The 130188-nt window shown below is 34.6% G+C and overlaps 11 protein-coding genes across 13 annotated transcripts; all 11 read left to right on the top strand.

The window, feature by feature from the left end:
• The first annotated feature begins 758 nt into the window (after positions 1 to 758).
• LOC135687610 (protein ABHD8) lies at positions 759 to 7004 on the top strand. Its single transcript, XM_065204209.2, has 5 exons — positions 759 to 1959; positions 2448 to 2532; positions 3748 to 3861; positions 4481 to 4551; positions 5464 to 7004. Exons 1-5 carry the CDS (start codon positions 1322 to 1324, stop codon positions 5729 to 5731), a joined length of 1176 nt encoding a protein of 391 aa, XP_065060281.1. The 5' UTR covers positions 759 to 1321; the 3' UTR covers positions 5732 to 7004.
• Positions 7005 to 8802: 1798 nt separating this feature from the next.
• LOC135687615 (adenylate kinase isoenzyme 6) lies at positions 8803 to 11217 on the top strand. The gene is made up of 3 exons (XM_065204215.2): positions 8803 to 9018; positions 9839 to 9984; positions 10758 to 11217. The coding sequence occupies exons 1-3, from the start codon at positions 8821 to 8823 to the stop codon at positions 10942 to 10944; spliced, it is 531 nt and encodes a 176-aa protein (XP_065060287.1). The 5' UTR covers positions 8803 to 8820; the 3' UTR covers positions 10945 to 11217.
• A 1414-nt stretch (positions 11218 to 12631) lies between these two features.
• Positions 12632 to 15180, top strand: LOC135687617 (immediate early response 3-interacting protein 1). The gene is made up of 3 exons (XM_065204217.2): positions 12632 to 12764; positions 14092 to 14190; positions 14688 to 15180. Exons 1-3 carry the CDS (start codon positions 12674 to 12676, stop codon positions 14741 to 14743), a joined length of 246 nt encoding a protein of 81 aa, XP_065060289.1. The 5' UTR covers positions 12632 to 12673; the 3' UTR covers positions 14744 to 15180.
• A 5809-nt stretch (positions 15181 to 20989) lies between these two features.
• LOC135687608 (FERM domain-containing protein 5) lies at positions 20990 to 37738 on the top strand. Its single transcript, XM_065204205.2, has 15 exons — positions 20990 to 21279; positions 22332 to 22436; positions 24637 to 24679; positions 25204 to 25285; positions 27698 to 27742; positions 28901 to 28953; positions 29485 to 29558; positions 31072 to 31118; positions 32195 to 32282; positions 33463 to 33551; positions 34324 to 34387; positions 35077 to 35165; positions 35289 to 35372; positions 35577 to 35645; positions 36259 to 37738. Exons 1-15 carry the CDS (start codon positions 21190 to 21192, stop codon positions 36734 to 36736), a joined length of 1500 nt encoding a protein of 499 aa, XP_065060277.2. The 5' UTR covers positions 20990 to 21189; the 3' UTR covers positions 36737 to 37738.
• A 2504-nt stretch (positions 37739 to 40242) lies between these two features.
• On the top strand, positions 40243 to 58336 carry LOC135687600 (uncharacterized). The gene is made up of 16 exons (XM_065204196.2): positions 40243 to 41596; positions 41724 to 41809; positions 42119 to 42154; positions 43090 to 43321; positions 43492 to 43554; positions 44767 to 44813; positions 45125 to 45215; positions 45505 to 46092; positions 46515 to 46804; positions 47021 to 47058; positions 47869 to 48031; positions 49250 to 49327; positions 50035 to 50175; positions 50689 to 50776; positions 52115 to 52198; positions 58044 to 58336. The coding sequence occupies exons 1-15, from the start codon at positions 40801 to 40803 to the stop codon at positions 52180 to 52182; spliced, it is 2805 nt and encodes a 934-aa protein (XP_065060268.2). The 5' UTR covers positions 40243 to 40800; the 3' UTR covers positions 52183 to 52198; positions 58044 to 58336.
• Positions 58337 to 60256: 1920 nt separating this feature from the next.
• LOC135687602 (casein kinase I-like) lies at positions 60257 to 73748 on the top strand. The gene is made up of 11 exons (XM_065204198.2): positions 60257 to 60560; positions 60859 to 61296; positions 64510 to 64550; positions 66332 to 66401; positions 67059 to 67207; positions 67824 to 68058; positions 68841 to 69011; positions 70588 to 70736; positions 71126 to 71203; positions 71906 to 72105; positions 72426 to 73748. The coding sequence occupies exons 2-11, from the start codon at positions 61092 to 61094 to the stop codon at positions 72481 to 72483; spliced, it is 1356 nt and encodes a 451-aa protein (XP_065060270.2). The 5' UTR covers positions 60257 to 60560; positions 60859 to 61091; the 3' UTR covers positions 72484 to 73748.
• Positions 73749 to 76805: 3057 nt separating this feature from the next.
• Positions 76806 to 86506, top strand: LOC135687605 (tropomyosin-1). Of its 3 annotated transcripts, none has more exons than XM_065204203.2 (8): positions 76806 to 77014; positions 77749 to 77882; positions 78724 to 78769; positions 79844 to 79915; positions 80064 to 80134; positions 80550 to 80688; positions 80848 to 80917; positions 86261 to 86506. In XM_065204203.2, the coding sequence occupies exons 1-8, from the start codon at positions 76901 to 76903 to the stop codon at positions 86341 to 86343; spliced, it is 729 nt and encodes a 242-aa protein (XP_065060275.1). In that variant the 5' UTR covers positions 76806 to 76900; the 3' UTR covers positions 86344 to 86506. The 3 variants fall into 3 exon arrangements, with proteins under 3 accessions (XP_065060275.1, XP_065060274.1, XP_065060273.1); XM_065204202.2 differs by lacking the exon at positions 86261 to 86506 and adding an exon at positions 83568 to 83822; XM_065204201.2 differs by lacking the exon at positions 86261 to 86506 and adding an exon at positions 81345 to 81752 and having other exon boundaries at positions 76807 to 77014.
• Positions 86507 to 88451: 1945 nt separating this feature from the next.
• On the top strand, positions 88452 to 96005 carry LOC135687603 (eukaryotic translation initiation factor 3 subunit F). The gene is made up of 8 exons (XM_065204199.2): positions 88452 to 88658; positions 91241 to 91320; positions 92268 to 92405; positions 92782 to 92873; positions 93537 to 93612; positions 94414 to 94474; positions 95257 to 95370; positions 95887 to 96005. Exons 1-8 carry the CDS (start codon positions 88473 to 88475, stop codon positions 95965 to 95967), a joined length of 828 nt encoding a protein of 275 aa, XP_065060271.1. The 5' UTR covers positions 88452 to 88472; the 3' UTR covers positions 95968 to 96005.
• A 1159-nt stretch (positions 96006 to 97164) lies between these two features.
• On the top strand, positions 97165 to 107896 carry LOC135687601 (large subunit GTPase 1 homolog). Its single transcript, XM_065204197.2, has 15 exons — positions 97165 to 97328; positions 100492 to 100612; positions 101410 to 101530; positions 102933 to 103019; positions 103204 to 103293; positions 103463 to 103523; positions 103776 to 103858; positions 104461 to 104536; positions 105064 to 105558; positions 106030 to 106173; positions 106380 to 106503; positions 106759 to 106838; positions 107023 to 107136; positions 107287 to 107334; positions 107677 to 107896. The coding sequence occupies exons 1-15, from the start codon at positions 97248 to 97250 to the stop codon at positions 107815 to 107817; spliced, it is 1866 nt and encodes a 621-aa protein (XP_065060269.2). The 5' UTR covers positions 97165 to 97247; the 3' UTR covers positions 107818 to 107896.
• A 139-nt stretch (positions 107897 to 108035) lies between these two features.
• Positions 108036 to 112713, top strand: LOC135687599 (uncharacterized). The gene has a single exon (XM_065204195.2). It carries the CDS (start codon positions 108547 to 108549, stop codon positions 112054 to 112056), a length of 3510 nt encoding a protein of 1169 aa, XP_065060267.2. The 5' UTR covers positions 108036 to 108546; the 3' UTR covers positions 112057 to 112713.
• A 146-nt stretch (positions 112714 to 112859) lies between these two features.
• Positions 112860 to 121770, top strand: LOC135687604 (uncharacterized protein C3orf38 homolog). The gene is made up of 3 exons (XM_065204200.2): positions 112860 to 114500; positions 119784 to 119977; positions 120761 to 121770. The coding sequence occupies exons 1-3, from the start codon at positions 114380 to 114382 to the stop codon at positions 121259 to 121261; spliced, it is 816 nt and encodes a 271-aa protein (XP_065060272.2). The 5' UTR covers positions 112860 to 114379; the 3' UTR covers positions 121262 to 121770.
• The last annotated feature ends 8418 nt before the right edge of the window (positions 121771 to 130188 follow it).

The raw sequence follows: 130188 nt of genomic DNA, 5'->3' as shown, positions 1-130188 counted from the left end.
CTGCTAGCTTAACACTTTCGTAGATATCAGAGTTTAGAACTCTTCGCCAATTATTTTGAAAATTAGTTATACAAAAATATCCTTCAAAAGGAAAATAAAAAAAATACCTTGTAGCATATCAATCTGGTCCTTACAATTTTGTTACTACCACGTTAATTCTCTCTTCTGATCATTGCCCAAACTAAACTGAGTATGAGTTATGAGTCTGTCTCGTCTTTATTCCATAATATCGTATTTGCCCTTGATAATGAAAAGCTTTGCGTTCTAATCTACACGCTTCTTTTATAGGTAGATCTAGTTTTTTTCGAGCTTCAATGTTCTTAAATTTTTAAGATTTTGAGCCTTAGATTATTCTTAAATAGTTTTTAAGCGACACAAGGTGCAACTTAGTCGCGCTCCAAGGATGGCTACGTGTATTTCAAAAGAGATAGCGTGAAATTCGCAATTTAAATCATTGGCTACGACACAGGTTTGCATATGGGGGGCAAAGGACAATTTAACCCCAATAACAAACGATTTTAAGAAAGGTCTATTGTTTTGAAAAAAGTGGGGGGCCTGGGGGCCATGACCACCACCCCCCTTCGTCGGAGGCCCTGTAGTTACCTTTCCAAAAAACTCAAATAAGCAAAAATATTATTTTTTGATGAAACTTAAACCTTGCCATTTTCTTAAATTATTCTCAACTTCCAGCGATTTTGAGCCATAGACTTTATTCTTATAAGGCATGTTGCTAGGATGTGCTCTTTGAACACTTCCGACACTAGCAACGATGAAATCGAGGTAACATAGCTGCGTCTCGAACACAGATTCTCAAAGTAGGAAGATAAATTTTCACTGGCACAAGAAACAATTGATATTTGCAGCCAACAAACATAGCTCAACGAAATAGCAGGTTTTGTTAATTACTAAGTCAATAGATGAAAGTACTTTTCGTTCCATAGTTGAAAATTTGCTCGTTGGAAGAGAAAACGTTAACAAGAAAAAGACATTTTTTATTTGACTAGGCCCTCATTACTGAAGCAAAAGGCCTTGAAGAACGCACCCTGGTAGGGTCCATGCTTATTGTCAAAGAAGCACGGAGACTACGAGTGTTTAATATAAGAAACACGCAAATCCATGGGTAAACGAATGGTTGATCCAGGCTGAGCGTTATCGTTATTATGGAATTTGGTACTTTGACCGTAGTTTTTGCTATCGCAAATCAATGATATTCGATAATTATGAGCAATTTTGAGTTCACCATTTCCCGCTACATTTTACATGTACTGATGGACACTTTTTTGCTTTGAATGGCAAAAGAGACATTTTCCATATTTGTAGAATGAATTCTAAACAGGACAGGCCTGTCAGCACACTTTCAACTGCTTCAAGCAGGTCATGGAAGGGTTTTTTTAAAAGACGAAGGGTGACCCCGTCGTCATCTTCAGAGTATTGGTGTAAGTCATTATCCGTTCCTGTTGATGAAGGGAGAATCGTTAGGGTCTTGCAAACATCTCCAGATCAATCAGATCTGAAAAGTGCAAGTACCCCTTTGCTGTCTGCATTTGAGGACAAGACTGTTTTCTTTTTTCATGGTGTTGGTGGGTCTGCTGAAATTTGGCAAAAGCAAATGACTTTCTTCCATATAAGAGGATACAGGACAGTTGCACCAGATTTGTTAGGACATGGAGAAAGCTCAAAACCACATCGTTCTTCTGCCTATAGCTTTAACAATCTTGGAAGAGATATGCTCAAAATCTATGACATTTTTCAAGGAAAACGTAACATTCTAGTTGGACATTCTTATGGTGCATCATTTGCAACTCTGATTGCTACCGAAAGAACCAGCTCTGTTGCAAAGGTCATTCTTATTAGTGGTGGTCCACCAACATCATTAAAACCAGAAAGATTTTCAGTATTCTGCTTACCACTTCCAATCTTCAGCCCAATTAAACCAATGGTGGTGAAGCGATTCAGATCGTAAGTTACTTTTCAAATACAGGTCTATCAACCAGAAGCAGAGGCTGGCTAGGGGCTGCCATCCCCTATAATTTCCAAGCTTTGTTCTGTTTTCTTCATTACAAAACAATTAATTTCAGACAACCAACATTTTGTGCTGCCACCAGCCTCCCTAATATGAATCTTTGCATACTTCATTATTTTGTTACTTGCTTTCTTTTCTCATTCACACTAGAGGATATTTTTAGCAATTTTGATTGGTCTTCCACTGCATTGAATAGCATTTTTATGTATGTTCCGCTTTTTATATTATGCCTTTAATATTATCCAAGTCATTAGTTGCACTGAAACTGGTGTTAAATTCAGTTCATAGCAATATCAATTAACATGCTATGACTCAAAAAGTTTAAAAGTGATTTTCACACATTTGCTTTCACCTTAGGTCTCATAGATACAACTTTAGTATTAATGATCTAAGTGCTAGTCTGATGCCTTTTTGCTCATTTTAGAATGGCCTTTCATTCACCAATCAAGGAAAAAACCATGTCATTCACACTACCAGCATATATTCTGAAGTCTGTCATGCAAGGACAGGTACTATGCATTAGGTCTATTACAATATGAAAAGGCTTTATTCCCCCACTTTTAATTTTTATCAAGGTTGTATTTGAGGAAATAATGTGAAATACTTTATGTTGTGTTGTGTAAAACAGATAAAAAGACAAATTGTTAAGCCTATAGAAAAATAATCTCAGCAGGTGCAAGCTCAGGTAGAAATATATGTTTTAGTGTATCATTTCATATGTATAGCCTAATATATATGTTCTTTAGTTTTTTAAGAAATAAAAACGGTGGTTAAAATGTTGCCTTGTGGAAGGCTGTGGGCTATTTTGAAGCTAAAGGCTTAGCAATGGGACTTTGGATACATATGGTTAACCTCAACATCCACTGTCCTTATAAAACTTTCCACCTGTATATCTCTTAAGCCATTGAAACATCTTAAGCTCTTTAACATTTATCAGAACATTTAGCGAAACATTTGTTTTGTCATGTTGCAAAAAGTTGATGCGGGTGGCAAAACGGGACTTTATGTTGCACTGATCTTCACTAAACACTTCTCATCTGAGGCCATTTAGGGTGCTTTACAGGCAATGGGAAACTTGATCAAGAAGTTCCTTTTCGTTTTTTTGCTGTAAACATGAAATAATGATAGGGGCATAAAGTGTTGAATTATTGCTGCAGGTCTTTTATTAGAAGTATTTGGAAGTATAGCTTCCTAATAGAATAGAAGAAAAGTGAAGGTAAATGAAACAATAGGAAATAAAAGGCCAATTTAGACTATATGATAACAGATTGCAAGACAAGACGCATAGCATTAAAAAAATGATGCAAATGTCTCACTATACTGTCAAACTGAAAAAAGTTTGAGACTCTAATTTTGTTTAACTTATGGTGATTTCTGTTGTAATTGTAAGCCTTGGAGGTTTTTTTAGGTAAACATGCTATGTGTCTGAGATTGGTACAATTAACTCCAACTTTATGAGTAATAATTTATAAATTATCTACACAAAAAGAACAGACCATTAGAACTTTTGAAGTCAAGTTGAATTTTTTGATTTGAAAGTTTGCCAAACTTGCCTCTATCTTGGTTTGCCAGTAAATGTTAAACCCCTGTTTTGCTCAACATGCATTTGATTTTTAAGCCATTTTGTGTTATGATACATTTAATCAAGCCAAAAGCCAGTATCTTTATGTTAGATGAAGTTTTAGTCTCTCTAGTTTTTAAAAAACCTCATTTATAAAACCTAGCATTGGCCAGAAGGCAATGAAGAATATCATGGTGATCTGTTAGTTCCTGTTTTGTTGATTTATGGCAGAAGTGACAAATTTGTTACACTGGAAGAAGAACTATGGACTGAAGAGGTATTTTTCGTGATATATTTTCTTTTTTATGCCTCATATTGTGGGGTCTAGTCGAGTGATGCTAGGAATTGATCAAAATAGCTTAATTAAAGCATTTTCAGCATTAAAAGGATAACAAATTGTTTAAAATCTTATTTGTATGAAATGAAGAAATGTATGAAAATTTGCCTCAAGTCCCAAGAGTTTTTGTTATCACATGCACATGTGCTGTGTGAAAAGAAACATCCTTAACCAAGCAAGGAATCTGAAATTCAATCTTAACATTGACAGATTGTAAAAAATTTTCATTACAGTGGGTTATTTAAGATATCTGCTTTTTAAGTAATGCTGGTTTTTCATAGTTTAAGTAAATAAATTTTAATGTTGTATAATGATTTCATTTTTTTAATTGTCCATCAAAAACGCCATATTTTACACTTTGATAACCAGTTTTAATTGTCAGATGGCTATCCAAGTATAGAATAAAATTGCATATTATACTGGAATAATGTATGTTTTTTGTGCAAATTATATGGAACTCTTTCGGGCTGTTTGCACAAATCATAAATAGCTTTATGTTAAAAGTCAAACCTTAATCATTTTTATTTTGAAATGCTAACTGTACCCTTTCCATAACTAGGTGATTTACGGTTCTAATTTGGAGATAGTTGAAGATGCTGGCCATATGGTTATGATTGAGAAGCCAGATGTGTAAGAATTATTTTTCTTTTTACCATTTATCAAAGATTTGGTTTTTCCTTTAATTATTTTAAATTGTCAATAATCTATTGATCACCCAATTGTTACTAGGAGGCTAGAATGAAGTAATACAAACTGTGTCAGTATTTTTGGATTTTAACTAAATCCACCACTGCTTATCTTTCTCTTCTATTTAGCAGTTGTGTTCATGACTGAAATTTGATTGATTTTGAATTTTTGTGTCCTAAAAAAGGGAAGATAATTAGCATTTGTGATGTGCAGATAGGCCTAAGAACGATAGGGTAGCAGATATGATTAGCAACCAAAAGGAGTGCCTATTTGATTTTTTACCCTTGGTAACCTGACTTACTGGAACTGTCTAGCATTTTTCTACCAGTAAGAGATTGTGCTTTTAGAGAAGTGTAAAATTAAAAGCTGTAAGTCTCTGTAAAGTATTTTTCAATTTTCAGACTAGATTGTAATAATAAGATGCAAACAAGTCAATTCATCCTAAATAGCTGCATAAAAGCACTGAAATACATGAGATATCAAAATAGGGCTATAAAACTCTGTCCCACTAGTTTCAAAGCTTTTAATGCCACTTTGTAGCTTTCATAACCAGACAAAATATATTTTCATATGAAATAAATGGAGAACACTTTGGCTACTGTTAGATATTTTGGTCCTATAGACACTGAAAGCCTTGCACAAAGACAACACCGCTGTTCCCACAGCAAATCTCATGATATTAGATAGTGCTCTATTCAATATCCTTACAACATGTCAATCACCTGATGGATTTTGCCATTTTCGATCTAATTTTTGATATTTTGTCTTTGTTTTTGTTGTAGTTTGATCTCCCTCTCATTTCCCTATTACAAATGATTCACTAAACTGATGAAATACTATGTCATTGTTTTCCAGGGTTAACCAAATGATCCTGAAATTCTTGAACCGGGATGCAACAACAAGGTCAATGGTTGATCTTTCCCAAGCCTCAGCTACTGGCCTTGTCAAAGATTTCCCAGGAGTAGACAGTCCAGAGAAAGACACAGATTCCCATGTAATCAATCATTTCATTAACAAAGACCTGCTTCACAATGAAGTATCAGGGGCTTCTAGACCACCAAGTCGAGCTGCATCAAGGCTTTCCCGACACGGCTCTGAAAAAAAGACCAAAATTGGTCTATGATGAATTCCTTGGTTATGGGCTTTGCAAAGTAGGAAATACTATCATTTTGTAATTGTGATAAGTAAATGCTTCAGTGTAGAGAGCAAATGACTAGGAAGCTTGACCACATATAAAATTTGATTTCTTCAAGTTTTGCAGGAAGGGCCTAATGCCCTGTATTTATAAAAGAGCCTAATGGGTAATCACAATGTTGCTCCTCAAACTTCTTAATATGTTATTTATACATTTTGAGGGGTACAAGCCCTTAGATTATTGCCTGTGGCATACTTTAACTCTCTATTTCTTAAAAACAAGAGTATTTCAAATTACCTTTATCAAATAGCTCTAAGATACATTTAAAACCTTCTTGACTTTGTTGCCAAACATTTTGCATTAGAAAAAAGTGGACACAACCTAGGCTTCAAATTCAACAATTTAATATAATCTTGTGAGCTTTTAATTAAGACTGAGATGTAAGATTTTTCCCTTAATCTCTCGCTTGAGGAAAGAAAGCCCAAAGCTTCTGTGAGTCTTTATTAGATTTTTTATGTTTTGCAAAGAAACATTCAGTATGACCATGAATGATAGAACATCTATTGATGCTTTGAAAGAAGAAGTAATCCAAAGATTGATAGAAGTTTCTATTAAATTCTTTCTTTGTCAAGGTTGGTTGGAAATAGGTAATTGAGATGTAACTCAAATCATTGGATGTAAAATAATTGTTTCCTTTGTAGGTTTGTAATGTAATGTTAGTTTTTGTAATGTGATAAATATTTTGTATGAACTTTTAAGTAGAAAGCAATGAAAGAAACGGTTAGAAGCAACAAAAAAAACTTTTTGTTGCCAGTTAAAATCTTGGTGGAATCTCAAACTGCCAAAGAAGGGAAATATAGGATAAAAGGGATCTCTAGATGTCTTCCACACTTGCCCATATTAACATACTTCACCCTTCATTGAGAAGTTCCATTTTGATTTTCACAATCCAGATAATTTATCTTTACTTAAATCAGAGGACCAGAGGATTGCAATAGCGGTTTGGAATTTAAATGTTTTTAGTAAGCAGATTGATAAAGTTGAAACTTCTTTGTAGATAAATAGCAAGTGACGTGTTTACGACATCAGTCCACTTTTATGTTTGTTGCTTTAAAGGAAAACAAAAGATTTTCCAGTAGAAAATTATATATTTATTAAGAATAGAATTTATTTATGATAATTAGAGAATAGTTTTGGTGGGAAATTAATTTTTGTTTCTGGTTGATTTGTTATTCAGTTTATTCTGATCTAATGTAGATACAATTCTGTATTTTTTCTGTTTTGTGTCTCGTCTGAAAGTGGAACAATAACTTGCTCATTGACTTTTTTATGAAGTTGAGGTAAGCAAGAAAGTCGTCACAGAAGTATCCATCCCCGAAATCTGTGATTTAGATTCAAATGGGATTCCCGCGCTGTTTCCAATATATGAATCACTATTGTTAATTCAAGTACATGGATTTATAAATTAGAATCTGAGCTCGTGATTGGAATTCAGTTTCTTATTTTTGCTGTTGATTTCAGTGCTGAAAGTTTTTTGAAGTTTCTTAAACACCAAGTGGTAGAGAGATAATATTTTTTTGACCAGTAAGTTAAGTCAACGTGTAGTCTATTTGACGTTTAGTTATTGCAAATAATACGTGCAAATTTGCTCAGTTTTCTAGAAAAGACATTTTTCTGGTCTTTCTTTCTCATTAGATTTTCAGTTTCTTTCCCATCCATCACCAGTAGTTATCGTGTTGATTTTAGCAATTTGTGTTTCACTGCAACCATACAGAATATAGAGTTTTAGTTAAACACCTGCAAGGAAAATGAGGAAATGAAGAATCTTCTTGAAGTATGGAGCCCTCTTAACATTATCAACGATTTTTTTATTCTCTGTTATCAGCTGCCATCTCACCAATGCACTAAATTTGAAGACTAGAGAGCTTGTATATCGTGAATCTAAATGATGGTCTACCGACTCAAACTTGAGGTTTCCTTGTATTGTAGCGTGGCGAAGAATTGCTACGAGATGCAGCAAAGAATATTTATACTGAAACCTTTTGATCGATAACATATATTTGAAAATGCGCGTTTGAAACTTTTCGCATTAATGTAGTATCTTAATCGCAAAACGAATAACAACGATAACTAGTCAAAATTTACTGATATATACCATAAATCATCGAATTAGCCCCCTGGGGCTCATTTATTTTTGATACTTTTGGATGGGGGCTTATTCGAGGAGGGGGGCTTATACGAGGGAGCTTATAAAATTATTGTAGACATTAAGAAGACATGAATAAAAGACCTCGTATTCATAGATTTTAGTAGGATTTTTATGAGCCTTTCATTTGAGGTAATTCAATAAAACGTCAAAGACAACCTCAGATGGCAAAAATCATCAAATTGAGAGGGGCCAATTCGAGGATTTATGGTAGCAGTGGAGGCTTATTCGAGAGGGGGGACTTATTGAAAATTTATAGTTCTAGGGTGGGAGCTTATTCGAGAGGGGCTTTTTCGAAAAGGGGGGGGAGCAATTCGAAAGAGCTTAGCTTCAACTTTTGCCCACAAAACAAAACTTTCTTCGAAAAGCAAAACAGGCAATTCAACCATCCTCTTCCTCGGTTGGTCCCTAAACCTGCTCATCAAAAAGTCAAGCAAATAGCTAAATAGTTTTTTATTTAGAACATAAGAAGACATTAGCCAGTTTCAAATAGAATTTTATTTAGATTGGGTCAAAACAGGCATCCTCTTGCTAAATGATACGATAAGTAATAAGTGTAACTATATGTAGCAGGAAAATATCAAATTAAAAGATCCGGACCTACGGGGGATTTCGGGACACGGTTCCCCCTTTTATGCCAATCCGACCAGATGTTCAAAGCTGAATAAACATTACGTGTACGGAATCTTGTTTTTAGTTAGTGCGATACAAACTTCCTTGCTTATCAGCTCAAAAACAAAAACTAGGGTATTCAATTTGTTTTAAGGTTGTACCAATGTGGCCCCCCAGGCGTGCCTTGGTGAGAGGCTTTTTGTGAAAATATTCTCAAGACGATAAATCTCTTGGATCCCTGTAAACCGTTCTTTTCAACATGGCTGGCCCAGGCCAACGTGATTTTCCTAACATCTTAATAACCGGGACGCCTGGCACAGGAAAAACCCTTCTGGCAAAGGAATTAGCCGACAGAACTGGTATGAAATTTATTAATGTTGGTGAACTGGCAGAAAAGGAACAACTTTACGATGGCTGGGACGAAGAATTACAATGTCATATTCTTGATGAAGATAGGGTTTGTATTTGAGGCCATTTTTTCTACACGTTTGTTTATAAACTTATTTCTCGTGTGATACCTTGCAAAAACATTTTCTGCACTATTGAACTAAAAACTAAAGTAGCCTCTTACAGCTACTTGCTAATTATTAACTGGAAAAACAGTGAAATACCAGCTCAATACCTCAAACAAATATCCCTTATATATAAATTCTTGGTCAATAGATACGCAACAATGAACGAACATAATAAAAGACAATAATTGCAAAAATATTTTACAGGAAGGTAAGTCTAACAGTATGAAGAAGAATTTTGTAAGTCTAGTGTAGCTAGAAAAGTTTTTACTGAGGCTTCTATTTGAGGAGAAGCACACATCTGCGCGCTTTTGCATATTGGCTGCACAAAATCCCCTAGATCCCTAGACAATAGCATTTAACATCATTAACAATAAAAATTTCTAAGAGTGCATGATTTCAGGTGCGCAGTCTCAATTTTTCAAAATAAACTTGCCCGCGCAAGAAGCAAAGTTTCTAGTCTTGCCCTGTTGCAGGCTGCAGAGCATGCACAAGGTTGTCTATTCTTGCAAATCAAAATTTGAAATTGTTCACTGAATTAACAATTAGTTAGCCTGAAACCCAGTAACTTTGACATATATTTGGTTCTTTCCTTCTTTAACTTGCCTTCCCTTCATTTTGCTTGATTGCCTATGATGAGCATCCATTCCATTCACCTATCTTCCCTCCCTTTGTTCCTCTTTTCTTACCTTTTTTAATTTCTTATATACTTAATTTCTTATATACTCTGTTAAAAGACTGCAAACAACTTATTCTTGTTTCAAGGTGGTAGATGAAATTGATGGCTACATCTCTGAAGGCGGATACATAATTGACTATCATGGTTGTGACTATTTTCCAGAAAGATGGTTTGAGATAGTATTTGTGCTAAGAACTGACAACACAGTCCTATATGACAGGCTTCAAAAAAGGCATGTTACTTACCTGTATTCTCTTAAATTTTGTTATCCCTCATCCCCATTTGCAATGGCCCCAAAACTTATTTGCATGGGGTTATGACTGCATATTCAAAAATCTTCTACCCTTTTTTCTACCCTACCTCGTTTCAAACAAAACAACAAACTGAAGGACAGTAGCTGTTTATTAACAGCATGCAATTGCATGTTAAAATTGTGGGATGCCTTACAGTCAACATTGTTTAATAACATTGGTTTTCACCCATATAGAAATTCCTGTGAGTGTGCCCACTAATATTGAAGGAAAACACTGTGAAGTTACCCTGAAGTAGGAAGCAGAATTTTCCTTGACGTAAAGAACAAACACATAAATAGTAAAATCCAGAAACAAAGATTCCCTGTAGATATCTACAGAAACATAAGCAGTTTGGGTTTTGTTTGGTAATAGAGATATACAGCACTGCCTGTATGGGTTACACACCCTACACCAGATGTTTGCAGGGTTTTGTGCTTCTAACCTCTATGAGCTGATTGGCACAGGTTTGAACTCTCTGTTTGACCCCCCATAAAAAGAAAAATAAATTGAAATGAAGCTTTGAGGCCGGGAAGGCCTAGGTACCTTGAAAAGGAATAAAAAATAAGTTATGTAAACTCATCAAGTGTCTATTATTGTATTTTTCCAAATTAATTTTTAGCATTGCCTAGCTATTTCTTTCAGCCATATACTATTTGTTTTTTTCTACTTGATTCTGTAGTTAGAAATGATTTTCAAAACTTTCCATTTCTAGGGGTTACAGCCAGAAAAAATTAACTGAAAATATTGAATGTGAAATATTTCAGACAATACTCGAAGAGGCAAAGGACAGTTATAAACCAGAAATTGTACATGAACTCAAAAGTAACACTCCTGAGGATTTTGAAGAGAATCTTAATCAAATTGAACAATGGATTAGTCTGTATAGGACACAAAGATAATCCATTCTTCTTAATCAGTTAAATTTCTTGTCTGTTCATATTTAAGCTGATATTTTCATTTATAACCTTGTCAAACCCCTTGTCAAACCTAGGATGGAACAGGATTTTTTACTCAAAGTGGCTACAACCATATGATAAATTCGTAAACCTAATCATCCTAGCTTTTTACCTTTGGAATCCACGTAAAGACAATCTACTGGTTTAATTTCCGTTTTGACTAAAAATTTTGTTTTCAACCACACATTTATCTTCACATGGTTAGCTTATTGCAGAGCCTTGAATTTTGTTTTATTGACTGGCTCTCAATAATTTTTTGGGGAAATTTGATTTGATGAGTGGCACCTAAGTTGTACTTGTGAATAATTGTGCTAGGTATTACAAAGAGGCAAAAGACTTGTTTTAGTGAAAAATTTTAAATTGAAGATTATGCTTTTGTGACATGTTTGTAAATATGCTAAATTTAAGGCCGATTTGGACAAGAAATATCAACAAGAAATGTCAATTTCACAATTAGTATCAACTGTTTCAAAATTTTCAGTCCCCAAATTTTTTGTCACCCATCTTGTAATTTCAACAGGTTATATCCTTCTGCCACCCTCATTCAACATCAATATGTAATTGAAAAAACAATGCAAATAGATATTTTTTGTTTGTTTATACTTTCTTAACATAAAAGTAATAAAATGGTCTATAAGTACACAAAACATGTAACACTTTGGCAATATTTAGTTTTTCAAAAGAGTTTTCCTCATCATGACACCTAACAATTACAACTTTTCTTCTCTGAAGTAGGAGTTATTCATAAATACGTATCCCAAATTTAATACCAAAGTTTCGGTAAAATTTTATTGCTTTTTTCTACCTTCTGTATTTTGTTGCCATTTTCAACATAAATCTGTCTGGAAAGCAATAATAAAAAGTTGCAAAAATCCAACATTTCAATGTCCTCCCTGTAAATGGAACTGAAGAGTAAGCTAAGATGTCACAAACTTTTATTTAGAGAGGTCTTTTTGTATTTCATTCTTCATAATTCATGGAGAAAAATTAATTGGAAGTGCATATAGTTCATAATAATTTCTATTGCAAATTAAAGAAAAAAGAAAGAAATTCTGATCAACTGGGAGCTAAAAATTAGGCATCAAAATTGAAACCACTGATGCAATTGAAAGAAATTCTTGATAGAAATTATAAAAAGCCAGTTACCAGTAAAAGCAAAGCTCTGCCAATATACAACTTAAATTTCTTGTAGTGGAAACAAAAGATAAATGAGGAGAGTGGGAAGCTGAAAGTGGCTATTTGTACATAGTTGATGAATAGATTGGTTAAACAATATCTGTAAAAAAGTTCTTGATGCTTTGTGCTTTGCTTTGTGATGGCCGAATTTACAAGTAGAAATCCTGTACATTCTCTGGCATCTTTGAAATACCAAAGAGAACATGTTTATTATTTTGAAAGTCTCGGACGAAAATTTAGAGATTTTCTTTGCGTTTGATTTCGATGAAAAAAATTTGATTGAATTAAATTTGATTGATGGGACTAATTTTCGGCTGGCCTGCTTAATGAAAGCAAACATTTTCTTATTTTTGGGTTTCTGAATGCTATTTCTTGAAATAACTTATGCTTATATACCACGAAAGAAACAAGTTAAATTTTCGGCCAAATAGCGGATGTGACGTATATTGTGATGCGGGGACGACCTCGTTTCAACGACTCATTCGTGGAAACAAAGATGGCGTTCGGACTTTACAGTTTGCTCGAAGCTTGTCTCTTGGTTGTCAATGCTATGGCAGTTCTTAACGAAGAAAGGTTTTTATCGAAAAGTAAGGAAACGTTTTAGACAAACAATGCCCTTTTTGTTTATATTCATCTGCACCAAATACCAATCGTAACCTAAATATCATGGCACTTGGTATTAAATTGCCCGGGCAATTTGATAAAGTTGTATCAGATAGAGCGTATTGTGTCCATCGATCTTTAACTTTGTTTCTTCTTTTATTATATCATTGGTTACCTTGTATTCGAAAAAAGTAAAAATGGTGCTGACTTATGATATAAAAATGGCACACAGGGGCGTCGTGGCAAATTAATTCTAGAGGGGGCAGGAAAAAAATATTTTCCGACAAAAATTCTTTGATTTATTTTATTCAAATAGAAGCATTTCATGTGAGTGTAAGGGTCGGGGCAAAAAGGTTCATAACCTTTGCAGAAAGCCAAAACAATGATTTTTCGGAAAAACCCGTCAAATTTTGAAAGTGGAGAATGCCACGGCCCCCTGTTGCCCCCTGGACTTGCATGAATTTGAATTGTGCAAGAAAGACATCCAAAGTTAAGTAGCCTAGCCTATTGATGATACATTCATCATTTGTATGTGTTCAATGTACATGCAGATTTTATATGAAGCTACCTAGGCACGACTTATATCGAGTTAGAACTTAAAAAACTTCTCAGTTTTTCATTTATTTTTATTGTATCATCACTAAAAGTTAATGGCTAACCATGAAACCGATTTGGAACTGCCAAAACAACTGTTTTTGTTTCACCAGTCGCCAGAGATTTCCAGCACAACCTGAAATCTTTGGCAGAAATCTATGTCATAAATTTCATGACTTACATAGCTTCTTTCATCCAGTTGGCCTACAGGCCCAGCCCTATTCTTTGTAAAAGAAACACAAATTTTACCTTGTTTTCTTATGAATCAAAGATTAGTGTTCTTGGAAATTGAAAAAATAGCTTCCAATTTGAGCCTTTATTTGAAGTGCTCCATCAATTCTACATGCAGTCATGCAACACCCCAATAATTATTTCACATAACTTCAGGAACAAATAAGAAATAAATACATGCTAAAGGAGATATGCTAAGCTATGCTAAGGTGAAACATAAAAAACTAGGTCATGGTTAATGGTTGATAAAAAATCAATATTTCTTTGAGGAGTGGGTGACATGAAAATTGGAAATTGTAACATTGAGTCAAGAAGTAAGCATCTGAAAGGTGGAAGTTCAACTCTGTATAGTATTGCTTTCAGGCCTTGGCATTATTAAAGAATTTTCAATTTTCAACTTTAGAATTGAGGCAATGGTACTGATTGTTACTTTACTTTGTAAGATCATTTTCTATTGCTATTCTACATTTTATGAACTTTTTTTAGTTGGATGGGGAACTAACCAAGTTGCTGGGTTTGGAGAGGAGCCAGGAATAAAACAACAATTTCTTAATTTGGTTCGATCTGTCAGGACAGTTATGAGAAGTAAGTTTCTTAACAACTAAATGTCTTTTCAACAGAGTCATATAGTTTGTTTTGTGGTGTGTCTTAAAGTGTGGGTGCTACATAGGCAGTGCTATGCACGCTTTGGAATATGGAGCAGGATTGTTCTAAGTTGCAACTTTGAATTTTATCCTTGATGCGATTATCAGGCAAATGCTTAACTAACTCTGATCCTTTTAGGATTGAGGATAATCATATTTATGATAGCATGTTTTCTTCCAAAGTTTACATTAATTAGATTTGTCCAGATAGGCCTATGTCCCTTTTCTCACATACCACATAGTAAGGGTTAAAGATATCTCTTTATTGTTTGGTATGTCCAGTATGCAGAACTAAACTCATCTTTGATTTATTATTTTCTCTGAATAATTATTGTCAAAAAGGTTGTTTTTGTTGCTGCAAATGGACTGCATATCGAATGAAAGTCTTCCATATAATAATATTCATATCATTAAGGTCTATACTTTCATTCATTTCAGTTCCGTTGATTGGCATCAACACATTTGTGATAGCTGTGAAACTTCTTATGGGCTGATGGAGATGAACATCAAAAGCCATAGGATTGAAGAACTTGTCATGTCAATAGAAATTCACATCAGAATCAGATCCAAGTTTCATGCTAAAGGTGCCAGATGTTTCATTAACTTTTGGAAACAGGAAAAATAAGTTTTCTGTTGACTTGTCAAGTAATATCATAGAATCACTTTACAATTTTCCTTGAATTTAATACTTAGACTTTTAAAGAGGGGGTAGAAATTATGTTAACCCTGTACTGAATTGTAAAAACATATAACCTTTGATATCTCTAAATGAAGAACCATTTTGTTTTTTAAGAATAGATGTATTGTTACCAATTTTTGTTTATTTGTTTCTATTTAATATTCAATATCTAATTTTGACTTAGAAACTCAAAACACAATACATTATCCTTTTTTAAGTTGTTGTTACCACACCATTGAAGCTATGGGACAATTCTCTCAAATTGATTTATCTGTTCGGCTCAAACAGGTGTTAGTCAGCAGTCAATTGCAAATTGAAATTCACCTCCCGCCATAAAGATATATGCTTATTTTTGTATTTTACTTTCTCTCTTTGCTTACTTACCAAAAACATATACTTGGCTTTTTAATAGTTGTCAAATTTTGAAAATTTGAATTGCTTGACATAAACAGCTTATATTTTCTTTTCTTGTTGACCCAATATTTTTTGGACAGATAATTATAAACATATAAAAGAAATATGAAAACTGAAGTGAAATAAAAATGATAATTCACACCTTTTTTACAATGAAAAAGACATCTTTTCACAATTTAAGGTCACCATCTTATATTTGTAAAAGCTACCATATCCTTGCTGCTAATAAGATCATACATGCCTTAAATGAAAGGAAGTTAAGCCCAGTGAGGTAATTGAAGTTAGCAGAAAGCTTTTGATTATCCAATTAAAGCTCTCCTGTTCTACACCAAAAAACCTATAAAAAGTGAAACTGTTATTTGTGAGGAACATCCTTTTAGTGGGGCTTCAAATTTGAAGGCAAACTTTTATATAAAAGAAAGCATCCCATCAGATAAACAAAAGCAAGCAATCCATAACAGTGGAAGGCAATTGGAACCTAGGCCTAGCTCCAGTTTTCGTTTTTAATTGAGTAGCTAAGATAGAACCTTTTCCACATTCAACACTTTTTGTTGGAATATGATGTTATCTTCAGTTTATTTTCATTTTTTGTGTGAGATTTGAGAACTAAGAGTACCGTACCTATCCCTGCTGTATCATGCATGGTGTCTCTATTTGGGGTTTAGATTCACGCCACTCTGAAAGAATCTGAAATTCTGAACCAAATTATAAAGTTCAAGGCAATAGAAGTAATAAACCTTAAAGGATGCCTTTTAACATTTTGCTATTTAAGATTAAACAAGTTCCTGGTAATATTTAGGGTTCTTATATTAAGTAATAAGGGCCCTGAAGTAAAAAATGATCAATTAGGGCCCTGAAGAAGAAACTTTGCATGGCTGACAGAGACCCTTAGTTTGAAATAATGCCAGGGTTGAAACTGATCCACAAGCACAGTTGCTGGAGGGCTCATGGGTGATGTTCGTTTTGTCTTATAGTCTGAGTTTGAGGAACAGGTTGTGGCTAGGGGGTGATAGCCCACTTTTCTTGAAGGATGCTAGTCACAAATAGATTGAACTGTATATCAAGAGCTTTCCATCCATTACCTCTGCATGTGGCTCTGTACAAATTTTTAATTATTCATTTGAATTGGAGCATGGATTTGACTTGAAAAATGAACGTCCTACCGTTTTAGTGGTCACTCCTCACTGTAGAAGAGAGTTTCTAGCGCTACCCGTAAACACCCTACGTAGCGCAACTATTTTGTATCAAAACTCGTTTGCAAATTCATCTTGGCTATTGCATGCTGCAGAAAATTTGTCTTACGGAGGTTGTCATGAGTGAACGCTAATCAGCTGTTGTAGCACAAAGAACTTTGTACGCCTGGTTGTGTTAAATGGCCAATTATAAATTAATCGGAATAACATCAAAGTTAGAGTCTTAAAACATTGGAATTTTGCTTTTGGTTGCATCCAATTTGAGCATTGTTTACCCAACTGATTCTTTGTTTACGCAACCAGTTCATAAACTGGTTTTCAAAGCAGACTTTCTCCTCATATTCTAGTCTCGTGTTATTTTGCAGTCGTGTTATATAATTTTTAGATTCTTCGTCTTAGTAGTTTGTTCATCTCTAAGGAAGCTAGATTTTGCCAAAGCTATAAACGTTATAATCTATGAAAAGTTGACGAAAGTTTATTGGGATTTGGTTGACAAACAAAGATTTATCAAAATGGAATTATTCATCTTTTTTAAGGTTTTTTTCAAATATGTTTTTCTTTTGTTCTTTCTTTTACGATCAAGCATGCAATGGCTGTTATCTTATTTGCTTATACCTTTCTCTCATATCCAAAGAAAATATATTCTTTTTTCATTTATTCTGCTCATTTCATGTTTTTTTAGGGAAAACGCGGGATACGGTTCATTTGTAATCAATAGGACAAGGACTGATGCTTGAGGAGCACCATAGAAAGTTAAAAACAGTGCTTACATTGTTTGTTTTTCAAAGCCATAAGCAGCAAACTGCAGTTGTTTATAAAGCGATTCTAACAATAAACCTCACATGAAGATTGCCATGATTAACTCGGTCTAAAGAAGAAACCGCAAGGGTTTTGAAGTTATTTTCCTTTAAAGAGTTTCTTAAATGCGGTAGCTAGAAAAAACATATTGACGTTTATCAACTGAAAGTTTGATAAAACAGCAAAATAAGCCTCAGAATGACAACATGTATTGAACGTTCTTGAAATTCAACACCTGCATTATAATTTTGAATGTATTCAACAAGGATCAGCTCGTTGGAGCAGCCTTTCTTTAAGCTTCGTAAGGCACTTACTACGACAAGCCACGGCATACTGCTTGACAAGCTTGCAATGTATAGAATAATAGAGGGTTGCTTAAATTACTCTACGACTACTGTATATCTATCCAATCAAAAAGCAGTAAAAGCATTCTATGTTTTTACTGCTCTATTCTATTCTATGTCGAGAATGTGTGATAGAAGTTCCACAAGGCTCAATACTTGCTCTTCTATTGTTTCTTATCCCTTTTAATGATGTTCTTGAAGTCATGGAGCATATAAAGATGTTGATTCAATTGAAACCAAACAATGGGAAGATATGAATGAAAAATGTCTCAGAGTTGCTTGGCTGAGATGAACTCATATCTGAAAAGGCAAGGGAGAGTCGATTCTTTTTGGAACAACACAGCGAATTGCGACACAGCGAACTGCGACGCAGCGAAGTGGGTATCCCGAAGTTACATATCTCAGTCAATCCCAACGGCAATTGACATTACAACGGAATACAAATATCTTGGCGTCCATGTTATGTTTTCAACGTGCATCTGATCAACTTCTGCTACAGGTAAAATTAAGGTCGTACATGGACAAAGCTACAGCTGGTACCATCAATCGTTCTATGATTCTCTCAACAATCACTTACTGTGGTATATTACAACTGAAGCTCGCAAATACGCAAATGATTAGATATTCCTCATTTCACACTCAAGCATTGAAGATAGTCTATGGTGATGAAACAACAGGCAAGAGACTCATGTCAGTTTTAACTGCAAATGAAATGAGGGCCTGTAAACTTGTGAGAAAATGCCTGGAAAATATCTGTGATCGTTTTCAGAATTATTTTACCTTGATAAAGCATGAAAAGAAATGAGAAATAAAAACTGCTTGCTGCGATTTCCATGTATAGAAATATAATACGCACAAAAGCAGGCACGAAGCCAAGGTGGGCACTGGGAGGGGGGGCACTGGGAGGGGGGCATTTCCTGCCCAACTAGAGATTTTTGCCCCTCTGCCCGTCGAAAAATTTTAGGATGAAAACATTTTATGCCTAAAAAACTTAGAAAACAGCGTCTCCCTGTTGAAAAAACTCACTCCCAACAAAGTCTTTACATCTTTACAATATAAAGACTTTACATCAGTTTTTTATTCATGATGAAAACCAATATCGACTGTGCACCAGTCCACACAGTGCTATATCTAATCGATCCAGCTGCTGATATGCTTCAGCCTGCGTTGAATGCTTGTTTGGGCACTGAGCAAAGTAGATGCTCCCATGAAAACAAGATGTTTGCGTTTCTAATCGCCAGTGAAGGAAGATTACGAAGACTCTAGAAAAATTTAATTACGTTACAAAAATTCTTTATCCGGTGCAAGATGATAAATCTGCATCAACCTTTGCATCAATTTCCAGTTATTAAATATTTGAGGACACCATTACTTATGTTGTTGCCTTTAATTAACAAGCAACGAGCTCCTTCACTTCGTTCAGTTGACAAGCCGTCTTTAACTCGGCCCGCCAGGGATGTCGCTAAAGGAGGGCACTTTCCCCCCATACTTTGTCCGTAAGCACATAATTTTTTCCCACCCTGTAGTTTAATAATAATCATATTGCAGCTTATTAAAATATTTCTGTAGCAGCTCAACTTTCAAAGTTTTAGAATTCTAAATATTGAAATTAAAATACATAAAAGCAGCATATAAAATTACTTATCTTATGACCTATTTTGTCTTATTTTGTCGGCAAAAAGCAATACTGTACCTCAGTGCTTCCCCTTTGGAGGATTTATCTTTTTTTGGAGAATTTCGGCCGATTAGAAAGAAAAGAGGAAGGAATTTGAATTTGAAGGAATTTGGAAGGATTTTCTAAGAAACTGAGAGGTAATGGTTGAAATGCGTTTGAAAATTGGAAAGTTGCATTCTCAGTCAGTGAGAGAATTATGCAAACTTTGTCTCGTAAACTGACTTGTCAAATTTGAATTGCGTTATTGTTTTAGTTTAGTTCGTTGGTTTTAATTAGCCTTTTGTAGCTATTTGGAAACACCAACTTAAAATAAAGAAACTAAAAAATGACAAAGGAATCTCCTTCGCATAATCTATAACTTTCGTAGAGTTGCAAAATCAATTAAATGTGTTAAAAACTGGCTGTGTATGGCAACATGAACACAAGATTTATTCCCATCAAATCACTGTAATTTTGTATCTGCTCAAGAATTGATGAACCATGCCAAAACAGCAGAAATATATAGCAAACTTGCAGAACTCAATATCGTTTATTGGTTATACCTCGCCCAAATTGGAACATATTGAACTGATTTTGCATTTTTTAGAGGTAATTCATGGTGTTCTATTAGTTATGTTGTCCAAAGTTGAAATCTCCAAAAATATTTTTAAGATGTCATATTTAAGAACTCTGATGTCGTTACCCGCCATTCCTAAAGGTTCGAAATTTCAAAGCTAGACAAGGGAATATAAGGATTTTTTCGGGAAATCAGTTGAGCAAAAAGTGGAAGCACTCACCCCTTCAAAAAACCTTTTTGGCTTCGCCCCTGTTGCCCGCGTCTACTTTTTCAGTGCTGGCTTCATGCCTGCACAAAAGTCGTTTTTATATACGGGTGCTAAACTTCGGGTTGAGATGCACAAGGAATGTGTCAAAAGAACTCAAAAATCACTTTGAATGATATAATGTTGATACATAATAAACATTTCATCTCGATGTAAAATAGGTTGTATAAATTTTATTCATATTAGATTGTTTTCTGAGTTTTTAATTGTAATAGATTTCTGATAGTTTTGCTTAAGTCTGGGAAACAGGACAGTGCTAACAGCAATTGTAGCCGTTGAAGTGTTTGTCCTGTATAAATTGCTCTTTTGTTATTATTTTCAGCATCTAAGAAAAAAGTTTTTGCTTCAGAAGAAGCTGCATCAAATTTCATCATTATTAAGTTATATAATTGTTTTTCAAAACGATTTTTAATTTTTATACCATCAAAGATTGTTATTTATTAGGAAAAAATGAACTGACACTAGTTTGATTACTGGTAATAAAGCAAGGAGTTTAAATTTAATCTTTGCTTAAAAATGTTTCAATCGATAAATACGTTTAATACTGTCCTTTTAAGGAAAAGCTGGCAAAACATAATATATTTTTAACAACATTAATCTAGGCAATTTGCAGCATTCTGTAAAAAAGCGGCGCAAATGCGAAAAATTTATTGCATATAAAACTCTTAAATAGACACGAAAATTAATCACATTGTAAATATTTTAAACTTATTGTCTAATTTTTGATGAATTTTTGTTTTGCAACTGGGCAAGTTTCAAAGGATGCAAGATTAGCAACACTGTGTTTGTTGTGTGGAGAACATCTTGCCGGGGTAAATATTAAACGCGGATTGCCCGCGTGTAATGTGCAGGTGAACTCTCTAACCTGTTGAAGTACAATAGCGGTTCTGTTCATCTGTAGTGCATCTGCTTCCTCACTTTGCTGTGAACTTGCAGAAAAAGCTAATGACCAGACCGTACCGTTGCAGCTGAGAACTCTCATTGGGGAACTTTTGCATATATCTCTTAGTTTTAAGATGCGGCGAAGTAGATCTAAAGAGCTTGATGCGGAATATTGCTGCAAGATTCGATTGTTAGATGACTCGGAACTATCGTGCGATTTTAAGGTATGATGAACAATTTCCGTTTCGATTCTTTACCTTGTTAGATTACCAACATTGATGCAGTAAATGAGAATCATGAGGCATGCCCTTATTTCGCTGACAGTACAAAATTTTCTGTACATAAATTATAGTTAAATATGGAACAAGAACCGTTCAAGGAAGAAACATCAGTACTTTGTGTTGGAAAGAAGAAATACGATTACACTTTTGGATCGAACACTTCTGATATTAGGCCTACGCTACGCTCTCTTCACTCTGTGCAAAAGTATATTTAATTAGTGAAATAAGCTTGAACTTCACTTTAATTTCTTCAAAGAAGGCCGAGACGATGACTGAACTGTAAGAAATATTCCCTACCTCTTACCTGTCAGTTGATTCTATTGGACACGGGCATGGTTTTTAATGATGATGAAATTGCTAGAGAAAAAGTACGCCCATGAATTTGCCTGTAATTAGGAATTCATAGCCAAAAGCTTTTGAAGTCCCATTTGTGCACAATTTCTTCTGAATTGTAAGACAATTTTTGAATCTCTTCAGGAATCCATTGTCTGAAGTCCCACCCATGAAAACAAAGCTATTTGATAATTCTAAAAATAGTTGGTAAAATTGTTTTTCCATAAAAATATGAAAGCTTGTTTTCTCTTGATATAATCAGTATGTCTTATTAATGAGTTGTAAAAATATTTTTTGTTCAGGTGCCTCATTTTTTCATGAAAAAGTGACCTTTTTGTTATGGAACAGTGAATCATAGATTTTGTTTTACAGATGCAGCAGTTAATTTTTCAAACCACAATTTCACTTCTTTGCTATAATCACCATGAATGAAGCTCCAAAGTAAATCACAATAGACTAAATATTTATACCTATAAAATTACTGAAAATTATTATTTTGAGCATGAGAAATTATAATTTGATATCAGTTGATGGCTATGATAGAGACAAGCGGTGCTATTGTCCAAACGCTAAATCAAGATGGCACAAAGCCATCAGTATAAAAATCCTTGTCATAGACATTGTTTGTGTTTTACAATGATTCCTTCTAATTTGCCTTATAGAAAGATGCAAAGGGAGAGGATGTGTTTTCATTTGTCTGCAAAGAGATGGACCTGATTGAAAAGGATTATTTTGGACTCAGATATGTTGATAACAGCAAGCAAAGAGTAAGTTCACTGAAATGTAAACCTGGACATTTTTGTTTCTCTGCTTAATCTTTGCAGCAATCCATAGTTATTTGCTTGCCCAGCAGCAGTAGCATAGTTAGAAGGAGGCAGGAAGGCTAGGAGACAATAGGGGGTTGACGGCCTCCCTAACGACAAAACAAACTCTTTGAAGGGCATGGAACCCCATTTTCCCCTCTCAACTCGCCTTTGTTTACCACCCCCAATCATACCACCTTGGCTATGCTACTACCTAGCAGCTGTCCATCGAAATGATTACCTTGCAGATGGTTCTTTTTATATTGCTTTGGCTAGTATTAATAGCCATGTGGCAGTTGACAACTTGAAAAAAAACATTGTTGATCACATATGTACCTTACTTTTTGAAGTGAAAGCTTTGTTCAGAGTTGCAGGCTATTTTTGGCTGAGAACCCATTTCAAAGCATTCTGTTGTTTGTCAGATAAAGAAGAGATTAATTTGAACTGTCAAAAACATTAAATCTCCCATCCTTTATTCTGATTTTCAATATCTCAGATACTTTAATGAAAAAGTTTTATGGCAGGATATTGGACCCAGTTCTACTGTTTTTTCAAAAATTATCCTACCTGAGTTTATAATGGGAAACAATTTTCCTAACTGTTTTGTAAGCCTAATTTGATAGATTCTATTTGACTTTTCAACCTCAATAAAAGATGGTCTGCAGGCGCAGATCTAAACCGGTTGCACAGGTTTAAAAAAACCGGTCAAATTTCAAAAGCTATGTTTCTCTGTAAATCTTGAATTTTTTATCTAAAATTTTAATTGCAACAATTGCTGCATTTCTCCCTGACTGACTACAGTTCTTCTGTTTACATACTGAACTGAACCCCCACAAGATTCAGACAGAGTTCCCAGCTTCCTAATTCATCTTTTATTCCAAAGTTTATGAGGAAATTAAAATTGAGGAAATCAGTCGCCACTCTAAGTGACAGTCTGGAGTATGCTATCTATGCACCAATATTGAAACCGGTGGCTATTGTTTTCTGAAAACCTGTGAAAACCGGTGCCCATATGTTTCCCTTCTGCGAAAAAACCAGTGGCTCAAAAACATATTTGATATCAATATCCATGAGAATAAAAAAAGTCATGAAAATTAGAATCGAAGTTGCAAGAAGAGGATCAAAGGCCATGTTAAACAGAGTAAAATTGTGATATTTCAGATAAAGTGTCGGCAAATTAATTCCTTTTAAAGTTGCTAACCCCATTAAAAACTTTTAGCAATATTTATGGAGCAATAACACACAGGGCTGTAATGGGGTAAAGCACCCCAAAACCGGTCGAAATTTTGGCTAGATCCGCGCCTGGTCTGTCATGCCCAAGCTGCACAAGGGTCTATCTTGACAGGCCAAGTATATTCTATGTGCTAGCAGTTTTACAGCCATTTACACCCAAGCTGCATTTGATAAGTCTCTCAAGGGTTGTGTATAGACCTGTCAGCTACTTGTTTGGATTTGATAAGTGCTCTGGCGTAATGTTTCTAGATCTATTGTTAATTTATCTTTGGTCATATGGTTAGGCACAGACAACTTTGTTCAATAACAACTGCTCAGCCTTTTATGAATCTTGTGCTTGTAAAGGCACACAAGATATTTTAGCTATATAATGTCTGATAGGGTGTAATGTTTCACAGGCAGGTTGAGCATTGCTAGTCTTTAGGTGGCTACAGTTTGATTTTTTGCTGTCTGAAATACTATCAAAACATGAAAGTTTTTGTTGTCAGGGTATGTTTCCTTTAAAAAGCTGGTTTTTCAAAATTATTGAAAGGGCCAAGTTCCTTTCCTTTGAAAGTCATCAGTTTTTATAAAAAGCTTGATATAAGAAACTGCATATTCAGAAAAATTAAGAATTTTAAGTACTCAAAGCTAAAAAGCTGATTGAAAGTCAATGTACTTGGATGATTTCCATAAAACTTAAGACATAGAAAAAGACAACACAACTTCTTCACAGCAAAATTTAAAAACTCATCTTCTTAATTAAGAAGCATCTCATATGAAATGAAAACTTTTCAATGCATTAAAATTGCTATGTTAACACCTTTAAAAAACAAAGAGTACAGAAATATGCCATAGCATAACGAAACTGGAGGACTCTATGCCAACATTTGTTTCTTATAAAAAATAGATGTGGACCTGTCTAAACTTGTCCCATTTTTGTTAATTTTAGCATTGGCTTGAATTGAACAGAGAGCTTTCAAAGCAGCTGAAAAGTAAGTATTTTGGGAATATATTTATAGTTATTTCTAGATCTTTGATTGCATACTCTCTGGGTTTTTAGTAATTCTTGAAGTAGAAGGCTCGCTTTTAACAGTAGGCATCTAAAAGTTTACTAAAGTTTGTGCAGTTATACTGAAGTGAGGGTGAAAGTAGGTGAGGAAGGTTTGGTGAATAAGTGGCAAACTATAGCTGGCTGCCGGCTTCAAATGAAATCCTTGTACTCTTGTATCAATCTGTATTATCTCAGTCAAATATTTACTATTCTTGGATCATCTGCAATGGGCATAGGAATCAATTATTTCTCTTCATTGCCCCTACTCTTGTTGCCCCAAACAGCTGCCATCCAACAATTCTTATCACAATTGTTATTGGAAGACCAACATTGAAATTTAGACATTAGAATAAGTCCAATAAAGCACTGGTGTAAATAATTTGCCAAGCAAGAGCTTTTATATTTTGAAAATTATCTTACATGTATCAACTGAAATTTTAATGTTTTACCTAATTTGTATTGCAGATACAAGACAGCCATATATGTTTTTCTTCAGAGTAAGGTTCTACCCAACTAATCCCTCAAAACTTCATGAAGAGATAACAAGGTGGGTCACCATTAAATCAAGGAATACCTTCTACTTAATACTTGGGGGTGTTTCTTGGTCAAAAAAGCTAGACAGAACTACACCTTTATCAATAATGAGGTTTTCATAGGGTCTAAAAATAAGAAAATTAAATATAAAGAAAAACCTCTGTTTAACACTTCCCCCTGTTAACACCTGGATATCTTCCACGTGAAGGTTAGTAAAGACAGGCTTAGCAGCAGATTGTGATTTTTTCATGGTATGTAATATTTCTGATTTCCGAAGTCATGCATTTAAATTTAAGACTTTTTTCAAGTAAACACATATACTAGGCCCTTCTGTTTTGGACCCCTTTCCTTTAAGCCCCCTCTAGAATCACCACCATAGATAAGCCCATGGCATCTTAATAATGTTTTTATGCTATGTCAATTTATGTCAGCAAAAAGTTACATACCACAAAAACAACCTGAGCTTTTAACATTTTGGGACAAAACTTATGTTGTGAACCATAAACGCATAGTGGCCTTAGTCACTTGTGATCTTTCAGCATAGTCTCATGATAGTTATTATAGCATATTCGTAAATGCCAATTATAGGGTTTTTTGCGCTACAATGCAATATTTTCCAAATTTATTTTCTGAAAAGTTTTTAGCAGCTGTTTTCCTTACTGTATATCAAGGAAACAAATGCCCCGAAAAAGATTTGTACAATATACAAGCCATATCGGTCTCCATACTGAAACATTTTCTTAAATTTAGGCATTCAGTTTTCAGTGTCATTGTCCTGTTCAATAGAGACCCTTGTCTCCTAATTTCCTCATCTCCTTTCAGGTCTTTCAGATAGATTTTCCAATTTGCAGCCAGGCAGTTATATAAGCTGCTAGTTGTAACTGCAGTACTTTAATCATATTTTATAAACATTCTGCATTGAGTTTGTCAAAGAATAGAAAGAGAAAAAAGCAAAAAGTTAAGTTGAAAAATAAATTTGTATGTTTGAGATAACATGATTTGAAGCCATGCTGGATATTTTTGAGTCATAATAAAACATAATGGCTGCAGGTGCCTAGTCTGCCCAAAATTGGATGCCCCAGCTGTTCATTTTCCTGAACATCTATTAATAAATTCTGTTCACAATGTCTAGCTTAATTGCTATGGCATTTAGAGAACATTAGAGATCAAGCTTGCTATTGAAAAATACTATTGATAAAAATTCTCAAAGGATTTATAAATAGTAGGCACACAGGCATAAATTCTAATTGACCTCTAGAAAACCGTTGACATTATATAGCATGAAATATTTCTTGGTAAATTATTTCATGTTTACCTCTAAACTATTTGATGGTTTATATCGTATTTGCAAAACCGAACATTTTCAGTTAACATAAATGGTCAATGCTCTAATCCTGGCAATCTTTTATGCAAAGCCCCACAGGTGTATATTCTTGGTCCATTAGTATTCCTTCTGTATGAAAAACAACATGCTGCAAGCAGTTGATTGCCATCTCTTATTATACACAGATGACTCATGTCTTAGTATTAAGGGTAAAAATGTACAAACTGTAAATATGTACGAATCCATTTAATATACACAAGTTTCGACTCTCTTTGCGACTCATTGCTAGAATATATGCTAAAAATTCACTGTCTTGATATCAAAACGAAATGTATTCTTTTTTCACGCCACAAAAATAAATACCTACAAACTTTCTATTAATAGAAATGGTATTCAAATTACGCAACATTTTCAAGTTACATTCTTTGGTTGTGTGAAAATTAAAGCGATGACAACGAAAATATCGCCAAAAATAAATGACCGAGTTGCCTTCCTACATAGAACACAAAATTTTCTTTTACACAATCTTAAGGTTGCTGTTAAATGCCCTAATCCAATATTGCTGTTTTTAAATTTTAAGAGGCTGTTCGCCATCACGTATTGCTCGGAGCTATTTAGCAAAATAGAACAGTACCATTCCACAAGAAGATCCAAAGAGATATTGTATCTCTCTTTTGTAAAAGGGTTATCTTATCTGGTGCCCAAAATTCGGTATAACTTGCTCACAGATGTTAAATCCATAAGCATTTGAAAAACGTTTAAACACCTATGTTTCTTTTAGTGAGTCCCTCAAAAGTATTGTTTAAAGAATGCAAATACTCAAAACAAGAAATTTTCATAATTTTTTTGAAGTTTAGCTTTGTACCACAAAGTGCAATTATTTGAAGACCAGCCACAATTTCACTAAAATTTCCTAACTTGAGAAGGTTCACAAAGAATGAAGAAATCTCTTATCGCAAAAACTTTGTATTGATTTTACTGGTCTACAGCCGACTGTTTGAGACTTCAGTGGTTTTTTAACTTTGATTTCATTGTTGCTTTTCTCTTATATCTCAAATAGAGATTATCATAATATTGATTTTGGATATCCTACTGTTCTAGGTACCAGCTGTTTTTGCAATTAAAAAGAGATATTCTCCATGGAAGGTGAGTCCTCTTGTACAAACATTAATCTAAATAATATTTTCCATGAATTATATGTTGGCTAAGTGGTTAGGGTAGCAGGCTACAGATCCAAGGGTCTAAGATTTGAGTCCCTAACCTAACAAAACTTTTACTGTTAGTGAGGAGAGTCGCCAGCTCTCTGCAAATCCAGGCGTAGAAATCATGCAATGTGATCACATCGAGAGAAAAGACCAGGACGCTGCTCGATAAGCTTAGCTTCCCAGTGACCTAAAATACTACCGCCGGATGCAAGGTAGAAACCAATATTTAAGTACTTAAACACTTATCTACTTGTACATAAGCTTGTGATGTTTTAAAGTATTGAAATGGAAAAAACTTCAGTGTATCTCAAAACCAAATGTAAATATACTGTAGATCTTTTAAGTAGGCCCTGACCGCTAAAATCGTTTTTGCAAGTAAGATCCTTCTATCGGGTAGCCCAAATGGACAATAATAAAAATCAGCAAGAAATGAATTTACATGGTTTTGGAAATTTTTTTTCAAGGTCAAGAACGATCTTTTCTCCCTGATATCGAATTGAAACTAGCGTTAGCTAAGCGCTTCATTGTTTGATAGCAGTTCCTTCACTCAGTTTTGCAACTCCCCAAGTGTCTACCCAAATTTTTAATGCCCAATCAGCTCATCCCGAAAAGTTTTATACATGAATAGGATAACTGATTCTTTTAGCTTATCATCCAAGACAGAAATTTTCTAAGAAACTATTGAGGCTTACTGCCCTGTTCAATGCTGATAGCTCTCCTGCTATAATGCCTTCGAGGTAATTCCGCACGGGGTAATGGGGGAGCAAAGATGTATAGCACAAATGGACAAATATCCAATTGTCAATAGGTGTACAGTAGTATGGTACTGGTTGTTGTAGATATATATAATTATGTGTGAATGAAGAAAAGTTCACTGTAGCAGGCTGCTCGACGGGCTCCAAGGAGTTCTTGTGGCGAAAAGTAGATAAAAATTTCACTGATTTAAGTGTATTTATTGTTGTTTATTTTCAGCGTATTGCGGTGTTTCTTATTTGCTACATATACAATTATCCCTGCCTTGTTTTCAAGAGTCCAACTTTCAATTTCTGTGGCATAATGATGTAGCATATTGAGCAAAAACATGTCTTTCGTTTTTTAGGCTTCTTTGTCCTTTTACTGAGATTACGGAATTGGCTGCGCACATTGTTCAAGGTACTGTACTAATTTTTGTAGATTTGATGATTGATTCCTCAACTTTGTTTAAAGAGAGGAAATAATTTGTTTAAAAAATGTATACCAGTAAATGATATTTTGCTCCAACGCATATATTCATATGATCCAATCATAGATTCAAAGCGAAGTATTTCTATTATCGAAATTGAAGGTTACCAATAGAAGAAATTTATATTTGTATGTAGTAGATAGTAAATTACACTCATAATTAGCTAGCTAACATTTAATGAGTATTATAAAATGTTTCTATTACAAATGAATTAGAACTAGTTCGGGATGGTGTCAAACAGACCTTGTTGTCACCCTGGGTATTCGTAAAAAAATCACTCTTTTACAGAAAAAAAGTTTAATAGAAGTATTCGATACTTGCTCTTTTCATCTGATCATTGTTATTTTCTGTCTGTAAGTATGGTAGGTAAGTAGCTTTGGACTGAAAAATTTATTGCTTTAACAATTTCAAGCCAAAAAATATTTCTCCTAGGCCAATGTTTGCTCTTATTGTATTTGTAGCTGAAGCAGGAGATTTTGATGAAACTGAGCACCAAGGGAATTACATCAGTAGTATAAAACTTTTACCAAGGCAGGTATGTGATCTTTTTCTATTTCGTCTCTATATTCCAGTTTAAATCAGCTCTTATTTCATACATACTTTGCTCCTATTGAAACAATATCTCAGGTTTCTGTTGTCTACCGAAGCTATCCATGCTTTACGAAAAGTTATGCTGTGCGAATTTGGCTGTTTGCAATTAAACTGTAATTGGCCGATTAATTAGTCATTCCTAGTCTAGCAACAAAGATTAATTAGCATTTCTTTTTGGAAGCAGATCTCTCAGTCTACAGCCTTTTAAGACCATATTTTGTATCATCAAATGTGGAGACCATTTTGTCTCACGAATAGTCTTAAATGGATGTCTCTTGAATACATCAGCAACTGGACTGAATTTATCACTGATTATTTTGGTCAATCATTCTTTTAGTTATAGCGTATATACTAGGTCTTTACAGAACCAAGAAAAAGGATGCTAAATCCTTAAAAATTTGATTCAGGTTTAATTATTAATCAGTGAAACTTAATTTTATAATATTGTTGATTGTATTGTCTGACATCCAACATTGTTTACAAGCAAGATCCTGCGTAGATGATTATTTCTTAGACCTTTCCTGTGTTCTTTTCAAGTCTCTTTTCATCTGTTGTTTGTCAACACTGCTCGCGTCAATTCATATTCAATCGTGATCCCGTTGTGCTTGCACCTGTTATTGCTCGAACTTTTGTCGATTTCGCTATGTTTGTCGGTGTCTTCAGTCACAGCTTGGCCAATCTCTTTAGAGGTCCAACTTTGATGTTTGGTTGCTTGCAAGGTGCCTTTTGAATGACCAAATATTTTAGCATGCATATAATATCATTTGAATTCATTTCCCTTAAACCGAAAACGCTTATATTTAATTATAGGTTTCGCTTTATTCCCTTTACGACAGTCTCATTTATGACTGACGCAGGATATTTACGAATATCGAGCATCTCCCTAATCAAAGACTTTGCCGATCCCGACTGATGAAACTTAAAGAGACGTTTTCTGGTCGTCTAAATTACAGATTTTGATGAAAAGTTATTACTTTGGTAAAAATTGTGAATATGAGTTTCTATCCGGTGTGGGATTGACAGTGACTTGAGACAATAAATGAATTGAAATAATAACATGCTTGTCTTTTAACCCTCACAAAGAGGTGAGCCTAAGCGAAAAATGAACTCTTTCTATTGACAAAAATTTGTATTTTTTGAAAAGATGACCTTGCCTAATGATTCTACTATTGCCCTGTATGAGTACTTAATGTTTCACTCAATCTTATAAACTTTATGTTTCAATAATATTTTCGACTAAGTCTTCATTTCTGCGACGTTAACATGCTTACCTTGGGGATTTTCTGATTCTAAAAATGCAAGCTGGCAGTTCTCATTGAGTTGCGCGCCCTTTCATAGACTTTTTTGACTGGTAGGAGCGCAATAAACGCAAAAATTTTCTAGAAAGAGAACAACCATCTCGTGATTTATATTGTCCAAGTCACCCAAATATGTTCAGTGCGACGATCTTATTTTAGACGGAAAAACTAGAAGATAGAATAGCAGAAATCCACAAAGCCTTGAGGTAACTTTAGTTTGCTCAGCTCCGAGTTTGTTTGTTTATTTATATTTGTTTGTTTGTTTGTTTGTTTGTTTGTTTGTTTATTTGTCTGCATAATATTAAATTGAAAAAATCAAATCTTATCAAACTGAATTTTATATTCAAGCCATTTAAAATCCTTTGAGCTAGTTAAAACTTATTTCAAATAATTATTCTTCTCCAATTAATCGTTGTTCTTAATTACTTCCATATTTCTGTCAAATTTTGTCAAGTTAATGTGCTATTCACGTTTTTAAATGTTGCTAAAATTGCAATGAATAGAAAACAATATTGTCTGAAGCGGCTACAGAAATGCTAATTTTCTTGGAATATTTGAATGTTTGAAATGCATCAAAACATAAGCTATGATATGCTGCTACTTGGTTTTCTCCAACCAGATACTTTCATTGGCAATGATTTGCTTTCATATTGATTTGTCGTAATTCTAGTTTCCACGGTAGTGTTTGTAAACAGGGTTCAAATTGAGTTGTCTTCACATTTTTATCATTTCCTTGGATTACTTTTTATCTTGCCCCCCCCTCGTAAAAGCTCCCCCCTAAGAATAACGCCCACCCCTGGAAGTGAACATTTTTGATAACCCCTATCCAGGCATAAGACCCCGCCCCCCGCCAAAATGCTAGTTTTTGCGCGTACAATTCAAAGATACAACATGATTGATGAAGCATTTAGCGGCGAATAAAGAACCAAAATTAACGAGACGTTGCCCGTCAAATGAAGAGATCGCCGATTTACAATGAACTTGTCAATATTTTGAACTAAGATATCTTTTGTGCTTTAATTTATACTTTGGTTTGACATTTTCCAAGGAGGGTGTTACTTACATTTATTTATCACTATACTCTATATTTATTTATCATTTTCAAACAAATTGAACTTGAAAACGCTACAAAATGAGCTATTTGTGGCAATAAGATAATGATGTTTTAGCCCTCTCGCATAATCCCCTATATGAATACTGCTTTAATTAGCAAGCCCCCAGTGGGCAAATTCGCAGGCTTACTGTACAATGATTAAATGTGAAATGTTTTTTTAATTTGCAGTGGAACGACGCCTGTGCTGGCAGAGGAAAAGTTTTTAGATAAAGCTAAGGAAATGGATCTGTATGGAGTCGACCCACACCCTTGTCGAGTAAGTTTTGAGCAAAGTTAGAAGGTTCAGCTTAGGGATTTACCGGATATCCGGTAGGCCGGATAATCCGCCGCCGGATCGCTGATTTTTTGAAAATCCTGTTCCAGCCGGATTTGTTTCCGAAATCCGGCCAGTTGCCGGATTTTCCAGAATTTTAATCATAGCTAAGAAAATTTCTAGAGAAAACAAGTTATAAAAGTGTAAATACAAAGAACAACAAAAATTAAAAGCAATAGAACAAACTTGAACGAAGTTTTAAAAGTTAAAAAGAAGCGTCCCAATCGGCAGTCAAACATAAAGACAGTCAAACATAAAAAAGCTACAATCGTCCCAGGTTGTGATGCAAGAAAAGCAACTTCTCGCCATTCCTTGGAAGAAGTCTTGATCGCTTCTCTTCAAAAATGTTAGTGTAAGTTGATGTGCAAACAAATCAACCTTAGATCTTCTAAAACACAGCTTACGAAAAGCTATCAGAGTAGCTGACTTTGCTCCGTACACAGCACAAAGTGACACAATTTTTCAACGTCTATAACTCTTGAACTTTGACAAACTCTACAAGCTTGAAACAGCAAATTCATGTTTCAAATCGATAAAAAATAACTACACTAACTTGACGATAACATTTTTATGATAAAACAAGCGCCTTTTATCTTCTCACTATACATTTTTTCGCAAAGTAGCTCAAAACTTTTTATTACTGAAAAATCCATAAATGGCCAGATTATCCGGTAAAATCCGGCCGGATATTCCATGAAGAAATCCGGTAAATCCGATTCCGGCCGGATTCTGAAAATCCTGATCCGGTACACCCGAACTTCATCTATACTCTTGTTTTCTTGCAATCAACAAAGAAGTAAATCTACAAGACAGCTTTATTAAAATATTCTTGATTTTCTTATTTGCAGCTTTCATTTTTCGTATGGAATTGAATGGTTTTGCACGTTTCATTTTTCATTTTTCGTAAGAGATACAAAATATTGCGCTCATTAAAATTTAGAATAGAAATCAAAGAAATTATTTTTAACCAGGTTTTAACCGTACTGCGTAAACTGGTTTCACCTCTGCTTCGATCGACGATGCTGAACTTGTAAATTACAGTCCTCCTTAATGAACCCATAGCCTCTTAAGATCAAAGTGCCAGTGATACTGCATGTTGGTAAAAGCTTTATTGTTTTAACAGGACCAGGACGATGCTCAGCTTTATCTTGGACTCACGCCTCAAGGCATACAGGTTATACGAGATGCAAAACGAGTTTCTGGTTTTCCTTGGTAAGTGGAACAGGGTATTACGAATTACATCAAAATTCTAGAACATGGTATGATTTAAAAGAAAATAAGGAAGTAATATGAGAGAACAGCTTACTCTGTTATCTAGGGTATTCGAATAAGCATTAAAAGTTGCAAGTTGTAAATATCATAAGATCTGCTAAATTTTTGCATTATTGTACCGAACTTTTTGCATACTTTTTATGGGACAGGGTATGCTTTTGTCAATTTTTTATGAGACAGGGGGAGGGTGCAAAAGGTTTTGCTGCGCATCCTGTCATTTTCCTAATCAAGGAACTTAATTTGGTTGCAGTCCCTCTGATAAGCATTTATGGTCGTGTTTGCCACTAGACGGTTTTACGAATGGATTCATTTCAAGCAGTGTTGCGAAAGTGATGTATTGATGTAACTGATCTTATTGTCACCCAACTAGACGCTTTCCTGTTGTCATCTAAAATTTCATGCTTTTCCTCAGATGGTGTTACCTAATGATTCAAAATTGGTATTGACTGTTGTCCCTAGAATTACAAGTAAAACCTTTCAGGTCCAGAATTTGTAACCTTGTCAGATTCATTCAAAATTTCAATTTATATTTTTCAATACATTGCTATATTATACTATTTTCGTTTACTTTAAAATTTAACGTGGCCGGTAAGCACAAACAATTTACTGGATTTTTTATTAGTTGTATTAAAGTTTATAGTCAGATGATTTTGTGACAAAATATGAATCTTTTTATTGTTATTAGTTTCTCATAACCCAGTTTGGTTTACAGGGGTGAAGTTCACAAGGTCACATATGACAGCAAAGCTTTTTACATACAGACCCTAAAAGACAAGGTATAGACGTTATTCTTTGCACTTTAAGCTGTAACTATGTTAGTTATCTTTTATTGAAACCTCTCTACTATAGTAATGGCACCAGTCCCTTTTCGAGGACTATAAAACAGCCGACCAATCATTCTGGTTTGTTCTCTCTTGCTTGATGTGATTGACATAAAATCAAACCGATCTTAATAATGCAAATAGAGTTGCTTACTTTAAACTCGGCATATGTCGAAGTAAAATAGGTAGAAAATGATTTTGTCTTATAATTTTCATTTACGCTTTTCCCCTATGTCAAAGTTTTTGAATCAGGAATCGAATATCTTTAATCAAAATTAATACCTCAGGCAGTTTGAATATTACTATCATGATGAATATTCAATCAAGCAAGTCGAATTTCCAGTACGAAGCTAAAAAATTATTAAACAAAGCTGAGTAAGCTTACTTCGAGAGCGTCATTAAAAACCCAAAAATGCACGGCACCTTGGGAAATTTATCTCTAGTTGTTGCCTGATGGCAACACTAATCGTGAAACTGAAAATGGCAACTTAAAATTGTCCTGTTCTATACCTTAAAGCGTGTTTTTATATGCATCCAGAAATTCGATCTATTGGCAACTCGAATACTGCCAAGGTCGAACACATGGCAGGCCCCAGTTGATTCCACTCATAAAAAGTTATCTATATATCGTTTTCTCCTTCCAGAAAAAGACAAACTACTCGTTCAAACTGAACGATGCCCCAGCTTGCAAACATCTTTGGAAATGCACCATTGAACAGATGGCCTTTTATGGGTATGCAATCTCGTTTTAAATACTCCTCATGTCATTCCTCGTGTAATGTTGTAATATTTGTTGCTTATTGTTTTCTTCTCTGATGGATATGTTTCATCTTAATATCCCCCTTTTCTTCATCAGTGGGGATTCAGTAAAAGCTCAACACGCAAAGAGATCGACGTTATCGCCACAGAATCTGTTCAAAAGAAAAAAATACACTTACAGGTAATTGCTAATTTCTTCAAATTTTTCAGGCTAATGATTTTTGAAGTCGTGTCCCTAATTATAATGATAAAGTATTGTCTCTAAACAGAATCTTTCCAATATCATCAACAACGTGAGTCTAAACTCCTTTTCCATATCAACACTCCTTTTCCAAATCCTTTTCATCAGTTTTCTGTTGTTAATTTATTCTTTCGTTGAATTTAGTGGGAAAACAGAATCTCAGATTAACCTTGAAGTTGAGAAGATCCATAGAATCCAGCCTAATTTTTCAAGGTGCGTTGTTATAAAAATTTTTGTAGTCTTCTCTTCCTAAATCCATTTTTGCTACTTCATTTGTGCCGTTTACCAATTGGTGTTTACTATTTATTTTTATCACTTTAGGCAGTGTTTTTTCTGATTTTTTCGTCAGTTCATTTATTATAATAAGCAAGTAGTAGAGAAATTCAAAAAATCTTTTTGCAATGAAAGGGGCAAACATATCTTTTTCGAAGCCTAATCTAAAGCCGAAATAAATTGGTATTGATGAAAACAAAATTGTCAATATACCAATATAAAATATATGAATATAAAATCTCCAATTGAAAGACATAATTATTTATCTTAAGTTCTTAAGCTATGTATACGTGGTCTAAATGAACATTAACTTAATGAATGTTTACTGTTTTTTTATTTTCGTTGCTACGACTGGCAGTTATTAAGACGAACCTAAACATTGACTGTTTCGAAACAAAGAATTGAAAGTAATGAAGAACTCAAATCGATAGCCATTTTTCTGCTATTTTAGCCATTTATCCAGCTAATCCTTATCTTGAATTACTTCTTAAATTGATCCTAATTTTAAATGATCTTCGTTCACATGATTTGAAGTATACCTTTCCCCCTTCAGAACACCGAGCATCCGCATGGTGACATCACGGAAAACCAGTGCACAGCAGAGCCGCAATTCTTTTGCGCTTGATGACCGTGCATCGCAGATTTTCTCTACAACTGAGTCTGGACAACGAGACCTGAATGTCTCAAATGGAGATGACGATAAAGAGAGGGCAGATGAGAGGCAAGTCGACCACCTCAAAGAATTCGAAACTAGCGAATTCCCGCCAGAACCTCCATTGGATGCGTCACGCACCTCCTTAGCGGTCACGGATGAGGATCTCTCTGAAAGCGACCGCTCGCCAACCGGTCCTATGGAATCTGCGGAAGAAGACGAAATCAGACCTGAATGCGATGAAAAGTCTGCTGGAGAAGGGGCACGAGGAATTAAACTCTGGAGAAAATCATTTTTGATCTTTATTATTTTAGGTTTCATAGCCCTGTTCCTAGCTCTTTTGATTGAAATGAAATTGAATTTTACGAGACGTGGTTAGTACATTTATGGAAAACTATTTCATAAAGAATGTAGAGATAAATTATAGCATATAGATAAGTAGTAACGGAATCCGGAAAGAGTGGGGGTTGCACGGATAACAACTGTTAGAAAGGAGATTGAAAACAAAAGATTTACATCAACTACACCAAAAACTATGCCCTACTTTATTGTTTTCTGATGAAATCTGACAAAGTTTTGTTTATTGACCAAAGAAAGGATGAAAAATTTGCTGTATTCTAAATAGGCAAGTTGACGAAATCATTGAGTCGAAATCGAGGCATTTTCATTTAATGTTTCCCCGATCTGACTGATTCGATGTGGTTGCTATGATTCCTCTTAGAGCCGATAATCGTTTTTAGCGTAGCAAAAGGACATTCTACACAAGCGTTTTTATGTGATTTTGCCAAAATTGACTATTGCTTGGAATTTCAATCTGAATTTTGTTTATTAACATGTTAAGGTAGGTTTATGATAACGTGGAACAGAACAAATTTGTATTGTCTTGATATAGGTAGAGTACACTTCCAAAAGCTTAGTCCAGTAGTTTACTGATGATATTTCCCGAATTTAACTTCTGATTATTCATCTTAAACAAAGAAGGAACAAGGCCATGCATATCAGGGAGCCAGAGGGTAGTTTCCCCTAGAAACCCTAAATTTTGATGTTTGTATAACCTACTGTTATAAAAGCAATTAATTCAAAATCCTTGAAAAAGTGCATCAATTTGAAGAGTAAAACTGAAGTTATGGAGCTGTCTAAAACTATCTTCTGTGTTCACATATGCTATGGCTCATGACATATCCCTCTATACACCCTTCCAATATTACGCCCACTGAAATGTACCAGTGTGTGACCTTGAGAACATAGTATTTATGAAATGCTAATATCACGATGCAAGATATTCTGTATTATTGTTGGCTGCAATTTGAGATAATTTTAGTGTTTTATTGTCATTATTGCGATTATCTGTAGAAATTCGTTATATATCACGCAATAGTTATATCTGTGGCTTTTTTACATTATTTTCTTCCAGTTGAAATGAAAGCCTTCAAGAAATTGTTTTTAAAAGTTTAATTAAAAGAAATAAAAGAAGATGCGAGAACTGTCATCACTCTTCCTTTTTGAGCAAAATAGGTATTTTTGAATCACAGTTATTCACTGAAAGTATTATATTTGCAAACGATCATAACCTGCATTACCTTCATTTCGTTTTCTTTTAAGGTTAAAAAGTTTAGATGAGCAAAATATGTAATATTGGTTGCTTATATGTTATACGTCCAGTGGCGTAGCTAGCCAAATAGCAGTGGTCATGCCCTCCCTTCAAATTTGAAAAAATGGGTGTGGCCAAATTTTACCACGCCCAATTTTTTAGTTGATGAGTTCCTTTTGAAAATTTCAATTTTAAGGCTTGTGACTTATAAAAAAAATTTTGATTAACTTTTGGAATGAGCTTTTCTTATTTCATAGCAATCATCTTGTTACACCATGAAATGAACTTTATCTTATAGCTGTGACACTGTTTTGGTTTGTTGGTAATTTATACAGACAGAGTTCTGACAATTTCCAAACAGAACTGTACAAAAGACATTAAAAAACATTAGTTTAGTATAGTAGATAAACTTAGCTTAAATAAAAAATTCTGTGGTTCTCCTAATTTCTTTCAATTTGCAGGCTGAAATACATTTGTAAATTTTAGAGATAAGCTAAAATTTGTAGATGAAACAATAAATGACATGAAACTGAATGGGAGCTTTTTGGTCATCCTTTCCACAAATAGTCGTATTATCAATCTATTGAAGGTATTTTAAAGCCATCATGATTAACTAACAACCTCAATAGAGCTGATAGATAAATAAAACAAACAGGCAAATGAAAATGCAATGTAAATATTGATATGAAATATATAGGAAGCTAAAATAATGGATACGCCTAGTTGCAAATGTTTTCTGCAAAGTTAGACTTAATAAAAAAATACCTTGCAAAATAAGTTTAGCTTAACAAAAACATTGATGTTTCCACATATACTTTTGGTAAATATCCACATAATTGGATTGTCTTTACTAAATCTAGCAAACAAGGCTTGTAAATGAAATAATTTGATCTTGTAAATTTTCAAATATATCAAAAGTTGTAATAATGAAATAAAACTGTTTAAATAACAAGATCAGTAACATGCTTAACTTGTCTCTGGTCATTTTATTTCAACAGCTTTTAGTAAAAAGGTACTTTCAACTATAAGTGAAGTCAGTAGAGCTTTGAGTTTGACTTTAGTTGTGTTTAAAACAGTGTTATTGCATGTGATGAAAAACAAACAATTGAAGAATAACTTTAAGCAAGTTTTGGCATTCCCTATCCATTAACTACAATCTTATTGTCCTAATCATAATATGGTAACAATGCTTATAAAGGGCTTAACAGTTTCTAAATATGCTGCTAAATGTCTGGAAAGTTTAAGCTGTCAAATCTGTTGGTTTGGAAAATAACACTGCTATCTCCTCCATCCATCTCCAGTGAACAGCACCAAGATTTGGCATTCATTAAATCAAGAAGATTCTTTGCAAATGTTCAACTAGTAACAATTGATTACTGAAAAGGCTGAGAGTTTGGTTTGGTTGCATAAAATGATCCTGCTCGCTGATTTTATGTCCAAAAATGGACTTTTGTGCCTGTCACTTCTCCACATAGTGCAACACCATTAAGGCTGAAAACCCTGCCATTGCCATAGAATGTTCTGGAGATTAACATGAGTCGTGGCTGCTTGGAAATAAGCTATTCCTTGCATTTTACTTACAGAGAATTACCTCCCAGCTCGTGGTTCTAGGCACAGCAGCGCCGCCATCGATGCCTCGCATTCGCGTTCACGAACTAACACAGGACGGTTCTGATGATTATAATGATGGTCATGCCCTCCCGAAATGGCATGACTAGCCTTTGTTCTCTCCTGCGTCACTCCTATTGTTAGGCATGACCAAACATAGGGAACCAGCGTTATGGGCATGACTAAAACACAGGGTTTTGTCATGCTCATAGTTATGGGCATGACTAAATTGGAAACCCTCTGTTTTAGTCATGCCCGACAAAAGAAGAGCGCCTTCGGAGGGCTCCATATTCTTGGGTGGAACCATAGGGCTCCAAAGGCGAATGGCCTGAGCTATTTCATCAGAAGAATAGGACTTTATTCTTACGAAAATATAATTTTTTGAAAAATGTTATCTCTGGAAATAGATGGTCATGCCCGGCATGACAAGCATGACCGCTAGCTACGCCACTGTATACGTCCTGGTGAAATAAAAAGTTAAGCAGTTTCGGGACATATTGGACAAAGAATATGGTATAGATAAATATAACAAAGAGTCGTGTTGTTGAAAAGTCTTGAAAATGCTCAGGGCCCTTATTTGCCCCTGGTCCTGGGTAGTGACGACTGTTTTTCAGTGCAATGCGTCTTCTGCTCTGTCTGAATTCTGCTGCCGAGAATTCTGCTTAAATTTTATCCTTCTTCCAAATTTCTATCTTATCATCTTTAATACTTTTTATCTTTTCATATCTTTAAACTCGACTGCTATGGCTACGAGCACTTAGTAGCACTCAACGGCTAGAATTTCTCTCTAAATGTACTAAGACGAAATTGTTCTCCCCTTTTCATGGTTTTGTCAGGGTCCAGTGCGAAGGCGCATTGAACTTGCCCAATCCTGCCCTTTGATCTTCTCCCCCAGATCCTTACGAATAACGGCGCGAAAGGCAAACGCTATTGCTTTTGGATGTTGTCTTTTCGACGGTTTCAAGAAGTTCATTTACTCAGAGATTCTCAGCTTGCAATAGCAGATGTTTTCTCGAAATATATGTCAAGATTCTTACTCATGTCTATAAAGAGTTGATGTGAAGCAAGTAAAGTGGATTGTTTTGAGCATGCAAATTATTACAAGCCATTTAGTAGGCCTAATACCGTGGTTCTGTTTGCAAAGCGATTATGATGGTTGTCCGGTCAAAACCTTTGAAATAGTTTAAAAATCTTCAACAATCGTATTTAAACCAAGTATTTATATGAAGCTAGATTGAACAGAGATGAAGAGAAAACGTATCGGAGTTCAGAATTCTTTAACAGCGCCGGCCGATCATGTCCATTCCAACGGTGGCCAAAATCGAATTTGTGATGCTCCAAACAAAAAAAGACTTTCGTTACCTTCCGGTGAATTAAAAATTTCAAAAGGATGCCTGTCTAATGGCCGATCAAGAAGGGGTTCAGATGTAGCAATAAGTAAAAAAATGATTGCAAATATGCTGAACTCTAAAATTTCCCCGATTGAAAAGCCTTCAGGTGCAAAAGGTAATCTGGTTGTCAAATGGAAACAATCTAAACCCGTTGCATCCACCCCTGAATTATACAAAAGCCTTCCTGTAGCTGACACAGTGAAAAGAACTATTTCCAAAAATACTGGATCTGGTAGCAACAGCGCTGAAAATGCTTTCTCTAGAAGCTTTATTGAAGACAGTATTTTATCCAACAATGATGGATCTTTTTTGAAAAATAAGTGCAACGAACCCACCAATATTGGATACTCGCCAAAAAATTTGTCTTTGGAAAAAGCAAACACAAATTCAAATAAAGCTTCATCAAAGTCTAAGATAGCAACTTCAGAGTCAAATTTAAAAAAAAATGCCCGTAGAGTTAAGTTCAAAATGCCAGAACTTAGTCCAAGAGAAACATTAGAATCAAAGGGTGATGAATGTTTCTCCCCAGTACTACAACGTGGTGGCTTAGGAAAATCATACCCAAAAAATGGCGAGCTTTTAGAAACAGAGAGTGGCAGTGACTGTGATAATGATCAGATAAATGAGAAAACACAACAAATTCTGGAGGGTGAGGTTGATTAACCCTTTTTCACTTTTCTAATTTCTATCTTATAACACTGGATATTTTCAGATTGACCTTAAATATTTGTTTGAATTTAAATTTTTCAAATAATGCATTATTTTATTTCAAACAGGAGTCATTGCATTTGTTGATGTCAGATCAAATCATGATAATAGGTCTGCTGGAGTTGGAAAGGTCCTTGAGAGACTTGGCGCCACAGTAAGTTTAGGTGTTTGGTGTTTGCCTGACTTTTGATTAGCTTTCATTTCGAAATTTTTTCAAGTAAATAATTCTTCATTTTGTATTTGCTTATAACCTACCAGCTCTGAGTCTATGATTAAGAATTAAGTAAGTTTGCTTCACTCTGAACCATATTTTTCCACTAGCAATGCACAATGCTGACCTAATTAAAAGGTTTGCATATATTGGTTAAAAGTTTTTTTTATGCTGTCAAGGATGTGTAATCTAAATTTTGAAATAATGTTTAACAGATATATGCTATATATGGAATTTGTTTGCATCTTTCAGGTTGTCAAGAAATTAATCCCAGAAATCACCCATGTGGTATGTTTTCTTTCTTTCTTGCTTAGTTGTATGTAATGATTTTGTTATGGTTTCAATTCAGGCTCACTATCATTTAATCAATTTGCCTTAAGAAAATGCAAAAAGGAGATGGAAATGTGTTAGCATGGATTGAATGTTCGTTCCAGATTTGGTAAGACAAGTGAGCTCCATGTTGGAAACTTCATTGACAAGTTAAGGAAAGACAATTATTAATAGATTTGTCTCTTTTAAATAGATGATAAAACATTGGTGATATATCAACAATACTCTTTCAAACGCTTTATTAAGCTAAAACACTTTCTTGTCCAGTGTATTGGGTAGAAAAGCACTTTGACATCTTTTTCTAAAGCATTTTACTCATATTGTGAAGTGATTTATTTATACTTATTTAATTAAATAACAGTTGAATAAATTGCAACATGGGATGGATCCATAATACTGGATGGATGCTAATGCAAGTTGGGAGTTTCTTATATGAAACCACACACAAGATCAGGTGTTAGTGTTTGGGTCAGGATCAGTATGTTAGTGGTGTGCTAGTGGATTAGTGCTTACTTGATTTATGACATTGAAGTGATTCTAGATACAAATTGGAAAGTATAAATAATAGACAACATTGTACATTGATAAAAAAAATTCAATAGGAATTGGAGCAGCACTGATCCTGCTACACTTTAATGTGCTTCAACATCACACTACTTGTAAAGCTTTTCATGCCACACTTATAGAAGCAAGAGACTAACCAAGGCTCAATCTGTTTTTTTGGAGAATTGCCAGAGACAAAAGGATGTCTTTTGGATTAGAATGCAAAATGATATTATGTATTTCTGCTATGAATTGACAGAAAAACTAACAACCTTAAAGTTTAATTTCATAAAATTAAAAAACCAATTGGCTTATACTTTGATATATACTTTCTTTTTTTCCATTTCAAGGTTTTCTCAAATGGCTTACAGAGCACACTTAATCATGTTGATAAGTACAATGCTCAATTTGTATCGGTTTTGTGGGTTGACAGCTGTATGAAAAGCAATTGCAGGGTAGATGAGCATCTTTATCCTGCCTCAAGGGTTGATGCGATCTCTCCTATGCCATTGATGCGGGGCAAGTCAAAGAGACTCAAGTCTATGCAACCAAAGCCATTTGAAAATGGTGTTGACAATTCTAGTAGGTTTTCTGTCATAACTTATTTCCAAATAATATTTTTGTATTTCCTTGCAGTTGAAATTCTTGAAAATTTGATTCAGTTCAGATTTTTACAGTTTGAACTTTATCTATTTTGTAAAAAAGTTGATGTACTTGCAAATTGATTTATCTTTTGATTCATTTGATTCCAGAGACTGAAAGCAAAAGAAAGAAGAGAAATTTACCAAAAGACAAGACCATGGACTCTCCTTTCGGTATGATGATACTAACATAATTTGCACATTATTTGCATTCCCCATTTTTCTTTATCTGATTTTATTCTAATGAGCCTCCTACAATTGACTTGGCATGTGTATACATTATCAATGTAAAACTTAAGTCATCAAGCTTCTTATAAGTTATTTGAAGGTAGAAAGTGGATGCTCACCTTTAATTTAACAGCATAGTAAGTCATTAGTGCTTTGGTGGTTGATAGCTACTATAGCAATCTTATCAATGCAGGTCAGTAGAGTACAGAAAGAAAACTAAGTATTTTTTGATAAATTTACTAAGTATATTCATTAATAGATTCATTAAGGCATGAGAAATAGCAAGTTTTTTAAAAGATTAATTCTGCAATACTATCAAAAAAGCATTTCCTTACTGGTTCAAGTGAAAAGATTTCCTTACTGGTTCCTTTATGTCATCTTGATATTATAACTTTAAAGCTTTTTTAAATCTGATATCAATTTTCAAGATTTCAATGATATTATAAATAGTTTATGTTTCTTGTGTACATTTAAAAATAATTTGCATCAAAATATTTCCTACATCCCAAGTATTTTGGCTTGATGTATTTGCAGAATCAATTTTGTTGATTTAAAATATGTTCAATTCAGTCTCATGCAGTTTCTTTTGTCTATACAATAGCAGTTTTTCGTGCTTATGTAGATAGTTTTCAAAACTGCTAGATGGAACGAGGATCGTGCTTTACCAATGATCTGAAACATGTCACTAGTAAACATTTCACCTTAGGACTCCATTGGTAACATTCTCAATAGGCAAGCAGCACTGATTGGTCAACCTCAACCAACAGTAATGTGCTTATGTTTCTGATTGGCTTATTTCAATCCACAACTAGGTATATATATTTCCTAGCGTAGAGTTTTAGATTTAAGCTCTGATGTTTTAAACTCTGAAGCGTGTCAGATGAAGAGCTTTAGTTTACTCACATGTTTGCTTTTTTCAAAGCCATTTTCAAATTTTGTACCACCAAAAGATTGTTTCCAGTTTCTTTCTGATTTGTCATTTAGTGTTACCCTTAATTGTTTTGATGTATTCCAAAATATCAATGATATGTGACAAAACAATCCATCTCGTCTGAATCCAAAAAAGTTCTGAGTTCTAGTGTTGTGCAATGCTACTTTGATAGAATAACAACCACGTGTACTGTTTTTCTTTACGGTATGTTTATTTTCTCTTTCTAGCTTATATTTCATTGGAAGATATAGAAATGAAAGATCTTTCTAAAAAGGTCAGCAGAATGATGTCTATTTCAAGACAATTATTGTCATATTCTCAATTATTTTTCAATGGGTATAATCAAACAAATCATTATGGAAAATACTAAAACAATGCATAGCTTCTGTTAAAAGTTCAAATTAATTTGGAGACAGCATTGGAAAATTTTGCTTTTTTGTTCTTTCTATTACTTCAACAGTTAGCTCTCCCTTGTTATGCAAATTTCCATGTTGGTCTGTGAAATTTTTTTCTTTTTTTGATATAGTTATAAAACGCATTTTAGTTTTTTCTTGATTTCTAGCTTATGTTCGTTTATGTTTCCAGATGAAAGATCATGATGCCCATTTTTATTCGCCGATTTCCACGGGGAGTCCGTTTTTCAATCAGGTGATGAAGAAGCTTTCTGAAAAAAGAGGTAAAACTCTGGTTTTATAAATTTTGTTGAAACTCAATTTTTGTTTTTGTTGTACCGTAGTCTGGAGAAAAGTAAAAGGCGCAGAAATGAAAGCATCTAGTTGATAAAATTTTTTTTAAAATTCACATTGTTTCTATATTGAGAAGGCGTGGCTTAACATCCTTTTAAAACTAACGTTGGTGTTCCACGAATTTTGACAGTGATCTTGGTGAACATTCTTCAATTAATGAGTATTTACAAAAAATTAACAAGGCAGCTTCCTTCCGCTCTCATTCTTCGTTTTTGTTAGCATCATTAGGAGAGTCTCCAGAGTGTACAAGGAATCGTACAAGTGCGAAGAAAGAAACTTTGCCGCTCGAACTGGGAAATGAAGAGCAAGCCACGAAGAATAAAGAAGATCAATATGCAGACGATAATGTTTTTAATGTCGATTCGTGTGCTGGCTTTGAAAAAATCCCATACATGCAAGATTTTGAACCAGCATCTGCGGAAAGACAAGCAGCCTGTCGGAAAATTTACAGTGAAGGAGCAGCAGCAACGGACAGTAGCAAACCTTGTGAACCAGAAGAAGAGGAAGACTGGCCTACACCCTTAGATTGTGAACCTATGGACTTGGCTCCCAAACTGGATAGGGCAACGGAGGTATCTGCTGACGAAATGGAAGAAGACGGTGATACCCATGGACTAAATTACCATGCTACTAAAAAAGCGACTGAAGATTTTGTAGGGAATTCGAAAAATTTAGATGTCTGCAGCTATTCTAAACCAATAAGGAAGAAAAAGAAATTGTTATCTAAAAGTCAGATGTTGACATCAATCTTGAATTCTTCAAGTAGAAATAATGGAGAGAAGGCTTTAGATGGTGCAGTGACCAGTTGTGAGTATTAACTATCAAATCATACCATAATTGTAATTAGAATAAATACGCATGGTAGTTTATGAATCAATTGTTACATCTTCGTTACTATATGGCATTTCTTTGCTTGCTAAATTTTTTTTAAAACCAAAATTTACAGCTAGTAATAGGGATATGTCGATCTAAATTTAGATTATCTTTTGCCATTGGCTTGATGTGAGAGTTGAAGTGACACTATCAACACACATTGAGGAGTATATTTTAAATATCCCTTAAGTATAAGAAGCTGCCTTCCCAGCACATATAATCATTGGTCCAGCGAAGAAGAAGTGGTAATGAATGTTATTATTTCTTCTTATTTTAGAAAAACTCCATTTAATTTCTTTTTACGCACTTAGAGGCTTCCAATCTTTTAACAACTATAAATCAATGTTTGCTCTTAGCTGAAAGATTTGATAATCAGCAGAGAGAAAAGAAAACACCAACAAAGCGAAAAAGACAGCAAGAAATATCTCCAAGAAAAAGGCAGAAAGGAAACAAAGAAATAAGCAGTAACAAAAATGAATTTTTTGATGAAGAGGTACAAATAGACATGAATGAGAATGCTGTGCAAATGGATACAGATGCCGATAACGATGACAGGCAATCTGAAGTTGATGAAGCAAATTCTGGGGACAATGTAGAAGGGCGTAAGAATTCTGAAAAGGAAAGCTATAATGGAAAGAAGAAAAGAGTAAGCTCCGAGTTCTCAATTTGCTATTCATTAGGTATTTGTAGCAATTTTTATTGCGTTGTAACATTGCCCGAGTGAAGCATAATTGCTGGAAAAGGATCTCTTCCCCATGTTTTTTCCTTGCAGATAGATTTTTCTAGTGAATCAATTGCAAAACTGCGCACTCAACAAATTTGATGTCATATAATCATTAAATGATTGTTTTCGTTTTCATAGCCTAAAGGATGCTTGGTCATGACCAGTTTGCATTCCAGGTAAGTTTGAATAATTTTCTCAGATAATTTTTCTTTAAAATGAGTGAATATCATTTGATTGCTTTATGGTAAGCGTAAGAGGCATTGAAAAACAAAATTTCACTTTTTTGCCCATATACCCATCATTTGCCCATTTAGTTTTGGTGTCTTAATAGGAAGAAGGACATAGTAGGAGACGATGAGAAACAAATCTTCACTCTACTGATTTCGTCACAAAGAAATTCTCTATCTAAACTTCACGATTTTCTATCTTTACTTTAGAGTATGTAAAGAAATTTGGACTTTACGTATTCTAAATTTAGTTTTGATCTCCGTTGTGTTGCGAGATGGACGCGTTGTCAAATTTTAGTAAATTGCTGACAGCGCTTATGTATGTTGTAGCATGGTATTTTAGATAGGAAAAAGTTCAAAGACAACACGATCAAAATAACGGTCTAATAAGTGTATAGAGAACAGAACGACGTCCTGCAAGAAAATATGAATTATGTTCTATCTTTATACCAAACATGGTATAGAGTGCATGTCCAAAAAGTTAGTGATACATAAAACAGTATTAGATAAAATGTGTATTAATAAAATTAATTGTTTGGATAGAAAGGAGATTCAAAATTTTGGCCCATCTAAGGTTAGTAATGATTGAGCCTGACGACAAGAAAAAGTTGTATTCATAAATTTAAAGTATTGCAGATGCCAGCGTTGCAACGTTTTATTGAAAGAAAGAGCTGCTAGATTTTTTATAGACGAGATTCAGTAGAAGCCATCAAGGAAATATTCAGTTTGAATTGAAGTAAGCTTGCAATTTTTTTTCAGTCAACAAGATTTCATTCGAAATGCTGTTAAAACTCTTGGCTCCTTTGTGATCTCCAAAACTGTGAATTCGTCTACAACCCACGTAATTTCTGGAAGTGGAAGAAGAACACTGAACATATTAAATGGAATCGCGCATGGATGCTGGATTCTGTCTCCAAACTGGGTAGGTAATTATGTAACCTCGTCTAGTCTTTTCTTTGTTATATTAAGATGATAATGTTTTATCCGCATTAGGCCTAAAACTTAAAGTCTCTTGCGCAACGGGCATGTTTAGCGGCAGCTGTCTTTTGAGAAATTGTAGCAAATAAGAAACACCGTAATACGCCGAGAATAAACAACAATGAATACACGTAAATCAGTACAGGCTTATATTTCGCCCCGGCATACGGGGCTTCATCAGAGCAAAAGCTAACGGGCTAAAAATTTACACATTTAAAAGAGGCGGTGGTGGTGTCGGGTGGGCTGATGTGGAATGGTGTGAATGCAGCGCAGTGGTGGAGGAGGGAAGGGTGGCGAATGAGAGAGGGTGGGTGGTGGTGGTGGAATGAAAATTTTATGGGGATGAAGTACTATAATATGAAATAATGATAATGTTGCTGTAAGGTTAACGATCAGTGGCTCTGTTCATGCCGTTCGGTGTGAGAGTGTTTGCCAGGCCAATGAGGTATTGCTCTTTGGCTCGTCGAACACTCTCTCGTTTGTCATTGAGTTGCAGTAATGGTGTTACAGTAAGGTCATTGATGGTATGTTCTGGGCTACAGAAGTGCTCTGCAACACCAGATTTGTCTACTTTTTTGTTGATAATGTTTCGTCGGTGTTCGTTAAATCTGTCTTTCAGTCGTCTGCTTGTTTGTCCGATGTATTGGCAGTTCTTGTGTCCGTTAGTGAAAAAGCGTTTCCACTGTAATGCGTAAAGAACGTTAGTAGAGTTGCAGTCCAGTCTTTATTTTATGTCGTAGTTTTTGTCAGTGTTAGTAAAGTTAAAACAAGTAGTACTGTCTGTGATGTGTTGGCATGTATGCAGTTACGTCGCGAGTGACATTTGTTAGTGCCTGTAGGATTACTAAATTGACTGTGTTTTGTATTTCCATGCAGTACGATATTACAGTGCCGTCGGAACGAAATTCATATTGGGGGGGGGGGGGCGCCCATTGTTTCCCTTCTTATTCAGTACACTGTTATAAAAGAAACATACTACAGCTTGACAATTATTGGGGGGCTACAGCCCCCCCGGTTCCGACGGGCCTGTATTAGGCCGGTTCTTCGCAAATATCACATGAAACAGCAGCGATCACGCCGAAACCAAATGACCCCCTATAGAGAAGGCCTATTTACCATGACTCAATGCCTTTAAATGAAAATAATAATTGTCACTTCACAGATCAACTGCTCATATGATGAAGGCCATTGGTTGAATGAAGAAGGTTTTGAACTGGTGGACGTCTTCCAAACAGCTATGGTAAGCTACTTTCATTCAGGGAGACAACCCAATTTTGCGTTTATGACTGTACATGCAACAACTTTGTAAACTTTTAGCAAGATCTTCAAAATATGGCACGAAGTTTGTGTTGCTCTTGGTCAGCTTTTTCCAGCCTTTGTTCAAAATTTTCCTTGAATGATAAGCTATTTTGTGGTGATTTTTTCAGTAATAAGGGTATATATTTGAATTGATCAATTTCTTTATGATTTTTGTTAGCATGGTGTAGGGTGGACTACCTTTAAAATGTATTGCAACCTGAAGGTTCCCTGTGTACCTAGGAAGATTCCCTGTGTATGAATGGTTTGCTCTTTCTAATAAGCATACTTTATACGCTTCATTTGGTTAGAAATGAACATCAAGGCTTTTTAACATTACCTTGCCAAACTTACCATTAGATAAAAATGTTGCTATTGATATAGGTGTTGATAACGGAGCATATTGTTTTACACAGTGTACACTAACTACTGACAACAGTGGAAACGGCCCTGGTACTTTCATTTCATTTTCTTGGCCTTTTGGTGTTGCATCTTTCTTCCTTGTCCAATTTCAAAATGTTTTATTTTGTTAGTATTTGCTCATTTTTGTGACTTGAAATTAAATTTTCATTGCATCTCAAGACGCATTGACTGTTCCAAGAAAAGTGGATCCTGTTTCCAGTTGTCAAATAATGTTTTTATGTTTTGCAGAAAAATCGGTGCTCTCGATTAGCAACAGGAAGAAGCTTATCGAGTGTGCTATTCGAAAACGAAGATCCCTTTTACATCGCTGAGGACACTGTCCCACCTAAAGCTGAGATTATAAAACTGATACGAAAATGTGGTGGCCAGGTATTATATTGTTATGTGTGGTTTTCTACTGACAGGGCAACTGTACTCTCTATCTTTATTTTGCACTTCTTTACCCGTTTACAGTAAACCCCCCCCCCCTCCCAATAATCGTTTTCTCAATTCTTCCAAACAAATTGTTTTAAATGTTGATTTAAAGGTACTAGAGTTAAAAAATACTGGATAATTGTGTAAGTGCTCCATTACTTATAAGAGGTCTTGCAGCTAAGCAGACTGCTTCTAGCAAATAAAGAATATTCATATTAAAAAAACTAATGTTCCGTGTAAAAAATTGGACCTTATCTTTGCTTTGAGACGCCAGTGCAGAATACGAGAAAGTACCTAACTGAATTGAGAAAATTGTTGCCGCTACATGAAGTATTGTTTTTTCATAAATATTGTTTGCTTCGTTGTGATGTTTTAAATTTCCCCTCATATGCAACATGCTGATAGTCACTCTCTTGGCGTCTCAAATGTCCTTAGCAACATATAATTCGTCTTGTTTTATGTTTTAAGGTAACATCAAATGTTTCGAAGGCAAAAATATGCATCGGGAAGCATCAACAAACAGAATTACATTGCGTTGAAGAGAAATGGCTTCTTGGTGAATACCTTCACAATTTCTAGTACAAATATCGTAATATCAGTATTGTATTATACCAGTAAACTAGTTCACAACGCCTTTATCTTTTAAAGGCGTCATGAACTAGTTTTTGTATTCCTGAATTTCTATTCATTTTTGTATAAAATTTGTAATTGTTTTCCTGAATTTCTATTTCTAGGAAGCAATCCAGTTTTAATTTCTTTTCTTCTTCTATCATATCCGCCCATAAAATGTTTAACCCACAACAAAATCTAGCCCCTTGTAATGTAAGAGTTATCAACACGTCCAAACACTGCAGACACTTCAGCAATCAAATTAAATGTACCTTGCTAATTATTTTAATCATTTTTACCGTATCTATTACCATACTGAATCACTAAGGTTATAAAAATGCGCCACAATATATTTCAGCTTTCTTTTTTATGTACAATGCCTACCAAGTACTTGGAACAGCCAGCATTTTTTATCTTTCATTCCTTTTCCGAATAAAAATTACTACTTCCGCCGCCTTCCCCCAAGAACAATGTTGATAATTTAGAGAAATGTCATAAAAGAAACGCTAAAGAAAATGCTTCCTTAAATCCTAACCCGTTTCATAGTAAACCAACATTGTTCCGTAGGGGAGAGGCGGATGTTTGATTTCGTCTTTGGAAACTGACGTCAGTGTTCCAAAGACTTTTGGCAGGCGTTGTATATTCTCTGCCTCTTGAAAAATTCATTACTTTTGTACATATCTTAAGTCATTTTCTTTGAAATCCAAAACAATGGTATATTTTCTGTTTCAATTTTCTGTCTAGCTAGCGATTGGTTCTTTTCATGGCTACCTAGTGACAATCGCAATCCATTTCTTTCCAAGTCAATCATACAGTTTTTTTATGCTGTATAGCGAAAAATTTAACGATGGTTTATTGATTTTGACAGTAAACATCTGCGCATAGAAATTGAACGTCCGTGTTTGCTGTGGAATTTTCAAGTCTTTATTTTTCATCCAATCTCAATATGTCAATTCATAGTTGCGTAAGAATAGTCGGCTCTCAAAATGCTAAATGGTTGAAAACTAGATATGAGAATTTACACTGAATGTAATCGACTTTCACATATATCAGTTAGATCTCAAATAATATTTTTCTAAAGTAAACTCTGTTTTAAACATTGTCTTATTTTCTAAAATTTTTTGTTTTGATAGAGCTGATATTTAGAGAACCTATCGCCATACGAAATATTCTTCTTTTACTCATTCCTAAACAGAGCTTTACTGTATAAGAATTTTTCTATCGAATTCTACAGTGCTCTCGCAAATGCTATTTTGTTACTCATGGTTCTGTTGATCGTTTTCAGACTGCATCATGAACACAGAAGTCCTTAGCACAGATGACTACATTATCGAGAAGCTGGGGAACACTTAGTCAGGATTATCACCCGGTATGTTTAGCTTGACGCCAATTATTCATTGTTTTTTTTATTTTCCAAAGAGCATTTGATAATGACACAAAATTTTTGTATTGATTTACCACCAAGTTCCATAATTTTATAATCCACCAAAGGAAATAAGGCCATGTCATTGGTACTGAAATGATGATTGATAACGTTGTTTCTAACGGAACGAAATTTTTATTTTTATGCATGTGTTTACCTGTATTCTACCCACATTTTAAACATTAAGAAAAGGTATTTGTAGCGTGGAGGGATCTAGTGTCATAAAAGTTATTGATTAACTATATTGATTAAATTGACTGAAACTTTTTTATCCCCAAGACTAGCATTTCAATCTAATTCATTGATGACCAGCAATTCTTTATAACCTACGTAGACAACTGATTGTACAGCTACATATCTAACAAAAATTGTCGTGCAGTGTTTTAACGTGCTTTTCTGTTCATTTACGATTAACTGACGAGATGAATATAAAGATTTTGTGAAGGTTTTCGGAGGTTTTCGTTACCAGCGTCTTGTCGCCACAGCGAGTGTCTTATCTATACACCTAAACCCGTTAATTGAAGCGGCCTACGGTTGTGACGTCCAGTGACGCATCCGTCTGTTTATATTCCTATTTTGACTTCTTTCCCATTGACGTAACAATTTAAAATGGTTTGCTCGATGTTCTTTCGCCGTGTTTGTATGTGCTGAGTGCCTAAATATTTGTTGGTTTTTAGAAGAATTGCGCCTCTTTGTAGTGGGCTATTTTTGCTGCTTTTTGAGTGATTTTTCTTTTCTGATTGATGACGGGTGGAAAAACATCGTTGCGTGTATGATCAATCATTGCGTGATATTTCTGCATTTGTTAAACGCGTTGTGACTTGATGTCTTTCCTCGGATAATTTCCCAATATTCGCTCGAATTTGGCAAAGCCACCGCTAAAAGCAAGATGGCTTGACAATTCCAGAGTACATTGTTTCCGGGAAAGTTGCTGAATTTATAAGTATTATGAGAAACGCTTAAATATTGCTGTGTTTTCATACTCTGAACATTTCAGCTCTTTCAATAAACACAGTAGTGTCTGCATCACAGTTCCTACCAAAGCATTTAAAGTTACGTATGATAGTTTGCATTCCTTGGGCAAAATGATGTTTGTTTTTCAAAGTACTCTTGAAAAGACCACGCCCTCTTGAACGCCGGAAAACGCCCCTTTTAGAAAATACTTGCTTATTTCTACTAAATTTTTATAAACAGTCTGGTTCAGAGAAGACATCAATAACTATAAAAATAGATAAAATTAGCTGGAGAGTAATAAAACACCAATCTAGCCAAGTTAGAAAATACATCATATCATTAAATAAGATAAAACACCTAGAAAAGAACAAAAATGGCTTCCAGTCAAGAAGAACTGCTACTACATACATAGGAGTAAACTATCCAAAGTTGCGTTAGAGTAAACCTTCAAAAAAAATTTTCTAGCCTATTATTGCAAAAAAGTGGGTGGGCTATAGCCCCTGCTAGCCCAATAGTTGCACGGTGCCTGCCTCTGATATAATAACGTTTTGAACAAAATCAGGAATTCGCAACAAATATTGATACAACCAATGTAGATTTGCATTTGAATTACTACTACTAAAACGTCACACGCAGTTAATACTGCACGACGCGTCTCACAATGCCACGCCAGTTCTTTCTGTCCTGTGTCAGTTCAGATAATCTATTCAATGTTTGTGCTTCTTTTGAGAGATCCAGTTAAATTCCAATGCTGGCCAGATCTTGCCTTACTGTCTGCATCCAGGTCGTCGTTGGTCTTCCTTGTGGCCGTTTTACTTTCCTGAGATATTCTTTAAGAGATTTGAATTAGGCCAGTAGAAATAATCATTTCTTGATTAGCTTTTTGACTAATCATTTTCCTCAAAATCTTCAAGGCGTTGATAGTCTAAAATTAGAAACAGACTTCTCCCTCCACACCTTGAGAATATCAAGACTTAAACATAGCGTCGTTTTCATATTGCGAGTCTCTATTACAGAGACCTTTTGTTATCTGAGATTTCTAATATCTTCTACTAGGCATTTGAACGACAAACACCAGAAAATATTGTGTTGCCCTGTCTATTTTTGGGGGTTTTTACACCTGTCTCTGCATGTGTGGTGAAGTGTTTTATTTTATATTCATGTTTAATATCCGATGCTGCAAATGACTCGATCAGGACAAGATATCCATTCAATTGGGAAATGTTATCGAATTTTAATGATGTATAGCAGAGTTTTTCAACGTGGATATTTCTCCAATTTCACTTTATTGGTCTAAAAATTGAAAAAAACTGATCATTATCTGCAAATAATTTGCCCTGCTGTGCAGTCAAAGTAAATGCAATACTCTACCATATCATACCTTCACTTTGTGTGTGTTTTTTTATTTATCTTATTCAAGAAACTTCAAAGAGAACGACTTTATATTGTGAATATATGGCACAGAGTTTAATTTTTTTAACATGTTCTACTGGTAGTGTGCCTCGTGGTTTTTTCAATGAAAAAATTTGGATAAAAAATTGATCGAAAAACGCTGGTGTATGAGAGAACCTTTCTCTGAGTGAGCAATCCTGGAAGGGATTTTGTGAATAAGGAACTCATGTGTCTCATTAAAAGTCAGTGTTTCAAGATAACCAGAGTAAAGAATTCGTTTACCGGCGAGGGAAGCTCAAAAGCAGAGTTTAAGAGCTTGAATTGTTGCTTTGTTACTTAGCTTTTTTCAATTAGCTACAGTTTCGATTTGATTCTCTCTCGATATGACATCATTTTACTAGGGTGCCGACATTAAGTATAAGAAATTTCCATTCGTATATAAACCATCGTGTCATTGGCATGGCTTGCCAAACCATGAAGCATTAATAGCTACTGGTACTGGTTTTCAATATGACGTGGAGATCGTTATTGCCATGTAAATGCCACAAAGCGAGTTGAATACAAATTAAGTGGCTAATTGTTTTGCTTCTTGAAAATCATTTTTAGCGACCAGGTTTGTCAAACAATGCTGGTTTGCATGGTTTGGAGGAACCTGACAACTGTTTAAATATTTTTAAAATGGTAATCAGGGTGTTAAGTGCTGCTAGCATGTAATTTCTTTTGGGTTTCTTTATCCTTTTGGCCAATCCTCTTCGACAGGTAGAACGTTGTGAGACACAGAATCCGAGGGGCAAATCAATCCCTGAAAATTTGTGCACATCTGGTAGAAATCCTATTCTGACCTGAAATTTTCTGAAAATCTTGTACTTTTTTTGCAAGAGTGAATTGTCCCTAGACAGGGACCGCGCTTAGTTGAAGGAGGCAGAGGGCCATTGCCATAGCGCTAATCAGTATGGTATACTGTTTATAATTTGTATCCAAACTCTTCCTACTCTATGTCCCCGTCACTTTGAAGTTCAAAACCTTAAGGTCCTTGTGGCTATCTCACTCCAGAGAGTTTCCACAAGATTAAGAATCTAGTAAGATTATCACAAGAGCAAAAAAGATAACTAAACCTTCTCTGGTATTTTTACTTTCACAACCAGTGACAACGAATACGTCAAAGGCCTCTAACTTCAAAGCGTGTTATTACCAGCAAGTTGTACTTTTAAGACCTCTTTTGGAGAAGCTGCTCAGCTTCAAGCCCGGGTCATTCTGACATAGCAACAGTCTTTTGTTTAATCTTGCATGTGGCATGTTTTTGTTTAATACTTTGGATAGACATTCCATCTAGATATTGTAGGTATCAATTATTAATACTAATTTGCACAGCCGTTTATGCACTGGATTATTAAGGAGTTGCTACTTTTCCGATGCAAAGTCTTCAAACCATGAGAATAGCATATGTTGTTATCATGACGGGTGCCGTCCTCTTGCCATATTTTATACGTATGCTCAAGTCGTTTCATCGTCATTTCCTAAAGGATTTCCTACCTTTGCAACAATCCCAGGAAGGAATAAATATGTTGATGTAAATTGCTTGAATTCCACCAAAGAGTAAAATTTATCAAAATATACAGGGAAATCTAGCTAGCTTTTGATGAATTCGCATTAAGGTAAACAGGGGGATTAATGAATTTCTGAATGGAGGGGCAAGCCAAAATGAGCATAAGGGGCTAGTCAAACGCTATTGACATTAAAAAAGATCAAATTTTCATTACAAAAGTATTAGGGTACATGTCCTCTCTTATCTATCTGCGTTCTTGATTACCCTGAATGTCAATCATTTCAATGAAAAATCTTCGTATTTGCGTTTCATAATATGTTCGTCGGCCCTATTAATCATAATTTGTTCTCAACTTTCAATCCGCTACATTTCTAACTTCGCATAATTTTGCTAGATCTTAGCAAGAATTAAGAAAGCATGGTCAATCATACGGATTCAAGTGCACATTTACTGACTAAGCATTAGATAACGAAGCTTCTAGAATTTCAGTCACGTGAAAAATTCACAATGAGTATAAACTAAAAACTTGATATCATAGACTTCACCCTTACCACTCTTATGAATTAAGCAACTAGCTCAATAGTTTGTATATATTCACACACGATATTTTGAACAACGTGAAAGATACTAATCATTGTTAAAAAACCACATGTTGTTGTGCTTGCAATCTATTTCCATCAGTAACATGCTCAGTAAATGCTATAAGAACATAGCTAAAAGTACATTTGTCTCAACGTGAAAACAGTTAAATCGCCAGCATATCAGTTTAGATTTAAAAAGGGGTGCAGTATAAGGCCAGCTACTCTTGCTACCAGAGCCTCTGTGAAAGAGATGGTCGCTTCATTTTGTAAATAGATTTTTTGAGTTGTGATTTAAAGAAAAGGTCAACCTATGCAGTCTCTGGTTAAAATTTTGTTATTACCACATACAACATATTCATAAGACTCTTTTACTGAAGCGATGGCGCCTAGGGTAAGGGCCAGCATATAGTCTTTGCATAGGGGGTCAAAGCATGATAATAGAAAAATTTTCACAATTTATACACTGTTGAATTTATAAAAGAGTAAAAATATGTCTATCTAAAAGACATATTGGGCTTTCTCTGGATCCTTCAGCTAAAGTTTCTTTTATAGATAATTTCTTCATCGTTTTGTCTCGTAATTTTGCCGTCTTAACTTGATGAAATTCACAGTGAAGATGCAGTGCGGCAAATGTTTGAGGCTTGAGACAAAGAGGAGATGTGAAGTATAAAGACAAAGCTTGGTATCGGATACGATTCATAGGCAGGCTCACTTGAAATAGGGTTTTGGACAGTTAAAGAGCGACAGCTAGAGCAATCGTGCGACTATTTTTTATATTTTAACTGACTAATTGTCCTAAACAACAGTAACAAAATAAACATGTCAAGCTTATAATTATAATGAATTAGTATGTTAGGTTCCAGGGTTCCACACCTATTACTCATTGAGATGTAAGCCAGCTAGGTAACCAGGTTGCCTAACCAGGTAAATGAAGTAGCTGTTTGGTTGGAAGCTTGGTCGACAGCATGGTGTAGTGGGGGTAGCAAAGCAAATCCCCTTACTTGCCTACTCTAAGCCGTTCTACTCAAGTGATGTTACCGCGTTCGTTTTTGCGACTGGTTGGCCAGAAGGCAAGCATTAGCTCAGCAGTCAAGCGGTCAACTATCTGAGCATTATGCAATCCTGCACAAAAATGTGCAGCCATCCAAAAGGGATGAGAGAGAGAGAGAGAGAGAGAAAATGAAAGTATCTTGACAAATAACAAAAAGTAACCGCCCTTCCGCAGAACACGAAAATTGCCCTTTGCGTCAAAGGCACGCATCTGTGTTGCATATGTACCTACGTATCAGTGAGTTAATAGTGCTTTTGAATTCCACAGGACAACACATGGCTTTTACACCCTCGGTCCATTCGATGTGACACCAACATCAGGATTCGAAGAGTCTATCAGAAGACGGGTGACAAGGCTGAGAACATTGCAAGAAAAGAGTTGTGCTAAGTTGTGCTACAGAAGAACTGATGCAGAAAAGAGATCGTCAGCTAGCTATCCTTACTATGGCACACTTGACGAAGAAACTCGTAAGCTTGTAAATAGCTTCCATCGCAATCTTTATTTAATTGATTCATATCATGTATTTTAAACTGAATTTTTATTAATAAATTTGTTCTCTATCTATTTCGTGAAATCTTTAAGGTAGTTTTTCTGACAGCCGGTTCGAATTGCTCAATATGTTCATCTTCTTTTGATGAAAAGAAAAGTTTCCCGGTCAAAACTTTGCTCTGACTTAAATCATTATTATTATTGCCATCAGTATCATTGTGGGGCTTCTCAAAAGATACATAAAGTGTAGATCTCACTCAAATAAGGAAGTGCACATTTGGTATGATTAGCTTGCTTCATTAACAGATATTTTCTTTGTTAAGAATTATTGCAAATTTTCTGCTTGAAAAAAATACAATGCAATGATAAATGTTTAAAGCTGAAAGGGAGATTCTTCGGGAGATGTCAATAATTTGTTTCGACAAGTAGAATAAGTGGTTTACAAAGCGTTTTTTCACTCTTTGGAGGTAATACCACAATCATCATCATCATCATTAACATCAGAATTTCGTTTAAATGTTTAAGGAGAATTACCCTTCAGCAATAGTTTATTTGCAAGTGGCCCTCTACGGGTAACTTACAATATGAATCATTGATTTGTAACGAAAGCCTTACATACCTAATTACAATTGTTTCTACATTTTTAAAAAAAACCAAATAGGACGAAGCATGAATACAAATAAGAATGCAGAATAACAAAACAATATCATATACAGCATTTGAGGAAATTTTTGATACCACAGTGTATCAGCTAGTTGCATTTTCAGCCTACGGTGTATTATGTTTGGTTTGCTTTTGCAAATTTCTCGCCAAAGACAGTAATTTGTTGCAAAACATGGGCTTATCAACTAGATAACTTTGACCGCACAAAAATTGTTTTTCATGATGGCGTCAATTTAAGATATTTCTAGGTATGCATTTGAGAATGGCACCCGCAGATTTCTGTGAAGTAAAAATTAGATTTGATAAATCTGCGTATGTTCTTGTTTACAATTATCTTATTTTATTTAGTAATATCTCTAACATGATGTGGATCAACTTAAAACATGATTTAACCATTGTATGTACTGTATATAACGTCTATTTTTAATAGAAAAGAAAGATAATTTCCTAGCATAGAGTTTTCGACCTACATACATGTTCTGACGTTTTATACTCTGAAGAGTGTCAGATGAAAAGCTTTAGTAACATGTTTCAAAATGTTTGCTTTTTTCAAATCCATTTTAGAAATAAAATAATGTTTCAATCAACAAAACTAGAGCAAATTTGTTCGATGTTTGGGAGTGTTGTATTGTCTCTGCCCTTCATTATTCGGTAACATAACTCAGTTTGAATCCTTTAATTATTTTTCTTGTATCATTCAACGTGAAGACAGCCCTATAGACTCAAATTGCATAATTATGGAAAGAAACTAGTTACCTTTGTGTGTCATTTTATTTGATAAAAGCAAACGTGTGATTTAATTGGAATATTACTTTCATTTTCAAGACAACCAATAGGTCGATTTTCCTGGAAATATCCTCACACCGTTAATTGGAGGAAAATCATGACGTCTTACCGGCCATCCTCTGTTAAATCCAAGTTTCTACATTTTAGCAGTGAAAATCAAACAAACGCAAGACTACCAGAAAACCACATTTTATGGTCCTAATAAGACTTTTGTTAGCGGAACAATTTGACTAGCCACATTATTTAGAGGCAAAATTTCCGTTTCTACGTGACAACGCCCTCGCTTTCGTGAAACAGTACATTTCTACAAAAGGTCATAGACTTCCAGGTGGTTTGTTATGTCGACATTCTGTCACATTTGTTTTGTTTCCCGGGAAAAAAGCTTAATAACATATAAAATGACAAATTCTTCCAAGAGATCATTTGATTCATTTATTTTCTATTGTTAACTTCTACAATTTTTCCAATACGTGGTCCTGTAGTACCATGACACAGCAATGGACTCTCCGGATCTCGAATGATATTCTGCGCAAGTGCAGATCGTGTGAACAGACAGCCGAGGGATCAGTCGACGATATTTATTGAAGTTGACTGGAAGTCAGTTATGCACACCATATAACCCACATCGTTTAAAGCCTGGATATCAAAATTACAATAGCCGATCGCATGCTTTGCTAAATTTTCGTCTCAGTCCGTGGAAATCCTGTTGATGGGACATAATCTACCGAGATTGTCAAGTCAACCAGAGTAGGGTCTGTTGTTTCGCCGACATCTTGTTTCACATTATTGGAAACGTTGTTAATGCCGTCGACAACTTTCACTTGAATTTAACCGATGATAAAAAAGGTGGAGTACTGCTAACCAATATTATATTGAATTCTTGTTATACTCTTTGTACGGCTGGGAGCGTTTTTATTATTAGTAACATGAAATCGCCAAGGTAGCTAGGAGAGACTACTTTCCACACGATACCAATCCGTGTGGGTCCGCAAAGTTCAAATTGGGTTTCGTCAAGTGCTCTTTCGCAAATCATACATTGAGATTTTGTGTATTTCTGATCATTATATCTGATCAACTTTTTTAACTACCATTTTACCATGCTAATGAACTAAAGCGGTGGCTGTTTTTTTCTTGCAATGTTTAGGTCCTGGTGCCTGGTGATAAACAATAAAGGCCTAGCTCCGAGATAAGGAAAGCTTATGTCAACTTTGTCAAGTGGACAAACCTTCCCCGTCCAACAGGAACAAAATCTTGGATATGAGTTTGAGCAACCATCGCTTTTGCCAATCACAACTGGACTGAGGATTCATTCGTTTAAAAAAGATTAAAATCAAAGTTTATAAGCGACCGACAAAAGGCCCTTCATAGGACTTCAAAATGCAACGGGATCGTGACAGAGATAGGGGACGCGGAAACGATTACCCTGGCGGTCCAAGAAAAGGTACTGGGAGCTCAGGGGGTCGGGCTGGAGCCCCTCACCACGGTAGATCGAGTTCTTCTGGTTCTGGAGTTCTAATGGTTGGACCCAACTTTAGGGTTGGCAAGAAAATTGGCTGTGGAAATTTTGGGGAGTTGAGATTAGGTAAGAATGTTCAATGGTTTGCTGATTGGTGTATTTCTAACTTTGTTCGTGCACTTCAGTGAACTATAAATGAAAAGACAGTTTTGTTTCCCTTTTATGCAAGTGAAAATACTTATTAATTGCATGCCACAATCCTGTTAACATATAGACATTTATTGGAAGGAAGTCATATTTTTTTGTATCTACAGATAATATTTCTCCATAAATATTTAGTGTTTATTGATTATATTTGGTCTCAGATAGAAATATTCTGTATACAGTTAGGATAAAATTATGCATTTTTCTTTCATTAAACAGCCGTGAGTATAAATTTGAACAACAAGCCTTATATATGTTTCACATATAAATATATCAAATAAGTGTCATCTATGCCATCTAAACTTATTGATTAAAATATATTTATAAAAGTAGATATTTTCAATACATGCTAAGCTCATTTGATAACAAATCTAGCTTTCAATGTAAAAAATGAAAATATGAGCAAGTGGCATGACTGGGGAAGCATGCAGTGGTGCTGTCATGGCCAGCAAAACTGTGATCATGTGAAAGTTAAAAGTATTAATTTCCCTACTCTGAAAAACCTGAATTGATTAGCAAATATGGTCAAATTTTTTCCTTTTCTTTCAATCATTTAGATGGAGTTTTAATCATTAGTTTCTTCTTTCTTTTATTATTGTGGATGTAGTGGTTTAGTCTATCTTTTCAGAAATTTTTCGGAAACACTAAATTTTAAGTACTGAGTATGAGCCTTGCTTTGCAATAATTATACTTATATACCTTCCGAAAGTATGGCACCTTTTCAAGGAATAAATAGTAGCAATGGAATTATTTGCATCATGGTCATTGAAACTTGAACCAGTTATATGAAGCCATTTGGTGTCAGTCAATTGTTGAAAATCAATCCAAAAACCTCAAACCACTGGAAACACTTTCTTTGCGAGTTTTGATAAAGGTTACTTTTTAAAAAGTGAAAAATGGTATCCAAGCTTTGAAACCTTGTAAGAATAACTAAGATTTCATCTAAAATTTATGTAACAGGTTTTTTAAACAAGAGGATAAATTCAGAATACTATTGGCACAAGCACATGTTATTTATTGACTCTTGACAATGAAATAGGTAAAAGATTTGTCCATTTTTTAGAAAGATTGTAAACAAGCGTTTTGAAACTCAACCAGTTTATAACTACTGTCAATTTTTAAGCATCGGTTTAGATGGGGTAATAAAGCTTCAACTTTGAATAGAATTTTCATAAAAAGCAGAACTAATATTGTGTGTGGTTCAAGTTTGTGTGATATTTATTGCTAAGTTTGTTTAGAAAGTGGTCATGCACATGTGTAGTCTGCAGTTACCCACTGACTACAACAAATTTCAAAAGAGCCAAGGCATGTTTACAAGTAATCATAACCTGACACTGTCATGATAAAAGCTCAAAAAGCTCTTGGAATATGGAAGAATAAATACAGGCCTTTCAAAATAAGAAATACTGTGAAAATGGAATAATATCTTGAAATTTATTGACTGTACCTATTCACTTAAAAAGCATATTATTAATGGTTTTGGCATCAAATTATCAATTTCTCTTTCATCAGCAAATCTTAATACCTTTCAAGCTGAAGTATGCTACCTTGCAGTGGAGCAACCCATCATTTCACAAAATAGAAAGTGCCTTTTCAGAAAACACCATAGGCATGATTAATAACATGAAAAATCCAATCAACACCCAAAGTAGGCAGTTCATTTGATATAGACTTGTTGATTTTGATTTTACGTTTAGCTTGTGATGCAAGTGCTGCAGCTGTTGTCTCAGTGTATTGTAAGAAATCATGAATTTTTATTTTTGGAAAGAGGTCATGATTATTTAATGCATATTTTGATTTGTGAACAGGAAATTATCAAAATTTGGCAGGTAGAGAAGTTCTGCAAGGCTTAACAAAAGTTTAACAAAAGCAGTTGCTCTAGGTCTAATAGACACTTCCTATGACATTAGAGGATACAAATTAATTGACTATTTTAAAGAATGTCTATTTTAAACTTACAGTATGTGGCACAAGTCTTTTTCATGAGAGAAAAGTTGCCACAGTCTTGGGAACTTAGTCAACTGTTCACCTCCTTGGTTATTTCTCTTATTTTGATAATATTTCCCTTTTCAAATTTTTGAAAGGTTGCTAAAGGGTCATATTTTGATACCATTCTTCTTATTGCTATGATTATAAATCATATGAATAGGCAAGTTTAGGCAAAACAGCAGATCTATTCCATGTGATATATGATCCATGTGATGGTCTGTCACTTTGAAACTGAACAACTACATTAAAGTAATATCCAATCAATTTTTAAAGATAACCAGTTGTTTATACACCTTAGAGCATGTGGTAAAACATTTAAGATTTGGCTTTCAATAACATTACTCATCTGCTAACACATAGTGGCAGATGGAAAACATCATGGTTGATAACTGCTTTTCTAAAAAGAATTGACTCATGTCAACTTTTTGCATTTATTAAGATAAAAAATGGGAAAGCTTTATCCATCTCTGCAAACTAAAGCAATATTTAAGAAAGTAAATTTTTGTGAACAGTTTTTTTGCGGTACAGAATTTGAAAATGGCTTTGAAAAAAGCAAACATTTTACAACATACTTAAAGCTTTTTCGTCTGACACTCCTCAGAGCATAAAACGTCAGAATAGGTTCCGAAAAACATGTTTGAAAAATATATACCCAGTTGTGGATCGAAAAAGAAAAGTAAATTTTTGTTTATAATTGTGTAAAAAGTATTCGGAAATGGAAATTAGGTAAAGGAAATGTTAAATGGGTTTTCATGAAAATGATATATTTTTAAGAAGTTAAATAAATGTTTATACTAGTAGTTTAGTTTTCATAGTGATCGTTTATGTAAAAAAAGGCATTTTGGAGTCAGTTCAGTCAAGTACAGGCAAAGAAGTTCCAGGCAAATAATTTTCAACCTAAATGTTGAATTTCATGGTAACCATGTTTTCAATGCCACCTACTTTTCTTGCTCTCTGTCCATTACGCTTTTAGAAAATGGGTGGAAGCCAATCATAATTGAAATAGGTAAAAGCATTATGCTACCAAGAAAAAAATCATTGTTGCTGTCATATGTTACCTAGTAATAAATCTCTGACATGCATAGTTTATGCATATAATTATTTATTGTACAAAAGTTTTTTATCTTTAACAATGCTTGTTTTTAGGGAAGAACCTTTACACAAATGAACTGGTTGCCATTAAACTAGTAAGTCTTCTTTCATCCAAGAATGAATTTTTTGACAATATTGTTGAAAGTAATTAGCTTCATTGTTTTAAAATGGTTTGCTTTTGAATTCATCTTAATAAATTATGCAATCTTTTCCTGGTGAAGCTTTTGTCATTATTTGAAGGAATCTGTTTAGACCCCTGCTCATCCTGTTTTTTTTTTTCAAATGAATTTCCTTGTGCTCATTATTTTTCTATTCAACAGTCTTGGCTGTTTTGAAACCTAATTTGTCATCCAATAACCAAACATTCTGTAAAAGACAACTCCTCTATCAATTATCTGAAACAACTTTGCCATTCAATTTCCTCTGCAGGGACATTCCATTTTCTTTGTTTTGTATGCACCTGTTATGCAACCTAGTATTTAATTTTTGTTTAGACAAACTAGTCCCTAATTCTTTCCTACTTCAGATAGTTTCTGGCAAAACTTGTTCACTTTTGGCCTAAATTTCTAAATGTTCATGATGCTTACATGTCATTTCTAGCTTTCTTTTTCTAGCAATGGTATTTTAGCTTGATTATTATTGACTGTTAATTTAACCTTTAGTTTATTTTCATCTAATACCATAGTCCATTTAGTGTCCTGTCTTCCTCGGTCAATGATCCATAGTTAAAAAAACTTTTCTATAAACAGCAGAAATGAGACATAATCAAAACAATTTCATTTGCCTTTTTCATTGGCCTTCTTTACTAATGCCCATCATTTGACCCTAGATTTTCTAGTCTCTGCCCAATAATCTATTAGGAAGTTCATTTAAAGTAGTCCTTGAAAGACAGGCAGGTGTTTCTGAAAAGACTTATATTCTTTGCTGATTGTATGGCAATTAAAATATTTCTTCTAGTTTTATCTGTAACTCCTTCCAAGGAAATTTATATCATTTGATTTCCTAAACTTTTTTATGAATTGTAGCAATGGGCCTGTTCACACTATGTTTGACATAAGTTTGTCAAAGTTGATAATCTCAGAAACCAAATGTAAACAGCTCTTTAAAGTATAGTACACTAAGATGTGTTTTGCTTGTATGTAATATTTTGCCACGATTTTTCCATTGTTTTTATTTAGACAACACTATTAAGCCAAAACCAACACCCAAGTGTTTTATCAGGTTCATCGAACAAAAAACTGTTTATGTTTTGTTTATTGCCAACATACAATTTCAAAAGTATAATGTTGTATGTTCCCTTTGCTCTCTAAATATTAGCTTAGTTAAGAGGTAATCTTGTCAAACACATGCTCTTTGGTATTAATTTTTATTGATTTCCGAGAAATGTCTTAAAATAGGATCTTTTGGCTTCAAATTTCTGGTCTCCATTAGTAACATTTATGTTCCATCCCCTCACAACATGTTTACCATTGCTATCCCAATTTTGCAAATGTTGATTTCCTTCCAAAATATAGTGCTTTCTCTGTGCATATGTGTTATATTCAACTTTTACCTCGATCATCGCTGAGTAATTTGATTTGAACAAGATTAAATGAATTAAGCTTTTTTGGTAGTTGCTTGCATGTTATAGATTGGTGCCAATGCTGCCAAATACTCACCTTCTAAACTTTCTTGTGTACCCTAAGAATTAGAAGGACTTTACATTCACTGAAATTGGATGTGGATTACTAGGAGGCTTGAACTTAGCTTTTGAAACCAGCTCCCAAACGTTCACTGTTGAAAGGAACCTGATATTTTGTTTATAAACCTTTACCTGCTAGTAAAATACTTCATTGTCATTTTTTTTGCTTCATCATCTAAGTTTCATTTTTTGCAGGAACCACTCAAATCTAGAGCTCCGCAGCTCCATCTAGAGTATCGATTTTACAAAGCACTTGGTCAATCAGGTATTCCATATTATGTTTTGTCTTATCTACACAGCTTTCACTTGCTTTGAATCTTCCAGCAGTCATTGAGCAATCTTTGCAGATGCATGGCTTCTTCATCAATTTTGCAATTTGTTTCAGTGTTTTAGACAGTTCTTGCAATGTTGTAGTCCTTTCTAAATGTCAAAAACCCAAAGAAATGGCATTTGAAAAATGTTTCATTGATCATTTTTACAGAAATTCAATTTGGGTTCCAGGCAGTGAATGACTGTAGTAGTAAAAACATTTGAGCATTTAATTGATATTATCTGAGATGCAAAAAGATATTTTTGTTAAAAGATAAGGCACTTTAATAGTTTGAAAAAGAAAAAGGGTAAATTTGTAATAAGATCCAGAGAGTACTGGCAGAGCTGTCAAAAGAGGAAATTTTATGCTTTTGACTTGGTTTGACAAACCACCTTTTCAAGGAATTCATATATAAAGTAATATAGTTTCCTGTTTTCAGTAGTTATATTTCACTCTGGCCCAGTGTCTAATCCAGTTTCCTTTCATTGCCAAATGTTATATTATTGAATGGATTTGAATTTTTTTACGTGAAAGAGCAATATGTCTTAGGCTACTACTTAATCAAATTTTACCTGCAAGAGTTACCAAACTTGTGATTCTTTGTTATTAAAGAGGGAATCCCACAAGTATATTACTTTGGACCTTGTGGCAAGTACAATGCAATGGTGATGGAACTCTTAGGACCAAGTCTGGAGGACTTATTTGACATTTGTGAAAGGCAGTTTACACAGAAGACAGTTTTGTTGATTGCTATGCAAATGGTAGATACTATCTTTGCGATTACATTTCTACTTTCATTATGAAGCTAATTGTGTTTTTCATAAATTTGATGTCTGCTGTTTTTATTGTTTATTTTTCGCTCTATACCTGGTGGTTTTTTAATCATAGTATCTCCATTCATCCCTATCTTTAGCAATTTACGTTTGCTATAATCAACACTTGATACTTTTTTATGTTATCATCCCAATTAATTGATTCCTTTTCTCTTTTCAGTTTACTCTCCATTTGTTCTTTGTATTATCACTCTTCTAAACTGATGATTATTCGTCAGAGTTAGTTTTTTCAGCTGCCCCCCCCCATCCCAGCTCTCAAAGATTTTTTTCAATGCTCTTGTTGTCTCTTACTTTTCGTGTTATCTTTTTTTCTGTGAAGCTACAAAAGATGCTATTTCCGTAATTTTATATCCTTTCAGCGTATTACAAATTCTTGTAATTGAAGACGAAGATTTATCCTGTTTTTCAAGATATAGACAGTTTAAGCTTCTAACACCTCGTTACGTTAGCTGCAATCCTTGTGTGGTCCCTCCAGTTATTGAGTCTGTGTCTGACTCACAGATAAGTATTGTTGTGTGACATCAAAATCAATCTTTTATTTCAGATTCGAAGAGTGGAATATGTGCATAACAAACATATGATATACAGGGATATAAAACCGGAGAATTTCTTAATCGGTCGCAAACAAAATGGGACTGACAAAACAATATATATTATTGATTTTGGTTTAGCCAAAGAATATATCGACCCGGAAACAAAGAAACACATACCCTATAGAGAGCACAAAAGTTTGACGGGAACTGCACGTTACATGAGCATAAACACGCATCTTGGAAAAGGTATTTGGTTTTCTTTCAGCTTAAAAAACGTTTTTAAAAGCAGAGAGTTGAGGAATGAAGCCTCTAGCCCAAACATTATAGCTAGAACTTCTTGCCAAATGAGTTCAAATGTTTGTTGCTGTTGGAAGGGAAATGTTATAGATACCTGGAAAATAAAGTAGGATCATAATTAATACAAATCATAGGTTTTTTTGTAAGTCCTACATTTGTTTCATCAGAAAGTTTCTACGAATTGCCTCAACACCCTTCATTTGAATACAATTCATTCTTTGAGAGGAGAATCAACCTCAATTCCGACAAAGAAGACTAGATTTTCTTTCAACTCCGGATTATGCCTATTTGTATAATTTGTCTCGAACTTTCTATGAGAAGCCAAAATTCACATTAAATGACTGTGATTGTGTTTTTATATCTTGTTCCTTCAGTCAGTTTATTTTCTACCTCTAAATGTATTTCAATTGAAAAGGACTGAGCTTCCAAATTAGGGTCGTTGAGAAAAGTTGCAGCACTGCAATTGCTTCTTCTCAGTTTTGCTGTTGATCGAAAGGTTTGAAGTTTAGTTGTCAACAAGGATGAACCGTTCTAATCTACTCCTTGAAAGATAATTCGTGAAAGCATCGTGTATAGTAATATGTTTTTTTTAACTGAGCACCCTAAATTTGATCTGTGTATTTAAGAATCTCTGCAAAAATCTTTCAAAATTTAGTTACATTTTTTGCATCCATACAAGCCAGAACAAATTTATAATTGCACTGGGGATATTAATGAATATGTTTTTGCAGAACAAAGTCGGAGAGATGATTTGGAGGCACTTGGTCACATGTTCTTATACTTTTTACGTGGCAGTCTCCCTTGGCAGGGACTCAAAGCTGACACATTAAAAGAACGTTACCAGAAAATCGGCGATACAAAAAGATCGACCCCTATTGAAGTTTTATGTGAGAATTTCCCAGGTATGCAGAAATTTCTTTTTTTGTATGTTTGTATGTATGTTATCTATGCTTAGAGAGCGACTTTATGATATCTTGACTCTGATCAAACTGTGAGGCTTGAAGAGGTCCTTGTGTTAAAAATGGCTCCTAAATGTTTGTAATAGGAGCTTTTTGTAATAAAAATTTGCATGATACCCTCTTTGAAAGTAGTAAACAATATCGATGTATTCATAATTGCAGGATACTTTTATTAATTGCCCAAAGCTGCGGTTACAAAAAACCCAATTTTGAGTTATCTTCATTTTGCAAAAAGGTTCTTGTCAATCTTAGGATAACAACCCTTAATGTCTTTGAATAAGAGGATATAGAATATTATCATTTCAATATAGATCAATATAGAATATTGCCATTGTTGAAATACCGGATCATTGAAAGCACAGTCGGGCTGCAATCAAATATTAATATCCATTTCACTAGTGACCTTGCAGTAGCATGGTTAAACCTCGTTAAAAACAAATTTAGCACGGCAAAAAAGCTAAAAGTTGTGTCTGCAGTTAGAATTTGCAGAATTTACTTTGCTGGATTATATAGTCACCTTTTACCAGCTTGTTGTTCAAGTTTGACAAAATCAAATTTGAAAACTAGACTTTAAATGCAAGTTTATTGCGCAAATGCATCCGTTGTTTTGGAAGCATGACCTTAGTTTGTGTCATCGATGGTTCCAAAAATCGTCAAATGTTATTACAAATTTCTCTTTACTTGCGTCTCAAGGTACATTGACATGGTGAAGTAGAGTTCAAGAATATTTAAATTTGATAGAAAGAACCGTCAACTATATTTTCAAGTGAAGCAAGGAAGTAGCTAGACGAGGCTTCTCTTGGAAGAGATGTGAAAAGAGACACATTAATCTCAAATCATCTCAGTATAAAAAAAGATAAGCAACACCTATTCTGACTCGGTCGTTTGCCTTAACTGTATCGGAAAACTACCGAAAAAGGGACTGTGATAATGATAATAATTAATACTTTATTTACAGTTGGCAACGAGATCTAGCTATATATCAAGCCAATTAAAGCCAACTATTTACAATATATGTAAAAGAGAAACTATTAGAAAAGATCTTATTGTACAGTATAATTTTCACATAATCTTTAGCTGCACTCGTAGTTTTCTACAAATGTTTCGTATAGAATTATGTAGTCTAGTGATGTTGATTCTTTTATTTCCATAGGTAACCTTACTTTAAGATGTAATGTTTTGAATGAATCCTTTTCGTTTTTTGGTTTGGCGACAGAGGTTTACTGGCCTAAGTTTCAGGCCTAGTTTTTCAGCACTGTTTTTCACAACGTTTTAATTTTAGCTGAATTGACCTTAGCGAGCTATTAACCCTACGGCTAGTCCGAATCGTGCCCTTAGTGATAACATTGGCCCTGGTATACCAGGGTGGCAGGGACAAAAAACAAATAGGGGGACTAGGAGTGCGAGCATTGTGCTCCAGCAGCGGTCAAGTGCTTCTCGTTCCCCTGTAGAAGTCCCTTAAAAAAAACTGTGGATTTTGAAATTCTAATCTCTTTCTAATGGCAATTATTTTTTGCAGAGGAATGGGCTACTTACCTTCGCTACGTGAGAAGACTGGATTTCTTCGAAACCCCCGATTATGATTATTTGTATAATTTGTTCCGAAATTTGTATGAGAAGAAGGGATATTACGATGACACAGAGTTTGATTGGAGTCATAAGTCGATCGTACGTACATTTTAGCTACAAGTATTAAGATTTCATCCATCATGAGGGCCTTTAATAAGAAATGTCGAGTGCATTTACATTTCATTGTTGCTAGAAGCTTTAAATGTAAGAGTTAGAAGGTTATAAATACACAAGCAGCAATTCATAAAAAACAATAGACCATAATTTGACGATATTTCAGTTCCCTTTCATTTGTTACATTTAAATGACAATTTTAAAATCAGAATTTGTTAACAATTGGTCACTTTTGTGCTGCTAGATGAGTTTTACTAAGCTATTCAATTTTTCAAAGCCACATTATCATTTGACATGTTTTCTAAGCATTTCTGAATAAATCATGTATTTATATAACAAATTGTAATTGCATTGCAATGATTTGATTTTCACAGCCTCAGCCGGTTAGCTCTGTAACCACAACGACCGAAGTTGCATCAAACAGGCCAGCAGCCCCCCATCCTTCATCCAAGGTACCTTTATTCTCCCTTTAAGTTATTAACTTTCACTCCTTACCAAACAGTACATGATGAATTAACTGCTTCTTATATATCATGTTGGTATTTATTTGCAGAACTGTCTCATCGAAATGCGATTATTAAAAGTTTATCATTGTCATATTTTCCAAACTGGCCCTTGGGGATTTCATTAGAAGCCGGCAACCGGCGAAAGTCCGCCGCTTACTCACCAAACCTTCCTCACCTACTTTCACCCTTACCTCAGTAAGACTGCATAAACTTTAGTAAACTTATAGACGCCTACTTTTAAATGTGGGCCTTCTACTCAAAAAATCAATAAAAACCCTGGACTCTCTCCTCGGCCTTCTTCAATTAATAAAAGGTAGTTTTCGTTGGAACTGAGTCATATCTTCTTTGTATAACCCAATTATTGTGACTAATTAGAATCTAAGTCTATTGATTATGTCGGTTTAATCCCGTGTGGCCAAATGATTGAGTTTGTTTCAACGTGTATACCGTTAATCAGTTTATTTAAAATCAAGAAACAAGTATTGAAGATAGAATAAAGAGGACCTGATGCCAAAGTATTTGAATATTACAAGGGTGAGCTGTGTGTAGAGTTTTAATACAAAGCAAAGGGTCCTGAGACTCAAGATGCATTGCTGTTTTTGCTCATTTTCTTTTTGATTCAAGCTTTTATGCGTCTTTTTTTAACAGAGTACTGGTGATGCCTGGCAAAGCTCAAGACCTACCTACGACAGTCGCTATATTCGACCAGGCTTGGCTGGCTCTGTCCAAGTTGTCAGCTCGACAAACGGTGAACTCGGACCTTCTGCAGACGATGCTAATCTCGTTGACAGAAGGACAGGAGTACCCTTGAATTCACAACCTGAAGTTGAAATGGTTGATGAGACCAAGTATGTTATTCATGTCCTTTCAAACCCATTTCTTCCTTTATATGGAAAGCTCTTTTTAAAATATCTATTTTTTCTGTCCCTTTCAAAGCTACAGTTCTTTACACGTAGGCGCTGTGAATGATGCAATTGTTGCACTTGAAAAAAAACGAGGTCTTATGTTTCAGGGATTAAAATTTAGGCTTCAAAGAACAAGACGTGTGTAAATTCAACGCATGCTTGTTTGTGTGTTAGCGAATGGTACCATATTGATGTTGGTTGTAACTTAAATTAGGCGTTTGTTTTCAAAACGATTAATTAAGTCATGGCGTTATTACCTTCAGGTGCTGTTGTTTCTTCAAGAGGAAAAAGAAGAAAACCACAAGTCGTAGGAAAAAGTGAATGTTGCCTTATCTTCATAGTGCTTTGCAGCAACAGCTCAAATGGATTCTTATCAAGGCATGATGTAACTTTTACCAGGTCTTTCAAAGGTCTGTGGTCTCATTCTGGTAAACATCTTTTTGCCAAGAGCAAGCAAACTGGGGTTTCAAAATCAGCGTCGAGAAGTGGAAGCCTACATTGTTGCAAATCACTTGAGAAAAGTTCAGAATTTAATGGATTTTATTCATGGAAATGTCTGGGTTTCATTAAAGCATTTAATTAACAAATCAGAATATCAAGTATAAATGTTGAGAGTTTTTCAAAAGAAGCAGGGGCTTAATATTTACAATTAATGTACCCGTTCTTGTTCATGCGAAATCTGACGTATTTGAAAATGTTAAACTCTTCGTACAGTTATGTAATTGTTTCTTGAGTGGAAATGTTTTGCCATATTTCCAATTTTGTCGTAATTAAAGCTTAGGATAGGCAATGGGGCGTATTTTTTAATAATGAAAGTGATTCCGTTTTTGTCTAAAGCAAATGATTTTTGCCAAGTTTTTGCTTTTCATGGCAGCTTGGCATAGAATGGTGCTCTTGCCGATAACTCAGATTTGAAGAATTTTATAATCGCTAGGATTGATTTCTTGTAAGAATGAAGATCATCAAATGGACAAAAATTGTAACAGCAGGCAAATATTTCCAAGTAGCTATTGCTTTCAAAGTTTCTTTATGCCGTTTTCTATCGAGGTTCTGTTGACATTTTTATTCGATGGGCCTTGCTTGGTCTATCCTGCAACAATTTAATTCATTGGAGCTTATAAAGTATGTAACTTCTATCGTTTTCTTTTAGTGTTATTATACCTTACAGTAAATAGTGGTTTTGGCCTAAGAAATAGACTGGTGGAATTAAGTAATGTTGATAGTGTTTTCAATTTATGATTCAGAGGAGTATAAAGAAACAGGCATAATTGAAGTAGCAATCATACTCTGGGTACTGTAAGATTGTTTTGTTGCTATTTCCTGTAGCCACACCACTTGTCTTAATTACTTTTGTGTATAAAGATGTCTGTTAATCCTTGGTTTGTGTTCCTAGAATATTTCATCTCAAGTCATAATTTCCAGAATCCATATCGACGAGATCTTTTGTTTGAGCATAATTTATTACTACATGTAGCTCTGTATTTTCTAATCAAAAACATAAGGAGTAGAAGATGAACTTCCCAATCTTGTATCTATTCAGCAATTTTAAAACCAACATGGAATGTAAATCTGACCAGCGTTGCATGGATGTTGAGATTTCTCCGTCTTATCGACGATCACACTTGAAGACGCTCTTTTATTTCAAGTTAGTTAAACTTTACTCTTAGGTAAACAGTCGGCTCAACAAGGCACCCCATTACAGCTTTCCTTTGCACTGATTTCTGTGAAATAACCAGTAAATGTTCAACAACATTGCAAAACTAATGGTGGAGTTAGCTCTTTGTTTTTACTGCGCATATTGACGTTCAACCTGAGAGGTTTAGAATCATCCTTCTAAATTGAATATTCCTTTATACCGACGTTAATGAACAACAACATTCTAGAAGCCCACAATAATCAAAAGCTATTGACTCTGCCATGTCTCCTAAAAGGTTAGCAGACCTAGCTGCGCTCGCAGGCACAAAGTTAATTCTCAGGAATTTCTGCAGGCACATTTCTGAATCGATTTTTATTTATATTGTACTACTCTCGTGCTTTCTTTAAACATCTTTTATGACATTGAAATTGAACGTTCAAATAGAATATAAAAGGTAGTAGTTGCAAGTCTTTATTACCAAAATGACAGAAGGTCCTTATTCTAAAGGCGCCATTTGATTCTCAAAATCAAATTCGCTGTTTGTTTTTTTCCTCTATTATCTCTTGGTGGAAGAGATCACTCGATTTTATTGTATCGCTTTTTTCTCAGAGTATTATGTTATGACTTGTAAAACTCATTCGTGCATAGTAGGGTGAAGAAAGCACACTCCCTAAAGTTAAAGTCTTCAAGCTTTTGAACCTGGTAGCCATCGATTTTTGACGTAATTGACAAACATTTTATGATACACCACCAAATAATCCATCAAAAACAAAAAATTTTGACAATTAGTGAAAACATAAGCAAGCCTCTATTTCTTCAATTTTTTAAGTGACAGCATTTTCATTTTAAAAGTATCAAATTCTACAAGCATGATAGAATCCTTATAAGAATCTTTTTATAATTTATAATAAGATATTTCAACGAAAGTAATTGGGAATAGAACCTTTGATGGCTATTTTTCATATCTTTGAAATGAGAAAAGCCCAGTGTCGAATTTTTTTGCAACCTTTGCCAAGGAAGCGAAAGCAAAATCTTAAAATTTACAAACCTTGAAAGAAGATGTTGTAAACAAAACTGCTCCATTTAAATTGAAGCTTTTAAGATATCGAAAAACGTTTTTACTGAAGATGTCTTTATTTGATGAAATCGATAACAACGATAGGGCTACTTGACAACCCAAAACAACCCGTAGATAAAAACTGGTAGCATTTACTATGTCAAATGTTCAGTTTTACATGTAGTTCATGATGGAATTGATATTTGATAAGGTATGTGCTTTTGACAAACGTATGACTATAAATTGCACCCTATTTTACTTGCAGGCACATTTTTACTCAGCTATGCGCTCGCAGGCACAAAATATTATTAATGAGCCCTGGTGGTTAGGCCAGATAACGATTCACCAGTTCAGCATCAGTCAGACGCTTGTCATGGCGTTAAGCTGGTGGAATTTAGAATGGGTGCATTTACAGGACATCTTACAGTGAGAGAGGTGCAATTGTGAGCCTTTTGATGCGAGAATAACGTTTTCTAAGAAGTAAAAAAACGGTGTCATAAAGTCCACCCCTGTCCAGAACTGCCCTTGGCAATAACAACTCTACTTTAATATATATTTTCGCGGTACGTGTTTCAAAATGTTTGCTTTTTGTAAAAAGGGACGCTATTAAACAATTCAATAAAGTAAGCTGAAGTATGAAAATTCAGTTTTACTTAAACTTCGTCCAAAGAAAGAAAGGGTTGCCTAGAAAACGAAAATACATTCAAATGTTACGAGAACTTTGCTCAAAAAGTTGTAGACGGCTGATTGTAGTGACAGTCTATTACAGAGTCTCTTGAAGAATCTTTCTGGATCTTAATTCTTGGAATGTTTCTAATCTAAGTACCAAAAAACTCTTTTTTTGGGAAACTTCTTCCATATTTATGGGTACTTTAATAAATTATTAAAGTTTAACTGAATTCTGATCCCGTAGATTCTAAATTTCAAGCAAAGAGATTATCAACATTTTTCAAAAGTAATGTTTTGAAGAAAACATCGAATGATATGTTAAGCAGTGCTGTTTGCCATTAGTATGTTTTTCCTTACAACACAAGACAAGTTTTTTCATGTAGGTACCAGGACAAATTGAACATAAAATTGTTATTAGCAGTAGCTATTTTAAAGGATCACAAAGGCAAAATTTCCCGACGACAAAAAATCCAAACAAGATTCTTTGTGCTTTAGATAAATGATATAGGAAGTTCGCCGACAGCTAGGCGCGGTGCATTAAATACCTTGTTATCTTTAGAAACGTTTCTGAAATATTTTTTATATTTTGATTTGAAAATAGAGAATTATTGATTTTTCATCATAATTTAGACACCTATAAACCTGTCCGTATCAATCCTATATATAGTTAATTTGCAGTAATTGTATCTATAGATGGGTATATTCACAAAACCACATTTTTGCCTCACTTCGTTATATTTGGACAAGAGTTCTGTCGTTGAAAAATGCACACAGAAATAAAATGTTGCACTAAATCATTTAATAATCTGAAATAATGCTATAAAATAATGGGCATCAAATGTTTAGAAAATCCCAGGGTAAGTTATCTATTATCATGGCGATTGTAAGAAGCCAAACAAAATTTGTTTGTTTATTACTTCACGTCGTCGATTCGATCAAGCTTTAGCGATAAAGCACGATACATGTATGTTGACTTCAAAAGTCTTTTATTCATTCTCAAAGGTTCCTTCGAAAGGGCAACTTTGAAAGCAAGTTTACTTCCAAAAGAAATGTGTGAGGAATTTATGGTGTGGTGGAATGTGGTTACTAGTTTGATAGGCGGTGACCTCCAGTTGTCTTTTCAAATAATTGAGATATTTTGTATGCAAAGGCAAGAATCTTCATTTGGCCTAATCCGTTTGTTTGATCACCTCCTTTCATCCTTTGTCCTCCTATTCGATCTTTTGTTTTGCCCACTCCAAATATGGAAGTGATCGTCTTAATGATTAGAGGAGTGTCTGATTTCGCAGAAGGTGTTGACTTCACTCCTTGGCAGAACCGTGAACGAGCTGTTGTGTATTTTGCATCTGAGTTTCTCTGCAACACAACCAGGCACCATGGAGCAAATTAAGAAGAAGATGGCCCAGCTAAAGAGGACCCAGGAGGAAGCTGAAGCAAGAGCGAAAAAGGCTGAAGATGAGCTCGCAGAAACAAACGCCAAGGCCACAGCCGTAAGTTGACTTAGGCCATGTCCGGTCTTCAGTCAATCCGTTGTATCTGTTCGCTCGTTGCGAACCATCTCGCTCCTTAACAAGAATTAAATTGTTTTAAATAATGATTTGGGGTCATTCTCTTTCTTTGTTGTATATAAATCATTAATATGAAGTTTTTCATATATAAAATTTGTTAACATTATCGTATGACTTTGTGTTGATCCTTCTGTGTTTCATAACAACAGTTATTGCAGGGTATGACTTGTTGCAATTAGTTTCATCTGACGATGTTACTGATAGAATATTTTTTTTCATTTGGAAGGAAGGTATCTTTATCAGAAAGAATTATTTCAAATGCTGGCTGTTAAGAAGAAAACAACGGACGTCTTGCATGATTCGTTAACTCTGTTGTCGCCGGGTATAATAATAACGGTGCAGAACAATCTTGACAAAACGTATCATCTGTGCGTAAAATTACCGTAAATGCCAAAGAAATTAAATTCTTGAAAATTATTTTTCAGTTCTAAACCTCTGTACGATAACAGGAAATACGCAGATTTTCGCCATGGCTTTAGGGTGTTCCTATTATTTGTGGCCCAAACCGAAACAGCTGTCACTTCCTTTACTGAGACAAGCCAGTCTCTGAAATACAAAAACATTAGTAAACAGTTCAATCTGACAAGTTGTTTGCCGTTAGATTACAATTTGTTGTTTTGTCCGGTTTTTACATGATTCATTTTACACATTGACAGGCTGAAGAGGATGTATCAAGACTTATTCAAGAAATGGAAAAACTGGAAGAGGAGCTTGATGCAACAGAATCAAAGCTGTCAGCAACATTACAGAAATTAAGTGAAGCAGAGAAACAAGCAGATGAAAGTGAGAGGTAAAGTAGTTTCAGCCTACTCAGTCAACTGCTGTATATGCTACTTTGGAACACAGTCACATTTGAGTAACTGAGTAAATTTATTCCTAGCTGATGAGCCAAACCAATTGAAACCATCAAGCCAGAGTAATTGTAAAACTACTTTCCTTCTTTCCTTACAAATTATTTTCCCTATAAGGTATTGTCCATCAGTGTATTGAAAGGGAATTAAAGTTCACTTGTATAAGTTGGTCTTCTTATTGTCAGACCCTTCACCCTTGGTAGAGCTAGTAGAATCAGAGTCAATTAGAGTTTATAGAAAATGCCCATAATGTGCTTGTCAGCCTTTGTCAGTTCTGAATAATAGGTGACTTGAAGTGTTGCTAGACATACTAAACTGATCCTTAATACCCAAAAAAGCAGAGCCAATGTGTCATTTTTGAAATGAGATGTTTAGTTTGAAACAGGCTCTGTTTAGAAATGAGCAAATGTTGGGGTAACTGGTCAATTGGTTAGCTTTTGTAAGCACATGCTTAATCATCATTCCATAAACAAGGGGGTATTGGCTGTTTTTAAAATTTGCTAAAGGCCAGTACTCAGAAAATTAACAGAGGAGGACTTTTTCAAGAGTATTTCTTTGTTGCTTATACTTCTAAAAGTTTTTCTCAACTTGCCTGCCCTATGTAAATATAGAAAATATTAAATCACAAACATCATTGAGTATCTGGAAGCATTCTGACCCAGAACTATTATTAAATGAAACAGTCAAAATGATATAACAATCTGTATTAGATATTCAACAATTATATATATTTGCTCTATATTCTTCCATCAGGACTTAACACCTATTTTCATTTTGCAGGGCAAGGAAAGTTTTGGAAAACAGAGGGCTCAGTGATGATGAAAGGGTAACAATTAATTTTGTTAACAAAGTTTGATCATGCAGTAGTAAATTAGTAACTGGTTAAAAGTTTTTGCGTAACTGCTTGTATCTCTTGCCCACCCCTTTTGTCTTTTGATAGGTGGGACAAGGGGACCAAAGTGCCATTTTCACAAAAGTGGACATGGCCTATTGCAAACATGAAAGAGATTCATATGAAATTCAAACTCTATGGCCTTATTCATGACAAAATTTCTCAAAAATTGTAAAAAATTTCTTTGCCAGAAGTTAGCCAATTTTTAAGATGCTGACAGAAGATCAAAATAAAATAATAGCTGTGAAAGAATTAGTAGAAGTGGGGAATCGATTTCCAAATCCTCTTTTACTGAAGCTTGCCTCTTTGCCCCATATGGTTGTTCTGGCATCCCTTGTCAGTGGTGCCACCAGCTACAGTAAATACTGCAAAGTGGGATTTAGTGGACAGACCCAATGAGGCCACATTCTTTTAATTAATGACAGTGCTGTTTACCAGGCTTGTTTGCCAGGATTGTTTAACAATACCTAGGTGTAAGGCTAAGAAAAATTAGGTGTGAGGCTTATTGTCTCAACTCCCTTTGTTAGTGCTTCTCAGATCCTCTGACAAAAAGTAGCAGCTGCTAGCAACTTTTTATGACACTGAAAATTTTCAAGGCCCAGTGTAGATCACAGATGGGGATCTTTGTGCCACAATACCTGTTGCACCCACAACATTGGATATAGAGTGTTCTTATCTGGTCAAAGAATGCAAGCATTATCACAAGTTTTGATGAAACATTTTAAATACTTTTCTTCCTTTTTGGATTCTTTTAAAACTTTTATAGAGGTATTCACTTATTTTAATTGCAATATATTCCATTCTTGTTTGTAATATGTAAACAAAAAGCAAAACAAATTATCACAAAAGCCAATTTTTATATGATGATTTTTTTCAGTTTTACATTTTCTGCATAATATTGGGTGTGTTTTGGTTTCATCCATTCATCAAAAAGTTTCACCAACCCTACTTGACATATTTGCATTGAAAATCTGTTTTCTATACTTTGGTACAATTTGATTTTAATAGCTCACCAGACTGGATACAGAACTAGCTGAACTAACTGCAAAGAATGAAGCAGTAGAGTTAGAGTATGAAGAGGTGAGAACTTCGAATCATGCAACAAATTTAGTTTGCTTCAAATTTATTTGCAGTGGTACAGATCTAAAATTGCATCTTCGTTTCTACTTTCTTGCTTGTGGTTCTCAAAGATTTAAAATATTCATCTTTACACTTCTTTTTATTCCAGACTTGCAATGAAATTAGGAAGCTAGAAGAAACTCTTGATGAGGCCGAAAGCAAAAGTGAAGAATATGAAGGGTAATTTCATATTCTTTTTTCATGTATATACCTTGTTTCTTTTCTATAGTTCATTTTTGCTGACATATTTATAAGTTTATAACTTAATAGGGTGAGTCTTTGGCTGTGCTAGTTGCTATGAAGACAGGACCCAGAACTATTATAAAGGAGTAAAGAACCATAACACAGAAAGCAGTATTTTTGCATTATCTTGTTTTTTGCTTTTATGCCACTTGAGTCCTGGCTGTAACTTTCTACTTAAGCTGTGGCTGTAGCCTTTTTAATCCCTGTTTAATAGACAGTGCTAGCATTGGTGTGATTCCCTGTATTCACAAACTCAGTTACTTGCTTCTTATTAACAATTTTCTTATTTAAATGTACATTCAACAGTTTGAGTACATGAAGATGTCCAAGTTGTATTTATCAATTATTATAGGAGGGTGAAGGAACTTGAAGCGGAGGCCATGCTAGTTGGCAACAATTTGAGGAGCTTGGAGATTAGTGAGGGCAAAGCATCTGAGAGAGAAGACACTTACCAGGCTAAACTGAATGAGCTAAGCGACAAGTTCCAAGATGTAAGTTTATTTTTTGTTTTGCAGTAAGTAAATATGTAGATTATGTCTGCTTTTGTTTATCTGACATTTTTGCCAAAAGCAAAACCTTTATTTGGCCTTTGTGTCAGTATGCCCTACTCTCAAAATCACTGTGTCTAGATACAAGAAACTTTATTTTAGACTGATGCACAAGCTGAAGTAGCAGAGGCACGTGTAAGAGAGCTTGAGGATCAATTGAACCAACTTGAAGGTAAGAAAGTTAATTTTTATTGGATTTTAAACAACTTTTAAAGTGCTAAATTCATTAAAGTGTCGGGTAACCACAACTGTGATTCTATGAACATAAATATAAATGGCTTTTGTTGAAGGTGTGTTCATCTAATAAGTTAAACTGTGTGTTTTTCTTATCACTTTTGTGTGAATAATGCTCAACTTGTGTGATACCCTCCTTTAAAGATTTGCCTGTAAATCTTCTTGAATTGGTTCTATCTTTAAAGAAATAACCACATCCTTCCACATATACATTGCAACTCAGAAGTGTACTGGTCTACACACCATAACATATACGGTTTTTCATTTATGATATTACCAACAGTGTCAAAAAAGCAACATTCAACTCAGATTCATTTTCTTATGTTGATTTTCAAGCTAATGTTTTTTTGAAATGTTATCTACAGATGAAGTACAAAATGAAAAGGAAGCATATGACAAGGTTAAACAAGATTATGAATCAGTGATAGCCGAACTTGCTGAAATGTAGCAACCTTCGACAATTGTTAGATGACTGCACGTAACGAAAATAGATAAACTCAACTCGTAAAAGGCGCTATTTTTGTAAGGCTAAACATTCAGGCTACTTTAAATTCTTCGAAATTTGTCACAGACTTGTAAATAATCAGCTGGTACATTTGCCTTAACCTTTTGTTGCTCTTTTGAATGTTTCCAACCCATACATAAGCTAAACAAACTTTTAACACTTTCGTGCGAATTTCAGAAGTGTTCTAGTCATATTAAGGAGTCAAGAGTTTTAACTTTTTCAATTTTAATTATTAAGTCTTTTGAACAATAACTTTAATTGTGATTTACTTGTGTGTTTCATTTAATTGCGTGGTTCTTTCGAGTGTGCTCTTTAATAAAAGTAATGGCCTGTTGTGTGCTTAATTAAAGCAATAAACGACATACTAATGCTTAAAGTGTGTTTAAAGTTGTTTGCTGATACAGGCTGAGACAATATGGGCACAGCTACATTTTGTGGCAAACAATTGACATTATGTATCTACAAATTTGCCAGTTGAAGTGCTACTTTCTTCAATCGCCGTTTGTAAAATTGAGCTAAAATTCTTTGGAATAATTTACTTTTTTGTATCCGTTACCGTCTAGCTTCCAAAGGTAGGTTTTTAAGGACACTAAGAAGCTATGCTTGTCGTGCAGTGTCCTGTTCCTCCCTCTCAATGTGACCACATCTTGTGATTTCTACGCCTGGAATTGCAGTAAGCTGGCGACTGCACTGGCTCTTGGTGGAAGTTTGGTCATGTCAGAGACTCGAACCTCAGACCCTTGGATCTATAGTTCGCCACCCTAACCACAAAGTTGCTTCACCGTACTTCATTCACAGTTATTAAGTAGATAATGTGATTTGTCATTCTGTAAAGTGCACAGCTCAGTAACACAGGTTTTTGATAAGTAAAGATTTCTTTCCGGGCACTCAAAGCTGCAAGGTTTTCTAAGCATAGACACTGAAAACATAGGACAGGTGTCACAGGAACTCTTCTTTCCTTAAAAAGGCCTATATCAACCATCGTACCTTTCTGTGTGCAGCGCATCTTTAAGTTCTACGTATAACTGAGGCAATTTTACCTTTTGATGGTTATGCACATTTTCTTTGCTGTGGTGATCAAATCATAACTGCACTTTGAAGATATTTTTGTTGGGCCATACATATTGAGAGAATTTATGAATTCTTGTCTGTTTTACATGTTTATTATCTCGATACAAAAGGCGGTGATTGATATCAATAGCTTTTTGAAACCCGAAATAGGTGCTGTATACACCGCTATTGCTTTATGAAAGATACTATCTATAAAACAAGGCACAGTTACAAAAAATTCACGGTTGAGATAGTTGAACCTTGATCACACATCACAACAACAGGTAGACTTCATGTAGAGGTTTCCTTTGAAAGACTAGCTTGCATAGAGTGCTAAGAACTAACAGCCATCCTATCGAGACATTCAAATGGTCCTACCTAAACCGTCATCGCTTTCGACCTCGTTTGAAGTAGTGGGAATGATGTCTACACTGCTTAGCAAATGTTGGTACGTTAGAAAGATGGCTCCATCACGAGCGAATGGTCTATAGGACGATAGCTGCAGAGTTCGCGGGACGACAAATTTTAGTCTTGTTTCAGATTGACAGAGCCCAGAAATCATGTAATATGTGCGTTCTTGACAGTCTGGAATAACTTGGAATTCCTTCCTGGGCTTTGCGCCTTAAAAGGGTGTGGCATTTCAATGTGCTGCTATCCACCACTTTTTGGCTTTAAAAATCGTCGAAGCGTTAAAGAATTCAAAGCACTCGACTTTTTACAAATAAAGAAGATAATAAGATAAATAGAGCAAATTTTGCTGCATCATTCTGTTACTGATGAATTAAATTGTTGTTTACCGAATCGACGCAACATTTCCCAAAGAACACAAAAATATTGGGGGGGGGGGGTTGTTGCACCCCAACATTTTTTGATAAATCCATCCCTGATTGCCTCCCCTTTCAGTCAGATAACGATCCGCTATGTTTCATGACTGGTCACTGTACTAGCCAATGGTACAAGATTGAACCACAGGTTGAACTGCGTGATCGTGGTAGTAATTGTGGTAGTATATATGTTCTGTGTTGCTTTTTAGATGACTTACTGCAGCAGAAAGAAGCATACGATACGGCCCATCGTGACTATCAATCAGTCCTGATGGAACTTGTTGAAATGTAAAATCGTTAAAACATGGAAAGAGTCGTGAATAAATGCAATTTTGAACACACGTGATATTACCTTCAACTTTTTATTAACTAGTTAGTTATTGATACTGTTCAAATCATTTAACTAGTGTAGTTAAATCTTCTCAACATTCGCGGGAGACTATCAAATTTCCAATAAGAGCTAATTCTAAATAGTTTTAGTCGTTATTCTCTCTTAAAGTGTTCTTGACCAATTCACAATAATCATAACAGTTTGCTGGTTTCAAGAATATGAAATTTGAGCTAACTCATTGGAGTTAATCACGCGGATTCACATAGGACGCTTAACAGAATAACAAAACACTGATCTCAAATACCGTTCGAACTAAACCCTGTTTCTTCAAATCAACTAAAAGAGTAACTTTAATTAATTTCCCACTTGCCCGATTCATAAGTTCATTATGAGAATCAGCGGATGGTTGCAAAAAGAAACGAAGAAGTTTCAAATCAAAGGGTTTTATTTAATATCGATTTACTTAGATACCAGCTGTTTAATGTTTGGCAAAGTAAATATTTTTTATTTGACCTAAAGGCGATGTTTTTGGTACATTTTTTTGGAATTGTTTGTGAGTTTCCCCTCAAGGCAAATTTGAATTTACAAGTCTTGGAAAGGAGAGAGTGTCAATGTCGATTATTTGCATCGAAGATTAAGTTTGAAGATTTGTATCACATTGAAATGAGCCTCAGGGAAAAACTGAAACGACAGACTTTAATATACGTATGGCCATAGAATGGTTTGAATTGAAATAAATGTTATCATGCATAAAATCTTACGAACTAGTGCGTTTTCTTTGTAACTGCTAAGAGAATCACCAATTTTTTGCATTTCGAAATAGAATTTCTACCATTGCTGAAATGAATGGAAATAAAGGCAAATGCAGGGAGACGAGGTTTAGGCAGCTTGAGCGAGGTTAAAAATCCAAGTTGTCATACGGTCAAAACTCGCGATAAAGGCCAATAAAAAGTGAAAGTTAGAAAGTATCAACAACTTAATAACAATTAATCCAATTTGCTGTTAACGATAACAATAGTCGACAAAATTAGTTTTATTCAGAAAGATTATTTAGAAAGGACAATAACATGAATTATGTGTTATGGTCGAGCAGTGCCGGAACTTATACGTAACTAACAAATACCACCCCTCCCCTAATTCCAAATGTCTCAGCAAATTTACTTCGAAAATTGACATTTTGGTATAGCAAATAGAAGAGGAATGGCTGCTGGAAAAGGAACAAGAAACTAGAAAAATTCATTGCGCTTGTCCCGCCGCTGAAAAAGCCCAGTTTCCGCCACTGTCATTTATAAGCACTTGCTTGCCAGGCACCGCGCGCCAGTCTGAAAGTTAAGGGAGGGGGAGGAGGGGGGATTGAGCGTGAGCACCTTTCATTTATAAGCAGTCTGATTCAGAGAAGATATCAATTGCTATAATAATAGAAATAATTAGCTTGAAGAAAATTAAACAGAAACCTTACCAAGTTAGGGAACATATCATTAAACAAGATAAAACACCAAGAAAATGAACAAGAAAGATTGCCAGGCAAGAAGACCTGCTACTTCGTCAAAATGAACAATAAGGGTTCCCACTCAAGAAGATCCATCAGAGAAAACTTTCTGAAGGCATGTAAGAGTAAACTTTCAAGAAATTTTATAACATATTATTGCAAAAAAGTTGGAGAGCGGGGCTATAGATCCTGCCAGCCCAATGACTGCGCGGTGCCTGTTGCTTGCCATGTAATACAGCTTTGTTTTAAATATCTAGATGTTTTTTAGTTCATTAACTAGATGTTAGTTGATGGTTTGATCTCACGTTATGCTGTTTTTTACTCGCCTAAACGATGTTTAACAACGCCATAAACATCTGTAAAGACCTGATTACACCGCATCAAGGTTTGTATTAACATTTTCCAGTTGACACTTAAACTCTCGTGCCTGAAATAAAACAGGTTTGTAGTTTTCCCATCTAAGCTACTCGTGTCGTCCAAAGCTTTTATCCTTCATTAACAGTTAATAATTTGCAATGCAATAAATTTGCTAAACATAAACGCTAAGGGATTGCATCCAGATTTCACAGTTGTAAAGACGAACAGCCTTTGAGCCCACAATTGGGACCAGAGTTTCTGCCCTTTTTACGGAGGGGTCCTTTGCCTAACGGAGGCTTCGTGAACTGGGGTGTTACCACAGATAATAACCATGGATACAAAACAATTTTCCTTTGGAAGGAGATAGAGCCGTTAGTTAATATCTGAGTGCAATCTCTAGGCAATTGAAAATCTCCTTAGATAAGAATTTGCTGCTATTGCTCAAATAGAATTTAAGAATGTTAAAAGTTTTACTTTGGCTAACAGAGGGAATGGTCGACGAACATGGTAACAGTTTCTAACTTTAAAACAGCATCGATTGCAATTTCTTACACATATGCATATCGACTACACTCGGTATAAAGTGGTGATTCAACTGTCAGCCCTCAAAAGACGATTACGTTCCGGGATGCAAAAGGATGGGAAAGTTCTGAATCTCTTGCATAGGTTCATATTGTAACTGCACATTTTTGTTCATATGAACTGATATGTTTTTTTTATTTTAGCTGAAGTCATGAATGAGAAAGAATTATATGCGAAGATAAAGCGTGACTATGATGCTGCTCTCATCGAATTAACTGACATGTAAATGAGAACATTACTTAGCTCATATATTTCTTTGCTTCAAAAACGACTTCTTTCAATATTTATATTTAAACATTGTAGATTAACTCTGCCATTATTATTTTGCCATTATTACAGTCACCTTTTGTAATTCTCTAGAATTAACGCTGAAGAAAATAATGCTTCGATTTTTGTCTCAAACTATGGTTGTACTAAAGCAGCTGCTCTTGAGAAACAAAATCATATTATTTTGTTAGAAAACACGGAAATTTATTTTTGTTTAATACCATATCTGAATAGAAATTTCTCAGTTGAGATAAACCACATTTAGAAACCATTTCGTCATATACGTAGCTTGCCACTGGCTAGCCTAGATTTACAATGAAAGACTCTTCGTAGTATGTTTTTCTTATGATTTAGCATTTGCGTCAAGATTTGATTCGGAACCAAAAGTTATAAACGATAAAGAAAGAAAGCAAAATTTATAAGTGTAGAGAGTAGATATATTTACAGCTCTGAGTGAGGTAGCTAGAAAGGTTTCAGTAGAGTTATATCGCCTGGTGTAGCAGCCTTGTTCGAGATTTGTTTTATAGCCACTACTAACTTGCAGGAGGATGGAAAATAGAAAGAGCTGTCAAAAGTTTAGCTTAGCTTTCACTTTCATGTTCGTGTTAGTCAAAGATTACATTGCAGGGGTATAGTGCTATCAAAATAACAAGGGGGGGGGGGTTCTTGCATAAAATTTAGAAAAAACAATAGAAAAAGTAGAAATTGGCTACTTCCCGGCAACCTTGCATTACTGCTTTGCACGTTTTACCAAATGATTGCGGTAAAAGCTGGTAAAGCAATAGTAGTATACCATACTGAAGCCCCATAAAAATTGTCAAACTGTAGTATATTTCCTTTATAACAATGGACTGAATTGGAAGCAATACAGTAGGCAGTCCCTGTTATGATTTTCGTTTCGACGGCACTGCACTAAGTACAACACTAAATAAGAATCTTGAAATGTTTGCAAGCAAATCTTCTATTCCTGTTGGGCAGCCTTAAATGCTTTCGTGGTGTTCCCAATTCGTGGTATTGTTTTTAAGGACTTTTAGCCATGTTTTGGAGCACAAAAGTAAGAATTGTTTTTGCAATCTCCGTATACATATTTGTTGGAAAATTTACTAATGGCAAATATAGCCAATTCCATTTCTTTATTTATTCTGCTTGATCTCAGTCGACTTATCCAACTTGTTTGGTTTTATACCATATGTTGAAAACGTACGTTGAAAATCTAAACTTGAATTTTCAATAATCTCGTGCATAAATTTTCTGGTTTATACATATTTGACTGACTGTTAGATCAGGTCTAAATAGACACAATTGTGTTGTTTCCATTGTCAATGATGTAACGAAATTATACCGAAATATTGTCCAAAATATTCTTCAGATGCAAATTTCCTTGCACACAAAGCCTTGATACTTTTCTAAGGATGCAGGGGTCGGCAAAATGACCCAAGAGCCAGAATCCTCTGGTAAAATTCAACATGTCTTCCATCAGTCAAGCGTGCACGCTACGCCTCAAATTCTACGACAAAGCATAAAATGATGTAGAGGAAATGGGCCTTATAAATTCGTGAAATTACAGGAACAATAGTAACAAAAAGGATAGATGATTTTATGAGCTTGTTATTTGGGGTAAATTTCGAAACCTTAGTTGTATTAAAACAGCGAAACTCATAAAGCTTTGAAAAATACTCCAAAACTTTCTTTATACCATGCAGCCACTATACATCCCTTTGTGAGGTGATAAAATATTGCCCAAAGAGTACCAAAATGTGACAAAACTTTTTTGAACATTTTATCTTAGACAAGATAACCTGAAACAAGATAACAAGAAAACTTTTTATAATACCCACAAAATAGCCCCCTTTGAGCTACGCCCAGTGAAATACCTCGTGTTTTGCTAACTGTTAACTGTTATCTTGTTTTGGTTATCCTGTGCTTATGTGGCCATATCTAAGGCAATTGATGGCCCTTTTAACCGATGTTGCACATTTTAGAGCTTTCTTCGGGTTTTGTCGTAAAAAATGAAAATCCTAAAAAATATAGCTTGTGACGTCATCACTTTTCACATCGAGGTTGCCGAACCATTTGCCTTCTTTCAAAATGGCGACTCCAGACGTGGTGAAAGTGATTTTACATCCTGTGGCGTTGTTTGGTATTGTCGATAGTTATGAGAGAAGAAAGGAAGATGCTAAACGGGTGATCGGAACATTAGTTGGGAATCTCGATAAAGGTGTCGTTGAAGTAAAGAATTGCTTTGCTGTTCCTCATCAAGAGACTGAAGATGAGGTAAAAACGGCGTGCTCTGCTTCTCTCCTCTTTTTGTTTGGCGCAGTTATTTATTCATGATGGGATGTTCGAAATGTTTACCAAAACGCTAATGATTTTATCGGCCTCGTGTCTTTGATTTAACTTGATCTGCCGAAAATTATCTGATGTACAAAAAAGGAAAAGCCATCCTTTTTGTTGAATTTTGAACAATATTATCATTCAGTCTATGTACATTTTTAGGCCACGTTTTGTAAATGATAGATTGTTTCTGACCATATGAGAGAAAATATGTCATCTTTTAAATTATATAGGGGATTATATCCTAAATAAAACTTTATTAGTTACAAGTAAGACGCAGCAACATCAAAAAAGTAACCAAAAACCTCACATAACTTGATTGTATTCAAAGTTGACTGATTAATGTGGAGCACTCTTAATGGCCAAAAATATCAAAAGACAGTCTTTCCTGTAAAAACAAAGAAATCAAAGAAAGAAAAGAATAAGAACCAGCAGGTTACATTTTTAGCGATGTACAACCTTCCTGAAAATTTTTAATGTGCCATTTTTGAGTTGTATGTTTTGTTTGTTATACACCTTCAAGTTCAACAATAGCCTTTATTCTAACAAAACTTACCAAATATGAATCGCTATGAAAAAAATTGCAACTAGTTATAAATTTACACCCTACAGGTCTTCTCGCTATACCAGACAATAAACTGTCACATTAGTGTTTATAGCTGTTTAGAGCAAAATTTTTTTTGGCAAGTTTTAAATTGCATCATAATTACTTTGCACTTATTTATGCTAAACCTTAAATAGATTTAACACATTCAAAAGAATAGTTTTCCTTTAAATGATATTTATATAAACTGTTACTCAAGCAGCATCTTTCTCAAAAGAGGTGTGGCAGCATCTCTCTTCTCTCTAACTTGACAAAATTTTGCTATTCTAAGTCATGGCGAAAACAATAACTTTTTGCGTCTTCTACAACACCAGCGAATTCATTTCGAAATGAATTGAGTTGAACTTTAGCTGTCGAAAATGGGAGTTTATAAAATAACTGAGACCAGAGCATTAATTTCATTTACAAATTTCAGCAATGCGAAGATTCCGATAAATACTCTAATGAAAATAAGTAAGAAGGGTTGAGCATGCCCTATTTTATGACAGGTTTAAAAAAATATGCGAACTTTTGGACAGGATCCATAGAAAACCTTACATTTTGTCTAATATTTCAAATTTTCCGACAAATGTTGGATTTTCTGACGATCCGACTATCCAACAAAATTTTTGCCAGGGAGGGCGGCTGCCCCCCTGCCCCTCCAGCCACTGCGCCCCTGCTACATGGATTCCACATTGGCAAGAGATCCCATATCAAATGGTAGAGGTGTATACAATTATTGCTGGAAAGTATAGAAAGGGGGATGTTACTGATTTAGACCCCATCTGTAGGTCATCATAGATTTAATGCTCAATTCTACTGATAGAATTGTGAAATGCTGTTTTACACTAAAATACATTTGAACAATTTTTTTGCGGTACAGAATTTGAAAATGGCTTTGAAAAAAGCAAACATTTTACAACATACTTAAAGCTTTTTCGTCTGACACTCCTCAGAGCATAAAACGTCAGAATAGGTTCCGAAAAAACACGTTTGAAAAATATATACCCAGTTGTGGATCGAAATAGGCCAATCAGAAAAACGCAAGCACAAGACCGGTATAGTTGACCAATCAGTGCCGCGAGCCTAAAGAAAAATTACCAATGGAGTCCAAGAGAGAAAACGAACTCCTTTTGTCTACACAATGGCGGCTTTTTCGTTTTTATGTAGATTGACTCCAAAACTGCTAGATGGAAGGACGACCGGGCTCTGCCAATTATCCGAAACATGTCGTCATTATAGAGTTTTGCACAATCTGGGTTGTCTAAAAGATGTTGACCAATGGCAGAATCACTTGTTTTGGAGTCAATCTACATAAAAACGAAAAAGCCGCCATTGTGTAGACAAAAGGAGTTCGTTTTCTCTCTTGGACTCCATTGGTAATTTTTCTTTAGGCTCGCGGCACTGATTGGTCAACTATACCGGTCTTGTGCTTGCGTTTTTCTGATTGGCCTATTTCGATCCACAACTGGGTATATATTTTTCAAACGTGTTTTTTCGGAACCTATTCTGACGTTTTATGCTCTGAGGAGTGTCAGACGAAAAAGCTTTAAGTATGTTGTAAAATGTTTGCTTTTTTCAAAGCCATTTTAAAATACATTTACTCCTCAAAGCAATTTTGCCAATATCCTGGTTCTTTTTGGATTATAGCCTTTTGCTAACAATTCACAACTTTTCAAACAATGCAACAAAGATGCTAGTCATTATTTGAAAATAGAATACAGCAAATTTACAATGTTAAGCTCAGCAGCCAGGTTGTTTGATGTGGGGACATTTTATAGTAAGAGACACTTCCTTTTGTGTTATATATCTTTTTTTTTCTTTATGAGTTTGTTGTTATCTTGATTTGTTTATCATTGGTGTTGAGTAAATACCATGATCATGGAAGGTTCCATTATTTTTCACAACTTCAAATTCACAAATATTTTTGTATTTGAAGGTCTTTCTAGAGATGGAATATGCAGCTAACATGTTTGATTTGCATAAAAGAGCTTGCCCTTCAGAGGACATTGTTGGATGGTTGGTATACATTAATTTTTCAATGTTTTGCCATTAAGAATGTCTTGAAATTTACCAGGTTAATTATTATGGCATTTGAGGGTTTTGGTTGTAACAGAACTTTGCAATGTTACTCCATCAACAATTTAACAATTTATGGATGTACTTTTTTGCATCGTTTTGAAATATTGTGGACTTGATGAGCCTTAACAACATCATGCAATCTAATGGCCCATTTTTGGAAATGTAGTTGAAACGACCTGTTTGCATAAGAGTTGGAAATCTTTGTTTTACAGGGACATTCCTTTTAAAGACCAAGTTATGTTAATTGAAAATGATTATCCAATGTTACTAATGCCAATACTACAGATCAGTTTGCATTCTTTGGTTTACTGTTTGAAGGCCATGGTATCCCATTGTCTCAGAAAAAGGGTAGACACAGGGTGCACCCCCAGGAAAATTTCCTAATGGCATTTTGTCAAAATTTGCAGATATTACTTCTTTTTTTGCCTTCAGACATTTCAACAAATTTTAGATGGTTTATGCTTTAGACATGTCATAATTTTTAAGTTAACTGCTGTGAGTAGAGCTTTTACATATTTATGGCATTGAAGCTACTAGAAGCTTCTCTGTTGGCGCAGAGAAGATCTTCCTTGTTCATTACCAGGAAGGCAGACTGAGTTATAGATTTAGATGTTGGTGGAGCTTTTTTTAACCAAATCTTGGTGATGCTAGTGCAATGGAAATTCTTTAGATATTGACATTATTTTACTTAGGTTGACACTTAACATTATTTGTTGATATTTTAAAAATTGTTGTTTCAAGAAACCAACAAATTTTTCAAATACAAATATATTTTTTCTAAATTCCCAATTTTAAGTCCCTCTCCTGTAAATATCAATCTAAATGTCAAAGTTTTGAAATATTGTAGGTGTTATAATAATTTTGATTTATATAATATTTTCTAGGTTTGCTACCTGTGATGATGTGAATGAACAATCACTGCGTATCCATGAGTATTACTCCAGAGTCACTGCAAATCCAATTCACTTGACTGTAGATACAACTTTGAAGTCTGGAAAAATGAATATCAAAGCATACCTAAGGTTTTTACCCTATTTTGACTTATTTTGATAAATAAATTTTTCAATGATGGACTTTTGGTTCACATGGTTACATTTTAGAAGCGTTTGTGTGTTTTTAAATGTGGATCTTGATTACTATATATCTAGTGGTAGAAGGAAAGATAGGCGGTGTAACTCTAATTTGTCATTCTGATTCTAATAAACGGAAAATAAGAACTCTCAAATTTTTCATCCTGCAAAATGCAAAGTTATGTGAAATGAGTTATTATTTGAATTTACAGATGAACAATCCACTCAAGAAGTTTGATCATAACTCATTTTAATATCTCAATTTGATCATATTCCATTTTGGATTTCGTATTGGAGTAAACACGTCTTGTTATTTAAATTCTTTCAGTTCACCGATGGGAGTACCTGGTGCAACAATAGGAACAATTTTCACTCCGGTCAAATGTGAAGTCACTTACCACACGCCAGAAGCAGTTGCAAGTATGTTTATATCTTACAGTTAGTGACAATGACCTCACTTTTGACAGAACTTTCCTGATCTACTGTTTTCTTTGCTATTGTTTGTCGGGAAGCGTCAGGAAAGTCAAATTATTTTGACTTTTGCTATGATTGGGGATGATCACCGATGGTTCCCGATGGCCCGGTTTTCATAGGTCATAAGCTATCACAGACTGTCATAGACAATCGGGAAGCTGCATCAGGGATTATCACCGACAAATTACCATATACGAAAACCAGCCTTTAAGTGACTGTGGTGATTTTGATGGTAGCTGGTTTCTTCCTCTTATGTGAAAAGGCTTTCTAGACTATTTTTTTTCTATGTAGGCTGCCTAGTCTTGAGTGTTATGTCTTAGCTTTGTAAGGATAGTAGACCTTATTGTTATTCTGAAAAATAGGTGTGGTCTCCTTGGCTTGGCAAATAAAATTTTGGAAAGGCACTGTGCATAATTTTGTGCTCATAGAATTTTTCTGTATGAGGTTTCTATGTTTATTCACATTTGAAGTAAAAAAGTTGAAGTATGTGTCTTATTCATTGAGTCCTATTTCCTTTTATCTACTCACTTGTCTGTGTTTTTTCAAAAGACTTGAATAATTTATCTGAGTTGGCTGTAGAAATATATCTGAGTTGTGCTTCCCTTCTAGTTGATACATTTGTAAGAAACAAGGGAGGTTCAAAAAAGCCACTTACCTTGCTTTCAAATATCCAACACATCGCAAGGTAAGTAAGAATCAACTGATGAAGTTCTTTCCTTTTTTGTACTGTCAAGTCTAGTCTAGTCTTGACTGCGAAGATTGCATATACTTATTGATGATAACATATCAACCCAAGCTGAAGAAAATTAGTTATACAGAAAAACATATTTCGCAAGCAGTTAAGATTACGTTTTTGTAACGATGTTCTTTAAAAATTCTCTAGCATTTCATATTGATGGCACAGAATTTAATTCTGTATTTCTAAAAAAACACTTTTAGAGGGCATATAGCTGAATTAGTATTTTTCAGTGTTTCCTTTATCCAATAAATGCCTAAAACTTGTGAAAGGAGACTGCAGCTCTGCAGCTTGTTGTGGTTAAATCCGTAAGCGTGCTTGAGTAGTTGAAAAAATAATATCTTTTTCTTTTCTTTCGTTCCTCCCTTTTTCTCCCTTCGTTTCTTTTTCACCCTTTTCTCTTTTCTCCTTTACTCTCTCTCTTTCTTCTTTTTCTTCCCATCTTCTTTTCGTTCCTTCTTGACAGTCAAGCTTCCTGCGAAGCTACTTCAAGCACATTTCCCCCCTCTGAAAATAAGAATGAAGGGAGACAGGAGCACCAAATGATTAAGTTTATAATACATGCAGCTAGCTAACCTTGATTGAATATTTCATTAATTTTTAGTTGACCATTATTTGGTTGCAAAAAATAAGACTCATTAGGAAGCTGATGATTCAATAGGACTTGTTAGTTTGATTGTCATTTTGTAAACTCAGTGTATTCACCTGTTGCCAATCACTATTACCAATCACTTTTAACTCTGCATTCAGGTCCTGTGACAAACTAATTGAAAGACTCGGGCAAACAGTAGAATATGTCAACGATGTTCTGGTGAGTCAACGTGTTGTTTGATCAGATCTATTTGCGGCTAATCCTCATCGATTGACTGTACTTTGCCATGGTAGCAATGTTTAAGATTCCCTTATGTTAGCAATGTGATCTGATTTTATATAAATTAGGTTCAATAGCTTCGTATATACTTTGAAGGCTCAATTTATGTGTTGTCAAAATTTTCAAGCAAGGAAACTTGGCTTGTAAACATGTTTTGATGATCCCTAAAAGTTAGAATTCAATTCTATCGATTGAGAAACCTATATTTGGCAACACAAAAGTATAGTTTTATTTAAGACTATGAAGGAAACTTGTGAATTCGTAATAAATTTAGCTGTCGACCTATTTATGGCAATCTTCATAGTCCAGATGTCCATTTTATCGGACAATAAGTCTGCAACCTTCCTGAAAAGACAAGGTGTATTTGTGAGGTGCTTGCTTTCGCTAGTTTACCTCACAGTCGTTTTACTAGGCCAACTTTGCTTTTAATTTATGTGTTTCGTTACATGAAGAGTTTGATTTATTCATTTTTAACTGCCTTATATTCGACTTTTTTCAAAAAGCAACGTCTCTTATTTTAAGTGAGTGATTTGAATGAAAGTGTTATTCTTTTGATCATTAACTTTGCACATGGTCTTATGAACAGAATTCAAATGGACGTGTTTTTGGAGCCTCTCACATTCGGGCAGAATTGAAGCTTAGAGAAATTTAATTCAATGCACCAGTTATAGTAATTATACCTGTGCGACTTTCATCTTTATTTGATTTTTTTGCTTTTAAAGAATGGCAAAGCAGCACCTAACAACGACATCGGTAGAGCCTTGATGGATGTGGTAGGGTCTGTTCCTCAAATGGATCCAGACCAGCTTGAAAAAATGTTGAATTGTAACATGCAGGTTCGTACCTCTAGTGAACGCGTTAATTCTAGCCCATTTTCTTTCTTTTATACTGAAAAGGATGATCATAATCAAATCTCTTATTTCGTTTACTTTTTCTGTTTGACATCCGCTGAAATGTAGCCTACTAATCTTTTCAACTATGGTAACATTATTTTAGCCACTCTTTTTAAAGAAAAAGGCATCATATGAACCAGCCCCTACCTTGGACTTAAACTGTTTGATGAGACGCCATCTTTTCTAATTAGCCTTCGTGCCAATTTCATGAATTCTGATAAGTAAATTGTCAAATAAAGTGATTTTATGAAAAGCTAGTGTAGAAAATGCTTTGAAATCGTACGATTTGTCTGGTGGTCCCCTATGTTATACCCCTTAGCATTTACCCCTTTTCAACAACTTTGAATAATAACAAGCCCTCAAGGGGCTCAATTCAAGGATATACGGCAAATGTTTTTCATCAGGCGACAGTTGAGTAGGACATTGGTCAATATGATTTGTTTATTTTATTGTTCCCAGGATCTGCTGATGGTTATGTACCTTGCTACGTTGACAAAGACACAGCTTTCAATCGGAACAAAATTGAATGGACTTATATAGGACCTTCGTTGTTATATATTTATGAAAACCTCCTAGAAGTTTTGCTTCTTTTCTCTCTTTTACTCGATATTCTATGGGGCTTATCCATAACTCGAGAAAAAATCTAAAAGTATGCCATTAGATTGGTCAACATGGCCTCAGTCACGTCACCACGGGTGGAAAACAGTTTTCTGATGCCTTTATTACCTATATTCTAGTAAAAAAAATATTCTAGTTTATTTTTGCCACAATGCCAATTCTAAGTTTCATATTTGTATTTTGATGCTGGTCTGGATTTGATCCTAAGTTCATGCTCTGTCAAGTCATCTTTCCAACCAGCAGATGTCTTCAAATGACCTCATAACTTATTACCGGCAACCTGGGTTGTCAGGGCTAGGTTTGAGCATAGTAGATACTGTTATCACCATGAAAAGACAGTTAGCCAATCACCTGCCTCTGTTTCGAGATTGATTGACCGATTCATTCTAAAACCCAGTGGCTGTGGAGAGAAAACTTTCCGTCTGTGGGGGTGTTTGATTAATGAAATTGCTTCAGTTATGAATATTTTTGCAAAATTTCACAGTTAACGAATACATTCTTTTCATAAGAAACTTGGATGAGCACTAAGTACTAAAAGCATCAAATGTCTGCGTTTTAGTACTAAAAGTTTCTCAGTTGGTTTCGTATTTTCGAGAGCCAAAGTTGCCCTTTTGTTTGAAGTTGAGCAATTTTGGAAGAATATAAACGCGTATCGTCACATAAAAACCCATGCAGAACAAAATCTTATGTATGCTTATGCTATCTTTTCCCAAGAAAAATCAACAAGAGAAAAGCTTTGGGCATAAAAGTGAGTCAATAGACTCTCTTTTTTCAAAAATTGAAATTGTACAGTTTCTTAAATTTTCCTGAGCTTGGTACTAAAGTTTCTTAAATTTTTGGCAATTCCAGTGCAATTTTCTTATAAACCAGTTTCTCATAAATAATACTAGAAACCAAATATCACCTTTGTACCTTCAGCGAAACACCTATGTCCCACCTGTTTGATTAATTTTCCCTGTAAAAAAATGGGAGCTTTTTGAGCGGAGTTTAAAAAAGTGAATTTGAGCTACGCTCAAATTGAAGGTAAATTTTCAAATTTGGATACTAAATTTGAATTCTATGTTACCCCATGGTTTTTGACCATGCATGCCTTTACAGCCTCTGCCTGAAAACGAGAGTGAAGCCAATTCACAAGGTTTGCCAAGGTTTGACAACACATGTACAGAAGTTGAAATTTTAAGTGAAGCTGATCGCTGTATAAAATGGGGAAGAAGAACGCACAGAATCTGGGGAAATCATTGATTCGAAGTAAAAGAGCACCAGTTTTGCCTGGAAGAAGCACGGTAATAATTTTGAAATTGAGCAGCTACGAGAATGTTTATCTTCAGCTTGGACTAAATTGGTAGTAATGAAATGATGACATTTAAGAACTTGAAAACTAGTCTAACGTTAAGATATATTTCAACCATTTTCCAACATCTATAGATCGATTTTATGAACCAAGTAACATGACACTGGGCTCCAAATGTTTTTCGGCTATCTCAGTGTCCTGAGCAACATACAGATTATGTGTCTACTGTCTAAGTACTTAATATCATATTTTTGATTAAAATTCGGTAGTTTACATATATATATATACATACAATAACTTAGCAACATGTTGCTGAAGAACCTCCACCAGCCAGTTGGAGAAATGATCAAAGCCAGTCTATCATTAATATTTTATGGTAAATTTTTTCCAGCAAAGATCTCCCCAAGAGCATACACATTACCCAATAAAACATCATTATTCAGGTCAGGCTTTCATTGGAAAGGCATGAAATCACATGCCCAATACTACTTTTTAGGAGTGCAAAATATCACACTCCTTCTTTAATTTTGAGAGCAAAGTCCTTTATTAATGGATTGTATAAGATTTTTTGAAATAATCATAGGACTAATCAACAACAGAATCCCAATGTTATGAAACCTGGATATAACTGATTTTCCTGTATGACAAAAAATATCTGGCCACATGGATTCTGCCCACAATGTAACAAATCTGTATTTGTTATTTTTTGAAATCATCATCATCATCCGTATTTTTTGAAATCATCACAATTCAGTCTAGAAGAAAGTGATACAATCATTGATCTCTTGAAATATATCTAAAACGAAGAAGGAGAGAGAAAAGCAGAAGAAAAAGAATAGTACTGGCGCTGACTACAGACCCAAGGGTCCAAGGATCGAGTCCCTTGCATGACCAAACTTCCACCCAGAGTGGGGAAAGTCACCAGCTCTCTGTAATTCCAGGCGTAGGAATCATGAGGTGTGGTCACATCGAGAGGAAGGACCAGGACACTGCTCAATAAACATAGCTTCTCAGTTTCCTATAAACTACCTTTCGGATGCTAGGTAGAAACAAATACAAATACAAATACAAGTATACTGGTGTCAGACAGCACTGTTTGAAAAATTGAGGCAAGGGTTGAACAAGAAGCTCCTTAATATTTGTTACTGAACCAATTTTATAACTTTCATTCTCTGACTTTACTACTTTTCTGATCTAAACATATCAAATTGTTTAGATCTTGCTGGCCAGATCTTGCCTTACTGTCTGTATCTAGGTTGTCTTTGGTCTTTCGTCACTGCATGCCTGAAAACATCCAGGCCTCTGGTGGCATGTGACATAACAGCACTGATCTTGTTTAATATATCAGCAAAAAACAGTACTGCAAGTACAGAAAAATTTTGCTAGGGCATAAGCAGTTTTCATCAACTTCAATAATGAATCCTTAGCAGAGTCATTGATGCTCTGACGTTCATCTGGTTGTAATGGCCGCTTTTGCATTAAAACCTGTACTCTGAGGGCCCTCTGTTATCAAGTAGAACAGCTATTTTATGTACTTCATTGACCAGATGTAGATAATCCATAAAATATATATGCATTAGAGATAATCATGGACCATTTTTTATCAAATTGGATGTTGCCAAAATAAATCCACAAATCCGCTGCTTTTTATTGGATAATCAGCAAATCTGCTACTTTATATTGTATAATAGGCAGATCTGCTACATTTGCTCAATTAGTGATCAAAAATGAAGATCTTGTTCACTATATACACTAAATGTTTTATTAATATTTGGGACGAAATGTCTGTTATAGTCTTTATTTGTTTGGATTTGTTCCCTGAAATGCCATAAAGCCTTGAAAAGGTGTACAAATCTCATCTCAATTTTCAGCATTATAGAAAGTGCATGTTTGCCAATGTATGTTTTGCAGATGACAATAATGATTCTCCTGGCAAATAGTGATGAAAATACACCAGGAATAAGTAGACCAAAGTAACGGTGAACATTTTTAGAAAAGTTTTGTGTATTTAGAAAAATTATGATGAAGGTTTGTAATGATGAGAATTTGTTATATACGGGGCTCATTATACTGAGGGAATTTGTATGAAGTTAGACAGAATTCAAGGGGCCAGACATTTTTGGTCATACCGTAAAATTGGTTATACTCGGATCTGGGTGTGATAACATTGCAATTCCTAAGGTTATTAGGTAGATAAGGTAGATAAGTCCTATGGTTATTTAAAAAAAATTCATTTAATTCGCAATCAAGATAAGGTATCAAGCCTTTTTAAGTTGCATGAAGTAATAATAACAAGGAAGGATATACATTTTAATTTGTCTCAAAAACCCACAAAACCAATAGTTTATAAATTTTGCTCTCATAATAAAAGAAGGCGTGTGATATTTTGCACTCCTGGAAGGCAGTAGGCATGTGCCAGGGCTTGCACTGGAAGGCAGGGTGATCGCATGCCTTCCAAAGAAAGCCTGCAGTATGCAAATTATTTTAGACTCTTAAATGACAGCTTGTGTGAAATTTTGAATGTAAAAGGCTTGGAATATAGGGTACTTGCACACCTAAGACTTTATGCAAGTGGCCTGCCTGTATTTGTCTAGTATTATGTTTGTTGCCTTCTTGATTTTTATTGATACAGTGTAATGGGGCGATATTTGGAGTGGAGGGAGGGAGGCTCTACGTAAATGGATTAACCATTATAATTGTTTGCCACCATTATCTTTGATGCCACAACCTTAACATCAGCAGAAAGGGGGGGGTGGGCTATAGCCCCCTGGCTCTGGCCTGCCTGGATAGGTTGTTAAAACTTTACCGCAATGACCTGGCGAACTTAATTTTTAAATATGTTTCGCATTTTGTAGATTGTACTATTCATTAGTGTGTTTTATCCTAAAAGTTGGAGTTTGGTGAATTGATTGAGTTTAATGCTTAGCTTTTGTGGTTTATAGTTGTTCAATGTATATTATTGTTTAATTGTTTGTCTTTTTTATTCAATGGATTGACCATGGTTTGTTGATGGATTGAGTAAGTTATGCTAGCTTTTGTGATTGATAGTGTCGTTAATCTTTTTTTATTTTTAACAGTTTGACTCTTTTTGTTTTATGTTTTATAATAAAGCCTGATATGCATTTTAAGATTTTTTTCTTTTATGCCAATGTTAGCGTCACACAACAGAGTTACATGATGAGCCTGGAAAGTCAGTCATACAGTCCATCACAGAACAGAGTGCGCTGAATGAGTTCATCACAACAGCTGAACTTGCAAACAGGGAATTTACTGCAGGTATCAAATGGTTTTTAAATTGTTTTCTGCAAACATTATGTTGAGAGATTTGTTAATCATTCGATGTATAAGCTAATTTGTTTTTATACACAAATAATAACTCAACCTGAAAATATCATCTTTGTGATAGATTGTTTGTTTCTGCAACACATAAGTCATATATATTAATCTTATATTAATCTTATATTATATATTAATCAGCTTATATAGAATGTTGTGGTAAAGCTAATATTTGGAAATTTATGACCATTGAAGAAAATCTTTCTTGGTATTACTGAAATTGGTTGAAACCAAAGTTAGCCAGGGCAAAAATGTGCATGAATGCATTATTATTTCATCACTGATGGAAAATTGCCTGTTAAGAATTGTTGCCTTGAGATCATTCTAATAGAAGACGTTTAGTAATGAGTTCCATATCGTAATATAAAATTCACCATTTTGTAACTCAACTAACTACCAACAGCAAAATGTGCGAATGTACATAAGCAAGTCTTTGTTAAGAAATCTATTGTGTAATATAAACAATGCATGTTTGCATTTTGTGTGAAAAGAACTATAATGTGTCATTGTTTTGTTCATTACGAAGCTAAATATTGTATCCTCAACATTGCCCATTTGTGTTCCTTATCTTGTAAAGGAAAACTTTGCTTGAGATAACAAAGAAGCTGCAAGCATGTTTAAAAAATTTTCAGGCCCAGGCTCTTAGTTGTTAGCATTTGCTCAAAAAAAGATTGAAATCATTGTTATATTGTCTGAATTGCACTCTTTTCAGACTAATCAAAGCTTTGCTTTTTCAGAAAAATTGAATACAACCATAGTTACCCCAAGTCATGTACCTGGTATTCTTAGTGAAAAGGAATTAGAAGAAATAAAGAACTTTCAAGACATGAACAAAGAGCTGCTTAATATCCCAAGAAGGTAGTATGCATTTTGAAATTTTTTTTCATGGTCATGGTGTCTCTAATTTAGTTATTTTCAATTGTTTTTCAGGTTTTAAAACTGTTTAAATAATTTTTTAATTAGAGCCTTTAAAATTCTTTATAATTTTGATAGATTCTTTTTGTTAAGTTAAATAGTTATATACAAACAGTCTATTTGGCTAATCAAAATCAAATAGTTTTGATTGCACACTTGCAGCAATTAATAATTTGGAATAAGTAACATTACACAATAGAAAAGTTTGTACATTGAACTGAACTTTTGGCAAATGCTAATGCTTGATGCATGAAGATGATTACTTTTTTTGAGGGGATCCAGACCTACCAAGACTCACACATTTTGCATGAGACACACACACTTTGGTCTTTTTGCATGGTTTCATTTTTTATTCTGAATCCTAGCAAAAGCACCCTTTCCCAGATAGGCATAACAGCGAATCTGCAAAGTTTAAGTGGTATCATTTTTATCAGAGAGCTAGTTCAATATTAATTATTGATACCTTTCTTGTTTATATATTTCATGATGTGGTGGCGGAAGTTATGTACTGCTATAAATTTTTTCTCAATAAAAACTAGAGAGAATAGTGTTAAGCATGTTTATTGAGTGCTGCTTTCATATCACCTGCAGAGCGAAGTGATTTTCATGTAATAATTTGACTAATAATGACAATATCCTTCAAAAAGGGTCTCTGTGTGACAGGAATTTATTAAAAATAGTGGTTTCCAAAGAATGAGAGGTCGTGGCAACGAGAAATTTTATCGGGCTACGCCCCCAAACCCAACCTTTGCCCTGAGTGGCAGTCTTGATTCATTCTGGATCCTCACTCTTTTTCAAAACTGAAACTTGACAGGTCTGGGGAATCAATAAATTTAAAATTGGTAATTCCTAAATCTTAAAATAACAACCAACCATAGTGAAACTCCTTTTGTTACTAAAGATTCCACACAATTATGTTCTTTAATGAAGTTCCATTCTCATGCAAAGTGAATGAATTTTGTTGCTGTCTTTGGAAAAGAATTTGTACCTTTTTTCTCTCAAGGTATCAAGATTATTGTAATATAGACTATCACTTTGTATTGGTACATAATACCTTCAAAAGATAGTACAAATACCCACATTTACTGCACATTCACAATACAACAATCGCATAAAAAAGCTCATGATATCCTTACCTGATTCCAGCTAATTTGCTAATTCTGTGTCCTTTTTTTTAGAAGCTAGAAATTCATTAATTCTTAATCAATAGATCTAGACCATCTGTCTCTTCAAAGTGAAAGGTTGAACTTAGGGCTGTTAGGATTGAGTGATTGAACATATTTGAGCCATATTGCCTTCTTATTTGATTTTTTTCCCGCTAACTAGTTGTTTTCAACATTTTCAGACCTGATTGGAATTCATCCATGACAGCTGCTGAGCTTGAAGATTCTGAAAAAGAATCATTTCTTCAATGGAGAAGACAACTTGCCATGTATGTGTCTTTTGCAATATTTTTTATATTTAGTTCTTTTTTGTTCATCAATGTCCCAAAAACAATTCCTTTAATTGTACATTGATTAATTTTTGCTGAATTAATTGCATTCATGCCTATTTTCTGAAACTGTGATATATTTTTTAGTTAAAATAAAAATAACTTTAAAGTGTTTCCTTTCTAGCCTTGACGAAAAGGATGAAAAACTTGTTCTTACGCCATATGAAAAGAATATTGATGTGTGGAGGCAATTATGGAGAGTCATTGAAAGAAGGTTGGTGTTTCAGTTTTCTTATAGAGGGAGCAAATTATTCAAATTGAGTAGAATCTTCCTTTTCAAATGGTTCTTCTCTTTAAATGTGTAGATTTTTCTTGCTTTGCATGATGCAACTTCTTTAAAAACACAGTGGTATAATGAAATTTTTATTTCAATATAATTTTAGTGACGTTTTGTGCCAGATTGTGGATGCAAGGAACCCATTAATGTTCAAATGCAATGATCTGGTAAGCTATCAATCTGTAGTGGACTCATTCTTTTTGTAATTGAAACCCTGTTAAGACTGTCTTTTGAAGCCTTTATCTCGTTGTTCCTAAGAAATTGCTTTACAGAAATGAATTGTGTCTGTTAATAATTAAAATCACGAAATGATTTTGGTAATAATTAATGCACAAGCTCTATCTCTCTAAGTAGATTTCTTTCTTTACCTTATACAATAATCAATTATCAAAATCAATATCTTTGTTTTTCACGTTAAGGAAAAGTATGTGCAAGAGGTTGATGCTGAAAAAGATAATATAATCATCATAAACAAAGCGGATTTTCTTACAGAAAAGCAAAGGTATGAGATCAATATTTTCTTTTTACGCCTCAAATTTGGGCAGTAAGATAGACTTTAATAATAACAATTTGCCAAGTATTTAGTTTTCCCATTTATTTGTAAAGTGAGTATGAATTTTAACTCCAGCATAGAATTAACGTTTATGATACTGAAAGTACTATTTCACAATATGAAATTCCACTTGACCTAATGATATTGAATTAAGTGATCATATGTCGATCTTAAATTGGATGTAACAAACTTCTTTAAAAAGCTCCCTTTAATCTGTATCTAATGATTCCTGACTGCCTAAGCTCTATGAATCAATCCAAGTTTTTTTAATGATGTATATTGTAAGTGCAAATATTATAGACAGTCAGATATTAAAATCATATGTTTATGGCTATTTAATATTAGAAAATAGTTAGATATTGTATATTATTAAATTTTTGATAAGCCTCGATTAATATGACTGTCAATATGGCTGTATATATGCATTTTATATCCATTTTTATATATATATTTATATATAACTATATTTTATACAACACAAATTGCTTGTATTTATGGTATGTCATAATTACTAGGGTTATTGTAACACATTCTATATTTTTCAAATAAAGGCAATTTTGGGCAGAATATTTTGATTCAATAAACATGACAGTGCTGTTCTGGTCAGCGCTAGCTGCAAGCCAGTCAGTAAGTAAAGTTTACTATTTAAACCTAGTAGTAAATGAGTAACATCGCAACACGACGAGAATGAACAACAACAAACACGCATAAATCAGTTATGGTTATGGCATATGTATTTAAACATACCCTGGATATATTCTCTTGTTAGGTCTAAGGCGATAAACATTTCTTAAAAGCTTTATGAAGGCTTTTAGGTTATGTTATGTCCCTTAACCTTGCAGGTAGAAAATTTTTTCTAATTTGTGATAATTTTCGCTTACCCTTTCTACGATGCGGTTCATAGATTTGATTGACTTGCTTTAAAATTAGAGGAAATTAGAATGGTTCTAAATATTTTTATCCATCATATCTGTCTAAAAGAAATTTGCCAGCTCCTTTTTGTCTGCACTTTGCTATGTTAAAATGTGGGTTGCTCTTCATAAATTTCAATGGCCTCCTCATTTCATTGAGATTTTTTACACAGGTCCAATTTATTATACTATCATCAAATGCTTGTACTTTTTTGATAATGATTTGCTTTACTTTGCTTACAGGAAAAGGAAAGTGCTGAAGAAGTTGCGAACAGTAAAACACCATATGAAGATAGAGATTCTAGCGAAGAGGATTTAATGGACACAGAGAGCCACGTGGAAAGTGAGCATGAAATGAAGGATGTAAAGATTGTTGAGAAAGAAGGACACGAGAATAGCGATCTTATTAGTCAAGCTGAGGTTGTTACTGGCAATGAAGATATGGATATTGGTAAAGAGGAGCTCAAAGAAGAAGATCATTGTCAATGTGAGGAAAAGAATAATTTGCCGGAAGAAGAGGGAAATAATGATAGAAAGAATGGCTTCTCAGTTTTATCTAGGACTGATCTTATACAATATTTTGAAGACCTTAAAATTACAAAATGTCCAGGAAAAGATAAAATAACGATTGGTATGGTTGGCTTTCCGAATGTAGGGAAAAGCTCAACGATAAATGCACTCCTTGGAACAAAAAAGACATCAGTTTCAGCGACACCAGGCAAAACAAAGCATTTTCAGGTTGGTTTTATCTTGCTCACTATTCTTATAAAGCTACCATCCCAGAGAAGATTTTGAGACAAAAGGCAATTTATGCAATTTTCTACTTTACGTTGCCCCTGTTAATTCGAGCCCCCCATCCCCCGAATCAATGTTGGAGTTGTGCTTCTGAAACATACTTTGCAAAATTGAATCAAGTAAAGTTAATTTTCATAAAGAAGAGAAAACATAAACTTTTTTGAAAAAATCTCAACAATTTTAAGATTCTTGAATCTAGGAGTGCTGAATTGTTAACGATGTTTTGTGTTAAGGCTATACACTTTTTTAGCTTTAGCTTTTTTTTTAGCTTTTTTAGAAGAATTAAAAGAAAATATGAAATTTTCTGACCAGTTAAGGCTTCGTCATAATTCAACTCTCTACACTATTTTTTATTATTTCAATTAACAAGAGTGACTTTTTGATGTTTGAAGATAAATGTGTGTTACCTTTCAGACCATCAACATTAGCGATGAAGTTTGTTTATGTGACTGCCCAGGCCTTGTGTTTCCGACTTTCGTGTCAACAAAAGCAGAAATGGTTCTTTATGGTATTTTGCCTGTCGACCAAATGAGGGATTACCGCCCGCCGTCCACACTTGTATCCTTTTTCTGAATTAGTTAATAAACATAGCTATGAACAGAGACTAGTTCTTAATCGTTTGATACGAACTGGTTTTATACGAAATTAAGGCTTAATACTATTGCCATTTTTTTCTAATGTGTATGTCAATATTGCTTTGTTGTGTATTTAGTGTTAATATAGGGTTAATCATTTCATCTTGATGTTCCTTAATTCTTGTGAAGCTCTGCAAACTGATTCCGCGTAAAATTTTGGAGAATCTTTACGGGATCAATATTTCACGACCTGGAGAAGGTGAAGATCCTGACAGAGCTCCGACTGGTGACGAGTTTCTTTCTGCCTATTCGAGTAAGCAACCGCCCTATTTTGCACTTGACTGAATTGACAGTGGAAAATATTAATTTTAGATATTATACCAGGGTCTATTCTTTTTTGGTTTTATTGAGAAGTAAGAAAATTAGGGAATTACAGCCTTTGTAATCTGGAAACTGTTTTTCTTCTACGTTTCCTTAAATGTTGGTATTTGTTAAAAACTTTATGAATCCATTCAAAAGTGTTTCCCGTTGTAATATATATTGTCACGTCAGGAAACATCTATTGTAGGCATGCGTGGCTTCATGACGGCACATGGTATGCCGGATTGTGCACGGGGCTCCAGACACGTCATCAAAGACTTTCTACATGTACGTTCTTTTATATAACCATAGTATGCATTTTGGCTTGAAATGATTTAAAATTGCAGCCGAGAAGAAGCTTATTCAAAGCCGAGACATTGTAAATATGCTTATGATGTGAAATATCTTTGCGTATTTATTTTATTGAGTCCTCTCGTGGGTAATTATTTATATCTACTATTTTTCTTTGCAGGGTAAACTTCTCTACCGCGAGCCGTCACCAAATGCATCTATAGAAGAGTTTGAGCCAGTTTCAAAAGAATTACCAAAATTACGGGTGCTCAAAGTCGGAGAAAATTCAGCCCAGGTAATTGTGAATAGGATTTTTCACGTATATTGTAGAAACCTGCTTTCATTTCCTGAATATAATGGCACAGTGTGCTTGTTGCTTTAGAGTCATCTGTATCACCATTAACTAAAGACTTTTTTTGACATGGCCCTTGTTTTGATATTTTAGAGTCAGAGAAAGAGGACAACTGGTATTGACAAGGAATTCTTTTCACAGGTAAAAACTTTCCCCTTATTGATAAGTTACGGTCAATCTTTTTGTTAGCAAATTGTTATTTTTTCTTTAATGCAGAAAAATATTAGGCTGTTTTATCTGCAATTGATCAAGTTTGACGGAAAAGTTAGACAGTTTTTGTTATCATCTTCCAATATTGCCTTTAATTTAATTGCATAAACACTAAATATTTTAAAGAAAACAACAAAATATGTTGCATAAATCAAACCCCCTCTTCTCTGCAAAAGCCACCTTTATAATCTATACTTTCCAATATGGAGATTGATGTGGTCCCGGTTACTGAATTTGTCATTTGCTCATTGGTCATTTACATTTCATTACCAGCGGGAAAGCTCAATACATTACAATGCACCGTCAGGAGTTCGACAACTGCCAGATGGAAGTACTACAGCAGAAGCAAAACCTTGGAAGAAACATTTTAATAGAAACAAAAGGGAGAAGTTGCGACGTATTAAGAACGATTAATTCTGAATAGGTTTTTCTTTGTCGTGTCATCAATGTTGGATTTCTGCATTTTTGTCTTATTCATGACATTTCTAGTCAAGAGTTTTTTCTCTTCAACTTGAAACTGTTGGATTAAAAATATTCTATTAATAAGCATATTTTTGCTTTTTGAAGGTCTCATTCAATCAGGAGATCAGTCACACAACTTCATTTTAAACTAATTTTATGGTGCTGGATAATGCTTCTTCAGGCAAAAATTGAATTTTCTGAGGCAGGATAAAAGAATTTGGTATAATTTACATTAAATAATAATAAAAAGTAGGTGACTGATAGAAGAAGATGGGGAGATGACAACTGGCCACGAAGATAAACTTCAACTGAATTTTGGATTGGTGTTTACCGTCTTGTCTACACGCCTCGAGGGAATTGCTTCCTAAATCGTTTTTCGTTAATGTAAACAGCCAGTTGCAGAAATTCTTCTGATTTCGCGTAAACGGTTCCCATAATTTCGCGCGGGCAGCCAAAAAAGTGCGAATTTATCGGTTTATAGTATTTTCAAAATTTTCAACATTTCTAAAGAGGAGGGAACATCGAAAAAACATTTTATCGATGTCCACATGGCCATGAATTCAATATAATCAAACTCCTAAGCCCCCCACATTATCAGTGGTCCCCATTAGTTTGCAGGAGATCTGGAATTCAGTCCCAGACTTCATAAACGAGAGCGCGTTCCAGCGTGGTGAAGTGAACATGGAGAACTCCGAAGTTGAAGTAGACGATGCTGTGGCAACGATTATTGGAAATGTTGAATTTCGAGAGTTCGCACCTGAAGTAGTTGGTGAAAATTTTGTTGTCGGAAGGATTCAGGAGTCTGTTGCTGAGGGAGAACAGGCCCAGCAAGAAAACCAGAGCTATTCGGAAGAAAGCTTTCCTTGTGACATTCAGTATGACACCGAAGCTCTTGAACAGCCTAAAGATGTGCGTGCACCGAAGCAAAAGAAGCAATGCATGCCAAGAAAACGGAGGACGGAAGAAGATGGCAATTACCCCAACATAAAATCGTGGAAACCATATATAAACACATTGATCGATGAAGGGGTAAGAGGGTACCACAAAACACCTCTTCCTGTTTACAATGGAACTTTCCCAAAGGTCGATGAGTACCTTAAGCCTGACATCATCTTATGGGATTTGCAAAAAGAATTCCCTGAAATTAATGGCAACCTTTGCCCGGCAGAAAACTGCAACGAGCCCTTGGCACTGTATCCAATTGCATACACATACATGATGCGAGTGCTGTATGACTTTGAAAGGCCAGTTCTGCTGGTTACTTCAATGTTAAGGTGCAAAAATGCAAGAGAGCACAGATTTCTTGGGTATGATCCCCGCATTTTAAAGCAGCTTTCAGACCAAGAGTCAGTTCCATTTGTGCTTTTTCACAAAGTAGGAATGACAAGAGAGCTTTTCAATTCGATAATGAATCAGGTGTCAAATGGTGTAAAGTTTGGTCAAATTCAAGATATGTTAAGGAAGAACTATGTTGAAAATCATGTTGATAGAGAGAAAGCTTACTTAGCGGCAGTTCAACAGTTCAACAGAGACCACCCAGATGAGCAAAAGAAACCAGAAGTATTCCCTACAATCAAAATCAAAGGTCCAAGAAACACTTTCATTGGGCAATGCTTTTTGCTTGGTTTTAAAGAAAAAGAATATTTCTATAAGCTTTCAATGTCACAGCTTCTTGCAGATGAGTGGGTAATTTTAGACGAAATGAAGCTTCCAACAAATGTTGGCACTAATGCAAAAGGAGTTTGGAAAAAGGAAGTTGATCATCTTTTTTATTGTCAAAATGAAGTTGGCCAAGTGCTGACATGGCAACTTACAGGAAGATGTAGCATTGCAGAGATAAAAGAGACACTTATCTCAGTAAAAGATCGACATGAGCAGATTGGCAAACAAATGAAGGGTTGTTGTACTGGGTTTTGTTGTGAATGGCGAGATAATTTAATTTTAATATTTGGTCCAGAGTTTCAGGTTAAGTGTGATGTTGAAAGAGCAATCGCAAAGTTGTCCGAAAAACTGCAAGAAGAGAGTCTGATGTACTTGCCATGTACAGAAGACTTTCGATTAGTTTTTCAAGATCCTGTTGATTCAAACAAAGTTAGGATATTACCAACTCCGTCCCCAGGAATCATTCTGAGTAACCTGGAAGTTTTCAAAGAAAAGTGGAAGAAGATAAAAGAAGAAAATGGGAAACTTGTTTTGACAAATGCAGCTATCAGAGTAATTGAGGAATTAGAATCCCATATAATCAGTGGATGCTACAGTAATATACCACCATTTCCTAATGGTATTGACAGGAAAGATTTTCAGTTTTCTTTGAGAAAGAAAGTGAATAATTGCCGTCTTGGAATTCCAGTTATGGTAGCCATAGCCTCAATTGCACTTCATGACCATAATACTTCAAGGCAAGAAGATCTTGGTAGAGATACTGCACCAGTGCTTTTAGTTGTACCGGATGAAGAGAAAACAGTCACTGAAGATTTGTCTGGCACAGTATCCTTAGGAAATAGCAATTTACAGTGCTTGACTGTTGAAGTGAACATGAACAAAGCTCTTGAAAGTATTGCATCAAGTCAAGCAAAAGCAATTAAGTGTTCTGAAGAAGTTGATTGTAAAGCCCTTTTGCAGTCAGTCAATGAATATTTTGATAACAGTAACAAGGACTCCAAGGATCATGATTATCAAATAAATGATCAATGTCTTGATGATACAATCATAAAAAGAACAATTACATTCTTGAGGTATGCAGAAACATTGTCAAAAGTTGTATCTGGAGAGCATGTTACTGAGAAATTGATTCCTTTTCTCACATGTGCATTCCCACTTTTGTTACAAGACAAGGAAACAAAGGAGATGAATATAAAGATGGAGATTATAAGCAAGGAACTTCCAAAATTCAAAGATTTGGAAGTAGTCCGGGATCCAGTTGCATTAGATTATATGCCACTAGAGGAAACATTTTTGAATGCTATTTCTAAAGTTGTAAGCATTTATATGTCATATAAAATTGACGATAAAGATGATGAGGATGATATAAGACTGTTTCAAAAGTCATTGAAAGAACTTGGTTTTGAGTTAGGAATGGACACTACAGATGTTTCGAAAAATCTTAAAAAGCTCTTGAAGATTGAGCACAAAAACACTGCTGCTGATTCTAGTGAAAGTGAAGGACTGAAATCTGTATCAAAAGCAGATGGTTCAAATGATTGTAAAGAGGAACCTAAAGCAGATGATGATGCAAATGAAACCAAAAAGTTGAAAGATGACAGCAAGTCAATCTCTGATATAGGTGAATTTGAAGCAATTGTGAGGGAAGTTGCCAACATCCTTTCTGTTCAAATTTCAGTCATTTCTTGTATGAAAAGCTTCCCAATTATTCCTGTTTTTCCTCATACACTGTCTGCCTGGTCACCAAACATTTTTCTGTTTTATATTGGAGGCTCATTTGTTCCTGTTGTTCCAAAAGATGTATTATCAGATGCTTCAATGCTAGATAAGGGTTTAAGTGATTCTGCTGGTAAAGAAAGAAAGCAGCTTGCAAATGTGAAATGTCGTTGTGGGCGTGGTAATTCTGGGCATTCTGAGGGAAAGTGCTACACCCATGAGAATTCTAAATATATTACAAGGTGTATGTGTTTCAGACTGCAACAGCCTTGTACAAACAAGTGCGACTGCAAGAACTGTAAAAATCCATATGGTGATAGACCACTGAAACAAGCATCTAGCTTAGTGAAGGCTAGCGACACTGAAAGTGCTGCATCCTCAGAACCAGTTGCAAAGAGAAGAAGGCACACTCACCATCATTCAAACTTGTCTAAAGACCTAAGAGCAGAAAACTTTCAGACTGGGGCAGGGATTGAAGTCAGCCTTGGAAAATGGTCATTGGCTGAAAAGCTTTTGTTTGAGTCCTTAATCAGTGAAATGAAGACAGAGGAGGATTCACTTACAACAGAGCTTGTTGCACAAAAGTTTAACAATGTTGTGCAAGTGGCATCAAATATTGCTGGTTTGAAGAATCTTGTTGGTTTCAAAACTCCAACACAAGTCAACGAGAGATTGAAAGACAGAGAAAAAGATGTTGAAGAATACCTTGTGATGTACCAAACACAGCTGGACTTGCTTATAAGCAAAGAAGGTTCCATTATCCAGAATGAAGGACAAGAGCTTGAGACTGTAGAAGAACAAGGATTTGCCTAATTTCACTCATCTCTGGTTATGGTATAAACACTGTATGAAAAATGGTAAATTTCTTTAATTTTTTCTTCATATCTTTTTCATGTTTGTTTTCTACATTTTCCAATGATATATGTTGTGCTTTTGTTTGGTAAATAGGAGATATGCTTATGTTTGAACAAATAATATTGACAATAAAGCATATTGAATTTGTGTTGAGTGACAAAGGTATTTATTCACTTTTTGACATGTTTTTTTATATTGCAAGTTAACCCAATAGCAGTATATTTTTGCATAGAACACAAGGTCTTTTATTGTAGATCAGCCAACACAAACTCAATAACGGAAAGGGCCCAAGAATGAATATTGTCATTGTTGAATGAATCAAAACTTATTGTTATATCAATAAGATACATGAAATCTAAATATTCTCAGGAGCCTTTGCTGGAGTTTTTTCAAGATGTTCTATACACCCCTGTTTGTTGTAATAAATAGAGAAAATATTAACTTGACAAGCACATTTAATGCTGGCTTACCAAATTTAAACCTGCTGTTACCCAGGTATATTAAATAACATATAATTGTTAATAATATTTCTTTTTCTAGTAACTGCTGCCTAAACTTTATTCTAATTTGTTCTTTAGTTCAAGAGAGGATATGCATGAATAAACCTAGCTCATACCAGTTTCTTTTTCTGCTCTGTGTTATTTCATTTTTATGCTTGCAATGCCAAAAGATTGATGGAACATATCTTGTATGGAAAGAATTAAAGATTTCTCTCAAATATTTTTAACTAACTGCAACTGATATTGACCTAAAGACATCTGATACTGTAACATGCTTCAAGAAACTTGAATAGCTTGAATTGCCACAAGAATTGGAAATTAGGAATTCATTATCTAGTGAAATAGAGCAACTTTATCACTGTCAAACTTTATTTGTTCTTATTTGCTGATGATAAATCATCAGCTAGAAAAATGTTGGTGTCAGTATCCTATTAAGCAAAATCTCAATTATGCTTTAGTGTTCATCCGAACATCGACTGACTGATAATTATTTACAAAAGTGCGTATTGATATAGAAAACTGGCAAACTTAATTAAGAGTTATACAAAGGAAAAGATATCCTCGATGGTTAGCAATGGTGTGATGTATTAGGTTAAAATGACGTGTAATTAACATAGAGAATGATGAATATAGAATTACGTAGGTATGCAGAAGAAGCAATGATGGATTGTATAAAATGGCCTAAATTGAATCACTACAATGCAAATCTCAATTTCAACATTTGTGCATCCCTGGAAGTCCTGGAATATATCTTTAGTTTTAATGGGTTAATAAATGAGGATTGAAAAGCAGTTTTGGCATTCTTTAAGAGTTGTCAGTATTTCAAATAATCTGTTTCAAAGATAAAAAGATTCCCCTGGGCTAATGGAAGCACCCATATTTTGCTACCATTACATATTACACTATCAATAAATGCACATTGTTTTTATTGATAATAGAGAAAGTTGATAATTCATTTATTGCATGTAGAGTCCCTTTGGTGCCAAGTATTGCTAAAAGGGGCTGTTTCACCAATAAGCAGAGGTGTTAATGAATATGGGACTAGAATAAACTGCAAACATTTGAAACACATGTTTCGTGACAAATGGAACCGCTTTGATAGACAAAAATACATTTCATTTCTTTCAGTTCATTTCTTTTTTAAAAATCCATACATACAAATCTTATATAATACAGCAACAGGTTACAAAAGATGAAATAAACTACATACAATAAGAGAAATAGAGAACAAGAAAAACAAATATAGATAATTTTACAAAAACGAAGGAGATTTGTATGCAGGAATTTCTTAAAGGAGGAGCTCTCTCAATAGATAGACTAATCGAGGGGAGAGCACCTCCTGTGGTAAAAATCTATTAATTTAGTATTTACACCACAGGCTGCCCAGGAGGGAGCAATGGAAACTGCCACACAATGCAGGTTATCATTAATCCAGTTTTTGGACCAAAAATCTTGTTTTCACATAAGCATTTGCATAACAGATAAGCCCCTCTGCTCACTCAAATAGGCGTCCCTTTATATTTTACGATACACATTTTATTATGATACAAATTTTATTTATTATTATTTTTTATGGATATTTTTAATAAAAGATTTTAGGGGTTCATGAAAGAACAACCTACACAAGATTTTAGAACATGAGAACAATAATACTACGATGCTGCTGCCGCGGATTTACTTCCTTGTTGTCTCAAGAATTTCTAAATGGCGCATGCGTCAAAGTTTTTCAAAACATGGACTGACTGACTGACTGAGGATCATGTTTGACTTCAGGCGGGAAAATGCTTGCAGAATTCGAAAAGGCTTGTTGTCGCAAACTTCTGGATTTGCTCAGTGATGAAGAGCTGAAAGGCCTAAGCCAAACAGTGACTCAAAATTCAATTCACGTTTCATCAAGAACAGGTAACTGCATACATTTTACCTTTAAATCCTTTAACAGAGCCTTCAAGCTTTGGGGTTGCACTCACAGGGTTTGTAAAACAGCCCTGAGATGCAACTTCTTTTTTTCATGGAAAAAAAGATAATTTTTTGTATGGAAAAGACGAAGAGCCCTAAAGATATGCTTGTTATGTTCTTAAGCAACCATAAGTAATGCCGGGTATGAGGCAGGTCTGCCAAGTGCTAGCAAGTCCAATCCCAAAGTTTCTGAAACTCAATCCCAAATCAATACCAAATTTTTCAAAAGTAGATTCCTTTGCACAGGTTATAGAAAGGGATAGATATTCCTCTGCAGCTTTGCCTTCTATATTTCCTGGGCAATGAATTACGCATTACTCACTGTTACGGTTGCTTAATTTGACATAAATAGTCGAGTTAGTTGCCATAAGAATTGAAATATCAGTATGAAGGCTTGAACTTGGGCATTGTGTATGGAGTATGATGAACCAGAACAACAGCAGATAACTTTCAAATTTAAAGTAAGTGTAGCAGGCGATGTGAAAACTCATATGAAATCAAATAAAATTCACACTCCTCTCCCAAAACTATTTGATCGGGAGCCAATAGCAAAAAAAGGAATATTATATGGCTTATATTTATAGAATGACAAAAGGAATCACAGATCATAAAACAAACTAAAAATTACACAAAATCTCACATTCAAGTCAATCGTTCTTCATTTTGTGGCTCACTACATTGTCTTTAGCAGTGATCAAGAGGTTACATAACAGGCAATTTGAGCAATCCATGGACCAATTGTAACAAATTATCCATTCTTGTCTGATAATCCCAAAAAATCCAAATTTTTACTTTGAATCCCAGATAACAATCTCTGATCCCAACAAATTTTTCACAGTCCCAGTTTTGTGAAATCTGGGATTAAATAATTCCAAATGGCAACCCTGGTATGAGGCTGGATTGGTGACATATTTTAAAAATGGCAATGCACCGTAAATCCTTGAATAAGGGTGGGGCTTATTCGAGGGGGGGGGCTTATTTGAGCATGGGGGCTTATTCGAGGATATTTCTTAAAATATACCTAATTGAACGAAGAGCTTGCATCAGCAGGGTGAAATACCAAAGGCTCTATTAAGCCTCCCAGTCGCTTATTAATTTTTTTCAATCCTAGAGGGGGCTTAAAAGAGAGGGGGCCTATTGATAATTCAAGGTAAAAATGCTATACACGCTTTTTTTTATAAGGAACCACTTTATAAGGAACCTACATGTAGAAGACCGAAGTATTTAAAGAACTTGTACTACTAAAACAAAGTCCCTAAGAAACTTTTCAATTTGAGCAATTTTTATAACCGCAAGCACCAAGAACTAAAAAGCCGGTTCCATTCAGTTGCAGCCAATACTCGCATAGATTGTTTGGTATTTGCGTGTCAGGTGCTTCATTGAGTTGTTTTCTGCATATGCTGTCTCGCCTCTCTGTTAAGTTTTAAGGCTTGTTGTAGTCAAAACACTGAAAGTGAGATATTCACTATACATAGCCTTCTTTGTGTTTTTGCTCCTGAATTCTAGCCACAAGTAAGTAAAGGCAAAATTCAAAATATTTGTGTTATTCCTGTTTCTGTACAATTTTTTTACGGCATTTGATGTGCAGCGAAAATTAAGGAACTATTAAGGAACTTTTGGTACTACAATTTGATGATTTGAGGTTTATGAATATAGGACTTTTGGAACTAGGCCTTGAGGTAGGTTCCTTATAAAAAAGCGTGTATAAATTCACTTATGCTTTCTTGTTATGAAAATGTCATACAGATGTTCTCAAAAACTTTGCTAGCAGCTTCGAAAGTCATCAGATTCCTCACGGTCACCAGACTCAATTCATGTCCCCTGGGACATGTTCCAAACAAATTTCAACTGACTTTTAGGGTGCTGTAAATAAGTCAATATGTACATGGGCTGTAATTTAATGCACAAAATTTATTGTCATCACATCCAGCAAGTGACCAAATCAATGCACATGTTTTCTTTTTTGGCATTGGAGGCTTAAGAGGAGGGCTTTATAGAGAAGGGGAGCTTATTTTGAATTTTTGCTATATAAAGGGGGGCTGAATAGAGAGGGGGCTTAAAAGAGAAGGGGCTTAAAAGAGAAGAGGCTTAAAAAAGCTTTTATGGTCAATGATCAAATTTATTCCTTTTTTAAAGGTCATAAGAATTTTGATGAAATTTTCTAGAAAACAAACCCATTTTGTGATTTGTTGATTGGGCAACCCCATAAATTTAGTCCAGGTTTATAAAAAGTGACAGATTGGAGCCAGCCCTCTCAAAAAAGTCTGTTCATTTATTCAAAAATTTGGCTAAACAGAGGAATGTACAACTTATCCTTCAAGACTTTGTTTTTCAATATTTGGTAAAACATTTACAATGACATATTTTGCTATTTTTTGCAAAAATGTTGACAAATTTGGATAGGAGATAAAACTTCAAAAAGCTCTACCTTGTTCCTGCTTTCTAGACTCCTATATGATGTTATTCCATGTTAATTTCTTACTCGGGGAAAGATCATATTCATTTATGCATTCCATCAATTTGATGATAAAGCTCCTTCAGAAGATATTGCCACATCTCTTATCAAATCAGGTCTCGAGACTGCATTCTCTCATCACAGGAAGCAACGTTTGGCCATTGGTGCATCGGCACTTCACATAACCCAACCTTTAATATAGCTTAATAGACTCAAGTACAAGCAGCTTAAAGTTCTGGGCAGGGAATGGACAAAAAAAGTTCACTTTTCTCCACCATAGAGCCAATGCATCTGGCAACGGATATGAGAGGGGAAGAGAAAACATGACTGAATTAAGAGCCTAGTCTTTCCTAAATGAAAAATAACAAAAATTTGAAATGAATCCCGTTGCCACCCAAATGAGAATAATACAAATAAGCTAAAATAAGAACCCCTAGCGAAATCAAATTCTACAACATCCCTCGTGAATTAACTCTGATAAACTTCCATTTGATCAGCATTAAATTGGCATGTTTGATACAAGTAAGAATCTTGCAGTGTAGCACTGTGAAACAGCAGAATCAAAACACATGTTTAGGGTGGGTTTTAAATGATCATTGTCTTTGTTTCAACCTTATTTTTCACCAAGTAAAGAGTGGGTATTGCTATCAGCTGCCCATTATATCAGTATAGTGCATCTAGATAACTTTTACTGTATTTTTCTTAGCACCAAAACATATGGAACGCTTATTTGTTGAATCCACTTTTTGTTGTAATGCCATCCAGTCAGGGATGTCGTCCTAAAAAACTAAGGAAAGAGGGTTGTGCGCAAATTCAAGAGGCCACACCTAGGACCACACCCTTACCACACCCAATATGTATGCTGTTGAAATCAGAAGGCAGAAAAATGAATGAAGTGATTTGCCGAATGGTTCATTCCAAAAACTATAGTTTTGTATAGAGGGGATGAATCTGTGGTGTTGTGATTGAGTCATGAAAATAAATCAGAAAAAGACAAGACATTTTTGTCACATTTCAGAACAATGGAATAAAGGCCGATTTCCACTCGCACGAAAGAATTTGCATAGTGGAAATTGGCCTTAAGAGCTGACTATTTAGTGGGATAGATAAAGCAAAATGTAACAGCTGTATGGGTGTTAGGGCTGTGAATTGAACTGATGGAGAAAAGTGCAAAGGAAAGTCTACATTTTCAAATTGCAGAGGAGGGGATACAATCTAACAGAAATTCTCCTCTATGCTGTTGAGAAGAGAGGGCAACTTTGCTAGAAATATGGAGTAGGGTTAGAAATTGTTTTACAAAGTGACAGTTAATCTGTTTTCAAGTTGAATCTTGATAATATGTATCTGATGAAAAGTGAAAATATTTTTGTTGACCCAGGGGTTTAGTGCTACAAAAAGCACTTGAGCCAGAGGTGCAGGTGAAGTTACCTGAAATTCCCATACAAATAAGAAGAAATCTGTTACTTTTTGTAACCGAAGCTGGTCCCCTTCAGCTCCTCTATCATAATAAAGATGTTTTAAAAATAGTTTTGATCTTTCCCAATGTAACGAGTTTATTTAATTTTGGGCATTTATTTTCCTTCCAAACCTTCTAATTTTCTGTGAAGTGTATAAAACTGTTAAATTGCTTAAATCTATGTTGAAAATTTCCTGTGAGAAAAATATTTTACCTGTGATTTCCTATGATCAATGGTCACATGGTCACGGGGGAAATAAAGCCCTGCTGCACAGCACCACTGCATCAAGTTCAAGGCTGTGAAGGTATTATTCAATCAAAATTCTGATTCAGAGTTCTTGGTGGCTGTTACATTTCTTTAGAAATTGTTTATTTTAAATTTGCTTGAGATATTTGGTGTTCATGTACTGTAAGGATGTAAATAAATTTTTGTTATTGAAATCAGTGGAGAAGTATACTTAGATTGGTTGGAATTTTGAAGCTTGGTTATTCTCAAAAGTATTGATCAATAAAGACGTAATTGATAATGTTGATTTACACACTGTAATTTTTGAATGCCAATTATAGTCCAAAATAAAATACAATTGATGGATAGAACTACACTATATTTTTATCAAAATTTTTTGAAAAAGAAAAGTATGAAAATTAGTTGACGCAAGTGTCTCAAGAGTGGATTTATATTTGCATATTCTTATGTTAACCAGACTCCTTGTTATCAACAGTGTGCCATCAAGGCCAGAGTGGCATAATTTAGTGCAAAATATCTATGAGGTAGAGGGTCTGTCTTGCTCTGTTTAACTTATTCTCTATACATGCAGGCTAAATGTAAGACTTCATTTTCATGATTGTGTTTGAAGTAATTTCTGTAAGGACAGAAGAATTTCCTTTTTTTGCTGCCACCCATTTGATGCTATCTGAAGGTACTATGCTAGCATTTTGGCTTCTTTCTTGAGGAATGTATTGTAATCCCATAATCCCATTAGGAAATGATAAGCCAAATGAAAGAAATGGTAAATAGGCTTTTTGCTAGGTTTATAATATCTTGCAATGAAACTGTAAATATATAACTGTAAACTTACCTTGTGTAGTTAAAACTGCAAAAAAGATTTTACAGCTGAGATTGATTGGATTTCTAATTAAAGTCAGTTCAACAAAGGCCACTAAGCAGCTTTAATATTTCTTTTATTTGTTGATATGAAGTATTAATCAACACATTTATCTTTAATTGTGGGTAATTCTTCCTAACATTGTGCCTCTTGTGCTCATATTTTTTGAAACAAAACTTCTTGTACATTGATTTTGCTCTTTTGCCTGTTAGAAGCTATAGAGGCTATCATTCAGTATTCAGAATCAGCACATGAGTTGCTTCATCGACAAAAGTTGAAAAAGGATCACTTAAAAGCATACGCAGTCAAGTATGGTGAACAGTCATGGGGGCCGTTAATCGTAAAGTCAGACAAAGCAACTATTGTTAAGCTGCTGACTGATTCATGGAAATATCCTCCAGATCAGGTACTATTTTGATTTCCATGTGAACATTATTACTTTCTTTTCTTGACTCTGTTGGTTCACTTAAATTTTGACATAAAAGCAACCATTCTAATTTGGCTACAATGACACTAGCAATCAATAGCAAGCAAAGTCAGTTAGGCCCATCTTCTTGTTCCCTAATTTTAATCCATAATGCATGATTATATCTCAGTTGTCTGTCATTTTAAGTACTCTTTTCATTAGCAGCTATTTTTATCAATTTTTCAAAGTTTGGTGTCACTGTAATATGAATAAAATTAATTTGCAAACACCATTTGATGATAATAATAATGTCTTTGTTTAGACACATTTTTTAGTCTATCGCCAACTTTATCACCAAACAAAGAATAAGACATAACTAAATGTGACGGTTACCAATGCTTGTTGTTAAAAATATTCACAAAATAGTAGTTGATATACATTCATACTGTTTGGTAAAAATCCTTCATAAGAAGCTGTCATTATAAATCAAAAGTCAACTTGAATTACTCTTTCTATATATTACTTGAACTGAAAATTATTTCTTCTATATAATATTTTTTGTGGCTGTTGATGGTTTTTTAACAAATTAGTTCTACCACTCTTATTTAGATGATTTACTGCAGCATGTGTCAAGATGAAATTTTGCAGGAAACTGCCACCACAAAAATTGTTTCCAAATTTAGGAGACCTCAAGAAATTTTTTTTATTTGAAATTGGTGTATTAGAATAAGGGTTAAACAATCCTTTAACTTGTTCGATAATGCTATTTATTTTCTCCAAAAGACCGTGCAAAAGAAAGAAGAATCAACGTATCGAGAAGACGAAAAAGAATCACAAAAAATCGCTACCTCATTTGTCAATTGGTTTTACAATATTTTGAACTCTACACAAGCATTACCAGATAGTAAAAACTGGGGACCTCAGCATTTCTGGAATGATGCCAAACTAGAATTTACAATAGACAGACCAGATGGAACGTCTTGCGATGAAGTTGTAGGGGCTGATGAGGTAAGCCGTACCTTAGCGTTGTTTGTGTCAAATTCCAAGGGTCTTTTCAATCCAAATATGAGTTCAGAAGGAGTCCGCAGTGAGATGAGTCATCATGGCTTATTGGCAGTTAAAAGTGCTGGAACAATTCACAAGAGCTCTTCTGTCGTTGGTTTATACGAGCAAACATTTGGTTTGATTCAAGATCCGTTGACGGGTGGAAATTGGAAGATTAAAAATACAAAATTGCAAATTAAATTGAATTCATGTTTGTCGAATGCTCTCAGTTATAGTTAGAATTTTTGATTCCAACGATAAAAAGCTCTTATATGCTCGCTAAGACAATATCAAGTTGCTGATATTAGCTAAAGTAATACTAAATCGTGTTGATTTTGTGTATTAGCAATGTGAAATAATAGAAGTTTTATTTATTAGGTATGGTATTATCAAATACTTTGTCCATTGAATGCTTAATTTCATTCAATATCGGAACAGGGAATGGAGCGTTTGCTCTTTTCATCAATTTTTTGAAATTGCATTCATAAATTCGAACTAGAGTTAGCCAGTAACAAGACAACTTAATCTCGACACTATTTCAAATCAGCACCTCTGTTTATTATACAGTTTAAGAGGGCTCTCTGAAAAGAGTTTTCTCTGCCCGATGGGCGTTTCATGCAGATAAAATGAAATTAAATGAAATAACAGCCAGAAAGACTTTGACACATTCGACAACAAGACCCACGATGCACTCTTGTGGTTTAAACCTCTTCTGTTACGTGTATATCCGAGTTCTATTGTTCTACTCAGTGAAGTCCCATTTTTTCTGTTGTCCTTTCTACTCTCTCTCAAATATACATACTTGGACCGTATTTTGTAACCGAAAAGCGACGGGTAACTGTTTTCATGCAACAAGGCAATCAAGATCGAAAAAATCGTGTTACCAAAAAACCTAGATTTTGGTCAAAAGAAAAAGGACATATTCTTACCCAATGGTCAATTTTTGCAAAAAACATTTTTTTGCACAGGAGACAAAGAGGCAATCCACTCAATTTTCAGAGGTACTCCGCTCAATCAAAAAGCAAGACTATTCGCTTACAAAATAGGAGATTTATTCAAAAATTTTTAGTTCAAGACAATAATTTTTATAACGGCAAGAATGGAAAAGACCGGTTAATGAGGTTAAGAACAAATAAAACGACTGCTAAAGTCAAGAAAAGGTATCTATAGAGACGAAAAAATTTACTGAAAAAGTAAGGCCATTTATTAATTTTCAAAAAGGGTGAGATTTTTAAAAAATATTTTTTACATAAGAGCAACGTTTCCTCGTTGAAAAGAGAAAGAGAGGACCAGTAAATAATGTCTAGGGCAAATAAAAGGACAGCTAGGGTGCCAAAAAGGAGTTTTAAGAGAAGCAAATTTTACCGAAAAAGTAAGGCTATTGCCGTAGAAAAATATTGAATTTTTCGAAAATATTTTTGGATAAAAGCAGCATTTCCTGGTTAAAAAGAGAAAGAGAGGACCATTAAATGTTGTCTAGGGCACATGAAAGGACTGCTTAGACATGAAAAAAGGTGTTCTTAGAGAATCAAAATGTACTGAAAAAGTAAGGCTATAGGCTTTGAAAAATAGTGAAATTTTTCGAAAATAATTATGGATAAAAGCTACATTTCCTGGTTGTAAAGAGAAAGAGAGGACCATTGAATGTTGTCTAGGGCACATGAAAGGACAGCTAAGGCAAGAAAAAAGGTGTTCTTAGAGAATTAAAATTTACTGAAAAAGTAAGGCTATAGGCTTAGAAAAATAGTGAAATTTTTCGAAAATATTTTTGGATAAAAGCAACATTTCCTGGTTGTAAAGAGAAACAAAGGACCATTGAATGTTGTCTAGGGCACATTAAAGGACTGCTTAGACATGAAAAAAGGTGTTCTTAGAGAATCAAAATTTACTGAAAAAGTAAGGCTAAAGGCTTACAAAAATAGTGAATTTTTTCGAAAATAATTATGGATAAAAGCTACATTTCCTGATTGTAAAGAGAAAGAGAGGACCATTGAATGTTGTCTAGGGCACATGAAAGGACAGCTAAGGCAAGAAAAAAGGTGTTCTTAGAGAATTAAAATTTACTGAAAAAGTAAGGCTATAGGCTTAGAAAAATGGTGAAATTTTTCGAAAATATTTTTGGATAAAAGCAACATTTCCTGGTTGTAAAGAGAAAGAGAGGACCATTGAATGTTGTCTAGGGTACATGAAAGGACTGCTAAGGCAAGAAAAAAGGTGTTTTTGAAGAAGCAAAAGTTACTGAAAAAGTAAGGCTATAGGCTTAGAAAAATGGTGAAATTTTTCGAAAATGTTTAAAGCAACTGTTAAAAGCAACTTTTCCTGGTTGTAAATAGAAAGAGAGGACCATTGAATGATGTCTAGGTCACAAGAAAGGAATGCTAAGGCATGAAAAAAGGTGTTATTAGAGAATCAAAATATACTGAAAAAGCAAGGCTATAGGCTTAGAAGAATGGTGAGTTTTTTCGAAAATATTTATGGATAAAAGCAATAATTCCTGGTTGTAAATAGAAAGAGAGGACCATTGAATGTTGTCTAGGGCACATGAAAGGACTGCTAAGGCCAGAAAAAAGGTGTTCTTGAAGAAGCAAAAGTTACTGAAAAAGTAAGGCTATAGGCTTAGAAAAATGGTGAATTTTTTCAAAAATATTTTTGGATAAAAGCAACATTTTCTGGTTAAAAAGAGAAAGAAAGGACCATTAAATGTTGTCTAAGGTACATGAAAGGACTACTAAGGCCAGAAAAAAGGTGTTTTTGAAGAAGCAAAAGTTACTGAAAAAGTAAGGCTAAAGGCTTAGAAAAATGGTGAATTTTTTCGAAAATAATTATGGATAAAAGCAACATTTTCTGGTTAAAAAGAAAAAGAAAGGACCATTAAATGTTGTCTAGGGTACATGAAAGGACTGCTAAGACAAGAAAAAAGGTGTTTTTGAAGAAGCAAAAGTTACTGAAAAAGTAAGGCTATAGGCTTAGAAAAATGGTGAAATTTTTCAAAAATATTTATGGATAAAAGCAACATTTCCTGGTTGTAAAGAGAAAAAGAGGACCATTGAATGCTGTCTAGGGCACATGAAAGGACTACTAAGGCAAGGAAAAAGGTTTTTTGAAGAAGCAACATTTACTGAAAAAGTAAGGCTAAAGGCTTAGAAAAATGGTGAATAATTTCGCAAATATTTTTGGATAAAATCAACATTTCCTGGTTGTAAAGAGAAAGAGAGGACCATTGAATGTTGTCTAGGGCACATGAAAGGACTGCTAAGGCAAGAAAAAAGGTGTTCTTAGAGAATTAAAATTTACTGAAAAAGTAAGGCTATAGGCTTAGAAAAATAGTGAAATTTTTCGAAAATATTTTTGGATAAAAGCAACATTTCCTGGTTGTAAAGAGAAACAAAGGACCATTGAATGTTGTCTAGGGCACATTAAAGGACTGCTTAGACATGAAAAAAGGTGTTCTTAGAGAATCAAAATTTACTGAAAAAGTAAGGCTAAAGGCTTACAAAAATAGTGAATTTTTTCGAAAATAATTATGGATAAAAGCTACATTTCCTGATTGTAAAGAGAAAGAGAGGACCATTGAATGTTGTCTAGGGCACATGAAAGGACAGCTAAGGCAAGAAAAAAGGTGTTCTTAGAGAATTAAAATTTACTGAAAAAGTAAGGCTATAGGCTTAGAAAAATGGTGAAATTTTTCGAAAATATTTTTGGATAAAAGCAACATTTCCTGGTTGTAAAGAGAAAGAGAGGACCATTGAATGTTGTCTAGGGTACATGAAAGGACTGCTAAGGCAAGAAAAAAGGTGTTTTTGAAGAAGCAAAAGTTACTGAAAAAGTAAGGCTATAGGCTTAGAAAAATGGTGAAATTTTTCGAAAATGTTTAAAGCAACTGTTAAAAGCAACTTTTCCTGGTTGTAAATAGAAAGAGAGGACCATTGAATGATGTCTAGGTCACAAGAAAGGAATGCTAAGGCATGAAAAAAGGTGTTATTAGAGAATCAAAATTTACTGAAAAAGCAAGGCTATAGGCTTAGAAGAATGGTGAGTTTTTTCGAAAATATTTATGGATAAAAGCAATAATTCCTGGTTGTAAATAGAAAGAGAGGACCATTGAATGTTGTCTAGGGCACATGAAAGGACTGCTAAGGCCAGAAAAAAGGTGTTCTTGAAGAAGCAAAAGTTACTGAAAAAGTAAGGCTATAGGCTTAGAAAAATGGTGAATTTTTTCAAAAATATTTTTGGATAAAAGCAACATTTTCTGGTTAAAAAGAGAAAGAAAGGACCATTAAATGTTGTCTAAGGTACATGAAAGGACTACTAAGGCCAGAAAAAAGGTGTTTTTGAAGAAGCAAAAGTTACTGAAAAAGTAAGGCTAAAGGCTTAGAAAAATGGTGAATTTTTTCGAAAATAATTATGGATAAAAGCAACATTTTCTGGTTAAAAAGAAAAAGAAAGGACCATTAAATGTTGTCTAGGGTACATGAAAGGACTGCTAAGACAAGAAAAAAGGTGTTTTTGAAGAAGCAAAAGTTACTGAAAAAGTAAGGCTATAGGCTTAGAAAAATGGTGAAATTTTTCAAAAATATTTATGGATAAAAGCAACATTTCCTGGTTGTAAAGAGAAAAAGAGGACCATTGAATGCTGTCTAGGGCACATGAAAGGACTACTAAGGCAAGGAAAAAGGTTTTTTGAAGAAGCAACATTTACTGAAAAAGTAAGGCTAAAGGCTTAGAAAAATGGTGAATAATTTCGCAAATATTTTTGGATAAAATCAACATTTCCTGGTTGTAAAGAGAAAGAGAGGACCATTGAATGTTGTCTAGGGCACATGAAAGGACTGCTAAGGCAAGAAAAAAGGTGTTCTTAGAGAATCAAAATTTACTGAAAAAGTAAGGCTATAGGCTTAGAAAAATGGTGAAATTTTTCAAAAATATTTATGGATAAAAGCAACATTTCCTGGTTGTAAAGAGAAAAAGAGGACCATTGAATGCTGTCTAGGGCACATGAAAGGACTACTAAGGCAAGGAAAAAGGTTTTTTGAAGAAGCAACATTTACTGAAAAAGTAAGGCTAAAGGCTTAGAAAAATGGTGAATAATTTCGCAAATATTTTTGGATAAAATCAACATTTCCTGGTTGTAAAGAGAAAGAGAGGACCATTGAATGTTGTCTAGGGCACATGAAAGGACTGCTAAGGCAAGAAAAAAGGTGTTCTTAGAGAATCAAAATTTACTGAAAAAGTAAGGCTATAGGCTTAGAAAAATGGTGAAATTTTTCAAAAATATTTTTGGATAAAAGCAACATTTCCTGGTTGTAAAGAGAAAAAGAGGACCATTGAATGTTGTCTAGGGCACATGAAAGGACTGCTAAGGCACGAAAAAAGGTGTTCTTAGAGAATAAAAAAATTTACTGAAAAAGTAAGGCAATAGGCTTAGAAAAATGGTGAAATTTTTCGAAAATATTTATGGATAAAAGCAACATTTCCTGGTTGTAAAGAGAAAAAGAGGACCATTGAATGCTGTCTAGGGCACATGAAAGGACTGCTAAGGCAAGGAAAAAGGTTTTTTGAAGAAGCAAAATTTACTGAAAAAGTAAGGCTAAAGGCTTAGAAAAATGGTGAATAATTTCACAAATATTTTTGGATAAAAGCAACATTTCCTGGTTGTAAAGAGAAAGAGAGGACCATTGAATGTTGTCTAGGGCACATGAAAGGACTGCTAAGGCAAGAAAAAAGGTGTTCTTAGAGAATCAAAATTTACTGAAAAAGTAAGGCTAAAAGCTTACAAAAATAGTGAATTTTTTCGAAAATAATTATGGATAAAAGCTACATTTCCTGATTGTAAAGAGAAAGAGAGGACCATTGAATGTTGTCTAGGGTACATGAAAGGACTGCTAAGGCAAGAAAAAAGGTGTTTTTGAAGAAGCAAAAGTTACTGAAAAAGTAAGGCTATAGGCTTAGAAAAATGGTGAATTTTTTCAAAAATATTTTTGGATAAAAGCAACATTTTCTGGTTAAAAAGAGAAAGAAAGGACCATTAAATGTTGTCTAAGGTACATGAAAGGACTACTAAGGCCAGAAAAAAGGTGTTCTTGAAGAAGCAAAAGTTACTGAAAAAGTAAGGCTATAGGCTTAGAAAAATGGTGAAATTTTTCAAAAAAATTTATGGATAAAAGCAATAATTCCTGGTTGTAAATAGAAAGAGAGGACCATTGAATGTTGTCTAGGGCACATGAAAGGACTGCTAACGCCAGAAAAAAGGTGTTTTTGAAGAAGCAAAATTTACTGAAAAAGTAAGGCTATAGGCTTAGAAAAATGGTGAAATTTTTCGAAAATGTTTAAAGCAACTGTTAAAAGCAACTTTTCCTGGTTGTAAATAGAAAGAGAGGACCATTGAATGATGTCTAGGTCACAAGAAAGGAATGCTAAGGCATGAAAAAAGGTGTTATTAGAGAATCAAAATTTACTGAAAAAGCAAGGCTATAGGCTTAGAAAAATGGTGAAATTTTTCAAAAATATTTATGGATAAAAGCAATAATTCCTGGTTGTAAATAGAAAGAGAGGACCATTGAATGTTGTCTAGGGCACATGAAAGGACTGCTAAGGCCAGAAAAAAGGTGTTCTTGAAGAAGCAAAAGTTACTGAAAAAGTAAGGCTATAGGCTTAGAAGAATGGTGAGTTTTTTCGAAAATATTTTTGGATAAAAGCAACAATTCCTGGTTGTAAATAGAAAGAGAGGACCATTGAATGTTGTCTAGCGCACATGAAAGGACTGCTAAGGCACGAAAAAAGGTGTTCTTAGAGAATCAAAAAATTTACTGAAAAAGTAAGGCTATAGGCTTAGAAAAATGGTGAAATTTTTCAAAAATATTTATGGATAAAAGCAATAATTCCTGGTTGTAACTAGAAAGAGAGGACCATTGAATGTTGTCTAGGGCACATGAAAGGACTGCTAACGCCAGAAAAAAGGTGTTTTTGAAGAATCAAAATTTACTGAAAAAGTAAGGCTATAGGCTTAGAAAAATGGTGAAATTTTTCGAAAATAATTATGGATAAAAGCTACATTTCCTGGTTGTAAAGAGAAAGAGAGGACCATTGAATGTTGTCTAGGGCACATGAAAGGACAGCTAAGGCAAGAAAAAAGGTGTTCTTAGAGAATTAAAATTTACTGAAAAAGTAAGGCTATAGGCTTAGAAAAATGGTGAAATTTTTCGAAAATATTTTTGGATAAAAGCAACATTTCCTGGTTGTAAAGAGAAAGAGAGGACCATTGAATGTTGTCTAGGGCACATGAAAGGACTGCTAAGGCCAGAAAAAAGGTGTTTTTGAAGGAGCAAAAGTTACTGAAAAAGTAAGGCTAAAGGCTTAGAAAAATGGTGAATTTTTTCAAAAATATTTTTGGATAAAAGCAACATTTTCTGGTTAAAAAGAGAAAGAAAGGACCATTAAATGTTGTCTAAGGTACATGAAAGGACTGCTAAGGCCAGAAAAAAGGTGTTTTTGAAGAAGCAAAAGTTACTGAAAAAGTAAGGCTATAGGCTTAGAAAAATGGTGAATTTTTTCAAAAATATTTTTGGAGAAAAGCAATAATTCCTGGTTGTAAATAGAAAGAGAGGACCATTGAATGTTGTCTAGGGCACATGAAAGGACTGCTAAGGCCAGAAAAAAGGTGTTCTTGAAGAAGCAAAAGTTACTGAAAAAGTAAGGCTATAGGCTTAGAAGAATGGTGAGTTTTTTCGAAAATATTTTTGGATAAAAGCAACAATTCCTGGTTGTAAATAGAAAGAGAGGACCATTGAATGTTGTCTAGCGCACATGAAAGGACTGCTAAGGCACGAAAAAAGGTGTTCTTAGAGAATAAAAAAATTTACTGAAAAAGTAAGGCAATAGGCTTAGAAAAATGGTGAAATTTTTCGAAAATATTTATGGATAAAAGCAATAATTTTTGGTTGTAAATAGAAAAAGAGGACCATTGAATGTTGTCTAGGGCACATGAAAGGACTGCTAAGGCCAGAAAAAAGGTGTTTTTGAAGAAGCAAAAGTTACTGAAAAAGTAAGGCTATAGGCTTAGAAAAATGGTGAATTTTTTCAAAAATATTTTTGGATAAAAGCAACATTTTCTGGTTGTAAAGAGAAACAAAGGACCATTAAATGTTGTCTAGGGTACATGAAAGGACTGCTAAGGCCAGAAAAAAGGTGTTTTTGAAGAAGCAAAAGTTACTGAAAAAGTAAGGCTATAGGCTTAGAAAAATGGTGAATTTTTTCAAAAATATTTTTGGATAAAAGCAACATTTTCTGGTTGTAAAGAGAAACAAAGGACCATTAAATGTTGTCTAGGGTACATGAAAGGACTGCTAAGGCCAGAAAAAAGGTGTTTTTGAAGAAGCAAAAGTTACTGAAAAAGTAAGGCTATAGGCTTAGAAAAATGGTGAAATTTTTCGAAAATATTTTTGGATAAAAGCAATAATTCCTGGTTGTAAATAGAAAGAGAGGACCATTGAATGTTGTCTAGGGCACATGAAAGGACTGCTAACGCCAGAAAAAAGGTGTTTTTGAAGAAGCAAAATTTACTGAAAAAGTAAGGCTATAGGCTTAGAAAAATGGTGAAATTTTTCAAAAATATTTATGGATAAAAGCAATAATTCCTGGTTGTAAATAGAAAGAGAGGACCATTGAATGTTGTCTAGGGCACATGAAAGGACTGCTAACGCCAGAAAAAGGTGTTTTTGAAGAAGCAAAATTTACTGAAAAAGTAAGGCTATAGGCTTAGAAAAATGGTGAAATTTTTCGAAAATGTTTATGGATAAAAGCAACTTTTCCTGGTTGTAAATAGAAAGAGAGGACCATTGAATGATGTCTAGGTCACAAGAAAGGAATGCTAAGGCATGAAAAACGGTGTTATTAGAGAATCAAAATTTACTGAAAAAGTAAGGCTATAGGCTTAGAAAAATGGTGAAATTTTTCAAAAATATTTATGGATAAAAGCAATAATTCCTGGTTGTAAATAGAAAGAGAGGACCATTGAATGATGTCTAGGTCACAAGAAAGGAATGCTAAGGCATGAAAAAAGGTGTTATTAGAGAATCAAAATTTACTGAAAAAGCAAGGCAATAGGCTTAGAAAAATGGTGAAATTTTTCAAAAATATTTATGGATAAAAGCAATAATTCCTGGTTGTAA

Source organism: Rhopilema esculentum, chromosome 20 (assembly GCF_057945365.1).
Source record: "Rhopilema esculentum isolate cy_ngs chromosome 20, ASM5794536v1, whole genome shotgun sequence".
NCBI classification, from domain to species: domain Eukaryota; kingdom Metazoa; phylum Cnidaria; class Scyphozoa; order Rhizostomeae; family Rhizostomatidae; genus Rhopilema; species Rhopilema esculentum.
This window is presented reverse-complemented; position numbering and strand designations above follow the sequence as displayed.

Coding starts and splice junctions, on each gene's coding strand:
- LOC135687604 (XM_065204200.2), top strand. CDS start 114,380: ATGCTTGCAGAATTCGAAAAGGCTTGTTGTCGCAAACTTCTGGATTTG. Junction 114,501..119,783: donor TCACGTTTCATCAAGAACAG/GTAACTGCATAC, acceptor TTTGCCTGTTAG/AAGCTATAGAGGCTATCATT. Junction 119,978..120,760: donor GGAAATATCCTCCAGATCAG/GTACTATTTTGA, acceptor TTTCTCCAAAAG/ACCGTGCAAAAGAAAGAAGA.
- LOC135687610 (XM_065204209.2), top strand. CDS start 1,322: ATGAATTCTAAACAGGACAGGCCTGTCAGCACACTTTCAACTGCTTCA. Junction 2,533..3,747: donor AGTCTGTCATGCAAGGACAG/GTACTATGCATT, acceptor TATAAAACCTAG/CATTGGCCAGAAGGCAATGA. Junction 4,552..5,463: donor ATGATTGAGAAGCCAGATGT/GTAAGAATTATT, acceptor ATTGTTTTCCAG/GGTTAACCAAATGATCCTGA.
- LOC135687601 (XM_065204197.2), top strand. CDS start 97,248: ATGGGGAAGAAGAACGCACAGAATCTGGGGAAATCATTGATTCGAAGT. Junction 97,329..100,491: donor TTTTGCCTGGAAGAAGCACG/GTAATAATTTTG, acceptor TGCCAATGTTAG/CGTCACACAACAGAGTTACA. Junction 106,504..106,758: donor GTTTCTTTCTGCCTATTCGA/GTAAGCAACCGC, acceptor CATCTATTGTAG/GCATGCGTGGCTTCATGACG.
- LOC135687603 (XM_065204199.2), top strand. CDS start 88,473: ATGGCGACTCCAGACGTGGTGAAAGTGATTTTACATCCTGTGGCGTTG. Junction 94,475..95,256: donor AATATGTCAACGATGTTCTG/GTGAGTCAACGT, acceptor TTGCTTTTAAAG/AATGGCAAAGCAGCACCTAA. Junction 95,371..95,886: donor TGTTGAATTGTAACATGCAG/GTTCGTACCTCT, acceptor TATTGTTCCCAG/GATCTGCTGATGGTTATGTA.
- LOC135687605 (XM_065204203.2), top strand. CDS start 76,901: ATGGAGCAAATTAAGAAGAAGATGGCCCAGCTAAAGAGGACCCAGGAG. Junction 77,015..77,748: donor CAAACGCCAAGGCCACAGCC/GTAAGTTGACTT, acceptor ACACATTGACAG/GCTGAAGAGGATGTATCAAG. Junction 80,135..80,549: donor AAAAGTGAAGAATATGAAGG/GTAATTTCATAT, acceptor CAATTATTATAG/GAGGGTGAAGGAACTTGAAG.
- LOC135687600 (XM_065204196.2), top strand. CDS start 40,801: ATGAAGAGAAAACGTATCGGAGTTCAGAATTCTTTAACAGCGCCGGCC. Junction 46,805..47,020: donor ATAATGGAAAGAAGAAAAGA/GTAAGCTCCGAG, acceptor TCGTTTTCATAG/CCTAAAGGATGCTTGGTCAT. Junction 49,328..50,034: donor ACGTCTTCCAAACAGCTATG/GTAAGCTACTTT, acceptor TATGTTTTGCAG/AAAAATCGGTGCTCTCGATT.
- LOC135687617 (XM_065204217.2), top strand. CDS start 12,674: ATGGCGTTCGGACTTTACAGTTTGCTCGAAGCTTGTCTCTTGGTTGTC. Junction 12,765..14,091: donor AGAAAGGTTTTTATCGAAAA/GTAAGGAAACGT, acceptor AACTTTTTTTAG/TTGGATGGGGAACTAACCAA. Junction 14,191..14,687: donor TGTCAGGACAGTTATGAGAA/GTAAGTTTCTTA, acceptor CATTCATTTCAG/TTCCGTTGATTGGCATCAAC.
- LOC135687615 (XM_065204215.2), top strand. CDS start 8,821: ATGGCTGGCCCAGGCCAACGTGATTTTCCTAACATCTTAATAACCGGG. Junction 9,019..9,838: donor ATATTCTTGATGAAGATAGG/GTTTGTATTTGA, acceptor TCTTGTTTCAAG/GTGGTAGATGAAATTGATGG. Junction 9,985..10,757: donor TATGACAGGCTTCAAAAAAG/GCATGTTACTTA, acceptor TTCCATTTCTAG/GGGTTACAGCCAGAAAAAAT.
- LOC135687608 (XM_065204205.2), top strand. CDS start 21,190: ATGCGGCGAAGTAGATCTAAAGAGCTTGATGCGGAATATTGCTGCAAG. Junction 25,286..27,697: donor CTTCATGAAGAGATAACAAG/GTGGGTCACCAT, acceptor CTACTGTTCTAG/GTACCAGCTGTTTTTGCAAT. Junction 28,954..29,484: donor GGCTGCGCACATTGTTCAAG/GTACTGTACTAA, acceptor TTGTATTTGTAG/CTGAAGCAGGAGATTTTGAT.
- LOC135687602 (XM_065204198.2), top strand. CDS start 61,092: ATGCAACGGGATCGTGACAGAGATAGGGGACGCGGAAACGATTACCCT. Junction 68,059..68,840: donor AAACACGCATCTTGGAAAAG/GTATTTGGTTTT, acceptor ATGTTTTTGCAG/AACAAAGTCGGAGAGATGAT. Junction 71,204..71,905: donor CCCCCCATCCTTCATCCAAG/GTACCTTTATTC, acceptor TTTTTTTAACAG/AGTACTGGTGATGCCTGGCA.
- LOC135687599 (XM_065204195.2), top strand. CDS start 108,547: ATGGAGAACTCCGAAGTTGAAGTAGACGATGCTGTGGCAACGATTATT.